This window comes from Salvelinus alpinus, chromosome 3, assembly GCF_045679555.1.
Source record: "Salvelinus alpinus chromosome 3, SLU_Salpinus.1, whole genome shotgun sequence".
NCBI lineage: Eukaryota > Metazoa > Chordata > Actinopteri > Salmoniformes > Salmonidae > Salvelinus > Salvelinus alpinus.
The window spans coordinates 25,018,556-25,161,627 of record NC_092088.1 but is presented as its reverse complement, the minus strand read 5'-3'; the positions used below and the strand labels follow the sequence as shown (position 1 = coordinate 25,161,627).

Below are 143,072 nucleotides of genomic sequence, written 5' to 3'. Positions count from 1 at the left end.
CGGTTCAGTAGATCTGTTTTTGCGTGCAACGATCATTCTCAAGAGGTGAAGTACAGTTGTGACCTTTAAAGAAAGCGAGTAAACAGTCATGAATTTCTTTCTCCTCTTTCTCTCTCTTTTCCATCTTTCTAATCTCTTGTTTTTAAGAATCGGTCACATTCCACGGGGCTTACGAAGCTCTTCTCACCTGGTTGTTATTACGCACACACACACGCACGCACACATCTCCCCTCTCTTCACCTCTCCCCTGAAACAATAAACATAACTTATTCACGGCACCATGGCACACATTCCTAATGCCTGAGCCAGGCCAGGAGGGCTGGGGGTGATTGGGAGATTGACCTCCTAAGGTAACCATCATTTGTAGAGGTATTTTGGCAAAATGGCGGCTGGATAGTTGTTGAATGGCTAAGTTAAGTGTTTCGTCATGTTGGTATAGTATACCGGTGAAGGTTGGAGTCATTTTGATTACCTATAAGACTGCCTCATCTCTGTGACAAGTGACTTTCTTGCGTCAATGGGATATATAAACATCTGAGACGGGGTATGAGTATGTTACCATGAAGTAGGTGTCCTAACCTCAAGGCAAGTGTCCCGGAGAACCTTAAGGTACCAGCCCTTAACACTGCTGGCATTCTGAAGTAGCACATGTAAACACTCCCAAGCCATCAAATTCTCCTTCTTCTGAAGAATAATCTATGGTTCTTTCTTTCTTTCTTTCTTTCTTTCTTTCTGTCCTTCTTTCTTTCTTTCTTTCTTTCTTACTTTCTGTCCTTCTTTCCTTCTATCTTTCTTTCTTTCTCGCTCTCTATCTTTCTCTCTTTCTGTCCTTCTTTCTTTCTGTACTTCTTTCTTTCTTTTTTTCTGTCCTTCTCTCTCTCTTTCTCCCTCTTTGATGATACAAAGACTTCTCCTCACACCCTCTCTCTCAGCCACCTGGGCGAGAGAAGCCCCCCCCCATCCCTGAGTCTGGTATAGCCGGTACAGGTGTGCTGTGCTCTGCTGGGGCGGCCATTCACAGATTCACTTGATTGCTTCTTACTGACAGTCCCATGGCTCAGATAGGAATATTATTTGTGTTGTATTGTGAGGATTTTTTTTTTGTGCCTGCATTTTTATCATTTCTGCTTTTTTTCCTCCAATGTGTGAAGTCCACGGGTCATCTGGCCAGACACATCAAAGCAAATAGTTTAGGCTGAAGAATCCATTGCGGTCGTAAGTGACTCGGGGGAAACTGCCCTCTTGTTCACAGGCCCAGCAGACTCCAACAGAACCCAAGCCGAATGAAAGCACCCCAAACTAGCTAATCGCTTGGTGTAATGAGAATAATTAGCAATGGTTAGTGAAGCTAGTGTCATCGATCCCCAGTACGCCGTAACAAAACTCACAACAAAAACCCACAACCCCCATTCATTACCTAAGTCGGGCTTCGCTTCCGACGTGCAAAAGAAACCTGAGCAGATTCATTAAGTTACTATGGAAACAATGTCCTGGTGTGGAATAAAGTGGGATCAAACTTCCCGAGCACTGGGCCCAAACCTCAGCATTAAAAAGAGGAAAAGCTTTAAAAGTCTGGTTACGAGTGCTGGCCGTGCCGAGGTCTCTGGGTATTGATCGTTCAACCAGTCGCGCGTGTTTTCACAATGAGGTACCTGTTTCCCTGCCGCTTTAGGTCCTCAAAAGTAACGATTTACCGGCACAGCGCACCGGTCCAAAACTCATCAACCTTTTAGCCTGCAGGAATTTCTCATTATGGCCACTCAATGGGAGAGAGGGAAAAGGGCACGGGCCGCGCCAAGGACGTTCAGGCTGCCAGTCTGGCTCGGTCTCTGGTTTCGAGCAGCTGGCGGTCGCAGCTGGCACAGCTGGCGATGTCTTGGTGTGGCGGTTGGAGGCTTGGGGTGCCAAGCTAAACCTGAGGCCTTCCTTCCTCTGTGCTCTGGGCCTAGGGGTTGTAGAATCTAAAGCCGCACCCCTTAATGTGGCCTGGCCTGAGGGAGACACAAGCCAAACAGGGAGGAAAAGAGGAAAAGGGAAGGGGAGGAGGAGGAAACGGGCTTTCCGCTATTCCACTGCAGCGTGTCGAACAGTGTGTCCACCATGCTCCAGCTGCTGGAAATTACACACTGTACACAAGTTACAACAGTCTGCAAACCACCCTTAAACAAATGAGCTATTATGTCATGAAGTCAATGTTAGCTCAAATCAATGCTATCATTCACACTAAGTTGTGGTTAAATGACGAATGACTGAACGGTCACGTTAGCGGTGTGTGAAGAGCTTTGTTAATGGTGACACGTGAATCAGCTGAGCTACAACTAGCATTAGCCTAAATGTAGCATCTGTGTGTGGAGAGACGGAATGCTCGGACGCTACAGTGTGAAAAAAAAAAAAATAGCATTAGCGTCGCTAGTACTCGCCACCTCCCATCCTGCCAGCGCTGTATATCCTGGTTTATTGGCCTCGGGCGCGACCAGCGAGTGGCATCTGTCATCAAAGTGCGCCCCCACGCTCTGCGCCAAGGTGGGTTTATTTGGTTTGATACGTTGGTGCGCCGTCTGTATTTTCACAGGTGCCCATGTTGTTGAGCCTAGAGCCTGACTCCTGCTTTCCCTGGCACACACAAGGCCCACAGTTGTCCAGGACTTCCTCTGTTGAAAGGGGGCATGCTTCTGGTCCCCCCATGGGAAACATTCCCTTTAAAAATGTTCCTCTCTCACTCTCATCAGGCCTGCATCTGGTCCACCGTTGATTGTTTGGATTAATTATTGCGTTTATAAATCCAAGACTGAATGTGTTTGTTGTCACTGTCGGTGCGAGATGTATTTGATGTCGATTTTGACTTCCTCTTCCCTAGTACTTCTGTTTTGACTCACTTTCGGTTGACTTACAGTACTCTCACAGTGTCAGTCAGGGTTTGAACGATTAAGTCCATCACGTGCCATAAAAGAAAAAAGAAAAACGCTCTCACTACCTGGACATGCGAACTGGCTTTTTTAAACATTACATCGGCATATTTGTGTACCACAGTCCCATGTCCGATCTTGGCTCGGTGGAAGAGTAATGGGGTGGCAGCTCTCATTAGTAATGATGGGACCCTGGGTATACTGTAGTGGTATAGGGCTGGATAAACTGACAGGCCTGGAGCAACAGGCCCCAAGCCAAGCCATGTCTGCTGTTCAGCCCCAAGCGGTTTGGGTTGGTGTGGGTTAGCCGAGAAGAGTCTTACTGCTTGACGTGGAGCTCTGACTAAATGCAGTGGTCTTCCTATGGTGGTGAAGGGACGAGAGAGGAAGTTGCCCTGAGCCACTGATCTCAGGACAGTTTAGCCATTTTCTAACCCTAATGGTTTAGGTTAGGGTTTAGGGAGGGTAAGCTGATCCTAGGTCTGTGCTTAAGGGTATCTTCCGCATCTTCCTGGTTTTTCGGGGCGAGTCTGTACAGTGTTTCACAGGAAGAGAGGCTTTACTGAGTAGAGTGCAGCACACACCATAGGATTCCTCCACGAAGAAGGAACTACCCCCCCTGAGCTTCTTTATCCATGCGGGCCTCCGTCCGTATGAGCGTCCCCCATTCCCCGTCTCGCCCGCATGTCGCATGGACCAAGCTCATCATCCGGATCCTCCCCTGTGGTGCGCACTGTATGGGAGAGTCTCCTGGTCTTTGACTCGTTAACGGATAGAGGGACGGGGAATCTGGGGATTTGGGTATCTCAGAGGCTTGAAGTCAGAGATAGTGTATTGTTCCCATCTGTGTGGTCGTCCATGATCCCAGCCTGCTTCTAGACTCCCAGACAGACAGACAGACAGACAGACACGTGACTGAGATGGTCTCAGAGGAGCGCCAGATGAGATATCAGTCTGCTCTCATCTCTCTGTCTCAGCTATATCTGGGAGATTAAGCTCAGTCCCTTAACAAGGAACCTGAAACGGCACAGGTCATGTTCTACTCTCTTTTATGAGTCTCTGTCTCTCTCTCGGCCTCTGTCTCTTTCTCCTTTTTCTTTCATGTCATCTGTCTTTTTTCTTATTCTCTCCACCTTTCTTTCTAGCCCTCTTTCACTCTACAGATATGTAGGCATCCCTCACCTTTCACAGGACATCACATGGTAGCAATCAGAGTGGGCTTTGGCAGACAAATTAGCCTGGTTAATGTGGACCGGAGATCAGTTCGGGGGCGGGAGAGCTGCCGGTAAACGCCAACAGATGGGCCTGATGCATGGACCAGCATAGCAAAGCATAGCATAGCATAGCATAGCATAGCATAGTGTAGCAGATGGAGATCTGTGAAAGATGCTTCAGCAGCTGCGATCATGTGTGTTTGTGAGACAGAGGTCGTGGGTTTGAACCTCTGTATGAGCTGAATTAGGAGGAAGTGGTGAGATGTCCTTATCAATGGTGCCCTGACCCAGATCTGGGGGGGGGTGAATGTAGCAGATGGAAATCTGGGACACTCACTCCTCAGCGTGAAGTGTTCCTGGGTTCGAGCCTCGATATGAACTGAATCAGGAGAAAGTGGTACTCGCTCAGCAAGCAATGTGATGTTCTTTACAATAGCATAGAACAGTCAAGGAGGGATAAAAACAGAGGAAGCACTTAAGTCAATGTTTTTATTATAAGTAGGGGGGTGAATAGTTTAAGAGAGAGCAAGAGAGAGAGAGAGAGAGAGAGAGAGAGAGAGAGCGAGAGAGAGAGGGAAAGAGAGAAAGAAAGACAGACAGAAACAGAGAGAGAGAGAGGGGGAAAGAGAAAGAGAGAAAGAAAGACAGCCAGACAGAGAGAGAGAGAGATGGAAAGAGAGAGAGAGAGAGAAAGAAAGACAGACAGAGACACACAGAGAGAGAGAGAGACAGACAGAGACACAGAGAGAGAGAGAGAGAGAGAGAGAGAGAGAGAGAGAGAGAGAGAGAGAGAGAGAGAGAGAGATGGAAAGTGAGTTGCTTAGAGTGATTTTGTTTGACTTGGAACTGAAAGAGTCAAAGAGTCAAGTCAGACACGACGAATTGATTAGAAACTTTAGATGACAGAGATATAGTGCATTTGAGCACCGAAGGAGATGTTCGGCATAATTTTGGGAATTGGACAGAAATGTTTTTAGCCTAACTCAACTGCATGGTTCTGATCTAAGATGAGATGAGGCACCACTTAGAGTTGGATTCCTTTCCCGTGCAGTCATCATGCAAAAGAGGTATTGTCAACACAATTCATCTCTGGCTCTTCTTTACGGAACACCACGCTGTCCTTGAGAGCAGAGAAACACGCACGCACTTGAACATCGCTCTAGATGTTGCCAAGATGTTCGTCAGATAGACGACGTCCTGCAGATGAGAGACTAAAGTGTTCGCTCCTACTATCAGTTCTACAGTGAGTCAGATTTAGTTGGAAATGGCCTGTGAGATGACCACGTCTAGTTATTCACTGTTAAATTACACATATGTATCTAAACGTCCTGGATCCCAATGGAGGCCAACTAGCAACACTTCCAATCCATCCTGTCTTCCAAGATGGCTTAGCAGTTCAGACGTCATTTCTGTTTCGTATTGTCGTGTCCTGTATATATATATATTTACACCTTTCTTCGCATATCTTTTATATATTTTATTATCCAAGAACTCAACTACAAAAGCTTTCCTGCAAAAGCTTTCCTGCAACCCGCTTCACCAATTACAAAAAAGTATTATTTACCTCAAATCTGAAAATCCACCGTGGAAGCTAGCCAGGGGCTAATTCAGAAGCTAGCCAGAAAGCTAGCCAGAAGCTAATCTGTAGCTGCCCAGAAATTAGCCGGTCTGCTGGCTAGCGTTGGTGTTTCAGCTGCCCACGTTTTGTGGTCATCAGCTATTCCTTTAGCTCGATAATCTACCGGCACTTTTGTGCAACGCGACTCGGACCGGAGCATTCCGGGACTTTTTTTCTCTCAGTTTCCCCGGATTTCAGCCGCAGGCTCTGGACATTTGCAGCTAGCTAGCTGCAAACCGTGTGACTATTGGCTTACGTCGATCCCGGAGCAAACTCAAATCATTCCGGAGCTAGCCAGCTGAGGAGTTCCATCAGCCATTCCTGGGCTACAGTCACCTATCCGGACCCGTTTTTTTTGTTTTGTTGTTGCTGCAGATACGGAGCCCCACCGGGCCTTCACGACTGACTGCCGACGTTATCTGCCCGAGGGAGTTATCCAACTGGCACCTCCGTCCCGACGTTACCTGAACGCTCATCTGGAGCCCGCTAACCGTTAGCTGTCTTACCGGCTGCTATCTGAATAAGTATATCGGACAATTATTATTATTATTCATTTATTTTATTTTTTTCTTGGGTCACTATATCTATTTTGCCAATTTGGATTGATCCCCTCTACCACACGGAACCCCACTAACTTACCGACGGAAACGCACGAGGTATCTACAAATAGACTTCCATACTATGCTATCTTGCTACCGATAGCCATCTACCCGGCCAGCTGTCTGGATCGCCGTGACCCCAACCAACCTCTACTCACTGGACCCTTATTGATCACTCGATTAAGCATGCCTCTCCTTAATGTAAATATGCCTTGTCCATTGCTGTTCTGGTTAGTGTTTATTGGCTTATTTCACTGTAGAGCCTCTAGCCCTGCTCACTATACCATATCCAACCTCACAGTTCCACCACGCACATATGCGATGACATCACCTGGTTTCAATGATGTTTCTAGAGACAATATCTCTCTCATCATCACTCAATACCTAGGTTTACCTCCACTGTATTCACATCCTACCATACCTTTGTCTGTACATTATTCCTTTAAGCTATTTTATCGCCCCCAGAAACTTCCTTTTACTCTCTGCTCTAGAAGTTCTAGACGACCAATTCTCATAGCTTTTAGCCGTACCCTTATCCTACTCCTCCTCTGTTCCTCTGGTGATGTAGAGGTGAATCCAGGCCCTGCAGTACCTAGCTCCACTCCTATTCCCCAGGCGCTCTCTTTTGATGACTTCTGTAACCGTAATAGCCTTGGCTTCATGCATGTTAACATTAGAAGCCTCCTCCCTAAGTTTGTTTTGTTCACTGCTTTAGCACACTCTGCCAACCCGGATGTTTTAGCCGTGTCTGAATCCTGGCTTAGAAAGACCACCAAAAATTCTGACATTTTCATCCCCAACTACAAGATTTTCAGACAAGATAGAACGGCCAAAGGGGGCGGTGTTGCAATCTATTGCAAAGATTGCCTGCAGAGTTCTGTAGAGTTCTATCCAGGTCTGTTCCCAAACAATTTGAACTTCTACTTTTAAAAATCCACCTCTCTAAAAACAAGTCTCTCACCGTTGCCGCCTGCTATAGACCACCCTCTGCCCCCAGCTGTGCTCTGGACACTATATGTGAACTGATTGCCCCCCATCTATCTTCAGAGCTCGTGCTGCTAGGCGACCTAAATTTTAACATGCTTAACACCCCAGCCACCCTACAATCTAAGCTTGATGCCCTCAATCTCACACAAATTATCAATGAACCTACCAGGTACCACCCCAATTCCGTAAACACGGGTACCCTCATAGATATCATCCTAACAAACTTGCCCTCCAAATACACCTCTGCTGTTTTCAACCAAGATCTCAGCGATCACTGCCTCATTGCCTGCATCCGTAATGGGTCAGCGGTCAAACGACCTCCACTCATCACTGTCAAACGCTCCCTGAAACACTTCAGCGAGCAGGCCTTTCTAATCGACCTGGCCGAGGTATCCTGGAAGGATACTGACCTCATCCCGTCAGTAGAGGATGCCTGGACATTTAAAAAAAATGCCCTCCTCACCATCTTGAATAAGCATGCCCCATTCAAGAAATTTAGAACCAGGAACAGATATAGCCCTTGGTTCTCTCCTGACCTGACTGCCCTTAACCAACAGAAAAACATCCTATGGCGTTCTGCATTAGCATCGAACAGCCCCCGTGATATGCAACTTTTCAGGGAAGCTAGAAACCAGTATACACAGGCAGTTAGAAAAGCCAAGGCCAGCTTTTTCAAGCAGAAATTTGCTTCCTGCAACACAAATTCAAAAAAGTTCTGGGACACTGTAAAGTCCATGGAGAATAAGAACACCTCCTCCCAGCTTCCAACTGCTCTGAAGATAGGAAACACTGTCACCACCGACAAATCCACTATAATTGAGAATTTCAATAAGCATTTTTCTACGGCTGGCCATGCTTTCCACCTGGCTACCCCTACCCCGGACAACAGCACTGCCCTCCCCTCTGCTACTCGCCCAAGCCTTCCCCATTTCTCTTTCTCCCAAATACAGTCAGCTGATGTTCTAAAAGAGCTACAAAATCTGGACCCTTACAAATCAGCCGGGCTAGATAATCTGGACCCTTTCTTTCTAAAACTATCTGCTGAAATTGTTGCCACCCCTATTACTAGCCTTTTCAACCTCTCTTTCGTGTCGTCTGAGATTCCCAAAGATTGGAAAGCAGCTGCGGTTATCCCCCTCTTCAAAGGGGGGGACACTCTTGACCCTAACAGCTACAGACCTATATCTATCCTACCCTGCCTTTCTAAGGTCTTCGAAAGCCAAGTCAACAAACAGATTACCGACCATTTCGAATCCCACCATACCTTCTCCGCTATGCAATCTGGTTTCAGAGCTGGTCATGGGTGCACCTCAGCCACGCTCAAGGTCATAAACGATATCTTAACCGCCATCGATAGGAAACAATACTGTGCAGCCGTATTCATTGACCTGGCCAAGGCTTTTGACTCTGTCAATCACCACATCCTCATCGGCAGACTCGACAGCCTTGGTTTCTCTAATGATTGCCTCGCCTGGTTCACCAACTACTTCTCTGATCGAGTTCAGTGTGTCAAATCGGAGGGTCTGTTGTCCGGGCCTCTGGCAGTCTCCATGGGGGTGCCACAGGGTTCAATTCTTGGACCGACTCTCTTCTCTGTATACATCAATGATGTCGCTCTTGCTGCTGGTGATTCTCTGATCCACCTCTACGCAGACGACACTATTCTGTATACTTCTGGCCCTTCTTTTGACACTGTGTTAACAACCCTCCAGGCGAGCTTCAATGCCATACAACTCTCCTTCCGTGGCCTCCAATTGCTCTTAAATACAAGTAAAACTAAATGCATGCTCTTCAACCGATCGCTGCCTGCACCTGCCCGCCTGTCCAACATCACTACTCTGGACGGCTCTGACTTAGAATATGTGGACAACTACAAATACCTAGGTGTCTGGTTAGACTGTAAACTCTCCTTCCAGACTCACATCAAACATCTCCAATCCAAAGTTAAATCTAGAATTGGCTTCCTATTCCGCAACAAAGCATCCTTCACTCATGCTGCCAAACATACCCTTGTAAAACTGACCATCCTACCAATCCTCGACTTCGGTGATGTCATTTACAAAATAGCCTCCAAAACCCTACTCAATAAATTGGATGCAGTCTATCACAGTGCCATCCGTTTTGTCACCAAAGCCCCATATACTACCCACCACTGCGACCTGTACACTCTCGTTGGCTGGCCCTCGCTTCATACTCGTCGCCAAACCCACTGGTTCCAGGTCATCTACAAGACCCTGCTAGGTAAAGTCCCCCCTTATCTCAGCTCGCTGGTCACCATAGCAACACCTACCTGTAGCACGCGCTCCAGCAGGTTTATCTCTCTGGTCACCCCCAAAACCAATTCTTCCTTTGGCCGCCTCTCCTTCCAGTTCTCTGCTGCCAATGACTGGAACGAACTACAAAAATCTCTGAAACTGGAAACACTTATCTCCCTCACTAGCTTTAAGCACCAGCTGTCAGAGCAGCTCATAGATTACTGCACCTGTACATAGCCCATCTATAATTTAGCCCAAACAACTACCTCTTTACCTACTGTATTTATTTATTTATTTTGCTCCTTTGCACCCCATTATTTCTGTCTCTACTTTGCGCTTTCTTCCACTGCAAACCAACCATTCCAGTGTTTTTAGTTTTTATTTTACTTGCTGTGTTGTATTTACTTCGCCACCATGGCCTTTTTATATTTTTATTTATTTATACATATATTTGTTTGCCTTCACCTCCCTTATCTCACCTCACTTGCTCACATTGTATATAGACTTTTTTTTTTTTTTCACTGTATCATTGACTATATGTTTGTTTTACTCCATGTGTAACTATGTGTTGTTGTATGTGTCGAACTGCTTTGCTTTATCTTGGCCAGGTCGCAATTGTAAATGAGAACGTGTTCTCAATTTGCCTACCTGGTTAAATAAAGGTTAAATAAATAAATAAATAAATAAATAAAATCCAACACAAAATGAACCTCCTCCAAATGATATCATTTATTCTTGTAGTCCACCATTTTGTCTTTCGTGGTATTTCAAGTATTTGAATAAAACATGGATTCCGGAGTTGAAGCTAACATATTATCTAATGCTGTTACGTGGCGGTTTTTCCATCCTTTCTTTTTGGGTTTCCTCCGTATTTCATTTTTTTAACGTTCCAAGTCACTTTTAACCCTTGGCACCTGATCTGACGGTCAGCTTCACAGCGGAAAAAGTCACAGATCGATTATTTCTCTTTTTCTCTCTCTTTCTCTCTTCTGCTCCAAACCACCTTATGTTTTAGAGAGTGTGAGTGAGTGCAGTCTGTTTGGCTTTGTTTGTGTCTCTCTCTATCCAGAGGCTGGTAGAAACGAAGCCAGGTCCACTCTCTGATCCGAACCCAAATCTTTACCCAAAACAAGATGGCCGCTTTTAAGCTCTCAACCCTGGATGACCGCTCTCTGCCAAAGCAAACACCCAAAAGTGTTAGAGGGATTAATATCAGGAGAGGTAGAAGTGTGCCCTCATGTACCAAACATGGAAGACCAGTAATTGCACATTTTCTCCAAGCCAAGTTGAGAATTCTCTAACTAGAGCAATTTGTGGATCACAGTTCTGGATAGGCTGTGATAGGTCAAGTAATAGAAATATGACCAGCACAAGTCAACCAGTCTGAAAAACCACAGGCATGCAAGTACACACACACACACACACACACACACACACACACACACACACACACACACACACACACACACACACACACACACACACACACACACACACACACACACACACACACACACACACACACACACACACACACACACACACACACACACACACACACACACACACACAAACCTCTAATGTTACAGGCTTTGAAGAGGCAGACTCATCCCCATTTTCAACAGTACCCAATCAAACACAAAGCTGAGGACAGGATTAGGACAGAGCTAGCCTCTGGTATACAATGCGCTTATCGAAACCCTCATAGGACCACACCGGTTTTAAATTACTCACATTTCTCCTCACTTTCACTCACTCAATAGCTCAATAACATTTGTTTCTCTATTAAAAGAGGCCCAACAAAGGAACACAGACTCGAGTTATGTACCCAGAGTCACCTTAATGCGACAGACATTGTTCGGTTGTGTAGGGAAAGCTGTCGAAGAGCGATGCCATTATTAGCGTGGCTCGCAGGCCCGTGCGGATTGCGTTGGTTTCGCTGGGTGGAATGACAGGGTTTGTAGGGGTGCCTCTGAGAGAGAGAGAAAAAATGCATAGAACGTTTTTCAAGGTTTCTGAAATGGAAAGACGGAAAATTGAAGGAGGACAGATGTGTGAACAGAGGCGTGGTCATCGTCGCGCATCTTGTCAGCTGCAGAGAGAACAAGGGCGTCTTGAGTGGACAGCAGCTGCTTCTACTCAGGGAAGAACGGAAGAGACGTGGACCATGAGAGAGAACGAGAGAGTGATAGAGACACTGCATATTTATGACTTGGGTGTCCGTACGGACTTCTCACCGCATTTCTGCGGTTTCCAGGGGTCTATAATATTACGTGACCCACAAATACACTTGAATACATACATGCATGTATGTATGCTGCTAACGCACACGAAGACACGAGTGCAAGGACGCACACACACTTTGGACACACACACACCCCAAGGACACTGAGAGGGAGACAAAATAGAAGGAAGATAGGGAGAAGAGAAAAGGCGAGGGGGTAGAGGGAAAGGGGAAGAGAAAGTGGGAGACTGAAAAATAGAGTGAAAAAGAGGTATAAGGTATAAGTGAAACACACACAGGCACCATGCTGAAAAAGACCATTGTTTGGCTTTGAAGCCGAGTGGTAATGAGGTCCCATTTAAGCCCAATGAAGCTGGTTTGGCAGGTTATGAAAGCGTGATAGGTTAACCCCCCCCCTCTATGGCCCCCAAGCAGTTTGTGTGTGTGTGTGTGTGTGTGTGTGTGTGTGTGTGTGTGTGTGTGTGTGTGTGTGTGTGTGTGTGTGTGTGTGTGTGTGTGTGTGTGTGTGTGTGTGTGTGTGTGTGTGTGTGTGTGTGTGTGTGTGTGTGAGCAGGGCGAGATTTGGCATGAATCCGCCTAGCACCGTTCCCCCCTCTAAGAAGCAGCAACCCTCTCCTGCACCAGAGTGTCTGGCCTCACCATGCAGTCACCCACTTAACGTGGGTTTTTCCCAGGAGACCCCTCTCTCCTCCAGCCCACCTCCTAACCTGGCGAACAGTAAGGTGGTCTTCCAACATGGAACACTAAGGTGGTCTTCCAACATGGAACACTAAGGTGGTCTTCCAACATGGAACACCAAGGTGGTCCTCCAACATGGCGTAAGAGTGTGTTCACTGTTTCTCACTTAAAGGGGGACTGCCTTTAAAAAGCATGAATCCCTTTGAAGACTGTCTATGTGGCATTGATATAAGTCAGAAACAGTTATTCTAGTGTCAAAATTGACTACAAAGTGTAAATAGAATAATTTTGTCTCATCTAAAATGGAGTTTGGAGCATCTGTGCGTCACACCGGGTAAATGAAGGTTGCGGTTTTGATTTGACAACGTCCATTTGCCCACTAACATGGGGTGAACAACTGGGGTGATTGCTCTCTATCCAATAGCAGAGACAGTGGACAGCAGCTCAAATCAAATCAAAGTTTATTTGTCACGTGCGCCGACTACAACAATATTATAGACCTTATAGTGAAATGCTTACTTACAGGCTCTAACCAATAGTGCAAAAAAAAAGGTGTGTGTGTGTGTGTGTGTGTGTGTGTGTGTGTGTGTGTGTGTGTGTGTGTGTGTGTGTGTGTGTGTGTGTGTGTGTGTGTGTGTGTGTGTGTGTGTGTGTGTGTGTGTGTAAAGAAATAAAACAACAGTAAAAAGCCTTTTGTCCTAGACTTGGCACTCCGGTACCACTTGCCATGCGATAGTAGAGAGAACAGTCTATGACTGGGGTGGCTGGGGTCTTTGACAATTTTTAGGGCCTTCCTCTGACACCGCCTGATGTACTGGGCCGTACGCACTACCCTCTGTAGTGCCTTGTGGTCGGAGGCCGAGCAATTGCCGTACCAGGCAGTGATGCAACAAGTCAGGATGCTCTCGATGTTGCAGCTGTAGAACCTTTTGAGGATCTCAGGACCCATGCCAAATCTTTTTAGATTCCTGAGGGGGAATAGGCTTTGTCGTGCCCTCTTCACGACTGTCTTGGTGTGTTTGGACCATTCTAGTTTGTTGTTGATGTGGACACCAAGGAACTTGAAGCTCTCAACCTGCTCCACTACAGCCCCGTCAATGAGAATGGGGGCGTGCTCGGTGCTCCTTTTCCTGTAGTCCACAATCATCTCCTTAGTCTTGGTTACGTTGAGGGATAGGTTGTTATTCTGGCACCACCCGGCCAGGTCTCTGACCTCCTCCCTATAGGCTGTCTCGTCGTTGTCGGTGATCAGGCCTACTATCACTGTTGTGTCGTCTGCAAACTTAATGATGGAGTTGGAGTCGTGCCTGGCCATGCAGTCGTCGGTGAACAGGGAGTACAGGAGGGGACTGAGCACGCACCCCTGGGGAGCTCCAGTGTTGAGGATCAGCGTGGCAGATGTGTTGCTACCTACCCTCACCACCTGGGGGCGGCCCGTCAGGAAGTCCAAGATCCAGTTGCAGAGGGAGGTGTTTAGTCCCAGGGCCCTTAGCTTAGTGATGAGCTTCGAGGGTACTATGGTGTTGAACGCTGAGCTGTAGTCGATGAATAGCATTCTCACATAGGTGTTCCTTTTGTCCAGGTGGGAAAGAGCAGTGTGGAGTGCAATAGAGATTGCATCATCTGTGGATCTGTTTGGGCGGTATGTAAATTGGAGTGGGTCTAGGCTTTCTGGGATAATGGTGTTGATGTGAGCCATTACCAGCCTTTCAAAGCACTTCATGGCTACGGACGTGAGTGCTACAGTTCTGTAGTCATTTAGGCAGGTTGCCTTTGTGTTCTTGGGTACAGGGACTATGGTGGTCTGCTTGAAACATGTTGGTATTACAGACTCAATCAGGGACATGTTGAAAATGTCAGTGAAGACACCTGCCAGTTGGTCAGCACATGCCCGGAGCACACGTCCTGGTAATCTGTCTGGCCCCGCAGCCTTGTGTATGTTGACCTGTTTAAAGGTCTTACTCACATCGGCTACGGAGAGCGTGATCACACAGTCGTCCTGAACATCTGATGCTCTCGTTCATGCCTCAGTGTTGCTTGCCTCGAAGCGAGCATAGAAGTGATTTAGCTCGTCTGGTAGGCTCGCGGCTGTGCTTCCCTTTGCAGTCTGTAATAGTTTGCAAGCCCTGCCACATCCGACGAGTGTCGGAGCCGGTGTAGTATGATTCAATCTTAGCCCTGTATTGACGCTTTGCCTGTTTGATGGTTCGTCGCAGGGCATAGCGGGATTTCTTGTAACCTTCCGGGTTAGAGTCCCGCACCTTGAAAGCGGCAGCTTTACCCTTTAGCTCAGTGTGAATGTTGCCTGTAATCCATGGCTTCTGGTTGGGGTATGTACGTACAGTCACTGTGGGGACGACGTCCTCGATGCACTTATTGATAAAGCCAGTGACTGATGTGGTGTATTCCTCAATGTCATCGGAAGAATCCCGGAACATGTTCCTGTCTGTGATAGCAAAACAGTCCTGTAGTTTAGCATCTGCTTCATCTGAGCACTTTTTTATAGACCGAGTCACTGGTGCTTCCTGCTTTAATTTTTGCTTGTAAGCAGGAATCAGGAGGATAGAGTTGTGGTCGGATTTACCAAATGGAGGGCGAGGGAGAGCTTTGTACGCGTCTCTGTGTGTGGGGTACGGGTGATCTAGAATTTTTTTCCCTCTGGTTGCATGTTGATAGAGATTTGGTAGAACTGATTTAAGTTTCCCTGCATTAAAGTCTCTGGCCACTAGGAGCGCCGCCTCTGGGAGAGTGATTTCCTGTTTGCTCATTTCTTTATACAGCTGACTGAGTGCGGTCTTAGTGCCAGCATCTGTTTGTGGTGGTAAATTAACAGCCACGAAAAGTATAGCTGAGAACTCTCTAGGCAAGTAGTGTGGCCTGCAATTTATCACAATATACTCTACTTCAGGCGAGCAAAATCTAGAGACTTCCTTAGATTTCATGCACCAGCTGTTGCTTACAAATATGCACAGACCGCCCCCCCTGGTCTTACCGGAGTATGCTGTTCTATCCTGCTGGTGCAGCGTATGTCACGGTTCATGAATCCACTGCCTCTCTCTCTCTTTCTCTTTCTCTTTTTCTCTCTCTCTCTCTCTCTCTCTCTATCTCTCTCTCTCTCTCTCTCTCTCTCTCTCTCTCTCTCTCTCTCTCTCTCTCTCTCCCGTGTTTGTGTGGGCGTGGTTCCCAATCTCGGCCTGATTGTCTGCGCCAGCTGGAATCACTTATCTTCCCTTTATATGTTCTGTAACCAGTGTTTCTTGTTGTCAGATCGTTGTTACTTCCCTGAGGTTGTGTCGTGTGTCCGTGCTCATTCTCTCGCCGCCCTTGTGTGGATTATCTTCTGTGCTCCTTCCTACCCATCCGGACACACTCCCCTGGATTTCTCAGCACGCTATCATCGGAAGATGCGCCCTAGTCCCTGGGTCGGATTCCGTCTGAGTACAGTCTGTCTGTCCTGTTGCTGCTGTAAACTGTATTCATTAAACCATCGTTGCTTGCATCTTGCATCCGCCTCTGTATTGTCACAGAACGATCTGACCAGACCATGGATGCAGCGAGTTCAACGAGTCTGACCGAATTCATTTCCCGCAGTATCACGAGAATGGATCAACAAGAGGAGAACATCTCCAGCACAGGTCGGGCAGTACAAGCCCTTGCGACGCAGGTATCCCAGCTGACCCAACAATTACAACATCTGAGGGGTCTCGCTGCGCCACCTACACCGGCAGTTCAACCCGCCCCGCCAGAGCCGGATTCCCAGCTAGAGCCACGGCTACCGACACCAGAGGGTTATTCAGGTGATCCTGACTATTGCAGAGCTTTTCTTACGAGATGTTCCATGCATTTCTCGTTGCAGCCACGGACCTTCAACCGTGAACAGTCTAAGGTAGCATTCGTACTCACACTGCTATCAGGCAAAGCGGCTCTTTGGGGAACGGCGGTGTGGGCGAACCAGGACCCATGCTGCACCTCTTTCCAGACACTCTCCGAGGAGATGAGAAGGGTCTTCGATCAGGCCGTGGCGGGTAGGGAGGCGGCCAGACTACTCGCTGACCTTCGCCAAGGAGACCGTTCAGTATCGGAATACTCCATCCAATTCCGCACTCTGGCCGCAGAGTGTCAGTGGAACGAGGAGGCGCAGTGGGACATGTTCCTGCATGGGCTGGAGGACCGGATCCAGAAGGAGATTTATGTTCTGGACCTTCCCAGGAGTTTAAATGGACTAGTGGAACTAGCCTTGAGGGTCGACGCTCGTCTGAGTCGTATTGGCCGCCGAGCATGCCCTAACAGACCGTATAACGACACGGAGGGCTGGCATGCCAGCGGCGGGAACACGGCCAGTTCAGCCTCCGCTCACGAACCCATGCAGCTGGGGAGAGCTCGCCTCTCCCGGGAAGAGAGGGAGAGGCGGAGATCCCAAGGACTCTGTCTCTACTGTGGTAGAGCGGGCCACTTTATCCACTCCTGCCCGGTAAAAGATCAGGCCCGGTAGTAAGTATGAGGCTACTATCGGGTGGTGTCACCACAGAGAAGACCTCATCATCTACTCTCCTCCCGGTAAGACTAAGATGGGCCACCCACACGCACGACACCCAAGCCTTACTGGACTCAGGAGCAGAGGGTAATTTCATGGACTTCAAGCTCGCTCACAAACTCCAGATTCCTATCACCTCACTCACGCACAAGATATCCGTCAACGCTCTCAATGGTCAAGAACTCCCCAACATTTCTCACACCACTGAACCTATCACACTCATCACTTCTGGCAATCACACTGAGACACTATCATTTCTACTCATGGACTCACCCCTTGCACCATTAGTTCTCGGCCACCCTTGGCTCACCCAACACAACCCCAGAGTTGACTGGGGTCATAACTCTATATCCATGTGGAGTAACAAGTGTCTTGAGTCCTGTTTAGTGTCTGCTTGTTCATCTGTGTCTGATTCTGTGTTTCTAGAGGAGGCAGTGGATTTGTCTAACGTGCCCGTTGAATACCTCGACCTGAAGGAGGTGTTCAGTAAGTCCCGTGCTGCTTCTCTTCCTCCGCATCGTCCCTATGACTGTGCAATAGAATTATTGCCAGGTGAGTCTCCGCCTAAAGGCAAGTTATATTCACTCTCTGTTCCTGAGAGGGAGGCTATGGAGAGATACATCTCTGATTCTCTGGCATCTGGATTCATTCGTCCTTCCTCTTCTCCAGCGGGGGCGGGGTTCTTCTTTGTGGGGAAGAAGGACGGATCTCTGCGTCCTTGCATTGATTACCGTGGGTTGAATAACATCACAGTGAAGAATACCTATCCCTTACCGTTGATGTCCTCAGCCTTTGAAAGGTTACAGGGAGCATCCGTGTTCACTAAGTTGGATTTACGTAATGCATATCATTTGGTTCGCATAAGGAGGGGGGGCGAATGGAAGACCGCGTTTAACACCCCCAGAGGGCACTTCGAATATTTGGTCATGCCTTTTGGGCTATCCAACTCCCCAGCGGTTTTCCAGGCACTCGTCAATGACGTGCTGAGAGATATGATTGATCAGTTCATATATGTTTACCTGGATGACATACTGATTTTTTCTTCTTCTCTCCAGGAACACGTTCAGCACGTCAGACGAGTGCTTCAGAGGTTGTTGGAGAATGGACTTTTTGTCAAGGCGGAGAAATGCATTTTTCATGCACAATCCGTTCCATTCCTAGGTTACATTGTCTCGACTGAAGGTATTCGCATGGATCCTGACAAGGTTAAGGCTGTGGTGGATTGGCCAAGCCCAGATTCCCGTAAGGCCCTACAGAGGTTTCTGGGATTCGCCAATTTCTACCGGCGTTTCGTTCGCAACTTTAGCAAGATAGTCGCTTCTCTTACCGCCTTAACCTCCCCCAGAGTGACGTTCAGGTGGTCCGATACAGCCGAGGCTGCATTCGCCAAACTCAAGAGCCGCTTTGTTTCGGCCCCCATCCTCATAGCTCCCGATCCCTCGCGTCAGTTCGTGGTGGAGGTGGACGCTTCAGAGGTGGGGGTATGTGCGGTACTTTCCCAACGTTCCTCTTCTGACGACAAGATGCACCCTTGCGCGTTCCTGTCCCATCGGTTATCACCTGCGGAACGCAACTACGACATTGGCAACAGAGAGTTGTTGGCAGTGAAGTTAGCACTGGAGGAGTGGCGCCATTGGTTAGAGGGTTCGGGGGTACCTTTTATAGTTTGGACCGATCACAAAAATTTGGAATATATCAGAACCGCCAAGCGACTCAACTCCAGGCAGGCGCGGTGGGCACTCTTTTTCGGACGTTTTGACTTCTCTCTCTCGTATCGCCCGGGTTCCAAGAATGTCAAACCCGATTCCCTTTCTCGCATTTTTGACCATTCCGAACGCCCATCCACTCCCGAGTGCATCCTACCCGGGACCCTAGTGGTCTCCACACTCACATGGGAGGTTGAATCGAGGGTCAAAACGGCCTTAGAAGGGGTAAAGCCTCCGCCCGGTTGCCCGCCTAATCGGTTGTTTGTGCCGGAGGGGTGTCGGTCCGATGTTATTCGGTGGGGGCATTGCTCCAACGTAGCGTGTCATCCAGGAGTCAGCCGCACTAGCTTTTTGGTTAAGCAACGCTTTTGGTGGCCACTGATGGCTCGTGACATTCACAGTTTTGTCTTGGCTTGCTCGGTTTGTGCCACTGGGAAGACTTCTAATCGACCCCCAGATGGGTTACTCCAACCGCTGTCGGTCCCTTCGAGACCCTGGTCCCACATCGCGCTAGATTTTGTTACCGCCCTCCCGCCCTCCCAGGGCAAGACGGTTGTTTTGACCGTGGTGGACCGGTTCTCGAAGGCGGCTCATTTTATTCCCTTGCCTAAATTACCATCTGCCAAGGAGACAGCGGTAACTGTCGTGGATCACGTCTTTCGCTTACATGGCCTGCCGATGGACGTAGTTTCTGACAGGGGGTCCCAATTTGTGTCCAAGTTTTGGCAAGAGTTTTGTAGGTTACTGGGAGCGAGTGTCAGTCTGTCTTCAGGGTTTCATCCCCAGAGCAACGGTCAAACGGAGAGGGCCAACCAAGATTTGGAGAGAATGTTGCGATGTTTGGTTTCTAAGAATCCCTCTTCCTGGAGTCAACAACTCTCTATGGTTGAGTACGCTCACAATTCGTTGCCAGTGGCAGCCACGGGTCTCTCTCCGTTTGAGTGTAGTTTAGGTTACCAGCCACCTATCTTTCCCAGTACGGAGTCCGAGGTCACTGTTCCCTCCGCTCACGCTTTCATCCAGAGGTGCCGTCACGCATGGAGCAGAGCCCGTGAGACTCTTCTCCGGGTGGGGGCGCGCACCAAGGCTAAGGCCGATCGCCGCCGGTCGAAGCCTCCGGTATACGTCGTTGGCCAAAGAGTGTGGCTTTCTACTAAGAACATTCCACTCCGATCCGTTTCGAACAAGCTTGCCCCCAAATTTATCGGCCCGTTCAAAGTCACCAGGATCATTTGTCCGGTGGCGGTCCGGCTCAAGCTTCCTCCGGCGTATAGGAGAATTCATCCTACCTTTCATGTGTCTAAAATAAAACCTGTGTTTCAGGCACGCATTAACCCGCCGGTCCCGGTTCCCCCGCCGCCACGACTTGTTGATGGGGAACCCATCGCCGCCCTTGTGTGGATTATCTTCTGTGCTCCTTCCTACCCATCCGGACACACTCCCCTGGATTTCTCAGCACGCTATCATCGGAAGATGCGCCCTAGTCCCTGGGTCGGATTCCGTCTGAGTACAGTCTGTCTGTCCTGTTGCTGCTGTAAACTGTATTCATTAAACCATCGTTGCTTGCATCTTGCATCCGCCTCTGTATTGTCACAGCGTATATCTCGCTAGCTGAATATCCATGTCGTCATTCAGCCACGATTCCGTGAAACATAGGATATTACAGTTTTTGACTGTTTACATAAGACAACACAGTTTTTTTTTTAAATACTTGAGAAATACTGCACCAAACACCTTAGTTAGATGTAAAATTGCACAACTAAAACTAAAACATCCTCGGCCAAAACGTCAACATTTATTACAGATTTCTCAGATTCATTCTGGGGATTTTGAGGAAGTGAAATAGGCGTCTACAGTGTCTCATGGGGGACAAACAGTAACCAAATGCGAAGCAACAGAAAAACACACGTGCCAATGTTCGGTGTCTCTTTAAATGCTTTACTGCCCAAGATCGCCAAAGATACATTTTAAGAAGAATCAAGCGAAGGGTCTACCTTTCAATGAAGTCGTCATAGCCAAAGTGTTAATGTCAGGTTGTCAGTGAAAACAAAACAAACATTTCCTGGGTCGTGTTCATAATGTCACACTGTTTCAAAATGCTTTGCAATGGAAAACTAAAACAAACTTTTATTATTGGACAGGTTCAGATAGTACATCCCAGTTTCACTCGCTTTTGGACTGCTTTCTTATTTTTCGTGCCTACTGAATATGACCCTGGGTTCAATCTCTGAACAGAATCAAACAGCCAAGGTAAACCTGGGAAATGTTCGAACGCACATACATCCTCCCAACCAACATGACATCATTAACGGAAAGGAAAATAAAAAAATCCCATGTTTTTCTAGCACCTCCATAACTCTCCATTTAACCAACCCCCACACAGGGTTGAGCTCCCCAAATCATAATGACTCCCCTATTCGTAACATTATTAAATTGAGGGGAAAAGAGTAACAGCCCTATTTTTAATCATGTTGCGGGAGCGTTTGCCAAAGTAAGCCAGGTGAACGGCCCTGATGGGGGTCTTGTCAACACATCGCTGTCGAGGGCAGCGGTTTGGACTCCAGGAGCTATTGGGGGCTATTGGGGCTTTTAGCCCTCGACCAATCATGGGCTGCGATTAAGTATCCCAAAGGTCCGGCCTCAAGAAGCCATGTCAGAGCTGAGAGATGATATAGGATTGAAATGGCTGGAGTCTGTAATGATATTAGTGATGGATATAGGATAACCTGTTATTCAACGCTTATTCACTAGTACTTAACAGTTAATAAGCCATAGACTAAGCATATATTACAATTTCTATTAATAAGGGTTGCTTCTGGTGAATGTCTAAATAGAAAACAGTTTCTGGAAGAAAAAAAAAATCAATCAATACACTGAACAAAAATATAAACGCAACATGCAGCAATTTCAAAGATTTAACTGAGTTACACTTCATAGAAGGAAGTCAATTGAAAAAAATCTATAGATTTCACATGACTGGGCAGTGGCGCATCCATAGGTGGGCCTGGGAGGGCATACAGTAGGCCCACCTACTTGGGAGCCAGGCCCATCCACTGGGGAGCCAGGCCCAGCCAAATCATGAGTTTTTCCCCACAAAAGGGCTTTTTACAGACCGAAATACTCCTCAGAGCCTCCCCTCCCACTCCTTAGACGATCCCGCAGGTGAAGAAGCCGGGTGTGGAGGTCCTGGGCTGGTGTGGTTACACTTGGTCTGCGGTTGTCAGTCTCTAAAACGACGTTCGTTGGAGGCAGCTTATGGTAGAGAAATTAACATTAAATTATCTGGCAAAAGCTCTGGTGGACATTCCTGCAGTCAGCATGCCAATTGCACCCTCCCTCAAAACTTGAGCCATCTGTGGCATTGTGTTGTGTGACAAAACTGCACATTTTAGAGTGGTCTTTTATTGTCCCCAGCACAAGGTGCACCTGTGTAATGATCATGCTGTTTAAATCAGCTTATTGATATGCCAAACCTGTCCAGGTGGATGGATTATCTTGGAAAGGAGAAATTCTCACTAACAGGGATGTAAACAAATTTGTGCAAAACATTTGAGAGAAATAAGCTTTTTGTGCGTATGAAACATTTCTGGGATCTTTTATTTCAGCTCATGAAAAATGGGACCAACACTTTACATGTTGCGTTTGTATTTTTGTTCAGTATATTTGGGGTACTGTACTTTATGGGGATGTTTTTGATGGACCCCCAGTCTCCCTGTGAGAGTGAGAGCAGTGCTCCCTGGGCCCACGCCTTCAGCCCAGCCTCTGGCTCTGTTTTCAGTCAGGGGATTGGCCGGCTGGCCCGCCGGTAGCCAGAGAGGCCAACCAGGGCCCACTGGCGCGTGTCTGAGATGTCATGTCAGGCAAGTACTTCCTGTATGGCTGAGCGAGGTTTCAGCACATCATTTGTCTTTCCCAGTCTACCAGCCCTTGGGAAAGCAGCAACAGAGGGGAGTGGGGTTCCTATACCCTTGAAGAGAAGGAGTTCCAGATAACTCCTTTTTGGAACACCACAAGTCCAACTTCTCTTGGAGTGGGAAAGCACAGGGGAGGTGAGTTGAAAAGAGAGGGGAGAGCAGGGGAGGAAAGGAGAAGATAGACAAGAAGACAGGAGAGGAGAGCAGCCCAAATATACCTCCAAGTAATACCTCCTGCATTCCCTACTCCCTTCACCTCTTGAAGCCCTATCCCAGAGGGCCGTGCCTTCTGCGAGTAACAGGAGCTGGAGACTGATGGGGCGGCCGCAGGGTAAGGTGGGATGGACATCTGTCACAAATGGAGACGTGCCGCAGTGTGGCCGGACCTAGAACCACTCTTTCCACGCTACAATACAGCTATGACTGGAAGTCACTTTTCCGTAGCAGGTTAGAACTTACGCAGCAGGTTAGGAGTATTAACGTAGCAGGTTAAAAGAATTTGGGTTAAGTTTAGGAAAATGGTTTCCTAACCTCCTGAGAAAATCACTTCCAGTCCTAGCTGTATCGAAGTGGCGTGAAAATGAGTCTGTCACGTCCGGACCGTCACAGCGTCAGTCTGTCTTCATCTCAGCTCTGGCCCTATTTCTGGTCCAGTGAGAGAGAGTAATGATAAATTACTGCTTTCCTGTAATTAACTAAAAGGATGGCTGTGGCCTGTTTGGTTAGAGGGTGGAGAGAGGAGAGGAGGCTGGGGGAAGAGGAGAGAGGAGGGGGGGAGGAGAGAGGAGTTTCCTGCCATGTCCCAGGCAATGGTGTTGGGTTTCCTCTGAGGTGTGGTGGAGGTGGGGGGACTGAGATGGAGGTGAGGGTTGGCGGGGAGCGGGTGCTGCCCCACTGTTTATTTTCAGAGCTTCAGCTCCTGCTCTGCCCTGGGTGGGGAACCACCCAGCCTCCCTCCTAGTCTCCCTCCTAGTCTCCCCACCTACTGTAGTCTAACCCGTCTTCAGTTGGAGTAAAAACCCCAGAGCAGGATCAGACTCTCACACACACGGCCAGCCCAGTGCAGCACCCAAAATCAGAAAGGTTACAATACAGGCCACTTGACTAGCCACGTAGTCATCAGTATAAGAGCACATGCACCAAACACATGGAAACGCACACACACGGACAGTTGGGTCTGGGCCCCGATGGCAGCATAGCAGCCGTTGATCTAGATCTGCTGCATGATCCCCAAAATGACAAACGATACACATATTTCATTAACTAATAATTTATTTGTCATTTACGATTAAAAAGTCAGTGGTCATTGCATCAGAGGAAAATGTACAAGGAAGACTTCATAATAACACGAGTGATGAAGGAAGGGGGGGTGCATGGGGCGGAAGGCAACACCCCATCGGCCCTCAGAAGGCAGGTGGACATCGTCTGTGTGAGTGGTGCTCTATAGTGTAACTCTGTGACCAGAATGTCATGAGGACAGGAGAGGGGGCTTCTGGCAAATGGGGAGACATTTCATAGAATTTTGCCCTTTCAATGCGTTCTTGAGCAAGATTTCACATATTTCATAACACCTGGCAGCAGTAGGTCTACAGTCATTGTTACAATCATTTTGGGCTTTGATATATATTTAAAATGTTCTACGTATAATAATTTAGCTTGTCTCTCTGGCTTGTTACTTACTGGCTTTACGAAGACAATGACAGAAAAAGTATTGGCACTTCAGTCCATATTATACCCAATGGACAGACTCTCTCCTTCAACTCCCTTAACCATAACTCACTTTTCCTCACCGTCCATTTGTGTATATCTCATTATGTTTTTACTTTATAAGGTACTTTAATGATCTCTCTCTCTCTCACCTGTGGACGTTATAAATACTGCGGGAGGGGAACAAAGAGAGCAAGTTACGACCCTGGTTCCACTGCCAAGCTGTGGGGCTTGTTAAGTAAAACAACAGGGTGGCTCGCCCTAGGAAGACTACAAAATGCTTTCGAGGGGTACGTTTCAATTTCTAAATAACATCTGCAGGGTTTAGTAAAGCTTGTTATCTGTAGTCCAATATTCAGGGTGGCACAGATAAAAGAGGAAGAAAATAGAGACTGAGGTAAAGGGAGAAAAAGTATAGTGATTTTTGTCTTGCTGGATATTATTCATAGCCTGGTCCCAGATCGGTTTGTGCTGTCTGGCCAACTCCTCTGGAAAATTACCATAGGAGTTGTAGGAGTTGCCAAGACAGCACAAACAGATCTGGGACCAGGCTATACAGTATTATGAAGTGTTGAGGTTCACACTTGAGCTACTAGGCACTGTAGACAGTGCAGTATAACCCTGTGAGGAAGCGGGTTGGTTCTGGGTTGAGTCTGAGAAAGGGGTTCTGGACACGTAACTTCGACATCCATCAAACCTGCCCATGCTTTCCCCACATACCAGGCCAAGAAATGGTGGCTACTGTAAGACCACCTGTTTGACAGCTTGTCATGGACGGAAATACATAAATAATCAGACGATTTGGTTCTGCATTTTTGTGAAATTCCATCTCTGGGAATTCCTCTAAGGAAACGCTACTTTTACTCGGAAATGTTAGTGGTTCCGTCTGACCTCTTTTGCTGTTCTAAGAAATAACATTATATATTACACCAAAATGTATGGAAAACAACCTAGTTCACTTTGGTCATGGATTGGTTTTGGATTGGTTTTCAGAGCACTGTGCTACGCGACATGTTGAATGAATACTGTATGATGCAAACATTGACGCATATGAGGGAGGACCCACAACTGTTACACATAAAACCTACAATCTAACCAGACAGACCTTCATGTGAACAACTTCTAAATCCATTCAGCGTTTTTTTTTTTTTTGAATGACAACGCTCGGTCTACATTCTCAGCTTTAACGACATAATCTCATAAGAAAGTACAATCATACCATGTGTCTTTAAGCGGTTTTTACATTTGACATTTTCTCATTTATATACATTCTTTCAGCAAATGAAAACAAGACCTACACCACTGAAGGACTGCGGTTGGCTGCCTTTGTCCCACTACTGTCACGTACACTACATATACAAAAGTATGTGGACGCCCCTTCAAATTAGTGTCCACATACTTTTGGACATACAGTGTATCTAAGACACAGAAACACACATGTTGCAGAACAGAAAGGAACTGGGGCCTGACAAGAGGGAGAGACACTCTTCTGAGGGGCTTGGAAATGTGACAAACCAAACATAGCACTGCAGCCAACCAACCGCTAGCATGACATTACTGTCAGCATGCTAACAGCTAGCTAGCATGACCCCTTCACAATGTGTTTACGTTTTCTATTTTTGAAATCAATCGTAATACGCTTTTAAAATGACCTAAGGACAAAGACAAAACAGCAACTTTGAGAGCAAACATACGTTCCCTTGTGGTTTCGTTTTTGTCCTGATTTTCTCATTTTCTTGATTCAATTTAGAAACAGGCTGATGCATTATTGGCCAACGAAGAGAGGGAAATGTCGGCAAGGCCAATGAGGGGAGATGACTAAGGAGGTTTCCTCTGGATTTGTGATGTTAACATTTGTTAATTCCATGCTCTGCTTACTGTAAATTTTTCGCTTCGCATCGGACGGACCAGCCAAACCACAAACATGCAAACATACAAAGACATGAGGATTGAAATAGACTATCGCATCATAATACAATCAGGCAGTGTGTACGTAGCCTAGAACGTTCCGGACTCTTTCAGTTTGTCAATAAGCTACAGTTGAAAAGGTAGAGCTTAATCCAACCTTTGTCTGTTCTTCGTGAAATGGCACTCTTTATTTTGAGCTCTTCTTTCGGCAAGCGATCACTAGCCCGTCATTGGACACTTCGTCGAAAGTGTCAAACATTTAAAAGACAAGAGAAATAATAGAATTGAACCAACAAACGATATCGGTCACACAATGACACCCGCAGGACCTTCTATCAACAAACAGTGGAAGACATGACACAAAATATCCCCCCAAAAGTTTCCCTAGTATCAAGGGCATTGTTCTGTTCTGAAGCTGGCTACTTTCCACTCTGCTGGAGTCCCGCTCAAGATTATTTTTCTTCACATGAGTCAGATAGTAATGCATGATTCCATTTCCTGCTCGTGGTGAGAAGGCTTGTGTGTGGGGGGGGGGGGGGGGGGGGGTCTTCACTTAGATAGTGAGACAGTGGGGTCTGTAGAAGTATAGGAATCTGAGAGCAGAAGTACATGAATATAGAATAAAAGATAAACATTATTAGGGTTTAGTGTTTGCCAGTGTCCAAACAGTGCCACTGTCTGTCTATGACTGGAGCAGTAGAACCAGTGAGTGAGCGGTGGGGTCACTGTCAACAGCTGTATAGTCTAGACTAGAGTAGCAGATGCCTCAGTCTGAAGTTGTATATATATTGTAATGGCAGTGGTGGTAGAAGTGACGTTTTGCATTGGAGAAGGCCCCTGTGGGGACAGCCTTTGTTGTGGTTAGAAGGATCCTCTGAGGACGAGGATGCAGCCGTTGTAGGTTCTGGTCCAGAGATACTACTGCAGAGAGTTCATGTCTACATATCTTACATACGGAATAGGAGTACAAGACAAAATGGCCGCTCTAGGCCAGTAATCTCAGTTGCGTAGAGAAAGGTGGGGGTTTAGAGACAGTGAAACAGTGGGTGGAGGAGGCAGACGAACTGAGGTTGTGCAGTTTGTCTTCTCCCCTGCATGGGGCACTTTGCTACAACACTAAAAAATCTGTTTCTCTCTCTGATTATCTGAGCTCCATGGATACTCCTGGTAATAGAATGGGAAATGTGAGCTTCGATAGTTTCAAAACACTAAAACATGGTGGCAGGAGGGGGGACTGAAGCAGTCTGAATGGGGAAGGGGAATGGGAGAGGGCAGGGGTGTGGGGGAGTGTGGACATTTTTGCTGTCGTTGTCGAGAAAGGGAATGGTATCCACTCGTCTACACTTCGTACCCTTTTTAATGGTCCCTTTTTAAGGCAGACCAATAGAAAAAAGACAGTCACAGTCCCATGATTAAAACAGAAAATAAAAAGGAAATAATTATACAATATACACAAAGTGGTCCTTAAACAGGCAATATACATGCAGTCTCTGTAATGTGCAGTGTACCCCGTTTTGGGGGGGGGGTCAGGGTTTTTATGGGGTTAGGGGGGTCGTGTTCTATCCTGCGAACTAGCCGAGAGCTAGGAAGGGGTCGTGGGGAGGTAGGAGTAGGAGTAGGGGTGGGGTCATGGGGGGGTTGGCTGAGGATGCGCTGCTCTCCCCCATCATGCTTTGCTGCACTTGCCCTTCTTCTCTTTGCGCTGGAACTTCCGGAGGCGCCGCGTCCATACGTCTCTCCACTGGATGACCAGGCTGTTCTTATCGGCCAGGAGCCCTACGCGCTCTGCTCCTGCAGCAGCCCCAGGTCCAGCCCCGGGCCCCCCGGCCCCAGGGCCCCCCGGCCCGGTCTCGCTGGTGCCCATCACCAGGAAGCGCTTGCTCATCTGGATTTTGGGACACTTGCAGGCCAGGTCCTTCATATGGATCCATAGCACGTTGTCGCCCCGTTTGAGCGGCTCGCCGCGGCTCTTGTAGACCGAGACCACGTTGACCGAGAACTTGGCCCAGTCGCCCACCGTCTCCATGTCCAGCACGTTGACTTGCACCGCTGATAAGGCACACAGACAAACCAACCATTACAACTGATGCAGGTACAGTCCTAACACAACTGTAAACTAACTGAAAATACTATTTAGCAAAAAAAGCCTGGAACATATAGTATAATAACATATAATACCATATAGCTACTAACAATCACGTTTCGGACTGATGGGATGGCAATTTACTGTTATAATTCACTGTTCTAGTACGGGTACTACTTATTCATGCTTGATAAATAAATTGGATGCATTCAGTTGTTCGCTCACCATAGTCTTTCTTGCAGTATTTCTTCATGTTGATCTTCAGATTCCCTTTCACTGGTTTGCAATAGGATTCACAATCTGCTGAAAAAAGAAGAACACATTTTAAACACCGGATACATTTTTAGTCTATGCACCACAATTACATGTGTGCGGGCTTTTCCCTTTTTCAAAACATCGGCTACCTGCACATAAGGCAGTCTTACATTTGGAGTCCGACTTGCTGGGAATTACACACTTGGGACAATTACACACATAACAGAACAGATCCACACTTAGGAGAATTACACACATAACCGCACACAGCAGTTACACATTTGAGATGATAAAGTGAACATGATGACATGGTTACATTCTTAGAACAATTACACACTTGAGACGTTTACACACTGTGTTACACACACACACACACACACACACACAAAGTGGTACATAAAAACGCATGTAGCAGACGCACATAGCGCACACACACACAAATAGACACAAACATGCATGCACGCACACACACACACAAATAGACACAAACATGCATGCACGCATACACACACGCATGCACGCACACACCTACATGCAAACACACAGGCATGCACACACACATTCATATATATACACACAGCACGAGTGCCAGGACTCTGAGACAGGCGGCTGGATAGAGGAAATGTTAGGTTTGGTCGGGTTTGCTGGAGTAATATACGACCTTAAACAAATCACACGTAAGCCCCTGCAATAACCGCTGGGGGAGTCGCGGGCGGGTGGAATATTACAGAGGGGGAAAAGTGTTCCATTTGACATGTCTGCCTGCCTTTTGGGGGACCCTGAGAAAAGACAGAGCGCGGTGGAAGTGGTCATGGCTGGATGGCTGTGAGTAGCCCACAGCAGCCTCATGGCTGCGAGACTACGGCCAGAGAGAGACCACACAGCTGACCCGCTGTACGTATGGAGGAGGATGAAGCTGCCCTGTGGTCGATGCGCTTTTCTCTGGGACTTGACTGGTGGGTGTTGGGTCATAGGTGTGTGAACTAGAGCGGTTGAAAAAAAACATTTGCAGTAAACGACCGACTGTACAGGTTTGATTGAATTGATCCCTTACAGATCCATATAGGACATGAGAAAACACACATGAATGGACACAAAGGAGTGAATAATGTGGGCCAGCCAAACCACAACGTAACACCCAGTGGTGCTGTGGGACAACCCAATGTAAGCTTCTGTGGTAGAACCTCTCCCTAAGCTATGACGGGCCACTCACTATTAAAATGGCCAATTGGCTTTAATGTCACTGCAGTGGGAGTTGTGAGGAAGGGACAAAGGGTCAAACATGTTCATTAAACCACCTCTCTACTGTACTTGTTTTGGGTTTATAAAACCTTTTTGGGTTGGATACTTCAATATAGCGCTGGTTTAAAAGGTCACTGAGGGACAGAGTTGCTGACCAGTCTTGCGCAAAGGTCCCGAAGACACCAGGTTTCGTTTGCCGCTAGCGTGAAATCACAAAGACGTGAGTCCAGGTATATGCGGTCTCCCTGGTCTCCCTCTCTAGTTGCCTTCAAAGTAAAATCAGTCAGAAGTTGTGCAGGGAAGCAGTCTCCTCCTCCAAAACAAACAAAATAAAAGTGATCGCTCGCAGGAATATGGCGACCAAAAAAAAAGGTTTCAGGGTCGGACGCATGCGAGGAGGGAGCCGTGTTGCTCGTTTCGCTGAGGGTTTGGAGAGAGCCGGAGCAGGCGAGGGCAGGAAGAGGAGAAAGAGAGAGAGGGGGCCGAGGAACCAGTAAAAATGTCAGGGAGGCTTGGCCCGTATATTAGAGTGATGGAGCTTTTATTAGCGACAAGCGGAGAGAGAGGCCAGAGCAGCTGCCTAGTTCCTTTACCTCTCACTCACAGCGGCTTTCAATAAACCTCAGTAAAACATACCTGGGTTAACGTGTGTGTTTGTGCATGTTTCTCTGTGGTGTGAGAGAGAGAGAGAGAGAGAGAGAGAGAGAGAGAGAGAGAGAGAGAGGGGGGGGGGGGATTTGGTGTACGTGCGTGGGTGTGTGAATGTGTGTGGTTAGGGAGAGGGCGCAATGAATGAATTGATGAAGTAGGCCACACTGAATCAGTCATGGGGAGAGCTGAATAAATCTGTTGAATGTCCATCTACAGGAGTGAAGAGAAAACAGACTGAGTGATATGCTAGAGCAGTTCAACCGGCCAGTCAAGTAGAAAAGGACAGTTAATCCTGCTCCCTAGCTTTTACCCATAGGATCTTGGGCTCCAAAGTGTTTTTTTTTTTTGTGTACATATACATGTGTTTGTGTGTGTGTGTGTGTGTGTGTGTGTGTGTGTGTGTGTGTGTGTGTGTGTGTGTGTGTGTGTGTGTGTGTGTGTGTGTGTGTGTGTGTGTGTGTGTGTGTGTGTGTGTGTGTTTATATATTTGTAAATTAGTATGTGTGTGTGTATATACAGTATTTGTGTGTATGTATATGTGTCTGTGTGTGTGTGTTGTGTGTATGTGTGCCCGCATGGTACCCTGGTACAGTGGCAAGCCGTGCAGCCCTCGGTATCAGTGGTGTGTGTTTTCCCATGAAGAGTCACTTACTGATGGGCATTCACCTGGAAAAGACCCCATGAATCGCCCATTGACCCAGAAGAGCCATGGCTGAAAACACACACAATCGACTCGGCGGCTCCGGTTACCCTTGTTCCCCCGTCCCTTTTCACAGTGCCGTGACAATGACAAATTGCGTCCACCGCCCCCCACACACACACACACACACACACACACACACACACTTTACGTTTTTGGGTACCTGAGTGCCCTAAGGAGGAGGAGAGGTTGGTTGGTATATGGGGTGTGGGTTAAAGGAGAGATGGAAGAGAAAATTATCCTGTATGTTGTACACTTGTGTGGGGATGAATTAACGATAAAGAACTGCTCTTATTTGTTTTTCACGGTGGAAAAGCCCTTTCCCAGGGATGCAGAAACACACAAAGGAGTGTACTGTGTGTGTGAGGGTTACAAGCCCAAGCAGAGACTAAGTTGGTGTAAGCAATGTGGGGAAAATTCCACCTAGCCTATCAGAGGGCACAACTTTCACATCCGAGCTAGACATATTGCAATTCCTTCAAGTTGAGACCCATTCGGTCTTTGGCTAGCTATCAAAGGTCACCAGTCTAAATCCCTTCCTCCCACAAACTCTCCTTCTGCGGTAGGTACATGTTAGTCCTTAGTACTGATACAGGATTAAAAAAAAGAATCCATCCGCCTAATGGTTAAGGTTAGGATTGGGGATAAGGTCTGATCCCAGATCTTTAGATATATAGCAAATTCTACATCAAGTATTCTCGCTCAACTCATTTGCCCCCCTTTGGCTAGTTTGCATGCATCCCCTGCAGTGTGAGAAGTCCCAGGCCTTACAGAACATCTCTTCTGGCCTGGGCCTTCTAGAGAGGGCCGTGTCTCAGCCGAATCAACTGTGAAAGCTGAGGAGGGGGTCCTGACGTTGTGGGAGGTACGTCTGTGGTCGCCACGGCGTTGAGTTAAAGCCTGTGATGAATCACCGTTTCCAAATCAACACTGGGCCACAATTCCGCCCGGAGAGGCGAAGGCGTTAAAAAAACGGGAGGGGAATAATTGACTGGAGAGAGCCTGGATGGAGTGAGGACTGCCAGGAGTCAGAGGCGGAAAGCGCTCTCCCCCAAAACGACGGTCGCCAACACTCTTTTCACGCCTCGAAAGTTCCCCGCCGAAGTTTCCCCGGGCTAGCAAACTGCAACTAATCACTTCTGTTGCAGCCTTTCCGTTGGCTTTGTGTTCGGCTGGAGTCGGGCTTCAAGCACAGCGGAGCAAAGCTAACTCGCTAAAGGCTAGCAGGCAGACGTCGTGCCAAGAATGCAGGTTTTAAGACAATGGAAAATCTCACTTGGATCCAGAGCAGTCGTTTCTTCACGGAACATCAAAAGAGAGGCCCACCCCCTCCATGAATATTTATTAACCCAGTTTAGAAATGGAGGCCAGAAATATTAAAAAAGTTGTGTTTTTTCAATGTTACACAGGTGTCAGGTGTGGGATGTAGGGTGGGGGAGTGACTAACCTGCCGGTTCCTCTGTGCTGCTGCTGACCATGGCTGTAGGGTTCACCACTGGGATCTCTGAAACACACACACACACACACACACACACACACACACACACACACACACACACACACACACACACACACACACACACACACACACACACACACACACACACACACACACACACACACACACAGAACAACAGAGTTTTAACTAGAGTTTTATGGAAACAATTTATACATTTTATGTAGACATGGTGTAACTGCTGGCCATATGCCTACTCTTTGCATGTGTGGTCAAGCCAATAAAGTATGCCTGAATTCAATCACAGTTATTTGACGTGGGAAGAATGAGAGGGAGGGTGTAGGGTGGAAATATCAACCTAAACACAGTGATAAAGATACTGATATTGGCACACACACACACACACACATACACACACACACACACACACACACACAACAGTAGAAGCATACTTTGTCTGAGCCGACCTCTCTTCCTCTGAAAACAGTAGCACCATGGTGCAAGAGATCAATGCATTCAAACAGGGACATGGGGAGAGCCACCTTCAGACAGATGCAAACTCCCTCAATACGCCTGGTTAGCTCAACCAGAACCCCTCGCCAGTCTCCACCAAAGCCAAAAGAATTCAATTCTTAAAGAATTCCCCCCACAACGAAGGCCCCCTTTTCAATACAAATGCTAATGCAAAGCGATGAAATGTGAACGCTAACAACAAATCCACTGCCTCAATGATAACAACAACAGGATGATTGGGACGCTGGCTTAGCATCGTTAGCGTGCACCCAGAGGGATTTGCCTTTCGACTGGGGAGTTAGAAGGAGGAGGACCGGGTTGGAGTCAAACAAACAGACAAGGAGCTTTCTGGAAAGAGTGTTTTTGAGAGGCAAGTGACAGTTGGCTTGCTTCGAAATTATGGACACCCCTACCAAGAACAACAAATAGGGCATTGAGCTTTGGACTGCTTGGTAAAGGCCGAGAGGAAAGGAGAGCAGCTGGTGAAAGACACGCCAAGCTGTGGGCTCCTCCTCTGAAGGTGGAGGGTTGAGTGGATATTGAGATGATAAAGGGATATTCAGATGAGGCGCAGTGTTATCATACTAATTGGCTGTTAGCACGCCTGGTCTTTGTGTCGTACTGTGTTAGAGGGCAGAAGGGCTTGACCGGGGAGGAATGATAGTACCAATCAAATGGAGGGCGTTTTGGGAAGAGATGCCCTCTGGCTCACAGGGGAAACCTCAGATGGCATGCACATGCATACACACACGCACACACGCGCTGACACACACACACACTGAGGCCAAGAAAAACTCTTTCTCTTCACTGGGTGTCTTTCAGAAAGTGTCTGATTGGTTTTGTCGGCCGCGACCGCTATTGTTTTCTCCTTTTTGCCCTCCGCCATCTGCTCTGTAACACCAATGTGAGACCAACAACATGGCACCATGTGGCACGACGTGGCATAGCGGGGTAGGGTACGGCATAGCTTGGCGTGGTACACCATAGTTTGGTGTGGTTGGTTCAGGGTTACACAAGCCTGGTGTGTGTGTGAGAGAGTTGTGCCAAACCACATGGCACAGCACGATGGCAAGCTGCCCTCTATTCCTCCTGCCCGCAGGCGGTGGACTAGTGATCTAATTCATACACACACACACACACTCACAGAGCACGAACACACACACACACACACTGTACTGGCATGTGACCGTGCTAAAGCCTGAACGGTAATCAGGTACTGGGATCTCAGGGTGGCACTGATCTACCCCAGATCAGACCACCATGACCTGCCTTCATCTGCGGGACTGGTGCCAGCTAGGAACTTCTGTCCCTACCTTTGTTTTACCAGGGCAGGTTCACTGAGAACATATTCTCTTTTACAACCTGCCCAAATAGTGAGCAAATGTTCCTGGGGTTATTGTCTAATTCCTTATTTTTTTTTACATGGCAGCTGAAGGCATTGAAAACTCAGACTTTCTAATCGAACACAGGCAATGGTGGATTTATGGATGGGCTAGCTTACCTCATGCTAACCGAGTGCAGCAGTGTGTACCTGAGCTATCTATCATAATTAGCTTTTAAACTAATGTAAACCCACTAATGGGATAGCTAGCTTGTGACATCCCAGGGAACATGACTCTCCACCATGCTGTTACCTGGCTATAGAAATGAGACCGGGAATGAAGCAGCTGTACCTGCCATGTTACATGTGTGGTTGTAAACCCCTCGTTGGAGCTGGTACATGGTTCATGGTTTCTCTCGAATGCAGTGGTTCCCAAACTGTGGGGGCTAGGGGTCGGCAGCGGGGGAACTCAGTCCGGCATTCAACTTACTCTTGAAAGTTGTAATAGTATAATGCACAAGGTGTTATTTTGAAATTGGGTAATGCATCATCAGTTTTACTCTTGTCAAACCAGTCATTGCATATGTAACGGATGTGAAATGGCTAGCTAGTTAGCGGTGGTGTGCGCTAATAGCCTTTCAATCGGTGACTTCACTTGCTCTGAGACCTTGAAGTAGTGGTTCCCCTTGCTCTGCAAGGGCCGCGGCCTTTGTGGAGCGATGGGTAACGATGCTTCGTGGGTGACTGTTGTTGATGTGTGCAGAGGGTCCCTGGTTCGCGCCCGGGTCGGGGCGAGAGGACGCCATAAAGTTAAACTGTTACACATACCTTAGAGAGCTATAATGTGTCAGAAATGTCCAGATCAACTAGCCCATGTCAGCTAGGTTTTTTAGACCATACATTCTGTTGTAATGTTTGATTCAGTCAAATATCACATGAATGCACATTAGACATGGCAAAATGTATAGAATTGCACAGAAAGGAGCTTTAAAACTGTAAAATGTTCTCTGCACCCGATGACTAAATGTGTAGAATTGCAGGAAATAAGCTCTAAAATTGCAAAATTGTATCTCCGCCAACAAGAGGGGTGTGAACAGTTTCTGTTATGAACAGTGCGTGTTATGAACAGTGCTTATGTCCATAGAACTAGAAGTTGGGCTCAGGATGTTCCGCGATGCTGGTAGACCTGAGTCTGGGAACCCCTGCAGTATGGTACGGTTTCCCCATTATGTAACATGGTAATAGTATTCCATTATGTAACATGGTGATGGTATTCCAGTATTTAACATGGTAATGGTATTCCATTATGTAACATGGTATTCCATTATGTAACATGGTAATGGTATTCCATTATATAACATGGTAATGGTATTCCATTATGTAACATGGTAATGGTATTCCATTATGTAACATGGTAATGATATTCCAGTATGTTACATGGTATTCCATTATGTAACATGGTATTCCATTATGTAACATGGTATTCCAGTATGTTACATGGTAATGGTATTCCATTATGTAACATGGTAATGGTATTCCATTATGTAACATGGTATTCCATTATGTAACATGGTAATGGTATTCCAGTATGTAACATGGTAATGGTATTCCATTATGTAACATGGTAATGGTATTCCATTATGTAACATGGTAATGGTATTCCAGTATGTAACATGGTAATGGTATTCCATTATGTAACATGGTAATGGTATTCCAGTATGTTACATGGTATTCCATTATGTAACATGGTAATGGTATTCCAGTATGTAACATGGTATTCCATTATGTAACATGTTAATGGTATTCCATTATATAACATGGTAATGGTATTCCATTATGTAACATGGTAATGGTATTCCATTATGTAACATGGTAATGATATTCCAGTATGTTACATGGTATTCCATTATGTAACATGGTATTCCATTATGTAACATGGTATTCCAGTATGTTACATGGTATTCCATTATGTAACATGGTATTCCATTATGTAACATGGTATTCCAGTATGTTACATGGTAATGGTATTCCATTATGTAACATGGTAATGGTATTCCATTATGTAACATGGTATTCCATTATGTAACATGGTAATGGTATTCCAGTATGTAACATGGTAATGGTATTCCATTATGTAACATGGTAATGGTATTCCATTATGTAACATGGTAATGGTATTCCAGTATGTAACATGGTAATGGTATTCCATTATGTAACATGGTAATGGTATTCCAGTATGTTACATGGTATTCCATTATGTAACATGGTAATGGTATTCCAGTATGTAACATGGTATTCCATTATGTAACATGGTATTCCAGTATGTTACATGGTAATGGTATTCCATTATGTAACATGGTAATGGTATTCCATTATGTAACATGGTATTCCATTATGTAACATGGTAATGGTATTCCAGTATGTAACATGGTAATGGTATTCCATTATGTAACATGGTAATGGTATTCCATTATGTAACATGGTAATGGTATTCCAGTATGTAACATGGTAATGGTATTCCATTATGTAACATGGTAATGGTATTCCAGTATGTAACATGGTATTCCATTATGTAACATGTTAATGGTATTCCATTATATAACATGGTAATGGTATTCCATTATGTAACATGGTAATGGTATTCCATTATGTAACATGGTAATGATATTCCAGTATGTTACATGGTATTCCATTATGTAACATGGTATTCCATTATGTAACATGGTATTCCAGTATGTTACATGGTAATGGTATTACATTATGTAACATGGTAATGGTATTCCATTATGTAACATGGTATTCCATTATGTAACATGGTAATGGTATTCCAGTATGTAACATGGTAATGGTATTCCATTATGTAACATGGTAATGGTATTCCATTATGTAACATGGTAATGGTATTCCAGTATGTAACATGGTAATGGAATTCCATTATGTAACATGGTAATGGTATTCCAGTATGTTACATGGTATTCCATTATGTAACATGGTAATGGTATTCCATTATGTAACATGGTAATGGTATTCCATTATGTAACATGGTAATGGTATTCCATTATGTAACATGGTAATGGTATTCCAGTATGTAACATGGTAATGGAATTCCATTATGTAACATGGTAATGGTATTCCAGTATGTAACATGGTATTCCATTATGTAACATGTTAATGGTATTCCATTATATAACATGGTAATGGTATTCCATTATGTAACATGGTAATGGTATTCCATTATGTAACATGGTAATGGTATTCCAGTATGTAACATGGTAATGGTATTCCATTATGTAACATGGTAATGGTATTCCATTATGTAACATGGTAATGGTATTCCAGTATGTAACATGGTAATGGTATTCCAGTATGTAACATGGTAATGGTATTCCAGTATGTAACATGGGTATGTTATGGTTTCCCTGTGTGGTTGGTTTAGTGTAAAGCCTTTAGTAGATGTGGTGGCAGAGACTGGCGTGGGCATTCTGGTAAAACCCTGATGGGGGGGGTGAAACCAACCCCTTGTCCTTGGAGTGGGCATGACAACAAAGATACAAACAGAGCCCGGGGTTGAGGTGGACAGGGAGGTTGAGTGTGTGTGTGTGTGTGTGTGTGTGTGTGTGTGTGTGTGTGTGTGTGTGTGTGTGTGTGTGTGTGTGTGTGTGTGTGTGTGTGTGTGTGTGTGTGTGTGTGTGTGTGTGTGTGTGTGTGTGTGTGTGTGTGTGTGCCACCACTGGGGCCTTCAGCACGAAGTAGGCCTTGCCTTGGTCACGCTCTGGTGCACACACACACGTCAGCGCTGGTGGATAGATTACTGGCCAGGACCACAGCAACACACAGTGTGTGTGCGTGTGCGAGTGTGTGTGCATATGTATGTGTGTGTGCAGGCTCGATTCCCACAGGCTCGATGTGGCTACTGATAGCAAAAACAGTACACTGCCTTCCCCTGGTGACAAGTAAATATGTGCTTCTGTTAAATGCATGTCAATGTCTCTGTGTGTGTGTGTGTGTGTGTGTGTGTGTGTGTGTGTGTGTGTGTGTGTGTGTGTGTGTGTGTGTGTGTGTGTGTGTGTGTGATATTCTCACTGATGCAAGGGTCCACGGTTGAGCGGCCCTGTGTGTGTATCTGTGATCTACTCACTGATGCAGGGGGCCACAGGTGAGCGGCTCTGTTGGTAGCCCTTTGCACAGCGGTTGCAGGTGATGCCCGTCACGCCGTCCTTACAGGGGCACTGGCCCGTCGTCTGGTTACACGTCTTACCTGCCGCACCCACCGGGTGGCAGTCACAGGCTGGAGAGAAGGACGGAGGGAGAGGGGGAGGAGGTGAGAGAGGGAGAGGGACAGAGAGAGACAGAGAGAGAGAGAGCGAGAGCGAGGGACAGACAGACAGAGAGAAACAGACAAAGACAGACAAAGACAGAGAGAGAGAGACAGAGAGAGCGATAGAGAGAGCGGGAGTGAGAGCGAGGGACAGACAGAGAGAGAGAGACAGGCAGAGAGAGAGAGAGAGTGCGAGAGAGTGAGCGGGAGACAGAGAGAAAGAGAGAGTTCCAGAGAAAGACAGAGAGAGAGCGAGAGAAAGCGAGACAGACAGAGAGAGAGCGAGCGAGAGAGAGGAGATGGTTAGATGTGGCCAGTTGAGAAACATTTAAGTCGCCTAAGGTTCGTCACACATATTCAATGTCACTTTCAAGGTTTATTTGTGACTCGGATCAAATCAGATGGCATTTTGAACCCTCGTATGAATAGGCTCTGTAGCACAACACACACCTAGTTAATCATCATCTGCCATTGAAGTATCCAACTGTATTCCAGATGCAACAAGACTGAGTGTTCCTTTAGTCTATTTCCTCTATCATTCACACTCCAGGTCTGGGATTCCTTCTGCTCAATTGGGCTACCCTGCTACTGTCGCCTCCAGGTTTACGGACCTGGCACTGCCTGGCAAAGATGTGTGTGTGTGCATACGTGTATGTGTGTGTGTGTGTGTGCGTGTGTGTGTTGACAGGGAAGAAACGCCTCCATTTGCCCGGTCTCTTAGGTGCTACGCTGGTGCCTGTTTGTGTGTGACACCCACTCTGCCGTTTCATCACTTCCCAAAAATCTGCCTGGCGCCCACTGCGTGCCGACGGCAACACGCCACCCAGAGAGAGTCCCCGTCCCCCCGGTCTTTTATGTGCTGTTATGGTATGCGCCGTCCGTCCGAACGCACCTTGAGCAATACGGGTCTTCTTCTGTTTAAAGAGCTGCTGGGATACAAGACCCGGCCTGTTGGTCAGCTCCTCTCTTACAAGAGGTCTTTACAAGGTGACAGAGAGGAGAGGAGAGAGAGAAGAAGAAGAAGAGGAAGAAGAGAGAAAGACATGCAGAGGGGAAGAACGGTGAAAGGGAGAGAGAGAGAGGGCTAACATGTTCCAAACTTTGCCTCTGGTGTGCTCATCAGCATAAACAAGACTAAATCTCCCTCACCTCACCTTGGCTCAACCCGGCTCAACAAGGAAAACAGACATGTCTTCCTTAGGAAAGCCGCACACAGACACACACACTTATCAAATGTAGAAGATAAACCTCTCCAACCGCACGCTATCAAGTATCACTATTACACTTTACACTGATCAATCTGAGACTATCTTGACACACAAAACCATACAACTTTACTATCCCCGTAACATTTTACTTTAAAGGGTGCGATTGAACCCTTTGACTTGGCTTGGAACTGCAGCTCCTCTGTCCAGAGACAATAAAAGACAATGCTTTTGGAAAAATTCAACAACAAAAAAAACTCTGCCCCCTCGATTCAATGCTAACATTTGGCATTTTATCTTGTCGATCTGTTCTGGCATAAATAATTGCTTTTGGCCAAAAACAACTGGCCCCCAAAAAACTACCGACGGGGAGGACGGCTCTTTCCCTCTACTTTGGGCTAAATTAGGTAGAAAACAAGCTCGCCAAGTTGCAAAATTGCAAAAGCAAACTGCATTACTTAAGTGTAATGTGATAGCTGGTAATTGTCCTCCTGCTTTTATAAAAACAACAAGAAAGGGCGAAACGAGCCTTTGGGGAAAACCCAGTAACCCAACAGTCTCTGATAGGGCTTGCCAAGGAATGGCAGCTGCTAACATGAGGAGTTTTCTTCAGGGCCTTGCTGTGTTGTTCCCTCAGTGTGTGTGAACATGTTTATTTGTGCTGATCATTTTGCCATCACAACTGAGGAGTAAGGACTCTACCACCTGTTGATTTGGGAGGGGTGTGGTGAGGTGGAGGGAGTCTGGACCATGAGAATTAGGAGTGAGGGGGGGCGGGTGGTGGGGTGGAGGGTTAGTGCTTTGATCTTCAGATGCACATGTGGCTGTTCCGTCCGGGTGTCCGGCTGGGGTGTCAAAGTGTGTACGCTCGTTTGAAGTTTGCGCTCGCTTCGTAAATCTGATGGCTCGCGTTGCATGTAAAATCCCCACCACCTGACCCAGCTTCAAACTCACAGAAGGCTTTGATTGGCCGTTGGTTGGCAGTGTTGGTAATATATTAGTAATATACGTTTGTATTGAGTGGGTTGGCGCACAGGGAGGTTGAAAGTCAAATGTGTGTCCGGTCTTCTGGTATGACTTAGTTCCTGTTTCGCTCCATGTCTACTATGTGACTTCTCTCCTGCCAAAATGTCCTTCTCTCCTGCTCTTGTTCCTGTGCCCAGGTGCAGCACGGACGGGGCCGCGGATCCATTTGGAATTTCTGGCATTCCTGGGATTGGCGCCCCTTTATACAGTATGTGTTAATAAAACACAGCTGATGAGTCCACTAAAAACCGAGTCCAGAGACACAGGTTGTTGAACAACACAAACGTCTCTGATTTCATAACACAGCACTACTCTATGCACAATAGCGATATAGAAATCAATGCTCTACACTCCAAACAGAGAGACTAGAATAATCTGGTAGTTTATAAAAAGAAATATAGCAAATCATGTACAAACTGGTTTGCTGTACTAAATGCGGGGGACAGAAGTGTAAACTTCCCGTCATTTGATCTGTCTGGTAAAGTCTGTGCCAGTCTGGATGATACCTGCATGCCTAGACTTGTGGGACGGCAACAGACAATCATTTCTGAACCAATCCATTGTTTCGCTGATTGTCTAATAACAAAGGCAACTGGTACCAAATGTTGTGTTACTAACACAGAAACAAATGAAGGAGATGTCAGAATATGGCCATCTTATATTGGTACAATCAAAACATATTTATCTGCATGTTTATGAGTTGAACATAATACCTCATTAAAAGTCAAATATGTTGTTATACTGCAAATACATGTTCATTCAATCCATGTAACTGCTTTAAAATGGGATTAAAGTACTCTGTAAATCTACTGTTATTTATTGTGTTCAAAGTCTGTTAAGCTCAGAAAAACAACAGATGAGTGCCAGGATGGTGTTCGGGGAGGGGCACCCCCCTCCAGCCACTCACCTCCGTCCTCACACCGTCTTTCTGAAGTTTTACGCGCAGGGGCTTGGGCCAGTTAAAAAGCTGTAAAAATGTCCTCAGATGTTGATGACTATTTAAGCCTGTGTGACTGAAGGTGTGACAGACAGACACCACCTTGGGACTTGTAGTCTTTGGACAGCAGGCGTTTGCTCACTCTTGAACTCTGAATAGATCAATGGCGCTCAGTGTGTGTGTGTGTGTGTGTGTGTGTGCGCGTGGGTGCAAACAGTATGTGTGTGTGTGTGTGTGTGTGTGTGTGTGTGTGTGTGTGTGTGTGTGTGTGTGTGTGTGTGTGTGTGTGTGTGTGTGTGTGTGTGTGTGTGTGTGTGTTTTAACAAACCATGTGAGTGCGTGTGAGTAACTGAGTAAACAGTCCTTTCAAAAGGGGTCCAAGTATTTCACCTTTTCTAATTGGGCGGTTTGCTCTGCAGACATCTGGCCGATACTGGCATGAGCGTTTCGGTTTTGGAATGATTTATCTTGGATTTCCTAATTCCCTTGTTTCTACGAAGTTATTCTATAAGAAATTATTCGCATATGGTCCACTTCAGAAGCTACTTGGAGGACAAATCTTGGTACATTCAGTATAAAGTATATTTGAGGCTTTTTGTTGGCAAGGACTGCTGACATATTCTACGGCCTAAATTTAAATTCCTTTCTTTGACATTAATTCTAGTCGATATAGATGCCAAGACTAGGACATGTTTGGAGACACATAAAGCTCTGACATTGAAGACCTCGTAGGCAAGACTGGTTACACCCGCGCTGGTTATGGCAAGCATGTTTCTTTAATTTGCCGGCTGTTTTTATGCACGTAGCAGCGTAAATCCGCGGATGGAGAGTGGCAGCGGCCGCTGCCCAGGCCTGCAGGAGCTTGGGACACCCCATAGAGAGGCACTTGGGGCTGGAGCAGAAGGCCGAGGGCACTGGGGGTGGAGGGGGGTTGGGACCTGTGTGTGTGTTACCTAAGTACAAGGGTGTAACTGGGAACAGATGGGAGTGACGCTGCCACTTGACCCATCCATCAGAGTCTGGCCTGTCCATTAAACTGGCAATCCTTGTAGACTGTGTGTTGGACACGCACTCATGCACGCGTACACACACACACCCACACACACACACACACACGTGCGCACACACACAGCAGGTCCGACATGGACACTCGTCCACAGAGGAGGTCTGATTGGAAGCAGACATTCCGCCCCCCCAACCCTCCAGACCTAACCGCCCATTCCTTAGTCCCATTCAAAAAACACCTGTATTTTATTGCCGTTACTCCATTTCAGACGTGACACCGACCATTTTTGACCCTTGACCCTTCTCCTGGCCCTGTCACAAGAGGAAAAATATATAAAACAGTGCGGCAGAAATAAAAGGTAGAACGAATTGGAGGATTAGAGAGAAGAAGAGATGAGAAGAGAGCATACTCCTCGGACAGAGAGGGAGAGAAAGTGAGAGAGGAGGAGAGAAAGGGAAAGAGACAGGTTCTAAAAGGGGCTAGGATTGCTCTGATCAATCATGGTGCCAGCCGCCCAGGTTGAGGGCCGTTTCCACGGGAACGTTCATTTCCGTCACATCTTGCTATCCGAGAGGAAGGCGATAAAGTTTTTACCACCGCGCGGGTCTGACCCCAAACTGCTCCGCTTTGATAAAAACAGATTGCACAGCCTCCTGGGCCCAAGCACTGCCGCACTCGCAGGCACGGGTTGAGTGTGTGTGTGTATGTGTGTATGACGGGTCTTGCAATAGCACCGGGGACATACATTTCGATACAGCTGCTGCTAATATCAACACATCTGTGGGAGTCTTTTACGTGTGTTACTTGTCATTTGTTAAGGGCAAAAGACTTCTGCTAAAGTCAATTACTGTGTCACATTTCAGGTTGTGCCATGGTCAATTGCTCTGTGAGTGGAATAATAGAATGGGTACTGTTGTACTGTACTACAGTACAGTGTGATGAAAAAGTATTTAACATGGACAATAGTAGCGTGCTGTCCCGTACTTGACACCTTTTGGTTTAAAAGCTGCTTGGGTTAGCCCCGGAGTGGAAAACTGACCAGGAGTCAAATACGAGAGATTCTCACCATGAAATCTCCAACAAAAGCCCTTCCCGGCTATGAGTGTTGGCAGTTCTCACCGTCCATGTTGTTTTGAGTTCTCTATAAGCGATCCCTTAACATCTCACACTAACCTACAGAACTGAGAAAGAATGCAGTCTCCCTCTGCTATTGATTTGCATATTTCCCCAAGCAACAAGCGCAGGAAAATTGGGTTGTTCTCCAATACGAAAAGCTCTCGGCGTAAGAACGAGCCAGAAAAATATTCACTGCAAATTCAAAACATTCCACAATTCAAACACCACTTTTTCCACGAGAAATAACTCAATCAGATACTAATTTCATGTGGCTTGTGGTCCAGGGGAATATTTTTTTCTGTGGATTTTTGCGAGAACAGCTTCTGTGACAAATGATTTACTTACAGAGGCATGGTATCAGTTTGGAAGTGAGGATGCCAGCCTAATTCTTAGAACAGCGTTACCATTTCAGTCAATGCTATAAGGTTATATACAGTACAGTATATATTGCACTTTTTTAAAATAAATAGCTTTTTTTTTTATTGATCTACTGAATCGACTGAATTGAAAAGGACTATTGACACTACAAACACTACTGTGAAAGGTACGCCTATAGTATAAAACCTATTCTCCATACCTTTGCAGGCACGGCGGTGTGTGATGGGCCTGGCCATATCCCGGTAGAAGCCCTCCTTGCAGTAGTGGCAGTGGCGTCCGGCCGTGTTGTGGCGACAGTTCATGCACACGCCTCCGCTCTTCCTCCCCGACAACTTGTACAGCTCCATGTTGAAGCGGCAGCGCCGGGCGTGCAGGTTGCAGTTGCACGCTACGAGAGGGAGGGATCAGGGAAGGGGAAAAGAGAGGGGGGGGGAGAAAGAAAGGTAAGACGTCTTGAGCGTTCAGTGAGAATAGGTGCACTTCTTCATAATCAAAACACGTCCGAGGCACTTTCAAACAGGAAAAGTTGGAAACACCTTTGTTAAATTGGCATCGCCACAGTTTGAAAACAAGGCACAACACTATATGTATAGTGTGGGTATACTTCATACATCAAAATAATTTCCAAAGCACATTTTGAAAACACTCATTCAGACATATGAGCAGTAGATGAAGCATTTACTGTAAGTCCTACAGTGTACTTTACCAGTACACAGTGTAGGATGTAGCTTAGTGTCAATACCTTTATGATTCAATCAGAGTAGAGGGTGTGTGCTTCGTGCCTGTTACAGAAGTCATCAATCATGAGGCATATATTTTCAGAGCTCATTTTCCCCATTCCATAATTAATGACTGGACCCGCTCTTGGCACGCTAGTTATTAACAGACCCTTTTAATATCATGAATCACTGATGAGCAGAACTAACCTCTCCCATCTAGTCTAAGACCTCTGTAGTCCGATAGAGGAGTAGGAAGGGTCCATGTACTGTAAAGTCTTGAGCCATGTGTCTTATAGCACCACAAGGTTTGATCACTGTGGAAATTGTCTGTATGACAATCAATCACAATATATATTTACATTTAGTCACATGTATTTCATGTATCGGGGCGGCAGGCAGTCTAGCGGTTAGAGTGGCAAGCCAGCAACCGGATGGTTGCCAGTTCGAAACCCGGGTACGACTAGAACATCTGGTGGGAAGTGAGCTGGCAACCAGAGGGTTGCTGGTATCAAATCATAGATACCATTGCCTGCCGTGCCCTCGAGCAAGGCACTTAACCCCCCACAAAAACAGCTCCACGGGCGCCCAGTGTGGCAGCCCCCCACACCTCTCCAGAACCTGTGTATTTATATGTAGGGCTTTCGGAGGGGTCTTTCGGTGGGTGGCGGGACACAATGCAGATAGCCCGGGTAGCCAATGTGCGGGGGCACCGGTTGGTCGGGCTAATTGAGGTAGTATGTACATGAATGTATAGTTAAAGTGACTAGGCATATATGATAAACAGAGAGTAGCAGCAGCGTAAAAGAGGGGTTGGGGGGGGGGGGTGGGGAAGACAATGCAAATAGTCCAGGTAGCCATTTGATTACCTGTTCAGGAGTCTTATGGCTTGGGGGTAAAAACTGTTGAGAAGCCTTTTTGTCCTAGACTTGGCACTCCGGTACCACTTGCCATGCGGTAGTAGAGAGAACAGTCTATGACTGGGGTGGCTGGGTTCTTTTACAGCTTTTAGGGCCTTCCTCTGACACCGCCTGGTGTAGAGGTCCAGGATGGCAGGCAGCTTAGCCCCAGTGATGTACTGGGCCGTACGCACTACCCTCTGTAGTGCCTTGTGGTCGGAGGCCGAACAGTTGCCATACCAGGCAGTGATGCAACCGGTCAGGATGCTCTCGATGTTGCAGCTGTAGAACCTTTTGGGGATCTGATGACCCATGCCAAATCTTTTTAGTTTCCTGAGGGGGAATAGGCTTTGTCGTGCCCTCTTCACGACTGTCTTGGTGTGTTTGGACCATTCTAGTTTGTTGGTGATGTGGACACAGAGGAACTTGAGGCGCTCAACCTGCTCCACTACAGCCCCGTCGATGAGAATGGGGGCGTGCTCGGTCCTCCTTTTCCTGTAGTCCACAATCATCTCCTTAGTCTTGGTTACGTTGAGGGATAGGTTGTTATTCTGGCACCACCCGGCCAGTTCTCTGACCTCCTCCCTATAGGTTGGGTTAAAAGCCGTGTGGAATTGACCAACAAAGTGATCTTAATCTTACTCACAAATGCATTTGTCAAAAAGTGCTTGCAGCAACTCAAGGCTAAACATCAAGGGCAAGCAGAGGTGGCAGTGGCATGAAAAAACACTCAATAACCCTTCAGCCCCACTATAAAAGTTGCTTTGCCATCAGCATCGTGTCAAAGTGAAGTTCTACCTGCTATACAGAGCATGTTGTTGAGAGTGGAGAGGAGAGCAGGGAAGAGCATCCTTATTCTATTTTCCCTTACTGTAGTATACCGTATTCATCGATTATGCGTAAGTACAATCGTTTTTTAGTCCAGTTTTGCTCAAGTACTCATTGAATTATTGCTGGTGGTTGTACAAGTAGATGAAGTGTGTACTAAATGATCCTCTAATTACATAAATTGCTTATTTTTTTTTTACATTGTGAACCAAGCTAGTCAATGTAGCTAGCTAGCTAGTAGTAGTAGCTTTTGGACTTCATAAATCTTAGTAAAATAGCCAGTGGTGTATAGGTGAAGCCATATGCAACCAAAATCAACTTTATTTCTCATTACTTCAATTCACAAGATAAAATGAACCCGCACGTCAGCCATCAGGAATTGAACCTCTGCGATTCTTGAACTTGGACGCTGCCATTGAACGTGACGCAACGAGAGTGCCACATGGGCAGTGAAGCAGCTTTCATTGATTTCAAAGGAAGCATTTCCTCAACGGCTGACAGCAATGACGGACGCCCGATGGCTATAGCGTAGCAGGGCCGTTAGGAAGAAACATTGAGAGGAACCAAGATGCTCTCTGACTCTTTGCACTCTTTGATCTCCAGGGCTGTGTTTGAAATTCCCTATATACAGTAGTGCACTACTTCAAGAGTGCCATTTCGTTCACAGGCCATGTAGGGTGTGGGAGATCTGCCCCTGAGATGGGAGAGACCTGGCCCAAATCCTTAACCCCAGTCAGGTTAAATTCAAACCTGAACTCAGATTCCTCCAACACTTGGCCAAGTGTTCAAAGAACATTGCCAGAGCGTTTAGTGCCAGTTCAAAGTGATCCGTGGAGAAACGGTTTGCGAGAAGCAAACAACAACAAAGAACTTGGATCCCAAAAAGTATCAGCAGAGGACACTTCTCTGGGGGGGAACAAAATAAATGTAATCAGATGTAATCAGATGTGAGTGTATTGACTGCAGTGAGTCAAAACAGGGTTCTATATCAATGACTGTTTCGTAAGGCGTAGACCACAACAGTCTGCACTGAATAAAAGCATGGAGCCATGAAGTGTTGCCAGTCACAGTGTGTGAGAGAGAGAGTCTGACTGTGTCTGACTTCTCTAAGGTCAGTGTTGTAACAACATCCAGCACAGGGATTGCCACCGTGTCAAGCATTCGTTTTTTAAGGAGGGCTTTTCATTTGAAAACAAAATGACCTTTGATGGGACCATGAGACACTTGAATGAAAAATGTAAGGCCATATCAATAATAACTGGAATTTCAAAATCAAATTGTACTGGTCACATACACATGGCTGGCAGATGTTATTGCGAGTGTAGCGAAACGCTTATGCTTCTAGATCTGACAGTGCAGCAGTATCTATCAGGTAATATCGAACAAATTCCACAACAACACCTAATATCTAACAAATTCCACAACAAAACCTAATACACACAATCTAGTAAAGGAATGGGATGAGAATATATAAGTATGAAATATATGGATGAGCAGTGACAGAGCGGCTAAGATGCAATAGATAGTAAAGAAAAGATAGTGAAGGATACAGTATACAGTATATACATATGAGATGAGTAATGCGGGATATGTAAACATTATTCAAGTGTCTAGTGTTCCATTTATTAAAGTGGCCAATGATATCAAGTCTGTAGGTAGGCAGCCGCCTCTCTGTGCTAGTGGTGGCTGTTTAACAATCTGATGGCCTTGAGATAGAAGCTGTTTTTCAATCTCTTTGTCCCAGCTTTGATGCACCTGTACTGACCTCGCCTTCTGGATGGAAGCGGGGTGAACAGGTAGTGGCTCGGGTGGTTGTTGTCCTTGATGATCTTTTTTGTCTTCCTGTGACATCGGGTGTTGTAGGTTTCCTGGAGGGCAGGCAGTTTGCCTCCGGATGATACGTTGTACACACTGCACCACCCTCTGGCGTTCCCTGCGGTTGTGGGCGGTGCAGTTACCGTACCAGGCGGTGATACAGCCCGACAAAATGCTCTCAATTGTGCACCTGTATAAGTTAGTGAGGGTTTTCGGGTAACAAGCCACATTTTTTCAGCCTCCTGAGGTTGAAGAGGCGCTGTTGCGCCTTCTTCACCACACTGTCTGTGTGCGTAGACCATTTCAGTTTGCCGGTGATATGTAACTTTCCACCTTCTCCACTGCTGTCCTGTCGATGTGGATAGGGGGGTGCTCCCTTTGCTGTTTCCTGAAGTCCACGAACACCTCTTTTGTTTTGCTGACATTGAGTGAGAGGTTATTTTCCTGACACCACACTCCGAGGGCCCTCACCTCCTCCCTGTAAGCTCGTCATTGTTGGTAATCAAGCCTACTACTGTTGTGTCGTCTGCAAACTTGATGATTGAGTTGGAGGTGTGCACCTGGGGGCGGCCCGTCAGGAAGTCCAGGACCCAGTCGCACAGGGCGGGGTCGAGACTCAGGGTCCCAAGCTTAATGATGAGTTTGGAGGGTACTATGGTGTTGAATGCTGAGCTGTAGTCAATGAATAGCATTCTTTTTTATTTTTTTTTATTTTATTTTTTTTAAATTTTATCCCCTTTTCTCCCCAATTTTTCGTGGTATCCAATCGCTAGTAATTACTATCTTGTCTCATCGCTACAACTCCCGTACGGGCTCGGGAGAGACGAAGGTCGAAAGTCATGCGTCCTCCGAAGCACAACCCAACCTAGCCGCACTGCTTCTTAACACAGCGCGCCTCCAACCCGGAAGCCAGCCGCACCAATGTGTCGGAGGAAACACCGTGCACCCGCCCCCTCGGTTAGCGCGCACTGCGCCCGGCCCGCCACAGGAGTCGCTGGAGCGCGATGAGACAAGGATATCCCTACCGGCCAAACCCTCCCTAACCCGGACGACGCTAAGCCAATTGTGCGTCGCCCCACGGACCTCCCGGTCGCGGCCGGCTGCGACAGAGCCTGGGCGCGAACCCAGACTCTGGTGGCGCAGCATAGCACTGCGATGCAGTGCTCTAGACCACTGCGCCACCCGGGAGGCCTAATGAATAGCATTCTTACATAGGTAATCCTCTTGTACAGATGGGATAGGGCAGTGTGCAGTGTGATGGCGATTGCATCGTCTATGGACCTATTGGGCGGTAAGCATATTGGAGTGGGTCTAGGGTAACAGGTAGGGTGGAGGTGATATGATCCTTGACTAGTCTCTCAAAAATCACTTCATGATGACAGAAGTGAGTGCTACGGGGCGATAGTCATTTAGTTCAGTTACCTTAGCTTTCTTGGGAAAAGGAACAATGGTGGCCATCTTGAAGCATGCCTTATTGCCTTATGGAGGGAATAACTACACTGTTTGTATTCGGTCATGTTTCCAGTCGCCTTGCCATGATTAAACACGGTGGTACGTGCTTTCAGTTTTGAGCGAATGCTGCCATCAATCCACGGTTTCTGGTTAGGGAAGGTTTTAATAGTCACAGTGGGTACAACATCTCCTATACACTTCCTTATAAACTCGTTCACCGAGTCAGTGTATACGTCAATATTATTCTCTGAGGCTACCTGGAACATATCCCAGTCCACGCGATCAAAGCAATCTTGAAGCGGGGAATCTGATTGGTCCGACCAGCGTTGGATAGACCTAAGCATGGGCACTTCCTGTTTTAGTTTCTGCCTATAGTAGGGGAGCAACAAGATGGAGTCATGGTCAGATTTTCCAAAAGGAGGGTGGGGAAGGTCCTTGTATGCATCGCGGAAGTTAGAGTAGCAGTGGTCGAGTGTGTTACTCGCTCGTGCACTGCAATTGATATGCTGATAGAATTTAGGTAGCCTTGTTCTCAGATTAGCTTTCTTGAAATCCCCAGCTACAATAAATGCAGCCTCAGGATATATGGTTTCCAGTTTGCATAAAGTCAGTGACGTTCCTTGATGGCCGTCTTGGTATCCGCTTGCGGGGGGATATACATGGCTGAAACAATCCGGCAGAATTTGAAACAAGCCGGCACTGGAATTCGGTTTCTCAACTGCTACTCAGCAAAGGGATTTCTGGCACAGAGAGATGGGAACAGAGCCCTTTCTCGCTGCAGTTTTACAGGGTCGCAGGCTCCAGGAAAAGAGCACATTCACAGACTCCTTCTCTTGGCTATTACGCAGACAATTTGTATGGAATTCTGCAGTTAATTAAATACTAGTTAGGTTTGAATCCCTCTCGGACTTGTTCTTTTTCTGTAGATATGCCGCTGCTGGCTCTTCGTGGTGTGTTTTAGGAGGCTGGTGGCACGGGGTCTTGGTTTGACCCTTGACCTCAAGCCATTTTAAGGGTTTGGGGAAGGGTTCACTGCCGCTACCACGCTTTCCAACCATGGTGAAGTGTCTGGACCATAGACATTACATTATTGGTCTGGACACTTGGATGGATGGATACAGTAAGAAGAACTGGGATGGGTGAAACCCACAGTAGACTAAATCATAAAAAATAAAAAATAAACAGTATATTAAAATACAGGTATTAAGGTGTGTGTTAGTCTGTGTGTGTGTGTGTATGTGCACACGTACATGTGTATGCGAGAGTACTATGTGCGTGTGTCAGTGTGTAAAAACAGCATGTCCAATTTCTACTTAAGAGGATGTGACAAAGAACACACCCGCTGGAACAAGGGGCAGGAGGGTGATATAGAGGTTGGAAAAAGGGGAGGAGGGGGTGGACACACACACACACACACACACACACACACACACACACACACACACACACACACACACACACACACACACACACACACACACACACACACACACACACACACACACACACACACACACACACACACACACACACACAGCTGTGAGCACTTGTGTCCATTAACACCTTGTAGTGGGACATGAAAGCAGGGGGATCACTGGCACCCTTTTCTCCAGCCTTAATCCTTTACTGCCACACGGCCCACCTTCATAGCAGATATAAGTGGAGGAATTTAAAGTTCAATTCAATATTAGGACTTTTCTACACAAAGCTGGATCAACAGATGGTCTAAACTGACATTTTGAATATGAATGAATTCAACAATAGAAAAAAAAGCTCCAAGCGTTCTAGAGTTGCTATCCAACATAAGAGGAGAGATCAGATGTCGGATTAGACCTGTTGAGAAAGAGAGAGTGTGTTTGTGTGTTGTGAATCAGTTGCTTGCACTACCGACTGGACCTGATGCTTCAAACAGGACTTGTGCTCATTATTCCGCCCTCTCTTTAAAAAGAGCTTGGGAAGTGGGGAAGAAAGAGAAATGAGAGAGAGGAGGGGAGAAAGAGAGAGGAGTGGAGGAGAGGAGAAAGATAGAGAAAGGAGTGGATGAGAGGAGAAAGAGAGAGAGGAGTGGAGGATAGGAGAAAGATAGATAGAGAGAGGAGTGGAGGAGAGAAGAACGAGAGAGGAGTGGAGGAGAGGAGAAAGATAGAGAGAGGAGTGGAGGAGAGGAGAAAGATAGAGGTGTGGAGGAGAGGAGAAAGATAGAGAGAGGTTGGGGGCTGTTAACTTCACCTCAGTGCCTGCTCCAGGATTTGCTGCGGCACTTGGAATGTTTATGGGTTTGTTTTGAAGTGCTGTGCACACAACCACTAACACACACACACACACACACACACACACACACACACACACACACACACACACACACACACACACACACACACACACACACACACACACACACACACACACACACACACACACACACACACACACACACACACACACACACACACACACACACACACAGGTACACAAAACACACACGCACGCGCACACAGCAGACAAACTCCCTCTAATTAGGCTCAGCAGGGATAACTGAAAACCGGCGAGGGCCATTTTTCAATTCATTAACACATCAAAGCTCCACTGGAGCTCTCCAAAAACACTCGCTAATTGTTATCTGTTGGAGGAAATTCCGGAGGGGGTTCGAAAGAAGGCTTATGGGGAAAACAGCAGAGGACCCTGGGAGGCAAGGGCCCGAGCGAGCGTTTTTTTATAGGTCAGAGTCGAACGCTCTGAACTAAGTCCCTGTTGGTGCTGCTGCTGTGTGAAATTCCACAGACAAACGAAGACAAAGCCTCGGCAAATAGACAGCTGCTGAGACAAAGGATACGGGAGAGGTGTAGGGAGAGAGGAATCTAACAACACAGCAGGAGAGGGAGAGAGAGTTGTCTCATTGCGCCCCTCTGCACTGAAACATTTGGGGCGAATCTCCACTTTCTCACTGTTAGTGGTGTCTAGTTCTTCTACTCAGGTCCACTCTGGGATTGGAATCTTACTGTAATATGAAATGATGAAGTCCTGGGTCATTGTCATTAGGCACCAAACAGAAGAAAACATACTGAAACAGGGAGAGACAACCTGGAGTTATCCAATAGGAAACACTTGTTTTCGGGAGGACCCTACGTTGTGTCATAATGAATACAACCCTGTTGTGTTGGAACACACCTGCCATTGAATAACCTGTAAAACATAAATATGCATGTGCCTACCCTGTGCTAGATGCTTTCTCCATGATGCTTTCAAGTCCATTACAGAACACAAAAGAACATGAGCAGACGCACGCACACACAGTGCTTGTTCTGAAATACTGCAAAGTAGCGTGCATTTGTACTCCCCAGGCCTGCTAGTAGTGTTCTGGTGTCCAGTAAATCGGATAATACGTCTGCTGGAGAATGGAGAACTGAGAGACAGAGACAGAGATAGATATGGGGCGGGAAAGAGAGTGAGAGAGAGAGAGAGAGAGAGACAGATATGGGAGAACAGCTCCCACCATCGTTTTCTCACAGCGGGTCCTAATTGGTTCCACTCATTCCAAACGTGTTATTTCAGTCCGGCATCAGTCTGATTACCATATCAAACCCTACATATCACAATATTTACTCCACCCACACTTCATTAGTAGCCTTGTTAGTTTGGTCTGTTTATGTGCAAAGTACACATAAAGTACATCAACTACAGTTCTGTGTGTCTTAGAGAACAATGTAGGTAAAACAAATAGGAAAGACGAGGAAGTTTGCCTTGTTTTCTTAATGGCAGACGTTCATTGACAAATGGTCCGCTTGCTCGCTGAAGCCGAACTAGATGGTGTCTACACACAAACCGGTTCAGCCTATGAACAAGTTTATTAATCGTCCCGTGGCAAATTGGCTCCGAAAAAAATGCTATCCTAATAAAACTCAATTGCATTGAGTGTGCAATGTCTCAACTCCAGCTCCATATGTTAGGGATCTAATCTAATGTTTTGGCCCAAGCCAAGCCAGTGCGCCCAGCCAAATTATTTTGGATGCCTGGACGAACCCAAATCCCATGGCTAAAATTGGTCCTTGAAAATCGGAGGTCTCCCCCCCCCCCCCACCTTTCCCCAGGCCCCCGTCCAAACCTGGAGCCCCCCTGGGGTGCCCTGGGCCCGCTATGTGGGCCCCTGCCATCCACAGTGAGTCTGCCTGTATGTTTACGTGTGTGTGCTTGTGTGCACGTCAGTGTGTGTGTGCCAGGCTGCAGGCAGGTCCATGATTCCCTGGCCGGGGTATGACCACAGGCACGCGCCTGCCTGTGGATGGGCTCCGTGCCGCTTGGCCTGGTCCAACCACCTGCTCCAGAGCACCGGGGGAGCACCGGTTCATTATCTCCTCATTAGAGCCAGGTCCAGAGTACACACACCCACACACACAGATACTCACTCACTCACACACACACACAAACAAACACAAAACATACGGACACACACGGGGACACACATATGCACGCACACAATGACCACACACTGAAGACAAGGGACCGGGGACCAAACACAACTTAACACCAGAAAGCAGAGGGACATGAGACTATATCAGACGATCACAGCGAACCACAATGACCAGAGACTAGAGATGAGGGAAGACTAGATACTGTGAGTGTAGACTAAGGCTACAGACCAGACACTACTAGGGTCTAAAGCCCTGGGGAAACAACAGCCCCGTGTCTATCATTTATCTAAGAGAGACCCTTCTGGCCCTGTAGCACGAGGAGGGGTTGTGGACACACACACACATGCCTGACGTTTCTCAGTTTCTCCCTCCCTTCCCCTTGACCCTCTCTACCCTCATTTTGTGGTTAGCCACACGCCGTCGGCTTAAGAGCCAGCTCTCGGGAGCCCTTTTGAACTGAGAGTCCCTTAATTCTCCCCCTCTCTCTCTCCCACTCTCTCTCTCCCTATTTCAACACACACCTCTTTTCTTTCTTCCACTTTTTCTCTCTCCCCAATTCTCTCTCTCTCCCTCTTCCTCTCTCTCTCTCACTTCTCTCTCTCTCTCTCTCGCTCCCCCCCATCTCTCTCTCTCTCTCCATCTCTCTCTCTCTCTCTCTCTCTCTCTCTCTCTCTGTATGGCATCAACAGGGGGAAGAGTTTAACAAGATTAGGCTGGAGGGATGCCAGATTGGGGCCTGTTGTCAGTTGGAGTCTGCCTAAGCTCTGGTCTTTCTAGTCCACTTCACCTCGCCACGTATAAACATTGTTATCTCTGTCCCCTCTCTCTCTCGCTTTCTTTCTTTCTTTCCACTGGAAAGACCCAGTGGTCCAGGCATGGAACCTATTACACAATCATGTTAGCTCCATGTAGGACTGATACAATGAGATGAGGAAGATACACGTTTTGGAATAGGATCTCTGCATGTAAGCCACTGTATTTGGCGAAACTGAATTCTAAGGCTTAGGGTGGACTGCAGTTGCTGTAAATGGTTTCGGAGAGATGGATCATATTGAGAGAGATGAACTGTAGGCTGTGGGTTAGGTGAAGAAGTGAAGGGTAAACTGATGGTTAAAGAGTTGAGGCAAAAGGTAATACTGACATTAGGGGTTAAGTGTTGAGGTGAACCGGAGGTGGAGTGGGTAATAACTATAAATAACTGAGATATTTCACTCTAATGAGGAGAGAGAGAGAAAGTGGAAGAAAGAAAAGAGGTGTGTGTTGAAATTGAGAGAGAGAGAGAAAGAGAGAGAGATAGAGAGAGGGGAAAGAGAGAGAGAGAGATGGGGAGAGAGAAAGAGAGAATGGTACGTTGAACTTGAAAGAGAGTGAGAGAGGAGAGAGAGAGAGAAAGTAGAAGAAAGAGAGAGAGAGCGAGAGACAAACACAGAGAGCCACATGTGTCATTGCGGATGGCCAGACCACCATGACCTCCAACAAGCAGATCGCCTGGCCAGATGGCACAAGGAAGAAATGGGGTACGGGGCTGAAAAACAGAGACAGAGGGAAATGAGAGACAGATAGAGCATCAGATATGTACTTGTCAGATATTCGGCATTAACATACAGCCCTTAAAAAGAGGTTCATCCAAAACATTTTTGTGAAATAACAACAAAAAATATATATATAACCCGTCAATTAAAAAAGACTAGAAACAGAGAAGGGATTTAAAATACACGAGAGCTGTCTCTGCAGCGTTACCCATCTGCCTCCCCATCTCTCCCCCAAAACAGAGAGACACATACTAACCCCCAATGGCAGAGGATACGATATTATGACGATACTTTGGTGGCGATACGAGATGTATCGCGATTCTCACAATTCTATATGTTTTGCGATTCAATACTGGGATTTTATTGCGGTTCGACGTTCCATACACATTGCTCACCATACGTCTGCTGCAGCAGGACAAGAGAGAGCCACGAGAAAACACGTTTTGATCAGTCATGGAAATAAAAGTGCCAAAAAGAAATTGGCTCTCTTTTTAAAAAGAAGATGGAGAAAAAGCTGTGAAGGAAAAATACTGGATTTTTTGGGGCATGTACAGCCAACTAAAATAATAATATTGTGATATTGTCAAAACGATACGGTATATCTTCCAAAATAATATCCCGACTTAAATAACTATCAATTTCCCCCCCCCCCATCACTACTGGAAAACAAAAAAAATACAATTCTCAAATGGGTTCAGGTTGAATCTCTTCCGTTTTAAAACCCTTTCTCCTGTATTCTGCCTACTGAACTTGACTCTGGTTTGATCTTTTCACAGCCAGTCTGCATCAATCCCTCCTCTCACCTCAACGGCTAAAGATAGACATACCCCCCCCCCACTCCCCCCACTCCCTTTGTAACATTCAGAGCCTTCAATAAACCAGTCTCTGCCCGCTCCCTTTTCATAGAGACATAGAAAGAGACATAGAAAGCCCTGTAGTAGAGACAAGAGTAGTCTGGCAGAGGTTTGAGCAGCAGTCAGAGAGAGAGAGAGTGAAGAAGCAGAACTGGGTTGGAGTGTCCCAGTGGAGCTGTTCCATAAGGAGGGGAAAAGAGAAGGAAAGGGATGAGTCTTCAGCCTGAAACCTCCAGTGCTCCACATTTAAAAAACCACTCCGCAAATATCTGTAACTGTCCAGTCAGACATGACACGCACACGCACACGCACACGCACACACACACGCACACACACACGCACACACACACACACACACAGGTACTGTGTACATCGTTATAAATATAAATCAAGTATTCTAGAGTTTACTATAGACACCCATACACATAGACCAGACGTGTATACTACAAAGCGTGATCAATAAGTTAGATATGTTTTTTGTTGTTGTCGAGTCGATTAGATGATTTTATGCCCATTTCAAGCTCGTCTTTCTAGAAAATGTTGGCCAGTTAGCTGCCCGACTCAGGTATAGCCCTCAAAATTCAGTTGGTGGTACAGTAACCGAAAAAGGTTGGGAATAACTGGGATAGGCTATGGAGACACAGCCATCCAAAACACGGAAGAAACGGGCTCGACAGCAAAGGCATAGATCTACGTTTTTCAGACCGATAGACAGATATGCTCTGCTCTCCACATACCCACAGATTCTCCTGCCACAATGAACAATGGCTAGGAGCCCAAACCCATATATTTTTACAGGAACACTTTAAAAGGAAGACTCCGCAGAGACCTCAAACAGAAAAAAATGGCCCAAACTGAAACTGTTATTAGAAATAATGGTACATTTTATGACATTAGGATGAAAAAAAGTTTTAAACCCCAACCTCAGCATAAAATAGTACCCCATGCTTAAAGAACATAACTCCCAGATAGTCAATTCTACGCTGGGGGAGGTCACAGACTTTGACAAGATTCAATTATGGCTCAGAACACCCCAATGGTGGGCACCTCTGGTTGTGATTGCTAACATATGTGGGATGGAGTGAATGGGGGCATGGGAGTGAGGGCGGGTGGGCACGCTACCTAACTGGAGCCCCAGCCCAGCAGTTTGCCTTGGCACAGTGATGAAACGCCACATCTCAGATCACACACCCAGATTATGCGTGGCTCTCTCACACACACACACACACACACACACACACACACACACACACACACACACACACACACACACACACACACACACACACACACACACACACACACACACACACACTTACAAACATACAAATACCATTCCAGTGTTTCCCCTAGGATTTTTTTCAGCAGCGGTGGCAAAGTTAGCGTGGAGGGGCAGGAGACTGGGCGTGGTAGTGGGCGTGGCCAATGGCGCCGTCTCCTGCCCCTCCACGCTAACTTTGCCACCGCTGCTGAAAATAATCCTGCCGTAAATGTTAGAGGCCCTTCTCTTGGCCACAGAGACAAAATGTTGCAGTTTTAAAGCTAATTTCCTGCAATTCTACACATTTTGCCATGGCTTATGCCATGTTCTTATCCTATCGGAGTGGCTCAAACATTATAACAAAATCAATGGGGACCCACGCCATGACATTTTTTGAATTTCTAATTCTCCCTGACAGTCTAGTTTTTATTCTGGTGGTGGTTAGTTCTCTTATTTAAAACTATATTACTCCATTATCTTCTCTACATACCTGGTTTTAGTTGTTTAAGTTCACACTGAAAACGTTTTACCATCCTGAGAAATGTATTTTGGGGAGTGGCGGCCCACCGCTGCTAAATGAATATAGGGGAAACGCTGCATTACGACGCAGGCATTTACAGAAGGTTCCCAGGATTCCAACATTACTCTGCTAATGTTGTGGATATTTTGGTCTTAAAACAATGTTTTTCTGTGTTTTAGTGTCTTTTCGTGCTGCCAGACAACCCAAATGGGTGGCTAAATAGAAAAAGAAACACTAAGCAAACTGAAATGAATCAGACACAGCCAATCAACAATGGAAACCAATCCTATTGGCTTAGCCAAAGCTGTAAAAACAAGACGAAAACTACTAAACAAACCAAGACACTGCGATATTGACATACGTCTCCAAAAAATGTATCACTAACGATAAGGAAAACCAAGCCCTTGCATGATGCCCCAATCATCATGCACATGCGTACACACAAGCCTTAGCCCCGATCCTGGCTCCCGCTAACCACCCTAAAGGCACCATTTCATAGGGCTGTTGATTTTAGAACAACATTCCTCGCCCGTGTAATTTATTTGAAAGCACAGGAGGTTTTGTTTTCGATCCCCCCCCCCCCCCCCTCCCCCGGCCCAACTCATTTGGGTGTCACGCTGTAAGTAATTGAAGTGTCGGGTCCCGGCGAGCCCTGGGCGACAGCAGAGGAGGGGTTTGCAGTCAATTAGTGAAAGCAGGAACATGGCAACATACATGTAACAACACAGGTCGAGGCACTCAAGGAAAGCCAACAGTGTCTGTGCTTCTGACACACACACATAAGTTATTCAATTTAATGCGTTATGTTATTCAAATTCTATATGACCTTGCAACCCGAACCGATGTGTGCGTGTGTGAGAATGAAGTCATTTTATGATCTGGTTCCTAAATGTGGTGTGATGAATATGTTGTGGAGAAGGAGAGGAGAGGTGACCTCTCACTGCCCTTGCTAGAAGCTGTGGAAGGATGGGGGGGGGGGGCATGGCTGTGAAAAGATGTTGCTTTGAAATTATAATCAGCATCGCGTAACCATCTGCCCCATGTCAGACAGAGAGAGAGAGAGAGAGAGAGAGAGAGAGAGAGAGAGAGAGAGAGAGAGAGAGAGAGAGAGAGAGAGAGAGAGAGAGAGAGAGAGTGAGTGAGAGTGAGAGTGAGAGTGAGAGTGGGAGTGAGAGAATGAGAAACAGAGATAGAGGGAGTGAGATGGGTGAGAGAGAGAATGAGAAACAGAGATAGAGGGAGTGAGATGGGTGAGAGAGAGAGAATGAGAAACAGAGATAGAGGGAGTGAGATGGGTGAGAGAGAGAGAATGAGAAACAGAGATAGAGAGAGAGAAAAAAGGAAAAGAGAGTTGGATTTTTTTTGGCATTTGGGGCTACTGTGTCCTTCAGTGTTTCCAGAGTTCCACACAGATCTGTGTGCTTAGGTCTTACAGCTCTGTCCCAGACGATGTGATGTGTGCGCGCTGGGTCTGGGTCTGCCAGAGGTAGAGCCCAACCAGATACTCACACACACACACCCTCCTGGACCGCCCTGCTTTCTCCAGCAACCCATCTGTCAACGCCCCCCTAATTCTTGCTAATAGTTTCCAAAAAAACAGAGGTCTACTAAAAATACTGAGCCCCCTCAAAGGCAGAAGGAGTCTGGCAATGGAACTTCAAAAAAGTCTCTCCTCCATCTCTCCCTTCTCTCCCTATAGAATTCCTATTTCCAAATCAAGCTTGCCTCATTAGCATGGCAGACGTGATCTAATATTGATCTAGAATAGATCATTGTATATGTATGATATAAGACGTTCAATAATTCAAAGAGGAATTGTTCTGGACAGACTACATGGATTTAGTCTGTCCAGAACAATGGATGTATCAGTGGAGGCTGCTGAGGGGAGAATGGCTCATAATAAGGGCCCGGAACGGAGCAAATGGAATGGCATCAAACACCTAGAAACCATGTGTTTGATCCGTGCTGCATTACATCAGGCCGTGATTGGGAGTCACATAGGGCGGCGCACAATTGGCCCAGCGTTGTCTTGGTTTGGCCGGGGTAGGGCGTCATTGTAAATAAGAATTTGTTCTTAACTGACTTGCCTAGTTAAATAAAGGCTCAATTTAATTTAAAAAAAATAAAAAATGTATTGGATACCATTCCATTGATTCCGCTCCAGTCATTACCACAAGCCCGTCCTCCCCAATTAAGGTGCCACCAACCTCCTGTGATGCATACTGTACGTACTGTTCAAATATGTGATGCATTCTCATTATCTCAGCTGCTTTCAGACAAATGCTAGGCACATTGTTGAAGTCATGTGCTTTATGCTCAGTTCATGTGCTTCATGCTCTAAGTATCCAGTCATGGCCTGTCGGGTCCATTAGAGCTGGTGGGGTCTGGCCTGTACTGTGATTCCCAGTGTGGACTTCTGGATTACAGAGGGCTGAGCCTAGCAGAATCCGGCATGGTCTGTAGACTCTAGTCTACACTAATGAGAAGGAATAGCATGAGAGAACAGGCTGGCGGGCCAAAAAGCAGACCTGGGCAGGGTAGGGCCGAGCAGGGCTGACACTGGCAGAGCCAGGACTGTATGGCCACACAGTAATAAAATATATAGTTATGTACTCTGACAGTCAAAAGCCACCACCGTACTTGTTAACTGTTCTGTCCGACAAAAACATTGTGATCAAAGTCAAATTAAATAGTCAACTTCGTTACAAGCCGTTGCGTCACACTATAACGTGCCAGTCAGGCTCTCATACCACCATATCATCTCAGTAATGATATAGCTCTGTAACTCTGTACTACCAGCATGCCATAACCATAACACCATCACCACCGTCACACCAACGCACCATCCTATCGCAGTAAGTAATCTAACACTTGTTATTCACCTGTTCCCGACCGCATTTTATCTTTTGGCTCTGAATGAGACCAAGCAGACTATTTTTCCATGACATCTCCTTTAGAAAACAGGCCATCTCAAACTCTCCTATTTTGGCTTCGATTGCAAACTGCTATGGCTCTGGGTTTGTAAACTCGTGTCTGTGGGCAGGATTCATGGAGGGGCGGCGGGGCGGGCGGGGAGCGTGTGTGTGCTGGTTTGTGTCTGCAGACGGTTCCTGGGCCTGCCAAAAACCCAGACAGTAATCTCGGCGAAGCGCATGTCAAACATTAGCGAGACCCGTGAACAATCAAACAGGACTAGAGAGACAGCTCGGCTTGGCTCACACCACCATACAAGCTCTCGACTCAGTTCAGAACTGGGAAGGGGATTCAAAGTATCTTTTAATAATCTCAATGAATGATAATGATTAAGTCAAGAAGGTAAAAACGCTAATGGGGCACGATGCACATGTTACAAAAACATGTGGACTAAGTCGTGTTTTCTCTTCAGCAACACAGCTGTGCTGGTTTCAAATGGAATGAATGGAAGACATTTTTTGTTGTTGAATATAATATACAATATAATATACACTGAGTACACAAAACATTAAGAACAGTCTCTTTCCATGACAGACTGACCAGGTGAATCCAGGTGAAAGCTATGATCCCTTATCGTTGTCACTTGTTGGCTGCAACTCAATATTAGGAAGGTGTTCCTAATGTTTGGTATACTCAGTGCATATTTTTGTTAGAATATAATAAAACATATATTTATTTAATGGTAGTCAACCCCCCCCCCCCCCCCCCGCAGGGGAATCTCCCCGTCAGCTTAACCTTGTCATCACCCCACAGGGGATCATGACCTCAGCCCCCCCAAAAACACTCCCGGAGCCCCATAGCCCTGCGACCCACGGCCCAGAGAAGGGCTCCGGTGACACACCTGGGGACCCCGGCTTCTCCAAAGCGTGCCAATCTCACACCCTCTCCCAGACTGAATACACACACCTCGGCCCGGCGCCACAGACGGCTGCTGCTGCTGACGCGGTGGTGTCCTACAGGGCTCGTTTGTGCGGCCCGCTGCAGAAAGAAAAAGCCAGCCGAGGCCTAACAAAGGGAGGGGACACTCTTAAGAATGAGCTTCAGTGTGCCGTGGGGACGTTTAAAAAAAAACGTAGTCCAGCACACTTTTGAGGACATTTTGGAACCAGCACTCATTCTAGAATGAGCCCTAAAGGGCCTTTTGGAACATTGTAATTAGGGACATGTTGGAAGGGACCATGGGTTTGGCGTCCCCTCTGATCTGTGATCAGGTATAGTGTGCAACATGCGTTTAGGTTTTTACTGCCCTGTATCAGCGCTGGGATTAGGTCATCAGTGTTGGCCGCGGCGCACATGGCATTTAGTCCAAGAGTAATGGACGGAGGTGACATATCAATCCCACTGAGGAGGGATCTACGGGAAGTAGGTGGAACGTTTCCCAAACAGCCACGGGACACATAACAGGAGAGGGGAAGAGCGAGGGAGTTACGGGATAGAGTCGGGTGTGGGGGCGGTGGTAAAGGTTGAGAGTAAGTCAAGCGAGTTAGAGTGTAGGAGAAGGAGCTGGACAACGGGGCGCAGAGAAAGCGAGACAGTGAGAGCGTGAGGGGTGGAGATTTGGGGGAAGTTAGAGAACATAATCAAGGGTAGGAATGGAGGGTGCTGGGGTATGAGGCGGGTGTGACTATAAGGGCACAGGGTTGAGGGTCTGGGGGAGGTTGTCAGGGGACAGAGTGAGGGGGGAAATAGAAACAGACCCGCTCCTTGGACCAGCACTGCAATGGCCCCAGCTATGTTCCTCTGGCCCTGTCACTCTCTTTTAAGCAGATCTGGCACAGCTCAACGCTAAATATGATTTCAGGCCAGCAGCGCTGGCAATTACAACATGTTAGAAAAATATACACTGTTTTTCAATGTTTTACTCCTGTTTTTTTCTTTACTCGCCTGTAATTTTATTTAGTTACAGGGAAGATTAAAAGTGGTACAGTGGCTTCTAATACGGTGTTATTTTCCAATGGCTACACATTTGTATGACAAGCAGAATTAACCTGAATTGGGTTCCACCTCCGCCCGTTTTTTAAAGTATCACTACTGACACGCAGTAACCAAATTTGACATATTAAAAAAATCTATGTTCACTTTATCATACAACGCAGTAATCCCATAAAAAGGTAATCTGTTAAAATTACTGCAATTTCACTTGCCAAGCTTTCAGAGTGTGTCTGGATGGTTCTTTTTTGAATACATGTCTTGAAGTAATGTCAATCACTGCCAAATTACATTCTTGGATGACTTAGCTGCCGTGGTGTGCCAACAACTCGAGCTGTTGTCATTCGCTGTTTAGACTTGTTCGTGAGGGGGCGTGTTTACTTCAGAGGGGAGCCCAGAAAACATCAAGTTGGGTTGAGTGTTCAGGAGTCCTGTATATAGAGCTAATAAAACAGAAATCACAAATACTGCTGCTGCGTTTCGGTGTACTGTAAATCTGTTGGGCAATGTAGGGTTGGGGATGGGTTGCATTTGGCATTGGCCACCGGAACATTCCACCCTCATCTTCAACTGTGTCAACAGCAAGTCATCCTGTGTATTCAGGCAGCACACAGATCTAGCCTTACTATCTACTAAAGTCAAAATCTTATTTTAACTTTACCTGCAATGCTGAGACCATTACAGCAACCTCAGATTGAGCATTAATCAAACTCTTTAATATAGCTTCAGGGAAAGAGCTGTTGAAATTAGAGAGAAAATGGGGGATTATAATTAATAATACCGAAAATGACTAATTCGGTTTTAAGCTGAATCCACCCAGAAACACCACCATGTGCAGTTTTCAAATATAAGTTAACGTTACCCATGTTTTGTCTATATTTAAAGGGGGGGAAATGGTATGCTACTTGTCGCATAAAGGAACTGCCACCTGTAATTCAACAATTTGCTCATTATTCACAGGCGTTTGGGAGGATAATGTGGAGAAGGAGGCGAGAGAGAGAGAGAGACACAGAATCCCAGACAGACGTGTGTTTGTGTTGAGTCCGTCTCGCCTCACAAGCCCACTGATGGGTGGGTGTGCAACAGGGCTCAATCCCCATCCCGCACATTCCCTCATTAGGAATTCTGAGACGCATTCAGGAGCTTGTCACTGGAAGAGAATACCTCCTTCACTCAAGGGCAGGGCGGGGAGAGAGGGAGAGAGAGAGAGAGAGAGAGAGAGAGAGAGAGAGAGAGAGAGAGAGAGAGAGAGAGAGAGAGAGAGAGAGAGAGAGAGAGAGAGCGAGAGAGAGCGAGTTGGAGAGATAGAGGGGGTGCCTGGATATAGAAAGATAAGTAACGGAGTAGACCCTGTTCAAAAAATGTCATGGTCCTTTCAACATGGTGGCCATTGAATTGATGAGTATTCTCACGGACCAGATATTTCTATAATGAGTGATTTGTACTGTTCAAAAAAACAAAGTTGCAGGACACAAATACAGGGTAAATGCACTACACAGATCATCAAGCACCTTCCTCTGTTCAAAAACTGCATGAGTACTGAAGAATTCCAATCCATGCTGACACAAACATTTCAAGAATCTGTGTGTGTGTGTGTGTGTGTGTGTATGCATGAATTTTCTAACATTGCCATATTAAATCATCAATTTCTAGTTATGAGGTGTGATTGAATTAATGAATCTACACATTCAACAATGCAAATGCAAAGAGAGTAAAAAAAAAAATGAAATTCGCAAAATTGAAAAGAACAGAATCAAAACTGATAGAAAATGCTGATTAGAGCTGTGACTCACGTAGACACTCGTTGGCCTCGCGGGCGCTGGCCCTTTGCCATGGCCGGTCGTAGTGGAAGGGCTTGCAGCGGTCGCACTCGGGCCCCTCCGTGTTGTGCTTGCAGTCGCACACCAGCTTGCCCTCCTTGTCTTTGAGGCAGCGTGAGGCGTGCCCGTTGCACTTACACCTCCCGCCCACCTGGAAGTCCCCCACCGCGTAGAAGTATGCCGGCAGAGACGTGGACGGTACCATTGGGTCTTCGTCAATCCGGCCTCCCCCGCCTATCCCCACTCCTCCTGCCCCTAGCTCACGTGGCAGCTGGGGCCGGCTGAAAACTACGCGGATGTCAGTGACTGTCACCCAGTCCTGGAGCACAGGGCTGTTGTCAAAGTCCTTCCCGGAGGGCCGCCCGTCCAGAGTGCTGAAGGCAATGAGCCCCCCGGATAGGGGGTAGAGGTCAGTGTGGCCATCGGTGCACAGGCCCTCCTGCTCATTCTGCTTGGTGATGGCCGCCTTGTTGGGCCGGTTGTACATGCGCCGACACTGGGACGAGTAGTACTGGTAAGGCGTCCAGCTCTTGCCATAGTCCATGCTCTTGTAGATGGCCAGTGACTCAGGGCGGGGCGAGCAGAACTGCAGGCTGACGTAGGTAATCTCAAACTTCTTGCCCAGCGACAGGGTGAGGGTGACGTTGTGCGGCGAGGTGTGCAGGTTCTCCGATTGCCAGCAGGTGAGGTTGTGGGCCGAGTTGAGGTCAGTGAGGTAGGAGGGCGGATGGGCACGCCGCGGGTCCGCCGCGTCGCAGATCTGGCAGGTGCGCACTGAGGGCCGCTCATCACCGCGCTCCACCACACTACAAGAGCGGGACGGCGTCGGCCGGCCGCACACGCTGGACACGGCCACCTCCTTGCCAAAGGCGGCGTTGATGAACTCGGGGATACAGCGGCGGGCAGCGCCCGCGTCGTCATAGCATGGGTCTGGGGGTGTCTGCTGCCCAGCGAAGGGATTGGCAGCACCGTTAGGGGAGGCGGGAGAGGCGGAGCATGCCAGGAGGCAAAGCCCCAGCAGGCACCTCCAGGCTTCCCTCATCCTGCGTGTGTGTGTGTGCCTGAGGGAGTGTGTGTGTAGGTGTGAGAGGGGGAGTGGAAGGAGACCCTTCCTTTAGGGTGACCGTGACCACCGCAGCCTGTCCTGTGAAACAGAGAAACAAGAGAAAGAAAAGAGAGAGGGAGAGATAAGTGCCAGAGCTTGTCATAAAAGGATTCAAAGCAACAAACAACTTTTTTTACCTCTGCTTATTGATGAAAATATTCACAGTTCAGTCATGTAGATATTCTCATGCTATTGTGGACACGTCCAATCGTCCAAAACACTTCCAGTCATCTTACTGTCGTCAATTCAACCCTACTATATCCGTAAGCTTGCTCATATGAGCTAAATATCATGTTTGTGACATTTCAAAACACCTCAGGGCCTTATAATGAGTAATGGAGTGTTTTCATTAACTAAAAGCCTGTAAAAGAGGTAGTGGGAGAGATGGGAGGGGGGCGTGGGGGGGAGAACGAGTGAGTAAGAGAGAGAAAGAGAGTGACCATATAAAGAGAGATCTTAGATGTTTGGGGCCGGGGCCGCAGCGGCCGAGTCCTGAATTTCAATGGCGCCACTCTTCAGCACCTCCATTCAGGTCGTGGCGAGGCATTCTGGTCGTGCTCCGGCAGCGCGCGCGGCAGAAGTCACCCCATAAGCCCCCGTTCAAAATATACGGGCAGAGCCGTCAGCCGCACGTGACCTTAGCCAACTCCCCAATTCAACGGTAAAAGAACACTGACCTAAAGAGGAACTAAAGACAAATAACTAGCTGTACACAGTGTTGAATACAATATAGTATTTATTTCCCCACTAGGCAAGTGCAACGCTATATGCCATTTGAACATAAAACATTGCACATGTACCGAGGTACTGTAGCTATATGTGGGCTACGATGGCAACAATGTGTTCTTTACAGATTCCTGGAAGGCTCCATTGGCAGAGCTGGCTGTAACAAAGCCATTGGTTTGGGCTGAAAGGTCTCTATAAATCTCAGACTGTCAGTGTACCTGGATGAGATCATTCAAATGGGCTCCACACCAGACAGGGGCCTCTCGTTTCCAAAGAGGAAAAGAGGGAGAGAAGGAGCGAGAGAGAGAGAGGGAATGAGAGAAAGATGTAGGGTAGAGCGAGAAAGGGAGGGAGAAAAGAGATGTATACAGCCCGGGGCTTTTCCTCCCTAATCCCCCCCTTATTTGCCGGGGTGTCAAGCCTGGAAGGACCCCATTTGAGACAGACAGCCGAGAGGTTGAGAAGGCGCCCCGATCGTCTTTGCAAGGAATTTATTAAGCTACAATGAAACCGTTGCCCCTCCTTTCTCCCCCCCCCCTTCTCCTCCTCTCGGCATCCCTCCCCTCCTTGGCTAAACAAAAGCCTGCATCTGCCTTGCACTTCAGTCGAGGAGGAAGGCAGACGGAGCGAGTTAAAATGAGTCAAAAAACAAAAGTTCTGTTCTTTTCTTTTTTAGGGGTTCCAAAGCTAGCAACTCTCAGAACACTGGAGAAAGAGCCCAGTCGTCCGGTAAATAGGGGCGCTCTTTTCTACTCAACTGCTTAAGCCTCTACCATTTGGCCTCTCCTCTGGCTGGAGGTGTGTGTGTGCGTGTGTGTGGTAAGAACGGAAAGAGGATCATCAAAATGTAAAGAGATAGAGATAGCGAGATAGAAAACCATTGACATTTCTGTTCCAACTTCTTTATCTATTTATTTTAACTTGGCCGCAAAACATGCATTCTTGTGCATTTCTGGGAGAGTGGTTACATATATCTCCCTAACAATGTTCTATGGGAACAAAGTAAACTATGATTTGACTTTCTCGCGAACAGTCTTCGGACCTAGAAAGGCGACACACAAATAAACAAACCAACTATTTCGCTTCCCAAACATTAAACAGTACTTAAGGCCAAATTGAAGTACGGAATGGAATGCTCTCACAGCCATCCGAGCTCCTAAAAAAAACCTGTCCACCTCACATCAAATAAAATTCCATGTAATGAAAAATGGAGAGTAGGAATGGTACGAGGCTGGTTCATAAATGATTTGGCAAGGAGTGCCGGGCGGAAGACTATGATCAATGGGACATGTCTGAGGGGAAAGGCTAAAGTGGGTGAGCAGGCGGGAGTACATCATTGGAGGCACTCCATCATCAAAGCCTGGCAGCCAGACCAGGCAGCCAGGTCAGGCCCACAGGAGGAGACCGCTGATGGAATTAGCAACTCATTAGCATCGCCGTCCAGCTTCCGTCAGCGCCGCGCCCGTCGGAGAGAGGGAGAGGTGAGAGATGGAGGGACAGAGAGAGAGAGAGGGAGGGGGGCTGCAGTGACTATTACAGAGACGGACAGTGAGAGAGAGGGAGCATGGTTGGAAAGGCAGAGAGGTACAAAGTGGGGTGAAAAGTGTCTGAGAGTGATAGAGCAAAACAAATAACCAAAAGAGGCAGAGAGAAGGAGGAAGGGAGAGAGGGGGGAGAGAGAGAGATGGAAAGAGAACGAGTGACAGTGATAAGGCAGAGATGTCTAAAAGGGAGAGCGAGTGAGGACAGAGATGGAGAGAAGGAAAGCGAGGGAGAGGGGGAAGTGACAGAGATGGAAAGAGGGAGTAGAGGGAGGGAGATTAAAAAAAAGGAGGGAGAGACAGGGGGAGACAGATTAAGGTGGAGGACGACATCGTTGGTCTGTGGCGGCCTGTGGATGACTAAATATGGTGTGGTCCACACACAGCTCTGCTCGGCCTGCTGGGAGATTCTTCCAGCGGTCTGGTGCTGTCAAGCACGTCTGGCAGATGAGACGCATAGGTTAAACAGAGGAGGAACAGTGCCATTGCCGCTCTAATTCCACCTCAACAGTTCCCCCTGAAAAGAACACTCACTAACTAGCTAGGCTCTATCACAACCGGCCGTGATTGGGAGTCCCATAGGGCGGCGCACAATTGGCCCAGCTTCATCCGGGTTTGGCTGTGGTAGGCCGTCATTGTAAATAAGAATTTGTTCTTAACTGACTTGCCTAGTTAAATAAAGGTTAAATAAAAATAAATAAATAAACAAACCTAGCAACTCTGTGTTAGCTTTTCAAAACATAAGCTAACAGTAAAAGCATACACTACAGCTAACAACTCAAGCTAACCGCTACATAGCCACTCTAGTCTAGCTTTGAACAAGACTGTGTCCTTGGTATGGAAACATCACTGACCGACATTGTTCAACTTGCTTGTTCTGTGTAGAATTTTGACAAGTGTGTGTGCCAATTCCGCAAACTTCTCAGCCGAGACGTCAGCGGAGAGACATAGGCTGACTTCCCCGAAACACTCGGGTAAGTTTGAGCTTCAGCAAGAAATGATCTGCTGCTCTCAGCATTGACAGAGTTTTTCACAAGCCACAAGTTCTTCTCGACAGGGGCAGACACTGTATCTAATTAAATGTGGTTGAAGTAGCAACAGCAGTGTGAATGTCTGTGAGGAGTAGGGAATACCATTTACATTTACATTTACATTTAAGTCATTTAGCAGACGCTCTTATCCAGAGCGACTTACAAATTGGTGCATTCACCTTATGATATCCAGTGGAACAACCACTTTACAATAGTGCATCTAACTCTTTTAAGGGGGGGGGGGTTAGAAGGATTACTTTATCCTATCCTAGGTATTCCTTAAAGAGGTGGGGTTTCAGGTGTCTCCGGAAGGTGGTGATTGACTCCGCTGACCTGGCGTCGTGAGGGAGTTTGTTCCACCATTGGGGTGCCAGAGCAGCGAACAGTTTTGACTGGGCTGAGCGGGAACTGTACTTCCTCAGAGGTAGGGAGGCGAGCAGGCCAGAGGTGGATGAACGCAGTGCCCTTGTTTGGGTGTAGGGCCTGATCAGAGCCTGAAGGTACGGAGGTGCCGTTCCCCTCACAGCTCCGTAAGCAAGCACCATGGTCTTGTAGCGGATGCGAGCTTCAACTGGAAGCCAGTGGAGAGAGCGGAGGAGCGGGGTGACGTGAGAGAACTTGGGAAAGTTGAACACCAGACGGGCTGCGGCGTTCTGGATGAGTTGTAGGGGTTTAATGGCACAGGCAGGGAGCCCAGCCAACAGCGAGTTGCAGTAATCCAGACGGGAGATGACAAGTGCCTGGATTAGGACCTGCGCCGCTTCCTGCGTGAGGCAGGGTCGTACTCTGCGAATGTTGTAGAGCATGAACCTACAGGAACGGGTCACCGCCTTGATGTTAGTTGAGAACGACAGGGTGTTGTCCAGGATCACGCCAAGGTTCTTAGCACTCTGGGAGGAGGACACAATGGAGTTGTCAACCGTGATGGCGAGATCATGGAACGGGCAGTCCTTCCCCGGGAGGAAGAGCAGCTCCGTCTTGCCGAGGTTCAGCTTGAGGTGGTGATCCGTCATCCACACTGATATGTCTGCCAGACATGCAGAGATACCACACAGAAACACTTTGCTATTTGGCTCTAACTACGACTAACTACCAAAAAGAGGCTACTTCTTACAAGTGGAGCGCGCCGCATGTCATGTGCTAGGCCTACAGATTCAATTGAAATCTAATCGCCTAAACACACAAACCGGCTTTTTAAAAAATGACTGTATTTCCACCCACTTGGCTAAAGTGCCTAGTCATTCAGGAAGGACTGAAATGGCCAGTGCTTGCAATCTAACACTGCACGTGACAAGATGCTTTACTGCTTCTGAGTCCCGAGAGGTTAACCAATTTATTTCCCCAGGTTGATATATGGCTTTATGTGCATGGAACACATGACAAGTTATCAGCCGCTTGCTGATTCTGGTTATGCAAGGTCCTGCAATGTCACAAGGAATATCAGGGTGTTTATGTGATTGGAACTGATCCAATAGGTTTTGCCTAAGAGGTTCAATCAACAATGGGGGGGGCGATAGGAGAGAGAGGAATAGGGTGGTCCTGGCTGCGAAATTCCGGGGAGCGTTTTTTCAGCTTTCCCGTCACCAGGAGATCATCCCATGTTGAGTTGTGTCTCTTTCAAGCGCGGCTCCTCTGTCAGAGTTCACGGATTAGGAAAACAGGAGGTGCTGAGAGGCTTTATTTGGCTTGGGCGTGGGGGACCGGGGGGGAGGGAGAACTAGAGGGGTGCAGTGGGAGAGGGACAGCTGATCCACCTCGTAGCCCAGTCAGGGACTCCCATGCTGGGGCAGTGTGCTGGGGAGGTGGCCCTCTCACCACGATGCTGAATGGATCTCCTTGGGGCTCCTCCACTCAGATGACCCTGGGAGGAGTCTAGGCCCGGTGCCCCAATGGCTGTGTCCCTGGGCCCAGTGTACAGTAATCCCTGATTGGCCTGTTAGCAGCTGTGGCAACTGTGGAGGACTTTTTAAATGTGAACAAGAGGGCACTACTGTACACTGTCTATCAGAGTCCAGTCATAATTATGGGAGATGCAGCGTATGCATTTAAATGGGTGGGGTTGATTGACTGAGCAAATCCCCTACACACACACACACACACCACACACACACGCACAGGGTAAATACACGTGATTGACAGTCCACAGGCAATAGGGTATTAGTGGCACAAACCAAATCCGATGAGGGAACAAGTGAACAAGAGAGCAGGAGAGGAACAGGGGCAAGAGGGGGTCAACTTTCACAGCTGAGGGTGTCATTAGCAGGGGGGGTCACTGACAAATTTTGAAAAGTCTCACGCCTGCTCTGAAGCAGAAGAGAAAGAGAGAGAGAGAGAAAACGAACAAATTTGAAAATGTATGCACTAACTACTGTAAGTCGCTCTGGATAAGAGCATCTGCTAAATGACAAAACTGTAAAGGGAGGGAACCTCCCCCATAGAGTCCAGCGCTGGGGGACTATCTCAGACACAAAGAGACACACAGTGTGCCACAGAAGGTGGCTTTCAGGGGCAGAGAGCAGTTTCTCTCTTTCGCTCTCCATTCTAAGAGAGCGAGAACGCCCAGGAGAGGAATGCAGCCGCTGCGGCCCAGCCTACTCTCCAGTAGTTATTAAAACAGAACCTGATCCAGAACTACGAAGAGTAGAGGAGACAGGTCAGGCTACTTCGCATAGATCCAGACAGGAAGCTGTACTAAGCTTGGGGTTCTCTGTGTTACACTCCACTACAAAGGGAGGCAAAAAATGCTGATATCACAAGTTAGGGGTATTTTCTGTTCATTCTGTGAATCTGGTGTTTTTCGTCTGTGAGTAAGAGTCTGTGGTGTGGAAAGGGAGGGATGTGAGACTGCGAACATGGCGCAAGGTCGATTCATGGGTGAAACAGTGTCAGAAAAAGGTTAATTTGTTCACATCAAGACGGACAGACAGGCAAAGTACTGTACTAACACTTGCTTAGGGACAACGAACTCCAACAAACACACTAGCAAACATCAGGTAAATAGAAACAACATACACAAACACCCAGCCAAACGAGTGGAAGCCATAAGATGCCCAGATGCAAAGATCTAGGATCCGCATTCCCTTTCCAATCCTAACCTTCACCATTAGGGGGAACAAGGCATCACTGACCTTAAATCAACCTGACGTGGGGATGCGGTTGACCCTGGATGCTGATCTACCTAATTTACTCTGAAGTCATGTGCGGGAGCCTATAGAGTGGCCTAACTGACTCCGTGATGTCGTGGTTCAGTACCATGGAGAGATCCCAAGAGGAAGTTTTAGGCCTCGAGTCTCTGACCTCATACATGACTCACTGCTCCGGGTATAAGTACATTATCACTGATCTAGGATCAGTTTACAGCCACCCAATCATAACCCATACCATAAAGGGGGGGGGGGGGGTTAGACTTAGAGGACACAAACCTGACCTTTCATCCTGCTCCTAACAGACTCACACACACTAGGTTTAAAGTGGCTTCCTCCTTTGAGCTTATTGAGATTGGAGAAGAGATAGTGTGTGTGTGGGAGGGGGGGGGGGGGTCGGAGAACAAGAAAATGATAGAACAACTGTAACCAGAGAGAGAGAGAGAGAGAAACCGAGAGACCGAGAAAGAGAGAGCGATACAATTTAATACTGCCTTTCCAAACTATAAATTGTTGCCATCCTAAAATAGGCCTACAAATCCCCCCACCCCCACCCCATCTTGGTTTGAGGACATGGAGATTTTAACTGTGGAGTCTGGGAAAGAATAAGGGCTTGAGCTCATCCCTGAGTTTCATAGAACACATACCTTTCATATGAAACATGTTTTATACGGGAATCAGGGAGAAATATACCTTGGCTAATGAGGAGATAGAGGCTTGTTCATTTCATAATGTGCTGGCGGTTTGGCCTTCGCCAAAAGCATTTATAGCCTGTGTCAAGCTGTGATCCGCTTTTAAAAAAAGAAATATATTTCCCCCTACATGTGTTCTCAAGATGGGACGGATGACACCCACTGCTGTGTGAGACGTCAGAGAGAAGACAGGAGACTTCCCGCCGGATCTTCTAAATGAAGATCTCACAATATGGAGACATCAGTGACAACTCCATGTGTAAGGCCTATTCCAACATACTGGGTCCGGATGAAAGGCTTTAAGTGAGGATTGAGGAACCACCTTAGATGTCTTTCATACATGGCTTTTCATTGACGCTACGAGGAGTTTTCGATTTCCCATGTGGGGGGGGGCGTAACCATGGTTCTGTCAGACGTGGTGGTCAGAAGTGCCAGGTGAGCTGTTCCTGGATCAGAGGGAGTGGGAAGTGGTTTGTAGAGGGGGGGTTGAGGTGTGTGCTTCAAAGCCCTTTGATGGTTGGCTCTGCGGTAGGCAGGCTTGCGGTTTCTCCCCGAGCGCTCCAACAGGAAAAAAGCTTTTTCCATTGTACAAGAGACTTCCCCACAGCCAGAGCTAGCTGGGCCACTTTGTACTGACGGGGGATGCCACAAATAATTTTATTAAGTGTTCAAAATGCTCTTAGCGCTCACATACATACGCACACACACACCACACACATACACACTCACACACAAACACTCTCATTCACACATAGGCACGGACATGCACACCACACACACTCAGACAAACACATGCGGTCTCATTCACACACACGGAGACCCATACATTATCAGGGGTGCCAGGGTTTTTGAAGGCAGGGGCTGAATCATCAGACAACCCACCCTTCCCCTTATCCCTCGCTCTCCACCTCTCTCCTTCTACTCCTCCCATTCTCTCCCTCCCTTTCCACACAGAGCTCGATGGTGATGTCCATTTTCCAGGCTGGAGCAGGGTAATGGTACACTGCACAGCGGTGAGTTATGGCCGGGAGGGGAGGGAAAAGAGAGAGAGAGAGGGAGAGAGGCCCTCCCGGTCCACCGAGCTGGTCTGCTCCTTCATGTTGCCATGGCAGCCCCCCGGGGGCCAGAGGAAAAGAGAAGATAGCCAGGCTCTGTTTATGACAGTCACCTGCTATTTTACTGGCCCTGTTTCCCTGTGTCCCCCTAACCCCCTGTGCCCACATGCTGACTGGCTGTCATTGAGATGAGTTGGAGCTGGGGCTATGGGGCGAACACATGTGGTTGTCATACCTTTGGGAAGGCCAGACATGCGGTGCCTGTCGACAGCGAGTGAGTCGACAACAACTCACCCCAGACCAAAGGAAGTATTGGATTCCTTCAGATAGAACTAAAACACCTGCATGCGTACACTAATGGCATTTTCTTTATTGATAATTGAGATAAAACAAGAGTTCAACCTTAAAATGGTTTAGATAGCAGGGTGGTCAAAACAACCTGAGCACAAACGCACACGCACAGACCTCACACACCCTTCTGCATCTGGAGGAAATGTGTGCTGCTGACACATGCGGACTTGGCAGGGAGTTGGGAGTGGTGGGATGGAGCTTCGGAATCTCGGCCCGGGATCATCCCACGGGAAGGGGCGCGCGAGGCGTCACACTGACGAATGACGAGCAGCAGTTAAACAGGGGAGTCCGGCTTGCACCGACACCAACACACACTTATAAAAGACAGAAGAGACAGTGTTTTGTCTTCCCTCCCACCTCCAATGTAAAAAGGTGAAAGGGAGATGTGGTGTGGTTGGGTGCTAAGGATGGTCACTCATCACACTGCCACCATCTATCTATCTATCTATCTATCTATCTATCTATCTATCTATCTATCTATCTATCTATCTATCTATCTATCTATCTATCTATCTATCTATCTATCTATCCCCACACTCCATCTCCCTAGTAAAGAGTTACATTTCTGTGTGCAGAGTGCCAACAGTTAGAACTGAGGAAGAGCAGAGGTAGGCCCATTCTGATTCCTTGTGAGAAGCCACTTTTGAAGGCCTATGCAAAACCATTAGACACAGCATAAAAATAATGCAGTAGATTTGGGGGAAAGAGAACTACATGGGCATTCCCCTTTTGGTGCTAAAGCCAAAGATGATGAATAGGTTCAGATATGAATCAGATGAATCTGCGATAGTCGGGCTCACTGGCTGTTCTTCCATAAAGGGTCAAAGTTGAGTCAAATGTGTGGACTTAGCTTAACACTCCAATCAGCTTGTTTCGTTTGTTAAGGATGACAAATGTTGATCTCTGCAAACCAACAGCTGTCTCAGGCCCACCGAAAGAAGAAAAAACAAGCGGGGGGAAAAGAACCAGCAGCATTCTTTCCCCCCTTCAAGCTGTTCAAACCAGAGAAGAAAAATATATTGGATGTGTTGACTTTACTCGTTCAGGTGGACGGAGCCAAGAGTCCCAAGGAATCCTGCCTTGAAAAGCACAGAGAAAATGATCTGCTTACGTTACAACAACACACACACACACACACACACACACACACACACACACACACACACACACACACACACACACACACACACACACACACACACACACACACACACACACACACACACTCACACTCACACTCACACTCACACACCACCAGAAGGAGTTTAGAAACCTGCTGGAGTGAGTTCCTGTGGATTAGCTTACACACCCGTGTGCCTGAGCCCTGGTGACTCCTGGCTCAACCTTTGACTGTGTGTTATTGATGGATCATAACATGATGCAATTAAATGACTATGATTAATTCGCAAAAACAAGCACAGACATTCCTATATGAACAACCGTGCAGTTGTTGCATTTGACCAGACAATCCTGCTCATAAGGTTTGCCACATTCCACAGTTAAAACCATATCAACGTTTTCTTTATCTGAGTGAACAACTTAAGGGTGTATCAACAACACCATCTTTCTGGATGGCTTCCAGCAATTTGCCAGGAGAATGAGGATAAGTGGGTCAAGTGGCTGACACCCTTTAATCTCTAATAGGGGCATACCTTAGCTCAATCGACGCATTTAAGATAAGGAATCTATTGCAGTTGTGGTGTAACTCTTTCTCCCTGCAGCTTGTCTGCTTTTTACTGCTAGTCTGTAATATGTAGCCTATAGGCTATAGGATGTGAGTGTTGAGAAAAAGACGGGCCTCCTAATTATAATTGCGAGGTGAATAGTTTCATAGGACTCATGCTCAGTGCCATATCAGCCAAATCAGGCTTGCCAAGACAAGAAAACTTGCCAATCATTTTCGTCAAGAATTTTTTTTCCAACTGGGATTCATATAATATAATCACATAGAAAATATTTAGTTCTGACTTGTATCTCTCAACAATGTTATCCTTCAATTCATTTCATTGCTGGTGGGGTTTAAACTTGTTGGTATCAGCAATGGTTAAGCGGAATCCTTGGGATGTCCCTACCCTAAACCCTAACCCTAACCTTAATTTACCCTTACCCTAACTTTAACCATAATCCGTACCTAACCGTAACAATTTCAAATGTCATCTACAATGGGGTATGGACGTCCCAAGGATCCCAAGTAGCATGTTCCTATAAGCATCAAGACAGAAAAATATAACTTCCTAATCTTCCATTCTCGTGTTTTTCTATACGAATGCGGTGGCGTCAAAGTAAAGGGAAAATATTAGAATTGACAAAAGCATTGGGAGACTTGGCATACGGTGTAGGCTACATTCGAATGCGGGATACGAGGAGTGCTGCTTGGTTTGGCATCTCTATTTAGCCTAGATTGGACTGATATTAAAACACATGGACTCTACCTACTTCTTGCAACCTAAATTAAATTCTCCGTTTAGGCTGTTTTTCTCGTTCTTTCCCTCGACCCACGGGGCAGCTGTAAACTAAGGAGAGTTCACACCGCGCGCTAGATCTCGCTCACCGCGCTCTTTGATCGCCCACCTGTCCGCCTTGCCTCTCCATTTCAGTGCGCCCAGAGGTTTCCTACAAAAACGACTAACCGTAATATCACTACACTATACTTGTATTACCATAAACAATACTAATAAGTATTCATCTGAACAAATTATAGGGTGGATATTGACCCATCATTTCAAGCGTGACATAACGTCTACCTTAACTTTTTTCCTACAAAACAATAACTACAAACCGTATTGCAATAATTAAATAATGTGAATTGAATTCATAAGGAGCAAACCGTTATTAAAGATATTAATTAGACAACTGCGTAATTAACAGTGCTTTACGCATAGTGGATCAGCCTTATAATATATAAGAAGAAATAAAAAAAATCCCACAGTGAAATACATTTAATAAAACTTCATGAATGTGAGCTAAATAATGGAGCATATGAAGACAGACAAACATAGGCTACTGGAAATGACTGAAATTGACTTCGTAAACTCACGTGTTAAATGCGTAAAATGGACATCAAACTTACCCAAGAGCGGTGTATTGGCGATTCTTAAAACGACAACACAGTCCAACGTTTCAGGTCCAAAACAATCAAAAATAAATGTGCATCTGTCAGAAGAAAATCTTCTTCCCAAATGCAATGGACAAGTCCCGTCTGCTCAGTCTCGAGCGTTTTGAGGACGGTACATTATACAAAGCTGTTCAGAAACAGAGGCACGTTCAGTATTCTCCAAAAGCGACAGATATCATGAGCAAGGCAAGGGGGCCACAGTACAGAGGTGAGACACTGCACTCGCCCGCTCCGTTGAGACCAAGTGAAAAGAGACCAATACATCCATAGGTTGAAAAGCAAGCGAGGGATAGGCTACTCCCCATTAAAATCAATTCCAGATTTTCTTAACCTTGCGCGCAAGAGCGTCTTGGATCACAGTCGCGACCGCAGAGAGAGAGAGAGAGAGAGAGAGTCATATTTGAATTAATAAGGCAATGTGCATCTTTGACTCACAATAATGTGGAGTAAATAACTTAAGTATAAAAAATACACTAACCATATCAACCTTTGTAAGTGTTGTCAAACGAAGAGCTAGCTATAACTAAACAAACCAACGCGTATCATTTTACAACCATTATAGGTCTATACCTCAGTTGCTATAATGCTTGTGTTACTGTGAGCGTGCTAAAATGAATGCCCGATGCTTGGTGTTTTCGCTGGCAACCATATGGCGGTCGTAATGAGAACACAAAACATTGAACTTGTTGAAACTCAGTTGAGGGGGCTCGAGGGCTCGCAGAAACTAGAGGCAGATGCGATTGTTATAACGTATTAATTATAATAATAGCCAGAACCAGCTTGGTCATATTAGTGGACGCCAACGCTCCAAAACAGCCACATATAGGACATGCGTATTATGACAGACAAGGGGGCACCTAATTAAATAAACGGGTATTATATTTTGCTTGCAGCGCCGGTCTTTGGTTGAGGATCCAAGAACAGGCCTATTGTGAGGACGTTTAGAGATTGGAGGCATTTTCTGCAGGTCTATGCGTTCTCATTTTCAGAGAGGTCCCTTCAGGCCCACAGTGTCCCTCATGCGCCACTATGGCGAGGGGTAAGTATAACAGCATTGCATCAATAAAGACCCCCCTCATTCATAATTCCTCGTGGTTCATTTGTTAATAGGCCATAGATTATGTGGCATATGCTTTGTCAGCGTGAGTAGGCTAAACGTTCATAATGTCACTGTGCGTTTGTGCATAAAAACAGAGTTGGTAAACGGAGAATATTTGCGCCATTAATTTAACAACTCTCGACGGGACTATCATGTTTGGTTTATATTCTAAACCTTTCATTTACAGTGCACGCATATTCGGTCCGGTGTGTTATTGCAGGTGTAGCAATGAATAATTACACACACCGTTATTTCGTGCCCCTGCACCCCATGCGGTTCTTTCAAATCCTTAGTGCCTCCTGACTCCATTGTAAGCTGATCAACATTCTTAGTGTATTTACTGCACCATCCACTGGGGGTAACAGTACCAGGCTATACAACAACTGATTCATTTGTTCTTTTAGAATTTTTTGAACCAAAACAATGGATCTTTTAATATTCTCTAATATGGTTCTTAGCCCTGAAAAATCTTACATTATAAAGTTTGAGCATGATTTAAAGCGCAGTGTGTGTGTGTGTGTGTGTGTGTGTGTGTGTGTGTGTGTGTGTGTGTGTGTGTGTGTGTGTGTGTGTGTATGTGTGTGCTCACATCTGTCTGTTTGTCTTAGGTCTACTCTTGGACAGCTTCTCACACGATAAAGGAGATAGGCAACAGAAAATACTGACATTTAAAGTAGAGTACAGAGAGAATTATTTTCACACTGTTGACCTGAATGACAGAAAGAAATAGTCAACAGATAATAATGGAATAGTGTGCAGTGGACAGGTTTAGGGGGGTGGAGGAGAAGTAAATAACAAATACAGAGGGCAGCAAAAGTGTCTCTTCGTTCCTATTTTTCCAGGCTCTGTGCCTGAGTTTATCCCAGTCTCATCTTCCTCTCCTCCCCTACTTTCCTGAGTCCTATCTCCTCTTCTCGGTGTGAGAGGCTAATACACTCTATATACAAAACTATGTGGACTCCCCTTCAAATTTGTGGATTTGGCTATTTCAGCCACCCCCATTGCTGACATGTGTATAAAATCGAGCACACAGCCATGCAATCTCCATAGACAAACATTGGCAGAAGAATGGCCTTACTGAAGACCTCTGTGACTTTCAACGTGGCACCGTCATAGAATGCCACCTTTCCAACAAGTCAGTTGGTCAAATTTCTGCCCTGCTAGAGCTGCCCCGGTCAACTGTAAGTGCTGTTATTGTGAAGTAGAAACATCTAGGAGCAACAACGGCTCAGCCGCGAAGTGGTAGGCCACACAAGCTCACAGAAAGGGACCGCCAAGTGCTGAAGCGCATAAAAAATGGTCTGCCCTAGGTTGCAACACTCACTACCGAGTTCCAAACTGCCTCTGGAAGCAACGTCAGCACAAGAATTGTTCGTCAGGAGCTTCATGAAATGGGTTTCCATGGCCGAGCAGCCGCACACAAGCCTAAGATCACCATGCGCAATGCCAAGCGTCGGCTGGAGTGGAGTAAAGCTCGCTGCCATTGGACTCTGGAGCAGTGGAAACGCGTTCTCTGGAGCGATGAATCACGCTTCACCATCTGGCAGTCCGACGGACGAATCTGGGTTTGGCGGATGCCAGGAGAATGCTATCTCCCCGAATGCAAAGTGCCAACTGTAAAGTTTGATGGATGAGGAATAATGGTATGGGCCTGTTTTTCATGGTTTGGGCTAGGCCCCTTAGTTCCAGTCAAGGGAAATCTTAACGCTACAGCATACAATGACATTCTACACAATTTTGTGCTTCCAACTTTGAGGCCTTGAGGCCTTTTCCTGTTTCAGCATTACAGTGCTCCCGTGCACAAAGCGAGGTCCATACAGAAATGGTTTGTCGACATGGTGTGGAAGAACTTGACTGGCCTGGGTTGAAATCGAACGCTAACTTCGAGACAGGCCTAATCGCCCAACATAAGTGCCTGACCTCACTAATGCTCTTGTGACTGAATGGAAGCATGTCCCTCAACATCTAGTGGAAAGCCTTGCCAGAGGAGGCTGTTATAGGAGCAAAGGAGAGACCAACTCCATATTATTGCCTATGATTTTTGGAATGAGATGTTCGACGAGCAGGTGTCCACATACTTTTGGTCATGTAGTGTTGTTAACAATAGGTGAACACATTAATAAACTCCCCTCTATTGTCTTATAACCAATTGCCATATAACCTGAAAGTATTTAAAATTGTATTTTTCTTTCCTCCCTTGTCTTCAACCTTTTCTCATTCCTCTTCCTCTCCAGTATTGCTATTCATCTCCTCTGTTCAGTCCTCCCTCTCCCTTCTTCTCCTTTTACTTTCCTTGCTTCCCTCTACCCTTCCTTCACATTATCCTCTCTTCTATGGCGTCTCTCCCCTCAACCTTTTTGGCAGTTATATAATCGGAATATTTTCCCTATCATCAACATGGAACACGGTTAATACAGTTATGAATACATTTTCAACTTAAAGCTGTATATTTGTTATATAGGACCCTTCATCTCTACGTGTTATAAATCCTTTGTTTTAAATACACACATCTGCAAAACCTTGATCAATAAATAGGCCCTTCTACTTTTTCCACTCACTAAGTTGACTTCATCTCTGTCATAATAATATTATACATTGCTGCGTATGTGTGAAGGAATAGGTTGCTTAGAAAGATTTACAATCTTATTGGATGGTGTTATTGTCAAAATGATGTCGTTTTAAATCTGCTTAGTTTGTTAATGATATCAGTAGAGGGCAGTAATCATTTGAAAGCATTTAACCCTGACCCATCAATCTGTAAACCTCAATCATTACCTTATGATGGAACAGCAATTGGATTACATGGGTGATCATGCCAATGTTTTTTTTAAACCAAGCAGTCATACATTGAATATGAAATTGGCTACTAAACAGTGCTCCATGGTGTAGTTTAGCCTACATGCATATAGTTTAGCCTGGTCTCCATGCAGTAACCATTTAACAAGCAGTAACATTTGAATACTGTAAAATAGGCCTATGAACCAATGCATGCACACAGCATGAAACAAGCACCACTCAAACATCTCCATCCCACTGTAACTGTCCCATTTGTCCTGGACAAAGGAACTAAACTAGGCAGGCACTAATCTAGGTAGATTATCACTCTAATTACAAGTGGTGACAGATTAGGCTACATCAAAGGAAGAATGAAAGCAAGAGTAAGAACAGGCAACACACTCACTTGCTGTCACAGTGAATCCAAGCGGGGAGCGCTCTGCAGTCCTTTGTGTTGCTGCACTTGGATTACTGATTTTGTCTCAAAAACAAGCTCCAGGGATTTTTCCAAAGCTCCGTTCTACAGCGTTGGGTTCCCTGCGGCGGACACCTTTAAGAAAATGTCAGGCTCCGGCTTTTGCCTAGCTTCATTTTTGGCATCTCCGCGGCTGAGCGCAAGAGCCGATGGTACCTTCCTCTGAGGGAATTTCCACACCTACATGTACGTGGGTAGAGTGCGCCCTCTTCTGCCCGCCGTCGCACATGCAACTGTAGGCCATTCAAAACGCAACCGCTAATAGTCCCCTAAATGCAACTAAACTCGAAAGCAAACTCAAAAGTAAACAAAATAAGCTACCAACAACGCAAAATACACAGACAAATTGGAGACCTTATACCCACCTAACTCACTCTTGACAATAAATACTGAAAGAATAGCCAAATTTGTCCTGCATCTTGTCTAATTAGTGAATCGATGTCAGGTGTGGACACAACTGACGATATGGGGCGTGCTCATAAAAGAGCGAGAAGATAATTTTCCCGCTCGTCAATCTGTATTGACAATAACACAAAACAGGATTGGAAACATATTATGGAGAGTTGATAACGTTAGGCCTATTATAGATTTAAGCCTATATTTGGAGGTGAGAGAGAAATGCCAAACTCCCTCTAAAATATTTAGGTAGCACTAGGGAAAAGGACTGTCTTAAATTAGTATTACATATAATTTAACTTTCCCGTCAAACATGCCAAGACCCCTTAAAATGAATTAAGTCGTCCTTAAACAATTGGCCTCTTAAATTTCCCTCAGTGCCCTTTATTTTTCAATTCATGGTTATATCAAGGATATCAGGAAATGTATCCTTAATAATGCCTTACTACACAATGTTTGATCGCTCCCTTGCTTTTGGGGTTTAAGGATAGTTTAAGAGATATATGGAGCATGCCCTTAACTATACATTAATTTAGATTGTTTTTGTTTATCCTTTTCAGATTAAGTGCCGATTAAAGAACACATTGCGCTTCTTAAAAATACAATCCTTTCGACTAATTATGGCATCGCACATTCAGTGGCGATTTTAGCATGTTAATCTTGGTAGGCAAAAAAAATATACAAATATTTTAGATGCATGCCAGCAAAGCTACTACACAACACTAAACAATACATTAATTGCACTATAACGGTGACCAACGGTGCCCATAAAGCTGCCCCAACAGCAGAGTCCCAACATCTTACCACTGCTACACCTGTCTATCAGCGGAGCCTTGTCTGGCAGCGAAACAGTTCATACAGCCTAATTTACAGCCTTTAAAAAAACATAGCTGATATGGCGGACTTGCTCTAGTGACAATTGAGATCTACAAACGAGCGAATAAGAGAAAATTTCTATTATGACATTATTGAGCGAGCTAGGACAGACGTAGTCAATATAACTATTTGTTCAGCACTTTTGAAATGTCATCAAAATCTGTCATTCTCTGGATTTGTGGCGCTTTCAAGACAACTTGAAACTCTGGAAAAAAACAAGTTAAAATCATGATGACATCAGTGATCTTCAGGTCAGAGCTCTAGAAAGTGGCCTAAATCTAATTTTATTGGTCACATACACATGTTTATCAGATGTTATTGTGGGTGTAGCGAAATGCTTGTGTTTCTAGCTCCAACAATGCATTAATATCTAACAATTTCACAACAATACACACAATACACACAAATCTAAGTAAAGGAATGGAATTAAGAATATATAAATATATGGACGAGCAATGTCAGAGCGGCATAGACTAAGATACAGTAGAATAGAATACAGTATATACACAAATGAAATGAGTTTTGCAAAATATGTGAACATTATTAAAGTGACTAGTGTTCCATTTATTAAAGTGGCCAGTGATTTCAAGTCTATGTATATAGGCAGCAGTCTCTAATGTGCTAGTGATGACTATTTAACAGTCTGATGGCCTTGAGATAGAAGCTGTTTTTCAGTCTCTCAGTCCCAGCTTTGATGCACCTGTACTGACCTCGCCTTCTGGATGATAATGGGGTGAACAGGCAGTGGCTCGGGTGGTTGTTGTCCTTGATGATCTTTATGGCCTTCCTATGACATCGGGTGCTGTAGGTGTCCTGGAGGACAGGTAGTTTGCCCCCGGTGATGTGTTGGGCACCACTCTCTGGAAAGCTCTGCGGTTGTGGGCGGTGCAGTTGCCGTACCAGACAGTGATACAGCCCGATAGGATGCTCTCAATTGTGCATCTGTAAAAGTTTGTGGGCATTTTAGGTGCCAAGCCAAACTTCTTCAGCCTCCTGAGGTTGAAGAGGCGCTTTTGCGCCTTCTTCACCACACTGTCTGTGTGGGTGGACCATTTCAGTTTTTCAGTGATGTGTACGCGGAGGAACTTGAAGCTCGTCCCATCGCGCACTAGCGACTCCTGTGGCGGGCCAGGCGCAGTGCATGCTGACACTGTCGCCAGGGGCACGGTGTTTCCCCTAACATATTGGTGCGGCTGGGTTAAGTGGGCATTGTGTCAAGACGCAGTGCGGCTTGGTTGGTTGTGTTTCGGAGGATGCACGGCTCTCGACCTTCGCCTCTCCCGAGTTCGTACGGGAGTTGCAGCGATGAGACAAGACTAACTACCAAATGGATACCACATAATTGGGGAGAAAACGGGGTAATTTTTTCTAAAATAAAAAAATAGTAATTGGTTATTCATGATATAGCATACCCTCTTTATGGTAATAAAGAGTTATTGCTTTGTTAAACAATGTGTTAGTGTTTTAATCAATTTCCACTTAAATTGTTCTGAAATGTATGTTAATCTTAACAGAACTGCCAAAATCTTGAAAACATATGGGAGAATTATGGGATGGGGCATCATCACTAAAAGTGGTCTTTTTCACATTTAGTTTCTTCTGCTTAGATGAACAAACATCTACTGCAGAGGTCTACTCAGTGTTTCCTCCAGGATTTCTTTGTTGCAGTTTTCATAAACAAATGTGAGAGAAAGGAAAACAATGCATTCAAGAGTAGAGAAAAGCAGGCGTTCTCTCATTGAACCGCATATCTGCCAATGAACATGAGAAACGCTTTTCTCTGCGCACAGTGCACAGACCTTGGTGACTTTAACAGGTCGTATTTCATTCATTGTTGGAAGTTGAAAGAAAACTGAGACGCTTTTGGAAAGGTTACAATCTCTTCGCTTTAATAATACATATGAGCCTTTCTCTTGGAAATGAACGATAGGAAAATAATGGAGCAAATCTCATTTCAAGATGTAGCCTATAAAATATTTTTTATGCTGTGGCGGCGCATATATAGCATTGGCGGACCGCCGCTACCAAATAAGTTTGGAATAAACACTGGGTCTACTTTAAGCAACCTGTTAAAATCATTTCCAGTACATTTTCCTTTTGTTTCATACACAGCTAAAGACAACACCACAAAGCTGAGGCTAATTAATGTCACCCCAGGTTTCAGGAGTAAATATGAAGGAAGTTTGGTACCCAGACCTTTACCTACCCGTATCTTATACAATATACAGTATCGACTGCCATTTGTCAAGACCAAGTCAGCACTTTTTGGGGTTATTAAAATAATTACATTTCATTATACATCTAACAGTTGTAAAGCAATGTGAACAAGACTACATATTTTAATGCAACCGCTTCATCTGTGTTATGTGTCAGTTTTAAAGGAGGGCCAGTATCTGTGATGGAAAAGCACTTGTGTGCGCCCTGAAAGAAGAGGAAAGGGAGTGGAAGAGAGAAGGAGGAGAGGGAAAGAGAGGAGGGGGAGGGAGGGAGGGAAAGACGAGAGTAGAGAGAGAGAATGGAAGATGAGAGTGAGGGGATAGAGAGAGGGGGGGTGAGGTCAGAGAGATAATTTAAGCCCATTTCAGGGAAGCCGCAAAAGAAAAAATAATTAATAAGGTCTTCACCTGCTAAATAAATTCTGACGAATTCAATTTGAGACTGTCTTTCATTTTCTTAGAATCTAAATGATTGTCACGATCGTCTTTCTGTGGAAGAGAGGACCAAGGCACAGCGTGATACGAATACATCTTCTTTTAATATAACGAAGACGAAACAAACACTTTTACAAATATACAAAAAAAACAACAAACGACCGTGAAGCTACAAACCTACGTGCACACATGCAAAATAGACATAGACAATTACCCACGAAAAACTCAATGAATATGGCTGCCTAAATATAGCTCTCAATCAGAGACAAATGAACAACAGCTGCCTCTAATTGAGAACCAATCTAGGCAGCCATAGACATACAAACCCCTATACAAGACACTGCCCCATTAAACATACAAAACCCCTAGACAATACAAAAACACATACATACCCCATGTCACACCCTGACCTAACTAAAATAATAAAGAAAACAAAGATAACTAAGGCCAGGGCGTGACAATGATAGAGTATGACTGTTTTTTAACTTCTTTAAAGTGAATTGAGTTTGGTGTTTCTCCAGGGTCATTCCATGTATTTTAATTCAGAGCACCTTACTGTACTTGGAAAACTTACGCATGTGTACATACCCATATTGCATTTTAAAATAGCCTTGATTTTTTCCTCTTTAATGGTTTCAATTAAGGAAATTAAGGTGAAATATGCATGATTTGTAAGGGGTTAAACCCCTGAAAACCCTGTACAACAGCGCTTAATCAAATTGATTTCAAATCAAATGTATTTATATAGCCCTTCGTACATCAGCTGATATCTCAAAGTGCTGTACAGAAACCCAGTCTAAAACCCCAAACAGCAAGCAATGCAGGTGTAGAAGCACGGTGGCTAGGAAAAACTCCATAGAAAGGCCAAAACCTAGGAAGAAACCTAGAGAGGAACCAGGCTATGAGGGGTGGCCAGTCCTCTTCTGGCTGTGCCGGGTGGAGATTATAACAGAACATGGCCAAGAAGTTCAAATGTTCATAAATGACCAGCATGGTCAAATAATAATAATCACAGTAGTTGTCGAGGGTGCAGCACCTCAGGAGTAAATGTCAGTTGGCTTTTCATAGCCGATCATTAAGAGTATCTCTACTGCTCCTGCGGTCTCTAGAGAGTTGAGAACAGCAGGTCTGGGACAGGTAGCACATCCGGTGAACAGGTCAGGGTTCCATAGCCGCAGGCAGAACAGTTGAAACTGGAGCAGCAGCACGGCAAGGTGGACTGGGGACAGCAAGGAGTCATCATGTCAGGTCGTCCTGAGGCATGGTCTTAGGGCTCAGGTCCTCCGAGAGAGAGAAAGAAAGAGAGAAAGAGAGAATTAGAGAGAACATATTTAAATTCACAAAGGACACCGGATAAGACTGAAGTACTCCAGATATAACAAACTGACCCTAGCCACCCGACACAAACTAATGCAGCATAAATACTGGAGGCTGAGACAGGAGGGGTCAGGAGACACTGTGGCCCCATTTGATGATACCCCCGGACAGGGCCAAACAGGAAGGATATAACCCCACCCACTTTGCCAAGGCACAGCCCCCACACCACTAGAGGGATATCTTCAACCACCAACTTACCATCCTGAGACAAGGCCGAGTATAGCCCACAAAGATCTCCGCCACGGCACAACCCAAGGGGGAGCGCAGACAGGAAGATCACGTCAGTGACTCAACCCACTCAAGTGACGCACCCCTCCTAGGGACGGCATGAAAGAGCACCAGTAAGCCAGTGACTCAGCCCCTGTAATAGGGTTAGAGGCAGAGAATCCCAGTGGAGAGAGGGGAACCGGCCAGGCAGAGACAGCAAGGGCGGTTCGTTGCTCCAGAGCCTTTCCGTTCACCTTCACACTCCTGGGCCAGACTACACTCAATCATAGGACCTACTGAAGAGATGAGTCTTCAATAAAGACTTAAAGGTTGAGACCGAGTCTGCGTCTCTCACATGGGTAGGCAGACCATTCCATAAAAATGGAGATCAGGGCACATTTGATCAATTAAGGACAAGTTAAGGCACAAATTCAGGGGTACTGAAATGGTATTAAGGGTTTTACCCCTTAAAAACAGCTTCTAGCATGCACATTCCACCTTCATTTCCCTTAATTCCAAAATGCAACCATTAAGGGGAAAATCAAGGATATTTTAAAGTGCAAAATTAAGGGATTATGTTTCCTAGTGTCGTGTGAATAATCTGTGTGACTAAGAGACTAATCCATGTCCAAAGGAACTATCCTCTGGAAATCATTATGCAGCATTAGAAATGTCATCCATCAGCCCTGTGCAGGAAGAGTCAGCCCCAGAGAGTGATCCCACTTTAATTGTGTTGCTCATGTTTGTTTGGCCCAAAGTGCAAGAGCATCATCAGATCTGGAGTTTATCAGCTCAGACAATTCCCAACCCGCTAGATTGGTAAATTAGTCTAGCCTGTTATCTAAACTTGTAGTAATCAGGGCTGAATACCGCCCTTGCCCGGGGGCCCTGACCTCGAGGGGGGCCCCCATTGATTTTGTTAGTCACTGTAACTCAGATATCAGGTAACTACACTGAACAAAAATATAAACGCAACATGTAAAGTGTTGGTCCCATCCACCTGACGGGTGTGGCATATCAAGAAGCTGATTTAAACAGCATGATTATTTCACAGGGCCACCTTGTGCTGGGGACAGTAAAAGGCCACTTTAAAATATGCTGTTTTGTCACACAACACAATGTCACATATGTCTCAAGTTTTGAGGGAGTGTGGAACTGGCATGCTGACTGCAGTAATGTCCACCAGAGCTGTTGCCAGAGAATTGAATGTTCATTTCTCTACCATAAGCTGCCTCCAATGTCGTTTTAGATCATTTGGCAGTATGTCCAACCGGCTTCACAACCGCAGACCACGTGTAACCACGCCAGCCCAGGACCTCCGCATCAGGCATATTTTTTGTTGAGAGTGTATATATAACAGTCTTATGGCTTGGAGGTAGAAGCTGTTCAAGGTCCTGTTGGTTCCAGACATGGTGCATCAGTACCACTTGCCGTGCGGTAGCAGAGAGAACAGCCTATGAATTGGGTGGCTGGGTGAGTACCCTTGGTGAGTACCCATTACTCACTGGGTGTGTATGAACAGCAGGTTAATGGCATTTCAATACCGTCAACCTACTTACACTTACTTACTTACTTCTCTTTGCTCGCTGTGGATCATAAGATTGTAACAAGCTCACGTCATGCCAGCTGGCCCTTTGCAAAGTAGGCCTACTTCGTTGCGTTAATAAAAAACAGTGACACCAGTAACTGGTTAGGATTCACAAAGCCATGTGAATATTTCTGGACTAGTGCTATTTCATTTCAAATGTTAAAAGTTATGCAGTCTTGAATGTAAGCTTATGGGTTTTGGCTAAGCATGCAATTTCCATACGCTCTCCACATATGCATTCTAAGGAGAAAGGAGGGTGGAATTAAAGGTAGGCTCAGTGGTATGATGTAGATGCATAAAGTAAACCGCATAGTGGGTCAATTTACACAACAACTAAGAATATATATATATTTCCCCCCCACATTTATTTATCCAGGTAGGCCAGTTGAGAACAAGTTCTCATTTACAACTGCGACCTGGCCAAGATAAAGCAAAGCAGTGCGACACAAACAACAACACAGAGTTACACATGGAATAAACAAATGTACAGTCAATAACACAATAGAAAATAAATAAATAAGTCTATATAGAGTGTGTGCAAATGGCGTGAGGAGGTAAGGCAATAAATAGGCCATAGTAGCGAAGTAATTACAATTTTAGAAAATGAACGCTGGAGTGATAGATGTGCAGATGATGATGTGCAAGTAGAAATACTGGTGTACAAAAGAGCAAAAAAGTAAATAAAAACAATATGGGGGTGAGGTAGGTAGATTGGATGGGCTATTTACAGATGGGCTATGTACAGCTGCAGCGATCGTTTAGCTGCTCAGATAGCTGATGCTTAAAGTTAGTGAGGGAGATATAAGTCTCCAACTTCAGCGATTTTTGCAATTCGTTCCAGTTATTGGCAGCAGAGAACTGGAAGGAAAGGCAGCCAAAGCAGGTGTTGGCTTTGGGGATGACCAGTGAGATATACCTGCTGGAGCGCGTGCTACGGGTGAGTGTTGTTATCGTGACCAGTGAGCGGAGGCGGAGCTTCACCTAGCAAAGACTTATAGATGACCTGGAGCCAGTGGGTCTGGCGACGAATATGTAGCGATGGCCAGCCGACGAGAGCATACAGGTCGCAGTGGTGGGTGGTATATGGGGCTTTGGTGACAAAATGGATGCCACTGTGATAAACTGCATCCAGTTTGCTGAGTAGAGTGTTGGAGGCTATTTTGTAAATGACATCGCCAAAGTCGAATATCGGTAGGATAGTCAGTTTTACGAGGGTATGTTTAGTGGCGTGAGTGAAGGAGGCTTTGTTGCGAAATAGGAAGCCGATTCTAGATTTAATTTTGGATTGGAGATGTTTAATATGAGTCTGGAAGGAGAGTTTACAGTCTAGCCAGACACCTAGGTATTTGTAGTTGTCCACATATTCTAAGTCAGAACTGTCCAGAGTAGTGATGCTAGTCGGGCGGGCGGGTGCGGGCAGCGATCGGTTGAAAAGCATGCATTTAGTTTTACTAGCGTTTAACAGCAGTTGGAGGCCACGGAAGGAGTGTTGTATGGCATTGAAGCTCATTTGGAGGTTTGTTAACACAGTGTCCAAAGAAGGGCCAGATGTATACAGAATGGTGTCGTCTGCCTAGAGGTGGATCAGCAAGAGCGACATCGTTGATATATACAGAGAAAAGAGAATTGAACCCTGAGAATTGAAACCTGTGGTACCCCATAGAGACTGCCAGAGGTCCGGACAACAGGTCTTCCGATTTGACACTGAACTCTATCTGAGAAGTAGTTGGTGAACCAGGCAAGGCAGTCATTTGAGAAACCAAGGCTGTTGAGTCTGCCGATGAGAATACGGTGATTGACCGAGTCGAAAGCCTTGGCCAGGTCGATGAAGACGGCTGCACAGTACTGTCTTTTATCGATGGCGGTTATGATATCGTTTAGTACCTTGAGCATGGCTGAGGTGCACCCGCCTTACCTCGGAAACCAGATTGCACAGCGGAGAAGGTACGGTGGGATTTGAAATGGTTAGTGATCTGTTTATTAACTTAGTTTTCGAAGACTTTAGAAAGGCAGGGCAGGATGGATATAGGTCTGTAACAGTTTGGGTCTAGAGTGTCACCCCCTTTGAAGAGGGGGATGACCGCGGCAGCATTCCAATCTTTAGGGATCTCAGACGATACGAAAGAGAGGTTGAACAGACTGGTAATAGGGGTTGCAACAATGGCGGCGGATAATTTTAGAAAGAGAGGGTCCAGATTGTCTAGCCCAGCTGATTTGTACGGGTCCAGGTTTTGCAGCTCTTTCAGAACATCTGCTATCTGGATTTTGGTGAAGGAGAAGCTGGGGAGGTTTGGGCAAGTAGCTGCGGGGAGTGTGGAGCTGTTGGCCGGGGTTGGGGTAGCCAGGAGGAAAGCATGGCCAGCCGTATGCTTATTGAAATTCTCGATTATCATGGATTTATCGGTGGTGACAGTGTTTCCTAGCCTCAGTGCAGTGGGCAGCTGGGTGGTGGTGGTCTCATTCTCCATGGACTTTACAGTGTCCCAAAACTTTTTGGAGTTAGTTTTGGAGTTTTGAAAAAGCTAGCCTTTGCTATCCTAACTGACTGCATGTATTGGTTCCTGACTTCCCTGAAAAGTTGCATATCGCGGGGACTATTCGATGCTAGTGCAGTCCGCCACAGGATGTTTTTGTGCTGGTCGAGGGCGGTCAGGTCTGGAGTGAACCTAGGGCTATATCTGTTCTTAGTTCTACATTTTTTGAAAGGGGTATGCTTATTTAAGATGGTGAGGAAAGCACTTTTAAAGAACAACCAGGCATCCTCTACTGGGGATGAGGTCAATATCCTTCCAGGATACCTGGGCCAGGTCGATTAGAAAGGCCTGTTCGCAGAAATGTTTTAGGGAGCGTTTGACAGTGATGAGGGGTGGTCGTTTGACCACGGACCCATAGCGGATGCAGGTAATGAGGCAGTGATCGCTGAGATCCTGATTGAAAACAGAAGATGTGTATTTGGAGGGCAAGGTGGTCAGGATAATATCTATGAGGGTGCCCATGTTTCTGGATTTAGGGTTGTACCTGGTGGGTTCCTTGATCATTTGTCTGAGATTGAGTGCATCTAGCTTAGATTATAGGACTGCCGGGGTGTTAAGCATATCGCAGTTTAGGTCACCTAACAGAACGAACTCTGAAGATAGATGGGGGGCAATCAATTCACATATGGTATCCAGGGCACAGCTGGGAGCTGAGGGGGGTCTATAACAGGAGGCAACAGTGAGAGACTTATTTCTGGAGAGATTAATTATTAAAATTGGAAGCTCGAACTGTTTGGGCATAGACCTGGAAAGTATGACAGAACTTTGCAGGCTATCTCTGCAGTAGATTGCAACTCCTCCCCCTTTGGCAGTTCTATCTAGATGGAAAATGTTGTAGTTGGGGATGGAAATCTCAGAATTTTTGGTGGCCTTCCTAAACCAGGATTCAGACACGGCAATGACATCAGGGTTGGCAGAGTGTGCTAAAGCAGTGAGTAAAACAAACTTAGGGAGGAGGCTTCTGATGTTAACATGCATGAAACCAAGGCTTTTACGGTTACAGAAGTCAACAAATGAGCGCCTGGGGACACGCAGGGCCTGGGTTAACCTCCACATCACCCGAGGAACAGAGGAGGAGTAGGATGAAGGTACGGCTAAAGGCTATCAAAACTGGTCAGCTAGTGCGTTGGTGACAGAGAATAAAAGGAGCAGATTTCTGGGCATGGTAGGATAGATTCAGGGCATAATGTACAAACAGGTTGTTAAAGTGTGAGGCTCAACTTCTCCGCTGTTTTAGTCCTGTGGCTACTGTACCATGCTGTAACAGTGTGAAGCGAACCAGTGCACGTGGGCAGATACTGTGTGAGAGCGAAGTCTTGCGTCTCGTTCATCTCAATACCTGCGGTGCTGCTTGTTACAGCGTCATTTTGCTGAGTCTGCCTTTTATAAAGCGAGGAGATAAAATAAATTCCAACACGGTGATAATTGGGGGCTGTTGGCAACAACGATCAACCAATCGTGCGCACATAAAGGCACTTCAAACAGGATAGAGATCCATTATAAAATAAACTCTCTTCTAACCACACCTACTGTTTATACCCGAGCCTCTCTGGGAGCCGACCCTGTTTACTTTCTCCGCTTGACTCCTTTTTATGTCAAGGCATCACACTGGCATTTTTGTATACATCCTCTCACACACACTCACTCACTCACGGGCAAAAGAGGGCCAGTTCAAAGGCTTGCTGACGTGTTAAGAGCGGGAAAGCGATGAGTCATGATAGTGGTGATAAGGTGCACGTACACCCACGCACGCACACACACCGTACACCACTTTAACACGCACCTTGGTGACGACACGCGTGCCTTTTAGCCACCGTGGACAGAGAGAGGGATTGTGGCACTGGTTGTGTTTTCCACACAATCAGTGCCACAATAATTCGCTATCGAGCATGCTCTTACACGTGTTATTGTCTCTCTAGTGATGTTTCCAGACACTCAAGCGGAACTGTTCATCCGGATGCTTTCACAAGCCTGAGTGAGAGAGGTTTAGAGTCAGGCTACCTGCTACCCACTGGGCACATACTGGTTGAATCAACGTCGTTTTCCACGTCATTTCGAGGAAATTATGTTGAACCAACATGGAGTAGATGTTGAATTGACGTCTGTGCCCAGTGGCTAGTGCTGGTGTAGACCAAAGGGAGGTTAAGACTAAAGCTAAAGGCTCTTGTAGGTTAGAGGTTAAATCCCGAGGGCCATTTGCAGAGAGGAGTCTTCTTTCTTTCTTTCTGGAGATCACTGATCTAAAATATAATTGTCTCGTCGGCGAGGGCCAGGCTTTCAACCTGTTGCCTTCACCCATCAAACCTGGGCATATTAGTGATTACTAAGGAAGGAGAGAAGAGAGGATGCACTGTAAAAAGATTGGAGCGGTGTCTATTTGCAAGGCTAAAGCTAAAGCAAATGGTCTTGCAGGGGAGGCTACAGTGAGGCCAAAACTAGGGCCTTTTTTCAGGAGCTCATAGACCAATATTTAGCTGTGTGTGTAAAGGGGAGGAAACAGGTTAAAGATGGATTTTGAAGCCTTGAGACAATTGAGACATGGATTGTGTGTGTGTGCCATTGAGGGTGAACGGGCAAGACAACATATTTAAGTGCCTTTGAACAGAGTATGATAGTAGGTGCCAATAACAGCAATGTTACTGGGTTTTGTGTGTGTGTGTGTGTGGCACACACAGTGGAGGGAGCAGCCTGCAAGCTCACTCAGGTACCACTCTGGTGGTATTTAGCCCCTTCATTTATGTGGAATCCAGCATCATTATCCCAAAGTGTTTCCATCTGGAAGTGCTTGGGAGTTCCCATTTGAACTCAATGTGTGTTCTGAAGGCACCGAGAGAGTGCTAGAAAAACGAATGATCACGTTCTGTTAATTCCACTTTGATATTCATTGGCTCAGGATTTGGCACAATCGTGTGGTTAGTTGGCTGATGTATGGCAAGACAAATGCCACCCAAGGCTTACAATCGGAACGGATTCCTTTGGAATACAGTGAGTTAGAAATGCCGCTCACTGATGTTGGAATGCCTTGTATGTTTGTGTCTGCTTCGGTTGGATGTAATCGGTCTGTGGCAGTGTATATACTATGAACAAGATCTGGTTTGAAGTGGATGATGAGTGGTCCTTTGTAATGCTGCTACCACAGCATTCATCATGACGGAAAATACCATGCACATTGTCACCTGAAATGCACACTGTGTTACCAGGAGTTTGTTGAGGATGGGGCAACGTTACAGAATGTTTGGATAACCTGTATAGAACATATATGATTCTACATCCTATAGAATAGGAAATGATGTCATCTCTAAACTGTAGCGAATTGAGGGGGTACAATACATGGCACCTTACTGAACAAGCCCCTGGATTTATGCTAATGCTGCAATGGGTGTCAATTCAAAGTAGAGTGAAGTGGAGTTCAACCATTTCTGGACATAGATGCATAATGCCAGTAGATAATTTAGGGATGTTGAGCTGTCCGTTTGAATGATCAAAGGGGAACATTCCCCTTTCATGTATACGGAGCAGGACAAACTTAAATCTAGATACTGATCTAAGGTTAGTTTTGCAATATCCTCCCTATTGGTGAAGGTTAGACTATGGGGAGGGTAAGCTGATCCTGGATTTGCACTTGCAGAAAACTTCTACCCGGCGCACAGGGAACGATGGAAGGGGAAGTGTGTCGATGTTTACGCCAGGGGGCACTGTTGCTCCAGGCAATTCAGCCCCTCATTGGTCTTTCTGTACAACAACAAACTGACTTGTTGGGAAAATTAGTCTCAAAGCACTGGTCTAAGATCAGTTGCCTCTCCAAATTCTAACCAAGGTTATGGGGTTGAAAGATTGAAGCACTGTACCTATGCCTGTGCTTATGGTACATTTTCTATCTCTGTCACCTGTTGCATTGCTCATTCTGTTGCTACAACTTCTACTGTCAATAAAAACATATAGTATCTCTTGTAAAATAGATGTTATCTCAATAAGAATAACCTGAAAAATACATGAAATAGACATGATTACTTATCCTGTTTTAGTAAAATGTTCAGTTTACTTTATTTGGTGGGAATTTGGAGTCTACAACCAAGTGGTCATAATGAAAGTCTCGAACACATCACTGAACCAGTTGTAAGCCTGTGTATTTTGACCCCTATTGATGTTTCCTAGTAACTACTATTGCTTTCTATTGACAGAAGGGGAGTTCAACCTTGCTACACAATGGGTGGTGGGTTAGACCCGGCGCCAGGACAAAGTAACTAAGGGGGGCAGTTGAAATCGTTGAGGGGGAAGCATTTTGGGGGGTTCTTGCATTGGAATTACATTGAATTCTGCTTATATCACGGTATACCACAATAAACATCAAGTTCAAATGCAGAGACTCCCAAGACCATTGATTGTGCTTTTGAAGTGACAGGTTGGCGCGAAATTTCCGCGGCGCTCTTATCAGCACAATGGACAGCGACCTACACACTAAAGCAAGGCCGTTTTGGTAATGAATATAGGCTACAAGATAGATAGGGTTATTCACCTACGTGAATGCAGTGGTACACACAGCTGTTTTACCAAAATAGTATCCTAGTTATTCATGCATGCAACAAAAAATACTGAATATCAGTTTGGCTTAGAATACCGACATAATTGCGAGTGAATGTGAACAGAATAAAACAGCAATATCAGGTAGTAGGCTTAGTAAACAAAATGTCAGATAAATAAACGCATGACACAATCTATATTAGGCTGAATAAATGAACAGTAAACAAACACAGTAAACTAAAGGCAAATGAAGATCCAATTAACCAAAACATAGCCTACTACAGTAAGATGCAGCCATGCACAGCTGTCTTGACAAACAAATAGGCCCATAGGCCCTGCTTCAAACATGGAAAACCCTGCCTCCCATGAGTACAGCAATACGTTGTGATATCGCACAGTACACTTATATGTGGATCAAATTCAACCTACTGTAATGAAACAGGCAGGGAGCAGGTCTCGAACCCTCGACCTTCTAGCGCTATCGACCGTACCGCAAAAGCTTGCTCGTGCGGCAGAGTTGATTTCCGCGCTTATAAACCCAGGGTCGTTACACTACGTAATCAACTAAGCAATGCCTGCCTGCCATAAACACGTTTACAATACATACAGTTCCATTTACAACCACGAAAACCAATTGGCTACCAAGAAAAACAAAATAAAATGTATTGATTTTTATGATGATATGTAGCTAATGTAAAGAATTAGCTACATATAACTGACATGTAGCTAATTTAAAGAACAAGTTGCTATTAAATGAACGTTTCTGGACAGAAAGCCCAAGGCTAAGGTAGGATTCTAGGCTAACCTGTGCTGGCCCCTCTGTTCCAAGATCATCAGGAACAGTCAGAGGTGGAGGGGGCTGCTGTGTAGACATTATCCTGGCGGTGCTTGTGGAAGGGTGGGTAGGCTCTGCACGTGGAGCTAGCTGGAACTTGGCAGCATCTTCGCTGCCCGGCTTGACCGCGGCCTCTGTGGTTTGATGCTGCTGCTCATCGCTCTCCTTTTGGCTTTGTTCGGGTACATTGGCAAAGCCAATTTCTGATATCCATCGTGGCAGTGGCAGATTAGCTGGTTCGATCTAGCTAAATAGGCTGAGGCTAATAACACTAACGCTTTTTACAGCTAGCTAAGAAGCAAACTAAACTCTGTAGCGGTGGGGCGTGAGGTAGAGTTGCGTGAAGCAGCTTCAACCGTAAACTTCACCCTGCCCTTACAAATCAAAATAAAATATTACAGGCGGAGCCGTATCACACTATTCACTTAGCCTATGAAAGATGGCTTTTTATGGAAAAACAAAGGAGTCAAACCTAACCACCCCAGTGGCTTCACATAGCCCCCTTACACACACCGCGGCACGCTTTGTCCATTGTGCTGACACAGAGCAGTGGAGATACAGATTTTGCACCAACAGGTCTCTCAATAATTGGAATTTTTTGGCTATTTTTATATATATATACCTAAAACTGAGGGGCCACAAGTTTCAACTGAGGGGCCTAAGCCCCCCTTTGTCCCTTCGTGGAGCCCGTGGTGGGTGTTAAGGGTGAGTGGAATTACAGTGGAATTCAATACCCTCTCTCCAAATAACAAATGGATGTTACTTCTGTTAAATTCAAGGATTAAACTTCGAGGTGATAGTGGGTGTTACAAGGCTTATAAAGCTGAGAAGTTTTCTTAGTCAACCTTGTGGCTTTTATCTGGCTTACCCTTCCAGTCACACAAACACTGACCTTACGCGTTGAACTCTGCGAACGTGTATGGTCACTTATATCGTCATATAATTCATATCGTTTTCCTCTTTTGCTTGCCTACATTTGAGGACTTACAGTGCCTTCAGAAAGTATTCACACCCCTTGACTTTTTCCACATTTTGTTGTGTCAGAAGGTGGGATTACAATTGATTTATTTTTCATTTTTTTGTCAACAATCTACTCAGGAACATTCAACGTCGTCTTGGTAAGCAACTCCAGTGTATTTTGGCCTTGTGTTTTAGGTTATTGTCCTGCTGAAAGGTGAATTTGTCAGATTGAGCCAGGTTTTCCTCTAGGAATTTGCCTGTGCTTAGCTCTATGCCGTTTATTTTAATTTAAAAAAACGACTCCCTAGTCCTCGCCAATGACAAGCATACCCATAACATGATGCAGCCACCACCATGCATCAAAATATGAAGAGTGGTAATCTGTGATGTGTTGGATTTGCTCCAAACATTGTATTCAGGACTTAAAGTTAACTTCTTTGCCACATTTTTTGCAGTTTTACAGGATGCATGTTCTGGAATATTTTATTCTGTACAAGCTTCCTTCTCTGTCATTTAGGTTATACAGTTGAAGTCGGAAGTTTACATACACTTAGGTTGGAGTCATTAAAACTCATTTTTCAACGACTCCGTAAATTTCTTGTTAACAAACCATCGTTTTGGAAAGTCGGCTACTTTGTGAATGACACAAGTAATTTTTCCAAAAATTGTTTACAGACAGATTATTTCACTTATAATTCACTGTATCACAATTCCAGTGGGTCAGAAGTTTACATACACTAAGTTAACTGTGCCTTTAAACAGCTTGGAAAACTCCAGAAAATGATGTCATGGCTTTAGAAGCTTCTGATAGGCTAAATGACATAATTTGAGTCAATTGGAGGTGTACCTGTGGTTGTATTGTATTTCAAGGCCTACCTTCAAACTCAGTGCCTCTTTGCTTGACATCATGGGACAATCAAAAGAAATCAGCCAAGAACTCAGAAAAATAATTTTAGAACTCCACAAGTCTGGTTCATCCTTGGGAGCAATTTCCAAATGCCTGAAGGTACCACGTTCATCTGTACAAACAATAGTACGCAAGTATAAACACCATGGGACCACGCAGCCGTCATACCGCTTAGGAAGGAGATAAGTTCTGTCTCCTAGAGATGAACGTCCTTTGGTGCGAAAAGTGCAAATCAATCCCAGAACAACAGCAAAGGACTTTGTGAAGATGCTGAAGGAAACAGGTACAAAAGTATCTATATCCACAGTAAAACAAGTTCTATATCGACATAACCTGAAAAGCAGCTCAGCAAGGAAGAAGCCACTGCTCTAAAACCGCCATAAAAAAGCCAGACTACGGTTTGCAACTGCACATGGGGACAAATATCATACTTTTTGGAGAAATGTCCTCTGGTCTGATGAAACAAAAATAGAACTGTTTGGCCATAATGACCATCGTTATGTTTGGAGGAAAAAGGGGGAGGCTTGCAAGCCAAAGAACACCATCCCAACCGTGAAGCACGGGGGTGGCAGCATCATGTTGTGAGGGTGCTTTGCTGCAGGAGGGACTGGTGCACTTCACAAAATAGATGGCATCTTGAGGAATGAAAATTATGTGGACATATTGAAGCAACATCACAAGACATCAGTCAGGAAGTTAAAGCATGGTCGCAAATGGGTCTTCCAAATGGACAATGACACCAAGCATACTTCAAAAGTTGTGGCAAAATGGCCTAAGGACAACAAAGTCAAGGTATTGGAGTGGCCATCACAAAGCCCTGACCTCAATCCCATAGAAAATTTGTGGGCAGAACTGAAAAAGCGTGTGCGAGCAAGGAGGCCTACAAACCTGACTCAGTTACACCAGCTCTGTCAGGAAGAATGGGCCAAAATTCACCCAACTTATTGTGGGAAGCTTGTGGAAGGCTACCCGAAACGTTTGACCCAAGTTAAACAATTTAAAAGCAATGCTACCAAATACTAATTGAGTGTATGTAAACTTCTCACCCACTGGGAATGTGATGAAAGAAATAAAAGCTGAAATAAATCATTCTCTCAACTATTATTCTGACATTTCACATTCTTAAAATAAAGTGGTGATCTTAACTGACCTAAGACAGGGAATTTTTACTCTGATTAAATGTCAGTAATTGTGAAAAACTGAGTTTACATGTATTTGGCTAAGGTGTATGTAAACCTCCGACTTCAACTGTATTGTGGAGCAACTAGAATGTTTTTGATCCATCCTCAGTTTTCTCCTATCACAACCATTAAAGGGATACTTCGGGATTTTGGCAATGAGGTCCTTTATCTACTTCCCCAGAGTCAGATAAACTCCTGGATACCATTTTCATGTCTCTGAGTCCAGTATGAAGGAAGTTAGAGGTAGTTTTGAAAGCCAATGGTAACTAGTGCTAGCGCAATGACTGGAAGTCTATGGTTATCTGCTAACACGCATTGGTTCTGCACTGGACACAGTATGGAAACAATGGAAAGATGAGACTCTCACGAACATGATGTTCTCCGTTTTGCTCTACGACCCCCACTCGTCTGAAGTTTCTACAGCCGATCTGCCAACTTCAGTCTGAACAGTTTGGTCTAAAGATTAATATGACCCCTCTGTGGAAATCTGAGATTCTCACGAACACGTACATGTCGGTTGTTTTGTTCCCACAGGCCTCACAAGACTCGTCTGAAGGCCCCCCGATATCAGTTGGAAAATGGAGGTACGGAATGGAGTTACTGTACATATGGAGACCATTTTGTGGCAAAAATAAGGGGTTAAATACATGTTTTAATATATATATATATATATATATATATATATATATATTTCCTGATCTTTCTTACATCTCTCAGATATAAGACAGACACTTCAGAACAAGCTTCCTTTTGTTTTTTGAGGGGGGACTATCTGTTGTTCCATGTAGTGAATCTGTTATTCAATGCATTTGTATGGGCTAATAGCAGTAAGGCCAAAAAACATTTTTCATTAAATCATAAAAAATATATATATACAGTACTAGTCAAAAGTTTGGACACACCTACTCATTGGGTTTTTCTTTATGTTTTACTATTTTATACATTGTAGAATAATAGTGAAGACATCAAAACTATGAAATAACACATATGGAATCCTGTAGTAACCAAAAAAGTGTAAAACAAATCAAAATATATTTGAGATTTGAGATTCTTCAAAGTAGCCACCCTTTGCCTTGATGACAGCTTTGCACACTCTTGGAATTCTCTCAACCAGCTTCACCTGGAATGCATTTCCAACCGTCTTGAAGGAGTTTCCACATATGTTGAGCACTTGTTGGCTGCTTTTCCTTCACTCTGTGGTCCAACTCATCCCAAACCATCTCAATTTGGTTGAGGTCAGGTGATTGTGGAGGCCAGGTCATCTGATGCAGCACACCATCCCTCTCCTTCTTGGTCAAATAGCCCGTACACACCCTGGATGTGTGTTGTGTCATTGCCCTGTTAAAAAATAAATGATAGTCCCACTAATCTGTGTTTGAAATTCACTGCTCGACTGAGGGACCTTACAGATACTTGTATGTGTGGGGTACAGAGATGAGGTAGTCATATCAAAATCATGTTAAACACTATTATTGCACACAGATTGAGTCCATGCAACTTATGTGACTTCTTAAGCAAATTTCCACTCCTGAACTTATTTAGGCTTGCCGTAACAAAGGGGTTGAATACTTATTGACTCAACACATTTCAGCTTTTCATTTTTTATTAATTTGTAAAAATGTATAGAAACATAATTCCACTTTGACATTATGGGGTATTGTGTGTAGGCCAGTGACACAAAATGTTGGGCTACAAAAGTCAAGGGGTGTGAATACTTTCTGAAAGCACTGTAAATACCAGATTAATTGGACCACAATTAACAAGATGCATCTATAGCACAGTGTTTCGAAACTGATTAACTAGCTTGCTAAATTGATGTGCTCGCTAAGTCTAGGGGTCCTAGGCCTAGATAACTGGTCTGCTGAAAAGGAACTGATGTGAAAAGATCTGATGTGATTGGTCAAAAGACCAATTAGTGGAAAAAATATCAGAATTGTGCTGCCTGTGTAAATGCAGCCGATGAGTTGTAATGCTCACAGACACACAGGTTCATAGCAATGTTCCCATGGGGTCAAACTTGTGCACATTGAATTGAAAAGCCTCCCCTTCGGGTCTCCCTTGACACATTCATTCTATTCACACAAACACACACACACACGTCCTCCCCCTTCCTTCCACTCCAAACCCCTGTGGCCCTATATGCCCATCTCCTAATTGGTGCTTTCTTCCCAGGGAGAGAGGGACGTGTGTGTGTGTGTGTGTGTGTGTGTGTGTGTGTGTGTGTGTGTGTGTGTGTGTGTGTGTGTGTGTGTGTGTGTGTGTGTGTGTGGATGTCTCGATTCAGCTCTGTCAGGTGGGGTAAGGGGGGGACAAAAGGGGGCGCGGGGGCCCTTTCTCAGCGGGGCCGTTGACACCAATAAATCCCTGCCACTTCCTCTCCGGTGTGCCGGGGTTATGTCAGGAATGTCCTGGCCCTATTGTGTGCCGTCCCGCTCTGTTTTTGGTGACCCGTCACCAGGCATTCTCCAGCCCCTAGCCCCTGTGTTCAGCTCAGTGCCCCCCCCCCCCCTTCTCCTCCCTTACACACACACACTCACACACACCCCCCTGCAGTGTGTCCCCGCGTCCCCATGCTCTGAATAGACCACCTCTGTTGAATACGACAGACAGGCAGGCGTCAGAACGTCAGGTTCAGTGGCCCAAGTCATGCCTGGGCATAATAGAGCTAGTTATTTTCACCTGTTTGGTCCCCCCTCTCTTTTTGTCCAAGGAAGAAAATAAAACAATGGACTGAGTGTTTCTCCCCCGTCACACTCGTTCGCTTTCAGAGCTTTTCAGAGAGGAGGAGGACGAGGGGGGATGAGGATGGTTCTATAGAGACATATAAGTGGGTATACACACATGCACGTGCACACACACACACACACACACACACACACACACACACACACACACACACACACACACACACACACACACACACACACACACACACACACACACACACACACACACACACACACACACTTTCTCATACACACACCCACACACTGGAATAAACACACACACTTCCTCATACACTTGCACATATTGTAATAAACACATCCATCTATGTACAGACCCTGCATACTTACATAGGCATGTACCCATTCTTACACACATGCCTTCTTCTAGAATGTTATTTACGATTTCATACAATCATAATTGAGTCATGATTCATCCTATCGTGAAATATGTGCTCTTTGCTGTAGCGTACACCCACGTGTGATTGCAAAACTCCACCATCGAGAGGTTTGATTTGTAGTTTGGGGGGTGTACACGTTTCAGAGCGAGGCGCCATCATGGCCTCCAAACCTATTAGGTTCTGTAAATACACACTGTGGCGAAGTTAAACTTTCTAGGCACGCCAACAATGCGCACATAGGGGCACTGGGAGACGGCCGTGGGATGGAGGGTGGCGTAGGGAGGGGTGTATGGAGGGGAGGACGAGACATCTTCACTTCACTGCAATCGGGAGCCGAGAGATGGATATGGAAAATATAGAATCTAATGGGGGGGAGACTGAAGTGTGTATATCTATCTGCCCCCGGGGCTGGCGCAATCATGATGGACTTGAGTAGTCTGGGGAACAACTTTGACGTGCTTACCAAAGTACCTGGGTCATTCCACCAATTCGGTGTCTTTTAAGAAGTAAAACTATGGATTTCATCTCATTTTCACATTCTGTCATAAAGAGCACACGTTCAACTTAGTAAAAAACCTGTTTTCACATCTCAAGAGGTGAAATAAAAGCAATACTATAGTAAGTGCATATTAAGTGCCAGATAAAGTGACAGGGTTGGCCGTTTCATCTTAAATCTGCCGTTTTTGAATATTCAATAGATCCCCCGTGTGTTTAAACTAGGGATTTACAGTTTCTTGCAGTGGTTGCAGCTCAATCCCCTCTTTCTACCAATATGAAGCTTGTGCCTAGTCCATATTACGGGGCTTGTGAAAGATGGGTTTTCTACACGAGTGGATCCGTCTATCTATGGGTAAAAGGCTTGACGTGTTATACTCGGCCCGGGCACACTCAGTTTTCCACCACAAAACACCAAACAATTGTCAAAAAGACTAGAACCTTCTTTTACACTATGATTGGACTATTAGATGTTCAGTGTATCAATATATGCTTATGTATGTTTATATATCATGTTTATATATATATATATCTATATATATATATATATTAACTAGGAAAGGTTACGCCATATTAAAATCGAGAGTTCAGTTCACATAACAGGGTTGACCTTAAAATGGGGGACAGATGAAAATGAATCACTAATCACATGAAATAAATAATCTTCTTCAGAAATGACTTTGTCAAAGCAACAAAATGAATACTTTCTGAAGTCACTACGTGGGTTTTTCCACGACAAGTGTGCACTTTTGATATTTTAAGTAGAAATTGTGCACCAATATTGAATTTTAAAAGCCTGTTATATTCACCCCGTACGGTCGATGTCCGCGCCCGCGTGGGAATCGAATTAGCATCACAAAAAAAAAATCCCCATAAAAATCTGTCAATTTAAGCTACAGATATTTTTTGCATGGGATGCGTCTCAATCCACCGCATCGGCCTATTTCGCTCTTCTGTAACTACAGTGAAATGCGACAGAGCTAGATCTGTGTTTGTCAGACGTTGAGACATCCCGAAAATTGGTCTTCTCACAAAATAGTCGGTAGAGTAAACGGTCTACATTTTTGGGGGTTTAAGTGGGTTGAAATCTTCCTAGAAGTGACACAGGGATGGCGGAGGGACATGTCAAAATGCTGAATTTCGTCAGTTTAGCAGATTTACTTAATTCTCCATGTGGTCTATTAAATGACACTTAATTTAATAAAACAGGCTTCTAAAACTCAATATTGGTGCACAATTTCTACTTAAAATATCAAAGGGACGCAAAAGGAACTCTTTTCGTGGAACGACCCATCTACAGTGCCTTCAGAAAGTATTTACACCCCAGGACTTTTTCCAAATGTTGTTGTGTTACAGCCTGATTTTAAAATGGATTACATTTACATTTTGTGTCACTGGCCTACACACAATACCCCATAATGTCAAAGTGGAATTATGTTTTTAGAAATGTTGACAAATTAATTAAAAATGAAAATCTGAAATGTCTTGAGTCAATAAGTATTCAACCCCTTTGTTATGTTATGCCTAAATAAGTTCAGGAGTAAAAATTTGCTTATGAAATCGCATAATACATATATTATTATTATTTTATTTTTTTGTGCAAATATTAGAATTTTTCTTACACTTTGACATTACAGACAATGTCAATTCAATCCATTTTAATCCCACCTTGTAACACAACAAAATATGGAGAAAGTCAAGGGGTGTAAATACTTTGAAGTATGTTTGTTGTTAGAATTAAGTTTGTTGTGATTAAATCGAATCCTGAGATAAACAGAAGAACACTTTGTGTGTTTGTGTGCTGGTGGTTAGTGTTGGTGTTGAGATGATGAGGTTATCTAACATCAGACATTGTGTGTGTGTGTGTGCATGTGTGTGACTGCGTGCTTGCCTGTTTGATAGGTCCTGCATCGTCTGTTGCTTCACAGTTCAAAAACGTGAGACTCCATTTTTAGACAGTGTCAATTTGTTTATGATTTGATGGGGAACCAAATGTCTATTTTTGGGTGTGTGTATGTTAGGCCTATAACACTGACACAAATACCACTAAAATACCAGACAGCCACTGGATTCACTAGACACCCAATGCGCCATTAACTTTTATACACATTTTAAGCCATTATTGGACAAAACCACGATAAAGGCTACATTTTGACATTTTGTCATGGCATGGATAGCAAAAAGAACAGTAATTGAAGCCAATCCTGGATATGGAAAAGAAAGGAGTAACCATGGTAACAGAGCGCGGTGTATGCCCTATTCCCAGGCGGAACGCCGTTTCGCACGGCTCAAGACTCGACGGCTATTTTTAGCCCTTTCCTTTTGGCTTACACTATCTGTTAGCCTACATCTAAACAAGAGTTTAAATAGAGAAGTCACAGAGCGTGACTGGGGAAATCTGACTCTGGCTCTAAGTATCTAATTAAAATGTATATAAGATCACAACGTAAAAAGCAGCTCACGTGTGAGTTTTTTTTATTTTTATGGGACTTCCTCTGCTAGGCCTCAATGGCTTGGTAATGTAAGAGAAGTTTGCAGTTTGAGGACATGAGAGTACAGGGTCTGTCCCAAATGACACCCTCTTCCCTTTATAGTGTACAACTTTCGACCAGGACCCATACAACTCTGTTCAAAAGTAGTGCACAATATAGGGAATAGGGTGCCATTTGGGACATTCTGTAGATGGAAACATTATTGAGTCTTAATCAAGAGATGGCTATTTGCAAATTGTTAGTATTTGTTTTTGTATTTATCATGTATCCCCATTAGCTGCTGCCAAGGCAACATTAAGGCAGTTCTCAATTTTTTTAAACATTACAATACATTCACAACAGATTTAAAAACATATTAAGCATGTGCCCTCAGGCCCCTACTCTACTACCACATATCTACAACACAAAATCCATGTGTACGTGTGTGTATAGTGCGTATGTAATCGTGTGTTTGTATGCATGTGACTGCCTATGTTTGTGTTGCTTCACAGTCTCCACTGTTCCATAAGGTGTATTTTTATCTGTTTTTTAAATCAAATTTTACTGCTTGCTGGAGTTACTTGATGTGGAATATAGTTCCATGTAGTCATGGCTCTATATAGTGTTGTGCGCCTCCCATAGTCTGTTCTGGATTTGGGGACTGTGAAGAAACCTCTGGTGGAATGTTTTGTGGTGTATGCATGGATGTCCGAGCTGTGTGCCAGTAGTTCAAACAGACCGCTCGGTGCGTTCAACATGTCAGTACCTCTCACAAATACAAGTAGTGATGAAGTCAATCTCTCCTCCACTTTGAGCCAGGAGAGATTGACATGCATATTATTAATGTTAGCCCTCTGTGTACATCCAAGGGCCAGCCGTGCTGCCCTGTTCTGAGCCTACCAGACGAGCCAAATGCCTTTTATGCTTGCTTTGAGGCAAGCAACACTGAAGCATGCATGAGAGCACCAGCTGTTCCTGGACGACTGTGTGATCCCGCTCTCCATAGCCAATGTAAACAGGTCAACATTCACAAAGTCGCGGGGCCAGACGGATTACCAGGACGTGTACTCAAAGCATGCGCTGACCAACTGGCAAGTGTCTTCACTGACATTTTCAACCTTTCCCTTGCAGAGTCTGTAATACCTACATGTTTCAAACAGACCACCATAGTCCCTGTGCCCAAGATAGCGAAGGTAACCTGCCCAAAGGATTACAGCCCCGTAGCACTCACGTCCGTAGCCATGAAGTGCTTTGAAAGGCTGATCACGGCTCACATCAACACCATCATGCCAGAAACCCTAGACCCACTCCAATTCGCATACCACCCCAACAGATCCACAGATGACAAAATCTCAATCGCACTACACACTGCCCTTTCCCACCTGGACAAAAGGAACACCTATGTGAGAATGCTGTTCATTGACTACAGCTCAGCGTTCAACGCCATAGTGCCCACAAAGCTCATCACTAAGCTAAGGACCCTGGGACTAAACACCTCGCTCTGCAACTGGATCCTGGACTTTCTGACGGGCCGCCCCCAGGTGGTAAGGGTAGGCAACAACACATCTGCCACGCTGATCCTCAACACTGGGGCCCCTCAGGGTTGCTTGGTTAGTCCCCTCCTGTACTCCCTGTTCACCCACAACTGCGTGGCCAAGCACAACTCCTACACCATCATTACGTTTTCTGACGACACAACAGTTGTAGGCCTGATCACCAACAACATTGAGACAGCTTATAGGGAGGAGGTCAGAGGCCTGGCAGGGTGGTGCCAGGACAACAACCTCTCCCTCAACGTGAGCAAGACAAAGGAGCAGATCGTGGACTACAGGAAAAGGAGGGCCGAACACGCCCCCATTGACATCGACGGGGCTGTAGTGGAGCGTGTCGATGGTTTCAAGTTCCTTGGTGTCCACATCACCAACAAACTATCATGGTCTAAACACACCAAGACAGTTGTGAAGAGAGCACGACAACACCTTTTCCCCATCAGGAGATTGAAAAGATTTGGCATGGGTCCCCAGATCCTCAAAAAGTTCTACAGCTGCATCCTGACCGGTTGCATCATCACCTGGTATGGCAACTGCTCGGCATCTGACCGTAAGGCGCTATAGAGGGTAGTGTGTACGGCCCGGTACATCACTAGGGTCAAGCTTCCTGCCATCCAGAACCTATATACTAGGCGGTGTCAGAGGAAGGCCCAAAAAATTGTAAAAGACTCCAGTCACCCAAGTCATATACTGCTCTCTCATGCTACTACACGGCAAGCGGTACCGGATTGTTTGGTCTAAAAGGCTCCTTAACAGCTTCTACCCCCAAGCATATCAAATTTGATTTGTATCATATCCATATAAATAGATGAAAGAGCGTCCTACTGACTGAGCTATGTTGTTGATATAAATTGAGAAGAGTGGGGTGCCTAGGATTAAGCCTTGGGGTACTCCCTTGGTGACAGGCAGTGGCTGAGACAGCGGATGTTCTGACTTTACACACTGCACTCTTTGAGAGAGGTAGTTAGCAAACCAGGCTATCAGAGAGGTAGTTTGCAAACCAGGTCTTATGTAGGCTCGTCTACATGACGAGGTTATGAAACCAATAATTTTTTATTTATCAAACGGAAGTCAAGCATCGATCATCATGTCACCAGAATCAGACCCTCGATATTTATTGGTATTTACTTTCACCACCCTGTGAAGCTTCATCATAAGTTATTTCATCTGTAGCCTAATAAACTGCAAGGTTTCCAGAGTCATAGTGGGAGGACCACACACCATATCTTCGCATGACTCCAAGTTTCCTTTGATATGATGGTTATTATATCAATATTTGTGCATAAAGTCGTTTCCACCACCATTTCTCGCATAATACATTTTACCAACACAAAAAGATCCCACCATGAACGAATGACCAAATTATCTGTCTGCATTTATAAAATTGTACCAAAACCTCTTGTTTACATCACAGCTGTTGTGACTTTTTTTTTTATATGGTATGACTTTAACTGTGGATGGAAACGTGGTTAGTGACCCCATTTTGAGAATCATCCATAGACTACCCGGAAGTCAGTAAAATATCTGTAAAACCTGTACAACCAGGAATACACACAAACACAGACACACACACACACACACCCACACACACTGTGATACCACACACACTTCCCAACACACACAATAAAAGCACACACATACACTGTACCTATACCCGGATCTCACCCCATGCACACACACATTCCACACGCACACATCGTAAACTTAAACACACACATACATTACACTAACTAAAACACACATATTACACACATACCCCTGCCAGACAAAACACCACAGCCTGTGAGTCGCAGTCAGGGAGGAATTCCACTCGAACCCGCGGACGGCGGCGGCGGTGTGTTTGGTATCAGCTCTTGTGACAGCATCTCCTCCCCCCTTCCCATTATTTCCCCTCCATATTTCCTTCCCTCTTCTCTCCATCTAATACCCTGTCATCATCAACAACCTCAGGACTGCTGACTCACAAGCATCTACACCCATGGGTTTGGGGGTTACAGACCCTGTCTCTGTCTCGCTCCCTGTCTCCAGCCACAGGCACACTAGAGACCAGGGAGAGTGTGTGTCCCCATCACTGCGGACTGCAGCTATAACTCATCATGTTAATTGAGCTCATCCGATGATGAGCCTCATCATTTAGCTGTTCTTATCGTTATCATAGTTGTCCACTTAACGATCCCTGGACCAAAATGATTAAATTGCCTGTATATGAATTCTAAGAGAGAGTGAGAGACTGGGAAATGTTTTTCAGTCACATTATTTTCAGTCATAAGATTCTGGGCCCGTTTCACAAAGTGTCTCAGAGTAGCGCTGATGCACGATCAGTTTTGCCATTTCGATCATAATAAATATAGTTGTATGGATAGGAGTGACCTGATCCTAGATCGGCACTCTTACTCTGAGACGCTTTATGAGTACGGGCACTGAATGTTTCCTGGACTAAAAACCTAGCCGGTTTCCTACTGTTGGACTAAAAAGCATGCTCAATGGCGATACTTCATTGATAGTGTTTTATAGTCCATGGGAACTAGACACCAATATCTCAGGCAGAATCCAATATAATGGACAACTGTACCATTGCCCCTACTGATCAATAGTGGTAAAAGGTTAATACTTACCAAGGAACATGTTTCATTCATGAACTTCCGTGGTGACTCAATCAGCCAGACGAGCACTATAGCTAACCTCTAATTATCTACAGTGTAGTCACACCCTTTGACTTATTCCACATTTGTGATAAAAAGTGGGATTATGATGTATTTTATTGTAATTTTTTGTCAACGATTTAGACGAAATACTCTTTAATGTCAAAATGGAAGAAAAATTCTAACATTTTGAGATTTTGGAGGGGGAAGAATTAAACACTCTTATACACAGAGTGTGCATAACATTTTAAACACCTGCTCTTTCCATGTCATAGACTGACCAGGTGAATCCAGGTGAAGGCTATGATCCATAATTGATGTCACTTGTTAAATCCACTTCAATTAGTGTAGATGAAGGGGAGGAGACATGTTAAAGAATGATTTTTAAGCCTTGAGACAATTGAGACATGGATTGTGCATGTATGCCATTCAGAGGGTGAATGGGCAAGACAAAAGATTTAAGTGCCTTTGAACATGGTATGGTAGTAGGTGCCAGGCACACCGGTTTGTGTCAAGAGCAGCAATGCTGCTGGGTTTTTCACGTTCAACAGTTTCCTGTGTGAATCAAGAATGGCCCACTACCCAAAGGACATCCAGCCAACTTGACACAACTGTGGAAAGCATTGGAGTCAACATGGGCCAGCACACCTTGTGTGTGTGTGTGTGTGTGGGGGGGGGGGGGGGGGGGGGGGGGTGCAAATCAATGTTAGGAATGTGTTCTTAATGTTTTGTACACTCCGTTTATCTTGATTAGATAAGTATTCAAACCCCCTCAATACAATGTTAGAATCACCTTTGGCAGCGATTACAACGGTGAATCTTTCTGGTTAAGTCTAAGAGCTTTCCACACATGGATTGTGCAACATTTGCCCATGATTTTTTTCAAAATTCTTCAAGCTCTGTCAGTTTGGTTGTTGATCATTACTAGACAACCATTTTCAGGTCTTTACATAGATTTTCAAGGAGATTTAAGTCAAAACTGCAACTCTGCCACTCATTCACTGTCTTCTTGGTAGGCAACTCCAGTGTAGATTTGGCCTTGTGTTTTAGGTTATTGTCCTGCTGAAAGGTGAATTAATATCCCAGTGTCTAGTGGAAAGCAGACTGAACCAGGTTTTCCTCTACGAGTTTGCCTGTGCTTAACTCTATTACATTTATTTTTATCCTGAAAGCTCCCCAGTCCTTAACGATTACAAGCATACCCAGAACATGATGCAGCCTCCACTATGCTTGAAAATATGAAAAGTGGTAGTCTGTAATGTGTTGTATTGGATTTGCCCCAAACATAACACTTTGTATTCAGGACAATTATTTTTTTCAGTATTACTTTAGTGCCTTGTTGTAAACAGGATGCAGGTTTTGGAATATTATTATTCTGTACAAGCTTTCTTCTTTTCACTCTGTCAATTAGGTTAATACTGTGGAGTAACTACAATGTTGTTGATCCATCCTCAGTTTTCTCCCATCACAGCCATTAAACTCCGTAACTGTTTTATAGTCACCAATGGCCTCATGGTGAAATCTTTGAGCAGTTTCCTTCCTCTCCAGCAACTAAGTTAGGAAGGACGCTTGCATCTTTGTAGTGACTGGGTGTATTGATACACCATCCAAAGTGTAATTAATAACTTCACCACGCTTAAAGGGATATTTAATATCTGCTTCTTTTTTTACCCATCTACCAATAGGTGCCCTTCTTTGCAAGGCATTGGAAAACCTCCCTGGTCTTTGTGGTTGAATCTGTGTTTGAAATTCACATGAGGTAGTCATTCAAAAATCATATGTTAAGCACATTTTTACTCCTGAACTTATTTAGGCTGGCCATATCAAAGTGGTTGAATACTTATTGACTCAAGACATTTCAGCTTTTTATTTTGTATTAATTTGTATCAATTTCGAAAAACATATTTCCACTTTGACATTAAGGGGTAATCCATTTTGAGTTCGGGTTGTAAGACAACAATGTGGAAAAAGTAAAGGGGTGTGAATACTTTCTGAAGCCACTGTATGCCTAAATGGTATCAAAACACTGGCCTAGCTACAGTATGCTTCTAAGACAGGTGTAACATGTTCATTAATAAGCAGTTTGCAGATGCAAAAATAGGGAATGACTCAAACGACCCCTTCAGCCCATCAATAGCCCACGGCCCTACTCCATTGACATGTCACAGTGCACATGATAAGGCATACTTGTAATGTTGTTCGGGACCCCTTTCACTTTCATGCATCATCACTCTAATGTGTCAATCACGTCTTGGACGTCTGGTTCCTCCTGTCAGCCATTAGGATTTCAACGGAACTTTAGCTAAGATATTTAGGTCTATTTATAGAGTGTTATGTTCAATAACATACTTCATGGGTAGCCGCCTTCAGTTCATTTAGATACCGTATGTGGTTGTTGAACCTAGACTAGGCCGATACAACCGCTCTATATACAGCAAGATGCATTGTGAACTCATATGCTAAGTGCATTACCTGTTTTGGTGATGTAGTTTAGGCTAGACCCAATGTAAGGTGCCCATATATAACCCCTTTGTTGTTCGTGGTTGTTTACCACGTTTGTTCCACAAACACGAAACGTGCCTTCTAGGGAAACATGGAGAGACAATGTGCTGTATCCCTTGGTTAAAGCTTTAATATGACACTCAGATCCAACTGTTCATGACTGTTGGAATTATAATGACTGAATAGCAAGATTTCAGACATCAAATGGTTAACACAAAATCCGTGCGTAATATGTGTTTTTAAAATGAACTATAACATACGTGCGTAATTTGTGTTTTTCATATCACCTCCAAGTTTATTATATATAATTTGTCTTCGGGGGCTTACTTTTCTATAAGATTCACACCTTACAATTGTGGAGGAATATACATTCTAGAGATCAATTATATGAAATAGCAAGGAAACTATATGGCACAGAGAAATCCAAACCAACAACGCCAGATTGCCTGACAGGGCTGTTCTAAAAGGTGTGCACCTAGCTCGTGGGAGCCATGGTGGCGTATAGCCTTTCACACGCTTCTAAAATACACTCTGGGCAGAGCCTGAAAGGGTTACTGTTTCCCAAAGTGCTTCATTCTGCGCAGTCGAGAGGGGGCGGCTGAGTGGCGCCGCCGAGTCAGAGACGCAGTTTCTAAAACCCTGAGACATCAAGAAAGAAGCTGACAGTAAGGAAAGCAGCCCCCCTCCTCCGCTGGCATATTGCCGCTCTCCTCTCCTTACACAATCCCTTCAGTATATCTGTCACAATAACCGTGCGGCAAGTGTCAAATCCAACTCAGCCCGCAGACACAAATCACTTTAACGCGCACAAGATGGTGTGTTGTGGGAAATAATAGAGCTCCAGTTTAAGAACATTTTATAATGTTCTAAACATTGGTTAATGGCGACTATTTAAGTTGTTGATTGTATTTAAATAATAATATAAACACCATAAAACCCCTACTTGGAGTAGGCTAAATGAGTCGTTGCTTTGATTTCATGGAGTAATTGACCATATCTCTTTAATTTGCAGGCAGCTCAGACGTTCTCCAATTAATAGTCTGGTAACGTCAAAAACAGTTGACCATTGTTTTATGGACTTTGTTTTTTTCGTATGCTGTCATAGGGCTTGAAAAGGCGCCTGCCTGCTCTACCTCAGTAGGTATTTGTGCAGCAGTGCTTCCAGTGAATAGCACAGACCCAGACGACACTGGCTTGCGTATAACCCGCCATGTCATCATCGGACACTGTTTAAAATGTCTTAATCATATGTTACTGTTGTGTTAAGACCTTGGATGCGAGAAATGAGCGTTTGCGTAAGAGATGGGATGGATACGCATGGCCTCTCTTCTCCGCTGGCTCAAACAATGAATGCCAATTCCGTCGAGAAGTTTTAAGTATGTGTTGCGCATTACACAACATAGTAAATCACCCGTTTCTAAAATCACAGTGACAGCGTGGAGCGTCAGTAACGTCCCCCATCCCGATTCATTTCAGCTCGGACTTACTGTGCATTTAGCAACTCCATTCCACTCCACGACCATACACGCCCCCCTTGGACAGGGGCACACTTTATAAGCAACTTGCTTGACACTAATACATGTTGAAAAGATAGACTTTATTGCTAAAACGTGTAACCATAACATTTACACTGATATGTTTACTTTTTATTTTATTTTTAGAAATATTCAAGTAGACATCTCCCATAATTTCTGGTATACTCTGCTATTTTCTTTCCTTATGTTCTATACTCACAATCGTTAAAATAATAAATAAAACATACAGATTTGTTTATTTCTACAATACTATGTATTCCAAAAGCTGAGTTCACGCCTTATATATATCTTTATCCTCAACTTTCAATTGAATTATTATTGATATTAATATCATACAAAAACTCTAGGCAGCATTGCAGTGAATTAACAGTCAGCATCAATGTTCAGTTGAAAAAAGTGAACTTCTTGGAGAAGTTGTATATGCATTCCATCTGAAATTTTTCATAAAAAATAAAAGCTCTTCTTTCTGAAGTGCTTGTGTTCCCCCAAAAACACGTTTCAGGGATGAAATAAAATATGGTCCTGTTCATTAAAAAAAAATAGCTGCATTTTTCTTAAATATGTACAATGTTGGCATTTCAATTAAAATGCTATATAAAAAAATAGATTCGCTATGGTGCCCACCTCTGTCCAGAGTTTACAGTGCAATAGAAACCGTATATTTCCAGTCCACTTCCCCGACCCTACTACTTCCATTGAAACTCAGCAAGAGCACTTGCACTCCGAAATTATTGGGTATTGCACCGGTATCCACGTACAATATTTCTGTCTTAAAAACCCTTGACAATACCACCGGAGGAAAGTCTTGGTGATTGACTTTACAGGTTTGCAAAACATCCCCTCGGGGAAGGAACAAGAGCGCTCATTGAAGCAGTTTCCCTCCTTGATGTAGCGTGGCCAGAACCTCAAGCCCAAATCCTTCCAGGTATACACCACCGGACAGTACGTATACGTCCACAGCCACTGCAGAAATTTCCTGCGGGCTTTCTTGCCCACTTTTACCCGCTTCCCGTAGGGGGTCTCTGAGAGATCCAGCTTTTTAACCTCGTTGGGCATGGGTCCTTGAAGTTTCATCTGGGTTTCTTGCACGGAGAGGTTCACCAGCATGGGCGAGCTGATTGACATGAAATTGGGATCAAAGTTGCTGCCGAGCTTTTTCCGCAGAGTCCTCTCGGCCAAGTCCTGTTCCCGGGGGTCGTATTCCGGGTCTGGGTCCTCCTTGAGGTCTGGCACCGGAAGGTGCTCGCTGGGCGAGGGGCGCAGGCGTAGATAATGTTGAGAAACTCCAAGGTGAATGGACACAAGTACATAAACGAGTAGCGTCTGTGAGAAGCCCATATTTAACTTTGCGTGATGGCTCCCAGGGTGTATTAAATATTGAGTTATTTTCACCGCTACTGTGCACTTTGAAATGAGTAGCCCGGGGGCTTCATAAATAGTCGAAGTAGAGGCACGAGCAAGACGATCCTTTTTAATAGACCACGTCGGGTTTGAATGACATGGAGTGGAGTTTCTTTTTAGGGAACCTTAGCAATCTGCCTCTTATGTTTGCCTGCTGATGCAATCTTGTAGAACGCGGAGTGCCTCTTCTCAACAACAAAAAAAGAACAAAGTTTAGGCTTAACCAAAAGGGCACAAAACAAAATGGAAAAACTCTATTCACCCACTCTCCCGTTTCACTCTTTTTCTCAAATTCACTTTGGGGTTCTTGTTGTTGTCATGGTTACGCCAGGGACACTCAAAGCCACGACAAATTGTCTAGACTGGATGACAGTGGCTGAGGCGAGAGTTGCGTGGAATAAAGTGTTTCTAAAGATCCGCGTTCTCCTCAGAGACAAAATAGATCCAGAACGCCCAGAGAGAGAAGGGCGCACAAAAGAGTACTTCACCAAGTTTTAAATGTCATGGGCCCGGCAACTAGGGCTGTCTTGGTCAATGTTATTTTTACAGACGACTTTTATAAACGTGGCTTCTTTCAACTTGTCCTAGCACCCCCTTTTTTAAGAAAGTCCAAACGCGAGTTTAGAATCCATGGGATGAGAGGTGTCGTGTGACTTTATACAGTCCCAGTACGATATTCCAACGTTCTGTTGGGACCTCACTGAAATTGTCCACGTGTAGTCAGATGTCCTCTCTTTGGCAAAACGCACCACTGTAGTCTCTCTCCCACACCTATGCAAGCAGAACCATTTCCCGGTCCTGATGAAAAGGTCTATCCAAACCAAAATGTAGCTTTACCCCTACAAATACCCCTCCAGGACGCACAGTGGTTTTGCGCACCAAAATTTAAAACGAAAACAACTTCACAACTTAATATAAACTGACACGAATAAAATGCATATCAAACGCAAAAGCTAACATGCCAGTTTAAGTTCAGTTCAGTTTGATTTCCCTTTTCACCTCAATGACATTGATGATTTCGCTATTGATATCAAAAAGAGCTACAAGTCCCAGCGCGGTTGCATGGTCGAATCAGCCCAAGTTCTGCAGTCTTTTGCCCGGTCAGTGTTTGCAGTAATTCCTGGGGGAGAATCTTTACTCCTTTGATAGCTGCTACAGTAGCGCCTACTTACTTGCTCCTTCTTTAGGAGGTCTGAGACTTGGCGCTGAGCGTCTCTTTGCTTAGACACACTGTGTATGAGTGTGTCTGTTGCGAGCGGTGCTCAAACCCAAGTTAAATATCCCCCTCCGACGGTACAAAGTGTCAGCGGGTCCTGCCCACCACTGCCACTTTCACTATGATTGACAGCACCCCTCGGCCCCCTCCCCTCACAGAATGTGGAAAATATCGGCCACAATCACACTATCCACAGGGTCCTAAAGAAACCGATTTATCACTGACAGAGACATTATATCCTAAACTGTGATGTAGCCACACCTTTTGCATTCTCCCCAAAATAAAATAGTCATAATATAGCACTATAGCTACAGTAGCAATGCTCTCATTACATTGCAATCTGCCTGTCTCTCCTCATATTTCGTAACTTGTGCGCAATTACTATCTTACTGCAACGCACTCGAGGTAACAATACGCGGTCAATATTTCATTGAGGTAGCTAGTTTCCCAGTTTATAACATTCCCATGAGAATGGTGGGAAACGTTTAGTAGCGTGTCCGAGGGGTTGTAACGGAAAACGAGCATCACATTCCACCTTTGTTCACGAGGACCTCTGTCCGCACACAGGAATTCGCTGTTTGAACTTTGGGGTCACAAAATAAGCGCGCAATTAAAGCTATAAATGGTCATGGATAGCCTTACTAAACGTTACCTTTCCCATGCTGACTAACCGCACTGATGAGAGGATCATGTTTGAGCCCCAAAGGTTGTTTTCAGTTGAATATATGGAGCTGTCAATAACGCAACTGATATGGAGAAAATGATTTAATGGGTAGGCCTAATTATGCATAATCAGGCTTCTATAAACGAATGTTGATGCAACTAACTTACTATCAACACAGTCTCTTGTCATTAAGAGCTAATTAGACGTTTCTAGACACATTTTATGCTTGGTCAATCAAATGTTCCATATTTTGGAGTAGTGTTCAGCACTTGACCTCTTTGACGCATATAGTCATAACACATACTTTTGGTTGAGGCTATTTGATCAATTTATCAGTTGTAGAAGCTATTATAATTTCCATAATTTGACTGTTGTAACTGTGCTCTGTACACAGTACAGTGTAAGAGACGGACTGATGTGTGTGGTTGTGATAGGGTACTTGCTCTTATAGTGGTCACTAGGGGGCGTTGATCCAGCGTGCAGGAATCCCAGGACAGTTTGCCTCACCATTCTTATCAATGGGGAGAGAGTGTGCGTCCATGTTCATTCCATTACAACGTGATAACAAGTCTTTGTTTACTAACTTACTGTCTCCGTATCACCTTCTCCATTTAAAGACAATTGGTTAGAGAATTTGATTGATAGGATACTTTGATTCATGTTTTTTTGCCAATTAACCCTAATTATCTTCTCAATGCTACCGTGTGTGTGACAGAGAGAGAGAGAGAGAGAGTGTGCGTGGATGTGTGTATGTCTGTGTGGGTGTGTGCGGGAGTGAGCGTATGTTTGCTAAATCGGTGGCACTCTTCATATGCACCACGGAACCACCAAGAAATGAAGAGTGACACCACGGCTGTCTCTCGGAGCTTTTATGTATATCTCCAATTATATTATGGAAAGACAGAAGCACACCCGTTTTCAACGCACCATCTTTCATGGACACTATCACATTTGTTCATACAGCCATTATGTATAGAATGACAGAATAAACCATCTTCAATACAAAAGACTGTTTAATAGTCATTCTTAAGACAATAGAGAGGAAAGGGAATACCTAGTCAGTTGCTCAACTGAATGTATTCAACTGAAATGTGTCTTCGGCATTAAACCCAACCCCTCTGAATCAGTGAGGTGCGGGGGGGCTGCCTTAATCGACTTCATCCGCGTCCCGAGAGCAGTTGTTGTTTAACTGCCTTGCTCGAGGGCAGAAAGGCAGGCTTTTCCACCTTGCCAGCGCAGGGATTCGAACAAGCGCCCTTTCAGTTACTGGCCCAGCGCTTTTAACCGCTCGGCTACCTGCCGCACTATACCTGCAATGATATTATGAAAAGACGGGACAGGAACACATCAGTCTTCAATTCACCATCTGACAAGTTGTTCTATAGAAGATTATGAAGAAAAGTTAAACATATCCTGTCTCACATCTCGAATGCATTGCTAGGTGCTTTCAGTGTTGACAGTACTCAAGTACAACAACTCATGTACAAAAACACTGTATTATTACAAACAAGCTACAATGTGGAATCACATTTATCCCATTCAGACCTTCGAGAATGTAAAGGTTTTCTTCCAGGGGTGAAGGAGAGGACCAAAATGCAGCGCAGTTAGTGTTAAACATGTTTAATTAAAGAACAGTGAACACTACAAACAACTACCAAAATAACAAACGTGACAAAAACCGATACAGACCTATCTGGTGCAGAACACAAACACAGAGACAGGTAACAACCACCCACAACGAACACAGTGAAACAACCTACCTAAATATGACTCTTAATTAGAGGAACGCAAAACACCTGCCTCTAATTAAGAGCCATACCAGGCAACCCTAAACCAACATAGAAACACACAACATAGAATGCCCACCCAAAACTCACGCCCTGACCATCACACACATACAAAACAGAAAACAGGTCAGGAACGTGACAGAACCCCCCCCTCAAGGTGCGAACGCCGGGCGCACCAGCACAAAGTCCAGGGGAGGGTCTGGGTGGGCATCTGACCACGGTGGTGGCTCAGGCTCCGGACGCTGTCCCCACACCACCATAGTCACTCCCCGCTTCTGTATCCCCCTCCCAATGACCACCCTCCAACTAAAACCACCTAAATGAAGGGGCAGCACCGGGATAAGGGGCAGCACCGGGATAAGGGGCAGCAGGTCCTGGCTGAGGAACTCTGGCAGGTCCTGGCTGAGGGACTCTGGCAGGTCCTGGCTGAGGGACTCTGGCAGGTCCGGGCTGAGGGACTCTGGCAGGTCCGGGCTGAGGGACTCTGGCAGGTCCGGGCTGAGGGACTCTGGCAGGTCCGGGCTGAGGGACTCTGGCAGGTCCGGTCTGGCGGAAGACTCTGGCAGGTCCGGTCTGGCGGAAGGCTCTGGCTGATCCGGTCTGGCGGAAGGCTCTGGCTGATCCGGTCTGGTGGAAGGCTCTGGCTGATCCGGTCTGGCGGAAGGCTCTGGCTGATCCGGTCTGGCGGAAGGCTCTGGCTGATCCGGTCTGGCGGAAGGCTCTGGCTGATCCGGTCTGGCGGAAGGCTCTGGCTGATCCGGTCTGGCGGAAGGCTCTGGCTGATCCGGTCTGGCGGAAGGCTCTGGCTGATCCGGTCTGGCGGAAGGCTCTGGCTGATCCTGTCTGGCGGAAGGCTCTGGCTGTCTGGCGGATCTAGCGGCTCCTGTCTGGCGGACGGCTCTAGCGGCTCCTGTCTGGCGGACGGCTCTGTAGGCTCATGGCAGACGGGCGGCTTTGCAGGCTCATGGCAGACGGGCGGCTTTGCAGGCTCATGGCAGACGGACAGTTCAGACGGCGTAGGGCAGACGGGCAGTTCAGACGCCGCTGGGCAGACGGGCAGTTCAGGCGCCGCTGGGCAGACGGGCAGTTCAGGCGCCGCTGGGCAGACGGGCAGTTCAGGCGCCGCTGGGCAGACGGGCAGTTCAGGCGCCGCTGGGCAGACGGCAGACTCTGGCCAGCTGAGACGCACTGTAGGCCTGGTGCGTGGTACCGGAACTGGCGGTACCGGGCTAAGGACACGCACCTTCAGGCTAGTGCGGGGAACAACAACAGGGCACACTGGACTCTCGTGGCGCACTCTAGGCCTGGTGCGTGGTACCGGAACTGGAGGTACCGGGCTGAGGGCACGCACCTCAGGGCGAGTGCGGGGAGAAGGAACAGTGCGTACAGGGCTCTGGAGACGCACAGGAGGCTTGGTGCGTGGTGCCGGAACTGGAGGCACTGGGCTGGAGACACGCACCATAGGGAGAGTGCGTGGAGGAGGAACAGGGCTCTGGAGATGCACTGGAAGCCTGGTGCGTGGTGTAGGCACTGGTGGTACTGAGCTGGGGTGAGAAGGTGGCGCCGGATATACCGGACCGTGAAGGAGGACACGTGCTCTTGAGCACCGAGCCTCCCCAACCTTACCAGGTTGAATGGTCCCCGTAGCCCTGCCAGTGCGGCGAGGTGGAATAGCCCGCACTGGGCTATGCAGGCGAACCGGGGACACCACCTGTAAGGCTGGTGCCATGTACGCCGGCCCGAGGAGACGTACTGGAGACCAGATACGTTGGGCCGGCTTCATGGCACTCGGCTCGATGCCCAACCTAGCCCTCCCAGTGCGGCAAGGTGGAATAGCCCGCACTGGGCTAAGCACGCGTACTGGGGACACCGTGCGCTTTACCGCATAACACGGTGTCTGACCAGTACGACGCCCTCTTACTCCACGGCAAGCCCGGGGAGTTGGCTCAGGTATCCAACCCGGCTTCGCCACACTCCCCTTTAGCCCCCCCCCAAGAAATTTTTGGGTGTTACTTACGGGCTTTTCAGGCTTCCGTGCAAGACGCGTCCCCTCATAACTCCGGTTCTTCACTCCGGTAGCCTCTGCTCTCCTCAGTGCCTCCAGCTGTTCCCATGGGAGGCGATCCCTTCCAGCCAGGATCTCCTCCCATGTGTAGCAACCTTTACCGTCCAAAACATCCTCCCATGTCCATGAGTCCTGTTTACTTTGCCGCTGTTGTTGGTTCCGCTCACGCTGCTTGATCCTGTTGTGGTGGGTGGTTCTGTAAAGGTTTTCTTCCAGGGGTGAAGGAGAGGACCAAAATGCAGCGCAGTTAGTGTTAAACATGTTTAATTAAAGAACAGTGAACACTACAAACAACTACCAAAATAACAAACGTGACAAAAAACCGATACAGACCTATCTGGTGCAGAACACAAACACAGAGACAGGTAACAACCACCCACAACGAACACAGTGAAACAACCTACCTAAATATGACTCTTAATTAGAGGAACGCAAAACACCTGCCTCTAATTAAGAGCCATACCAGGCAACCCTAAACCAACATAGAAACACACAACATAGAATGCCCACCCAAAACTCACGCCCTGACCATCACACACATACAAAACAACAGAAAACAGGTCAGGAACGTGACAGAGAACTTAAACTACATCTCCCATAACGTCCCATAATGCTAGCCATCGGCAGCACAGAAAGACATGCCAGCTAGCAACAGTAATATTTTTTAGTACTCTGTAAAACTCTATCAATAACAATGATAAAACCCTGAAAGTTCCATATTTCAATTGTCTCACACTCTCTTATAGCAATGCCGATATCATTAACCTTGGGAAGCTTATTTATTAAGGTTATGGACTTCAACACAGGAGTGATTTTCAACACATACCTTTCTCTGTGTTTTCACGGACAATGGGATGGATCTAAAGGTACAGAATGGGGGAGGGTCATGCTTTTTCAATTTCAGTCAATGGGAGCGTTTGGTGTTTTTAACATCTAGTCCATGTCATTGATACAATTTCAATATTTCTCAGTGTTTTAGAATTAGATTCTTATTAGGCTATATATAGATGTGTGCCCGGAAGCCACCCCTGATCTCTAATTCTCTGCTGGGCACACAATATCAAGTGCGCCTATAGGCTATTTGTGACCGAACACCTCTTTCGCAGTGGTGGAAAAAGTACCTAATTGTCACACATGAGTAAAAGTAAAGATACCTTAATAGAAAATGACTCAAGTAAAAGTGAAAGTCATCCAGTAAAATACTACTTGAGTAAAAGTCGAAAAGTATTTGGTTTTAAATATACTTAAGTATCAAAAGTAAATGGAATTGCTAAAATATACTTAAGTATCAAAAGTAAAAGTATAAATCATTTCAAATTCCTTATATAAAGCAAACCAGACGGCCCCATTGTCTTGTTTTTTATTTTTTTGCGGGTCGCCAGGGGTACACTCCAACACTCAGACATCATTTACAAACAAAGCATTTGTGTTTAGTGAGTCCGTCAGATCAGAGGCAGTAGAGATGCCAGTGTCCTGCTAAGCAGTCAAAATGTAACTAGTACTTTTATGTGTCAGGGAAAATATATGGAGTATAAAGTACATACTTTTCTTTGGGAATGTAGTGAAGTAAAAGTAAAAGTTGATACAAATATAAATAGTAAAGTACAGATACCCCCCAAAACTACTTAAGTAGTAGTTTACATCACTGCTCTTTCGATCTTATGTTCTAAAATTTGAAACAGTGTTTTCTACATTGGATAAATGTACTGACTCAGAGCTTCAAAATAGTATACATTGCACTGCAGTTGAGGAACAATGGGAAAGTAATTCTACTTTTTATCTCACTTTTGAGAAAATGGTATTTACATTTTTTGGTACACCTACTTGAGTGCCCTTATTTGTTCACACCCATTCAGCAGCGTTCACACCCTCTCAAGCCTTAGCCCTGCCCATCTCTTTAAGGATTCAAATGTGAGGCCATGTGATTGTGGCTGAGCTTTCGGTCAGTTGACCTTCATCAGAGCATCTTAAAGTGTTGGAAGTAGTATTGTCTAGACCTGTTCACATTTTCATGAAATACAATAGATGGCCGTAATCTGCTCCAGACACACCTGGCTAACTTGATGGGTCATGTAATCATCTGGCGAAGCGGAGTCGTTTGTTTAGACATGTTGCTAGCTAGCTAGCTAACTCAACAATGAACCGTAATCCCATACAGTAGCAATACAAACGGATTGTCATAGCTAGCCGCCATGCATGCAATGATGTAGTATAAATCTGCAGGTAGCTGAAGCTAACCAACTAGGTTCAATGTTAGCTAGCTAGTAGAAACCTATAACTAGCAATGCAAATGGCTTTCTGAGATATTAATAATATTACTACACAGATCATACACGTAGCTAGCGAGCCAGCTAGTGAGACTCTTACCTGTATACATGGATGAATGCTTCACGGCAGACTGGAACCCCTTTCACTAAGGAAGAAGCCCTTTGTTGTTTGCGTTTTGTTTGTACAGCTTGCTTAGACTGTTGTGTCAAGTCACTCCGGTTCACACTGACCTTGTTCAATGCCAAAAGAATCGTCAGATCTTTCTCCCTCTCTGTCACGGATGCCATGGTTGCCCCTAGTTTGAAGATGTAATCCGGAGACAGGTGTTTAATGACAGGTGTTCTGTGTTTTCCATTCGACTCCCTCCGCAAACGTCCGAATTTTCTTAATCTCTTCATTTCGTTCTCATACTCCCCTTCCACAAGGCATTCCACTGATTTCAAAACTCGGTCAATTTCTTCCGTGACAACAACACTGTTGATCTCAGTTTCTTCCCAATCACTGTCTTCAGAAGACTATAATGTCTGCTTCAGTGAAAATGTTTTTACCTAAATCAGGGATTTCTTCATCATATGATCCATTTTCAGAGTCAGAGAGCGTCAGTATGGCACGATCATCCTCCAGAAAGTAGTCCATCACAACTTTTCCCCACTATTCTTTGTCAATAGCACTTGCTAAATTCAGAGCAGCAATGTTGTTGAGAGCAGTATGTCTTTTGCAGTTCTCCATGGCTATATCCTTCAAAAAAGCTGCGATAGTAAGGATTATCTACACACACTGAGCAGCTCGTGTAATAGACAGCTCTCACCTCTCGGCATGTCCAGCCCATCCATTATCTCAGCCAATCATGGCTAGCGGGAAGGTTCCTCGCTTTTTCCGTGGCTAAACCAACTAGGCTTGTAAATTAAGAATTTTATTCATAATTACAGATGACATACACGTTTGTTATTAATGTATATGAAAGTTCACATGTTCAAGATGGCATTTCTGCCAAAAAAAGGCAGAAATGCCTCTCCTGTGAAGTAGTGACATGCGACATGCATCATACGCCAAATTTTATGAAACTGGTCACATTTAGTGTGGTCTCAATCAAATTATCTATAGGCTACAAAGTGCATGCTAGGAGAAGCATAGAGCAAAGCTATATTTCTAAGATAGCTGGTGGGATGGTGTGAACAAAACAAGGCTGCATTACACACTGCAAAGGATATTACAACCCTCAGCCTGCTCTGCTCTTGCTGATCAAAACCTTTTTTTGCACTGCCTAACCAATGCTGTGCTGTGTAGGCCGACAGCGGCAGTTCAAGAGGAGAGTCAAAGAATTCTTCAGAAAATGTTTTTTGATTAGGCCTAGTCCAAAAAAAAGCACTATCTTGCATGCGGACTAGCCTATAGCCTATGTTCTGTTCAGTTTGAGAAGGAGAGCGCAAAGATGAGAAGGAGGACCGGATGTCAACTTTGACAGCTTGCTACTACTTAATGTTAAAAAGCACAGGCCTACTCATTGTTAGCTTATGACTTTGAAGAAAATAATCTATTTTCTATAAAGTGATCTATAACAAAGCTTTGGTCCGCAATGCTTTATGCTAGAAACAAGCTGTTAAATACCCGGGGACGACTTGACTCTGGTGCATATGGGGATATCATTGTTTCATTTCTTTGACATTCAGAGGCTGTGTTACAACCTTCTATAGCCGAGGAGACAAAACATGTACTTTGCTTGGGAAGTAATCTAATTCTGTCACTATCAATTAATTGAGCTATTCAATTTGCGTACAATAGAAGATGTTTAAACCCAGACAGCCTTTAGGGAAATATTTGTGAGTTTCTCTTGTTGGGTTAAACCATGGAAGAAAAGTAGCCAGCAGTTAAAGCTTACATTTTTCTGCGTCGGTAGGTATACTGTCTGTGGTTGAAAGGTACGCCTAACTTTTGAAAGTACCATGCTCAGATTCCTAATGATGTCTCAGATTTAATTATTTGCAAACAGGGACAGTTTCATTGCAAACAAGACACATTGATTTGGTGTTGGAGAAATATGATGAAATGAACGCATAGGCCTAAATCTCTCTGTCCATTCTTATACCCTGACTACACCGCTCGCGTTGCGTACGTGAGCTTTGCAAAATAAATGTAGACATCTATATTATTCAAACATTGAATTCACACTGCTCGCGCTCGCCAACGAGCGTCTGCGTTGCCAAGGGCTAAAATAGAAGTCAGTTCCATTTGTGACGCAGATCGCGCCGCAAGTCCTGCCTCTCCCATCTCCTCATTGGTTTATAGAAGCAGGTACTCGTGGGTGACTGAAAGACGAATGAGGTCAGTGGAGGTAATGCACCTAATTTATGAAAGTTTCCAATCGCAATATAAAGTCAAGAGAAGATAAAGCCTAGAAGGAGGAGAGAACTAGAAACGATTCGGGTTTCAAGAGCAAGCTAGCTAGCTAAATTGCCATAAATGTATAATGCTTTTCGACCTGTCCCCAAATTAATGTAATTAGTTCAGAGTTTGTTTTGATATTTTAACCTGCGTGTCGTGATCGCGTTTGGTGTGGGGGGACAAAATAAATGTATGCATGATGGCACACGATGGCGCACGCGTGCAGCCGGTTTGGGTTCCGTGTTAGCCTGTAATTTCGTTAATTTGTTTGTTATTAAAAAATATTATCCTAATATGTAAAATGACATACAATTGCATGACATGTTTATAAAAGGCAATTGTTTTCTGACATGCAAACACGATTATATATTCATGCAATGTTTTTACTGTAAAGGAGATCTCTTGTCCAAGGTGGTCTGTAAACCCACAACCTTCTGGCCCGCAGCCCTGTCTTCTATAAAAATTAATGCGTTGCCATTTAATGCTTACAGGATGAAGAGTAGTTTCTAAAACTGCATATCTAAGGCTCTGGGCCCTCATTTATCAATGTCGCGTAGAAAAGCTTCTAAATTAACTCGTACGAAGAACATTTTGAAAGTTGGTATTTATCAGTTGCTCGTACGCTTGATTCACACACACCTGTTAGTATTTTCCCTAGATAAATCAGACACGTTATAAAACACTGCTAGTGCACGTGAACTCTCATTTACATAAAGAACAGCCCGAAATGACCATTTATGGTCACAAACCTTCCCTTTAAAGCTGCAAGAAACGTCTCTAATTTCTGTCTGCCAACATGGAGAAATCCAAGAAGACAAAGAAAAAACTTTCCGGAGGCAGAAATATAACTTTTGATCACCAAAGTGGAAGCAAAACAAGCCATACTTTTTGGAGCCCTCAGCAAAACAATCTGCACGCTCATTGAAAACACGCTCCCTGCGTAATGCAGCTTGTGACAGATCCTCCAGCAATGCAAGATTTGCCATTTTGGACAAGTCACAATGCCTCAGTATTACCTTTTATATTATTTAACTGGTTTAACTAAATTGCCTCCAACCTTACATTCCACTGTCTTTCTAATTGACTTTATTATTCAATTACACTTAAATGGTTTCATGTTTATGAATTCGATAGCACCCTGAGAAAACTATTAGTAGCCTAAGTGTCTATAAAATAAATACATGAACAAACTATTCATGTATTATATTTTTTCTGCATAGTTTATGATTTGGTCAATTCTTTCTCCATTTGGTGGATGGTATTTCATTAGCAGTTTTTTTTTTCTACCACAAGGTGCTGTGCGTACGCATGGTCAGAGGTGTACTTTAGTTTACGCACATTCTCAAGTATAAGTACAAATTGATAAATCCCACACTTTGCTTAGAAATGATCGCACGTATGGTTTACGAACATTTCTGTTTGTACGCAACATTGATAAATGAGGGCCCTGGTCTGTCCAAGAAGTGAGGGTAATTGGTAAGGATGTTCTCTGCTATCCACTTTATGTTTTAATTATTATTTTGGGTATAGGGGAGGGTCACTTGTATTTTTTCAAGCATTCAGGGAGAGTTTAGGTAAAATATAGTTTGCTGAAGGGAGGGCCATCCATTTTCTCCATGTAACCTTTATTATAAATAACCTTCACTACCTAAGGAGAACGGGAGCTACGGGTAGTACCCAACAATTTATATATACACTAGGTGACTGTCAGCGGGCACTGTTTTGAAGCAACCCCGCCTCCATCTTGGCACTCCCCCCACAATTGTAAAAAATATTTTGGAAGCTATAGAAATGCATTTACTAATGTCTACATTTGTTTTTGCCACGTTTATTCTATTATAGACACCTTATTGCATACGTTTACATTATATTATGTGCGCTAAAAATAACAATTCAAAATATATAATTTTTAGAAAGTACTAATGTTACTGTCCCCCACTACAACAAAATAAATACTTAAATAAAAATAATTTTGTCCTTGAAACAGTTAAATGAAATACTGTAGAATTCTGCTTTTCTGAGGAGTGCCAAAACATAGCATCAGCGATCATTGGTAGTACCAGGATGCTAGCAGGCGACGTAAGCACCCAGATGAAATAAAATGTATTCAATGAAATAAATAAAAACCAAAGATGATAATACCGTCCAGCTACTGTAGTTGCCGCCGAAACATCAACAGGCAGTACTAGGCAGTACAAATGAAAATATAAACCAAAAGTAACGTTCCTGACGATCATAGCGATCTGATTCCAGGTTCTGTCTAAACTTGGAATATTTCTGTTCGCGGGCTTGGTCCAGTGACCCTTAACCTGAATGTCATGTTCTGCTATGTGTACTATTCTAGTCATTTGATGTTTGCTGGAATAACCATTTCAACTCTCCTACACTACGGTGCGGAGAGTCAGTGCAGGTGGTCAGTCCAGTTCAATTGTTCAGCAGTCTGATGGCTTGTAGATAGAAACTGTCTCTGAGCCTGTTGGTATCAGACCTATACCGTCTGCCCAACGATAAGGGAGTGAACAGCTCGTGGCTGGCGTGTGTGGGGTCCTTTATGATGCTGCGGGGCCTTCCTCAGGCACCGTTTCAAGTAGATGTCCTGGATGGGTGGGAACACAGCCCCAGTGATGAACTGGGCCATCGACTTCACCACTCGCTGGAGGGCCTTGCTGTCGTGGACTGAGCAATTCCAATACCAGGCCGTGATGCAACTGGTCAGGACGCTTTCGATGGTGCAGCGGTAGGACCTGGGTGGCATGCCGAATTTATTCAGCTGCCTTAGGAAGTAGAGAAGCTGTTGTGCCCTCTTGACAAGAGTGGTGGTGTTGTTGTCCATGTTAAGTCATAGGTGATGTGGAAGCCCGAAAAACGTAAAACTGCTGACTCGCTCCACTGCAGTCCCATTGACGTGGATCGAGGCGTGTCCCCTCCTCTGCTTCCTGAAGTCAACAATCAACTCGTCTGTTTTGCTGACGTTGAGAGAGAGGTTGTTGTCCTGGCACCACAATGCCATTTCACTTGTCTCCTCCCTATAGGCTGACTTGTCGTTGCTGGTTATCAGGCCTACAATCGCTGTGTCGTCAGCAAACTTGATGATGGAGTTGCTGTCATGCAAAGCCACGGAGTCGTGGGTGAACAGGGAGGATACACCCCTGGGGGGCCCCTGCATTAAATTATGCTAATAAGAGTGTAATAGGGAGTTTGGGGGGGGTTACACAGCTGCTATTGTCCAGCAGCGGCCCCGCAGGGAGTCCAGGGGAGTCCGGGGGAGTAGAGGGGAGGGAGGACAGCACAGGGGAGGACAGGGGAGCCCAGCGAACGCCGCTTCCCATCGTCCCATCCCCTTTATGCCGGCCAGCCCAGCCCAGCACCAAGCCCCCCCCCCCCCCCCGGCTAATTACTTAGAGAGAGGACTGGAGGGGACTGGGTGGGGGGCGCGGGGGGGGGGGGTCAGTCAGGAGAGGGAGGGAGGGAGGGAGGGAGGGAGGGAAAGGAGGAGTGGTGGGGTTGGGTTGGGGGAGGCAGGATGAGGGAGGAAGAGGGGGGGGGGGCGGGGGAGGACAGTCAGGAGAGGGAAAGGAGGAGGGGTGGGGTTGGGGGGGAGGCAGGATGAGGGAGGAAGAGGGCGGGTGGGGGAGGACAGTCAGGAGAGGGAAAGGAGGAGGGGTGGGGTTGGGGGGAGGGAGGATGAGGGAGGAAGAGGGCGGGTGGGGGAGGACAGTCAGGAGAGGGAAAGGAGGAGGGGTGGGGTTGGGGGGAGGAGGGGTGGGGTTGGGGGGAGGCAGGATGAGGGAGGAAGAGGGCGGGTGGGGGAGGACAGTCAGGAGAGGGAAAGGAGGAGGGGTGGAGTTGGGGGGAGGCAGGATGAGGGAGGAAGGGGGGGGGGGCAGCGAGCAACAGGGGGACACGGCAGTAGCAGTTTGCTGTGGAATGGCCAATTAAATAATGCGATAAAGGGCCCTGGCTCACTTTAACGAAGTCCGCCGAGCCTGACGAAGTGTGTGAGAGAGGGGTGGGGGGGGGGGGCACACAGAGTGAGGGCTGGAAGGGTGGGGTCGGTGCCGAAAATTGGCCTTGTATAACAAGGAGACTTAGCACTTTGGTTTTTGAAGCGATTTTTCACGCTTCCTTAGGCCTCAATAGGGCGCACGGCAAGGGTGCATTAGGGGGTCGGCCCGAGCACAGATAGCGAGCCCCCTTCCCTGTGGCTACGAGCGCAGGGCCCCCCGCTTTTTACAAACAGACTGCTTCCCAAGGAAGGCCCACTGGGAGCTTAACCAGCACAGGCACCACCAGGGGCAGCCCCAGCCAGACTGGCTGACTAGGGTCCTAGGGTCCTTAGGGGACTGTTAGAATGGTGCAGAAGACAGAGGGGGTAGGAGACAGAGGGGGAAATAAAGGAGAAGAGAGAAAAGGACACGGAAAAGGGGGGCATCAATACTTCACTAAGACAAAGAGCATCACCAGGGGTAACTGTGTTGACCCCCCAAAAAGATTTCAGACTTCCCAATCTGTTCTGATTCCCCACGGGACTAAAGAGAGGGGCTATTTTAGATTATACAGAGATTTGAGTAATGTGGCTTGCCTGTTGCTGTTTGGAAATACTCTTCAACACCTAACATAGTAGGCCCCAACCCCACACACACACACCCCTCCTCATCCTCCTTCTCATTCCAAAACATTCCTCCACTGTCCTCTCTAAATATTACATCCCTCTACAGCCCCCAACACCAGCCCTCACATCCCACCCCTCACTCCTCCAGCTTCATAGCCCTAAGTTGAAGCAGATGGGTCGGGAAGCATGACAAAAATCTGTGTCCCGTTAACAGGATACTTTTGAAGCTTTCTCTTTTTATTCTTCAGGATTTTTTTTGGTGCAGAACTAGCCAGTAAACAGCATCAAAGTGACTTTTCTTCCCCTGACGACAACAAAAAAGAAATCATAAATTGTTGCCTGAGCTCTTTATGAAATTGGTCCACCTCGTTATTGGGAAGGCCCACTCTACGTCAAAGAAAAAGAAAATAATTTAAAATACTTGATCTGCTTAATTGAGCCTGCCTGACTTAATGGATCAATAGAATTGTCCCAAAACTCCAAACCCCCACCCACCAGGCACTCCAGACAGGCTAGATCAAATGCTCAAAGTATTTGAATGCAGGTCTGCTCGAGGCAATCTGAAGTCAATCTGAACGTCAGACAAGTTCCCAGGTTCTATATGACATTCCATTTGGGACAAAGAAACACAGTGCTTTATCACAGGCTACGATTCATTGTGATCGTATTGTGAACAGCTCGATGCGTTTGTGATGTGACTGCCGGATTTGACTTTGAACTAGGCCTCTTAGGGATTCTTGGGGACTCTGCACTAATGCGACTGAAAGTGGAAACATCCTTGCTAACACCCACATGCTTGTGTTTGTATATTGTATTCATACACACTCATATTTAGGCACGTATTGTCTGAGTCACACACATGGAGAATGGAGAAAGGGGGGGGTGAGAGGTCATCCTCTGTGGTCATGATGACTCTGGGCATCCTTAGACAATGGCTGCCTGGAAAAGCAAGGTCTTAGCGGTGGGTCTACACACTCTCTATGGACTGTCTGTCTGTCTGTCTATCTGCCCGGTGGGCACACTGAGTCCTCGCCCTGACTGACACATGGACAATGTTCTTGGAAAGGAGGGGCGGAGCAATGACGGGAGGCGATCCAAAGGACTCCTTGTACTCTATGCTGTGAATCAGCAGACTGGGGGGTGGTTGCTGAAATTGCCACCATTCTTCCGTAAACATCCCTGGCAACTTTTAATTGGGGAGGTAGAGTGACCTCATTACATTCCAGCATAATTACCCTTATTCATGTCTCTGAAAATTTAAATAAAAGAGAAAGAATCCCCAACAGTCTCAACAGCCTCGGCCCTTTCCCTTTTCAGTGTTTTTTTATTTGGTGCGTGACCCGGCCCGTTTCGGGAACGAGCGAGAGAAGTGCCCCATCGTCTTTCTATTCTCTCCCTCTCTTTTTTTCACCCCTTAGAGAAGGAGTGATGAGGGTGGAATTAAATTGATCACTGCCTTCCGGAAAACAACAGGAAAAAACATTCTCTCTGTTCTTCCCTACGGCGCAGTGATGTCATTTGGGGCCTGCCCAATTCCCACTGCTCACAATATGGTCGCTGTTACTTTCTCCACGGTGGCACTGCAGCCGAGAAAGAGAAAAAAAACTGTCCTGCAGTAGTGAGACCTGCAGCCCTGCGCGCACATCCTTACAATCTAACAATGCTCAGTGTTGCTGCCGCTCACTCTACTCGGTGTGTGAGGTGTCATAAGACCTTCAAAAGGCCGCCATAGGGCTGCCATAGACATGACATTACGGGTGTCATAAGAAACCATGGCAAGGGACGGTATGTCTTATCCCAGAGTGGCTCGAGTCCAGTACCGGAATAGAACCACAGCCCGCCACCAAACCACTCACCAACAACCACCCACTGATGGATGACGTGCCCTCTGTTCTCGCTCCCCCGTAGCGTATGTGTCCCTTTGAGTTTCCATGTCTAACTGGAGAGTTCAATGGACACTCAGTGTGGCTGAAGTGCACTGGGGTGTCTTTGAGTCCGAAAGGCAAAACTCAAACTACCTGAACAACCCGGCGCCCGCGCCGTGCATGTTGTCAAACAGACAACGTGCCCTTTGCCCCCTGGTATGTTTGGAGAACACGCTGGAGGGTAATAGGGTGACGGCCCCCGGAGAAGGCTTTGGGAAATGTATCGCTAGGGTGCGAGTGCACACAACCCCCCCCCCCCCCCCCCCCCGCCCACCATCGGCTGCCTGTCTGGTAGAGAACGGGACTGGGGGGCGGCAGACCGGCAGCGGTGTGTATGTATGTGTGTATGTATCGGAGAGGGGTGAGGGGTATGATAGTTTGTCCTGGGGATGTACCAACTGTTGACTCGCACTGGTTTGCTAATCGAGAGCCACAAGCCCCTGGAGCCATGAGTAAATACGAGCGTCTGCCTCGCTCTGTCAGACTGGGGAATGAGAGAGAGTGATGGAGAGAGAAAGAAAAATGGAGAGAGGGAGGTGTACAGAGCAAGAAGACAACGGAATATGAAGAAGGATATGGTATATGTGTAATTAGAAAAAAATAGCATGAGAGAGACAGAGAGAGAGAGAGAGAGAGAGGGAGAGAGAGAGAGAGAGAGGGAGAGAGAGAGAGAGAGAGAGAGAGAGAGGGAGAGAGACAACCCGCTTACCCCTTAAAAGTAGGAGCTCTCTGGGCATGTATGAACATGTATTAGCTTTTTTGTAGTTAATAAATCCAACGTGAAACAGTTCCAGATTTAAAAACAAGTCTTACCTTTTTGTAGTTAATAAATCCAACGTGAAACGTGATAACTAGGCCTAAAGTATCCTTAATTAGCACTGAAAAAGTTAATCCCATTCTTCTCTAGCTATCAAGAAATCTCTCTATCTTCTGAATCAAGCTTGTAATGTCAGTACAGTAGCCTATACTTTAGAGTGGCAGGTAGCCTGAACACGCACAGGTAAAGATTTTCAGCTAGCGGGCTGACACGGGAATACGTTTCTGAGTGACAGAGTGAGGTCTTTACATAGTCGCTTTGTTGCGTTTTGTTGTTGGACAAACAAAATGACTGGAACGTAAAATAACGTTATTGACTGCTTCCCATGCTTTTAAAAGGACTGTTCTGTTCAGCAACAGTGTGGATCACTTTCGTTCCAGGTTCCGTTTCTGTTCCTTGGAAAATGTAGTTATTTTCCAGCTTTTGGTTCTGTTCCCTGAACCGGTTCCAACCCCTGATCAAAACACCCAGTCACTACAAAGATATGGTGACTTTAAAACAGTTACAGAGTTTAATGGCTGTGATAGGAGAAAATTGAGGATGGATCAACCACATTGTAGTTACTCCACAATATTAACCTAATTGACAGAGTGGAACAGAAGGCAGCCTGTACAGAATACAAATATTCCAAAACATGCATCCTGTTTGCAACAAGGCACTGAAGTAATATTGCAGAAAATCTATGGCACGACCTGAAAAAGGTTGTTTAGCAATGATCAACAACCAATTTGACAGAGCTTGAAGAATTTGGAAAATAAATATGGGCAAATGTTGCACAAACCAGGTGTGGAAAGCTCTTAGAGACTTACCCACAAACATTCCCTGCTGTAATCGCTGCCAAAGGTGATTCTAACATGTTCGAGTCATTACACTTCAACATGTATTGACTCTGATATGAATTGACACTTTCCACTGTGCTCAGAGGGCATTTTCGGTACTGCAGTTGAACTGAAGTACGGCCTAGAAAGACAATACCCATTGACGACCCCATAGAGAAATCACGTTTTAAAAATGTAAATAAGACACTTCAGTCATCAACATTGTAAACCAAACATCCAATGCATTTTTCAAGTAATTGTCTTAGAGGCCGATTTTTTTCTCCATCACTCATAGCCAAAGTTATTGACATTTTAAATTAATGCTGTGACTTGAGCGAGCTTACAGTATGTCACATGCACATTCTGAAGGGAAAACTCACACACGCGTGACCGGGACCTGCTTGTGCGTAATGTAGGTCAAGGAGCCGAGGGAATTCTTTGCACTATAATGTAAATGTAAATGTAATTCTTTGCACTAGAATAACAGAATCAAGAAGAAAAAGACGCAGCAAGAACCTGAAGATGCCATCGTGTTCAGCTTTCAACTTCACCAAACATCTAAACTCTACACGTAAGTTGGTGATTGATTTTTTGTTATTATGATTTTGTTATTATTTCTTTTTTCATAATGCATTTAAATTGATGGACGATTTGCGTTGTATTGGAAGCTAACGTGCAGCTAGCTAGCATCAGCTAGCTTGAGCATCTTGACAAGGCATCTTGACAGGGCTCATGGTTGTTTGCTTGTCATTCATGTTTGCTAATTGTTATTATTGCTATAAACACACCATTTTTGATAACATAGTTGTGAGGATAATATTTATTAAGTGGCATTCATTCAAATACTGTCAGTAAGGCAACCTAGCAGATGGCATGACTCTGGCGGGACTAAGTTAGCTATCTAGCTATCTAACGTTATAAAGCCCACGTCAATCCACGTTCTAGCTAGCAACAGGAAATGTGAATTATTACCCGGATTACAATTCATGGACATTTTTGTACATGTTGTAAGCGCCGGTCGTGTCAGTGGTGGTTTTGTCGCAAAACTAGGTCTGACACCGAAACAAAGACGGTTCTGCCGAGTTGACCTCATTCTTTCCCAATCTCCTCCAACTCACAAGGCAAGCAAAATGTTTGACCTCGTCTTTACTAGAGGCTGCTCGCCCACTAATCTCACTGAAACCTCCCTCCAGGTCTCTGATCACTACTTTGTTTCCTTTTCTGTCTCTCTTTCCTCCAACCATAACCACCCAGCCCCGACCCAGATGGTCATGCACTGTCACAATCTTCACTCTCTCTCTCTCCTCTTCTATCCTATCATCTCTCCCTTCTGCTAAATTCTTCTCCCTCCTGTCTCCTGATTCTGCCTCTTCGACCCTACTCTCCTCCCTTTCCACATCTAATGACTCGCACTGTCCCTTTTCCTCCCCACCGGCTCGGCCCTCCCCTCCTGCTCAGTGGCTGAGTGACTCATTGCGAGCTTACAGAACAAGGCTGCGGGCAGCTGAGCGAAAATGAAGGAAAACTAAACTTCCGGAGGACCTATCATCCTTTCACTCCCTCCTCTCTACCTTCTCCTCCTCTGTATCCGCTGCTAAGGCCACTTTCTACCAGTCTACATTTCAAGCTTCTGCCTCTAATCCTAGGAAACTATTTTCCACATTCTCCTCCCTCCTTAATCCACCACTCCGTCCCCATCCCTCCTCCCTCTCTGCGGACGACTTTGTCAACCACTTTGAAAAAAAGGTTGACGACATCCGCTACTCATTCACTCAGCCTATTCTCTGGAGACCTTCTCCCATTCTTCACTTCCCTCATCAACTCCTCCCTGACCACTGGCTGCATCCCCTCTGACTTCAAAATGGCTCGAGTTGCTCCCCTCCTCAAGAAACCAACATTCGACTCATCTGACGTCAAAAACTATAAATCTAAACTTCTTTATTTTATTTTCAAAACACTGGAGCGTGCGGTGATCAACTTTCTCGTTATCTCTATCAGAGCGATCTTGTGTCACGGAGGCTCTCCACTCTGCCAAAGCTGACTCTCTCTCCTCTGTTCTCATCCTCCTAGATCTATCTGTTGCCTTCAACAATGTGAACCATTAGATCCTCCTCTCCTCCCTCTCAGGTCTGGGCATCACAGGCTATACAGACTCTTGGATTTCATCCTACCTGGTAGGCCGCTCCTACCAGGTGATTTGGAGAGGATCTGTATCTGCACCACATACTCTCACTACTGGTGTCCCCCAGGGCTCAATTCTAGGCCCTCTCCTCTTCTCTCTATACACCAAGTCACTCGGCTCCGTCACATCCTCACATGGTCTCTCCTATTATTGCTGCTACTTTTCTCCTTCCCCCCTTCTGACACCCAGGTGGCGACACACATCTCTGCATGCCTGGCAGATATCTCAACTTGGATGTTGGCCCACCACCTCAAGCTCAACCTCGACAAGACGGAACTGCTATTCCTCCCGGGGAAGGCCTGCCCACTCAAAGACCCCTCCATCACGGTTGACAACTCCAGTGTCGCCCTCCCAGAGTGCAAAGAACCTTGCCTCAACCCTGGACAACACCCTGTTGTTCTCTGCAAACATCAAAGCACTGACACGCTCCTGCAGGCTCATGCTCTACGACATCCGTAGAGTACGACCCTACCTCAAATAGGAAGCGGCGCAGGTCCTAATCCAGGCACTTGTCCTCTCCCATCTGGACTACTGCAACTCACTGTTGGCTGGCTCCCCACCTTCCCCACCCCTTCAGGCTATGCTCAAACCCTACACCCCAACCCGAGCACTCCATTCTGCCACCTCAGGTCTCATGGCTTCTGCTCAGCCCAGTCCAAGCCCTTCCCTGTCTTGGAACCCCAATGGTGGAACCAGCTTCCCCTCGAAGCTAGGACAGCAGAGTCCCTTCCCATCTTCTGAAAACATCTGAAACCCTACCTCTTCAAACAGTATCTTAAATAATCTTCCTTGCTTTCTATGCCTGTGATATCTTAAGATGAATGCACTAACTGTTAGTTGGTCTGGATATGAACGTCTGCTAAATGACTAAAATGTCAAATGTAACTCTGATTTGGACTACCGGTTTCTGTCAAAACACCCACACTGTGATGAAAGTGACCTTGTGGAAATCCTAGATATGGAACAGCTTGGATGTCATCAGTCTTTGGGCAAGTCATGATGAGGTTAAATCACTCCTCTCCTCTGTCTCTCCTGCCCTCTCCTCGGTCACTTCTCTCCTCTACAGCACGTGGACATTGCGGCCCTCTTGATCGAATTCAAATGAAGTCTTCAGTATTCTCTGATGATTCTCGACATAAGCAAGAGTGCTCTCATATGTTTTTGCTCATAATGCTAGACATATCTAAGTGTCTGACTTAAACAACTAAGTGTCTGACTTACAATGACGTAGTCTGCTCACTATAATTGCCATCCAATATATTTTTTTACACGCATGCCTGGTGAAACCCCTCATCACCCAGTAACTCTCCCTCTGAACACCACCTTCTTCCTCAGGCTGATGATATCCATGCCCTGTTGATGGACACTATGCCCCCAGATGCAGAGAAGAGGGATCACCAGCTCAGCTCGTCAAACTCTCCAATCTCTGGAGGGGACAACAGACGTTGCTCTATCGGTGCTTGATTTGGCCCATTTGCTACCCAGCTTAAACGATTAACGCTTTAATGCGCAAAGCGTTTAGCTATTGTATTTGAACATTTTGTGTGTATTTATTAGAAGCTGGCACAGTTTAGTGGGGGGATATTCTGAGGTTCAAACAGTTTCATTGTTTAATAATACCTGCTCATAATATAGTTATCAGTTATTACATATGAAAAGATTAGCTGTGGAATGTTCGTCTCTATTATGGTAGATTGCGTTGTAACTCTCCGACCAATCGCTAATCAGTATCCTGCAGTTGTGTATGGTGGAGTACCTCTTCCAATGTTAAAAATCAAACTCCATTCTCTTACAAGCTGAGGTGAACTGATAGACAGTGGACCAGCCGCAGTCGGTATGCTACCTGACACCACTGGAGGTCTTGATGGTATTTGTGTAGAACAAGAATGAAAACAAGTAGGCAGCCAGTACAAGTAGAAAGCTTTATTGAACTACTTACATTAGCGTACTTATATTAGAATATCATTTACTCAGGATGCACAACCTTCCCCTTCTGTAAGGGGTTCTTTATCTTGTCATTGTTGCTCTGACGCAGCACCTGCTGATTGTTTTTTAATAGCAGGACAGAACTAAGACAGGTAAAGATATGTTGGCAGGGGTTAGAAAGGATGGACCCCATAATGTCACAGCAAACAGTATATCACTCCTAATATTGGTTCGACATAACTCACAATGTCAGTGGCTCTGTAAATACATAATGTCGTGAGCGTCTTACAGGATCCACGAGTTGGAATGTTACACTATGAAGCTTTCATCAAACGCTTTCTATCATCTCGTAATACAAGGCAAATTTACTGATTCATGGACTGATTCAATTGGGACGCCGTTAGAATTTCTAACGAGGAAAATCATAACTGCATAACTTATGCAGAAACTTTTTTCACCAACTTTTCATTGCGTAACAAGTGGTATGTCTGTGATTGCGTTGTGTTGAATAGCAAATATACAACTGCTAGGTCCTGAGGTGCACATGTACAGCTAGCTAGAGCAGGTAGGATTTAGTCCTCAATGAGTTACTTGCATACAACTGCATACACATAATCACCTTTCATGTTTAGAGTGGTTGTGGTCACCGTGATGCCTGCAGATTTCCCCCCTCCCACTGGTGGTGGTGCAAATGCAGATTTCCCCTCCCCCAACTTGTCACAGCCACGCAGATCCCTGTCCCCAGCGACACTGGCAGAACGCCCAAAAGCTTCCTGCGCTCATGCTCGGCTGCTGCAGCACTAGTGCGCAGGCGGAGTAGTCCCAGTAAAACCGGAACTAGCAAGATGGCAGCCCTTTTAGGCATTTGTAACCTGTGTGACATGGCTAGCTAGTTAGCGGTGCACGCTGGTAGCGTTTCAATCGGTGACATCACTCGCTCTGAGACCTTGAAGTAGTTGTTTCCCTTGCTGTGCAAGGGCCACTGCTATTGTGGAGTGACAGGTAACGATACTCTGAGGGCGACTGTTGTCGATATGTGAAGAGGGTCCCTGGTTCAAGCCCAGGTCGGAGAGGGACGTAAGCAATACTGTTTGTTACATGTGTAGGAATTTGCTTTTCCTCTCTTATTAAATGGGGTGCAACTGAATGAAAGTAGCCAAGCTCCTTTCATATCCTAATATTTTCAGTAGCATATGATTTTTCCCGTAGTATAAACGATTTGTTTCTCATTATTAGCCTACTGTGTCCTGTCGAATAACATATGAATGACCACAGCAGCATTGGTGACGTTATGCACATTTTTCGTAAAAGAGGGGATATCGCATCGGGCTTGGTGTAAATTGTTGAGTGTGTCAAAATTTGAATCTGTATTTCTTTGAAAAGACCACAAAAAAAAGGTCAGAATAATCCGATTGTGATACTATGCTCTGGGACAAAAACTCCATCACATCTGAACAGGATGAAATTCTAGGCATTTCAAAAAGCTCTTACACTAAAAGGGCATTATCATCATTTCACAATTTCAGAGTATTATTTCAACCTCATAGTGAGAAATATATATCTTTAAGGAAAATCCCCTATTTTGGGGGGGGGAGGGGGTCAGTCCAGATACCATAAGCATTTATTAGTTTATGACAGAACAGTGGGAATATCAGAGAGAGGGAGATACATTGCTGTCATATCCTGTCTTTCACTGTCTGTGTTTGTGTGTGTAACGCAGCAACACCAGAAGTGACCAGTGAAATAACCACACAGCATACATTCCAAAATGCTTGGAGCCGTGCACAGTGCCAAACCATGACAAGTGACAGAGAGAGAACAGAGAACCCTTCAAAAGAGAGGACAGAGAGACAGGGACAGAGAGCAGGAGCTGGACACCCTTTCCCAGGCTGTCTGGTTCCAGTGTGTGTGTGCTGTAATTACACCCAGGTCACAGGCGAGGAGCCCAGTTTAAGTATCGTCACTCTGTCTCTGGCATGCGGTGACCTTCCCTCTCCTCTCGCTCCTCTGTCTCCCCGTCTCTCTCCCCGAGACACCATGCCTGGCCAGGCCCGCTCACACACAGGTGCTAACAGGACAGCTGGCTCTGCTCTTTCTCTCTCTCTCGCTGTGTGCGTATGTCCAATAGTGAACAACAGAACCAAATATGTTTTGCTGTGTTTCTGCATCAGTGAGTGATATGCAAGCCAGTATATCCATGTATCAGTCAAAGTCTTTGCATAGCCATTATAAGCCTATGTATAAAACCAGAGGTGTGGACTCGAGTCACATGACTTGGTCTCGAGTCTGACTGGAATCACAAATTTGATGAACCATATTTGGTTCATAACTTAGAGCCTCAAGCTAGTGAAACACACACTCGGCCTCTGATTGGACCAGCAAACTGTCAATCAAGTACAGGCCGTGAGCTACAGTAGCCAGTCGCTAGTGTGAAACTGAATGGGAAAAATATTTTAGTAGCCTACCATTTGTATTTTATATTTATACCTTTGCTTATTCGATCTGGTCGCTAACATAGGCCTACGGCATTGCACCAAATGCTTGTAATCTGTGCTTCAGAACCAAAACATTTCCCGCCTTGACTGTTGACCAATGACCAGTCATCAACGTTGGCGCGCAAAGGCTGGCGCACATACAGTATCCAGATTAGTGACCAGGGCTGCTGTCCAAACACGTTATTTTTACCCCCTCAGCCCTGAAGCTAGCCACTTTCCCTCGGGGGAATCCCGTCGAAAACGGATGCAGTTTGATTGCCATCTTAAGCGGAGGTCCAATTCACTTACATTGCCCCCTCGAACCTCGATTTAGCTCGAGGGAGCGAGTGAACAACTTTGGTAACTTGCGGGGTTGATATGACCCACAATTCAGTACAAACTGTAGTCACATGTCAAACTCTGGTGGCCGCGAAGAGTCAAATTTAATCAACAAGGCTGCATTTTCGGGCATGCCAGAAAAAAGTAGGAAGCTAGCTTGCTAAAACGAATATAGCTAGCCACCTGACTGAATGCGATAGCTAGATACGCTAGCTTACTACGTACATGAATAGCTTTAGGTTGGTTGTTTTTAAGCTCAACTTCCAGATTTCCACCAAGGACGCTGCCTCTCCGATCATCACTCTCCCTCGCTTGGGCAAGGGACATTTAAGGTACACTTGGATGTGGCGATGTAAAACGTCATTCAAGGGCTGAGGGTTTAGGACCGAGGGCCGTCTACTTTGAGTTTGAAACGCAGCCCAGAAAGCACTTGTTGAAGTTTCTCCTCTTTTGCCTGGCATAAACAGAGTATCCTACCTACGTTAATGTTATCAATATAAAATTTAGTTTAGCAATTTGCTATGGACTTATCTTTGCCAGAACAATAGGCTACCTGGTGATTTCATTGATCATTTTCATATTTCAGATAGGCCTATAGTTTGGGTGAGTTATAATTATATACCTCAGTGGTACTGTCTATATGCCTAAAGGCTATCCGACCCTGCAACCCCCGCTGCATACAGGTAGGCCTTATGATCCTGCTTGCTCTGGACTCCAGAGAAGTGAACGTGTGACATGATATCCCTAGTTGATATTGACTGCTAACATGAACTTTCAGTTCAAAATGCAGGTGTAAAACGCAGTTTACTTCTCTATCTTGCGTTTAGAAAATGCATCACCTGTGCGCACGTGCACAACTGAGCTAGCGAACAGATTGCTGATTTGCTGTACATCTATAGAATCGGGTGCACGTCGATATTGTAGGGAGAGAGGATTGACATAAGTAAATATGCAGCTCCCCAAAAAAATGTGAAATTGATGATTGAGTTATGAAGCTTGCATTTTGAATTTGTTTCTTAAAATGTATTATTACATAATCAAAATGTGTTGTAGACAAAATGATGAACAGGGCTGTCTGGTAGCCTCGATATATAGACAAAGATTTTCATGACTTTGGGACTATAAGGTTCTATCTGCCGGAAGCATACTTCTGAGATATTGAGCGTCAGTTTTCACCTCCCAGGTCTCAGAACTGTTTTGTAGTGAATTCATTTTTCATAACCTATTAAGGTCCTCATCTTAAAAGGTAC

At 45.6% G+C, this 143,072-nt stretch overlaps 2 protein-coding genes across 5 annotated transcripts; both read right to left on the bottom strand.

The window, feature by feature from the left end:
* Positions 1-23,910: 23,910 nt before the first annotated feature.
* ntn2 (netrin 2) lies at positions 23,911-82,780 on the bottom strand. 4 transcript variants are annotated; one of them, XM_071392267.1, is made up of 7 exons: positions 82,526-82,780; positions 65,460-66,630; positions 44,678-44,866; positions 38,631-38,780; positions 32,650-32,706; positions 28,580-28,657; positions 23,911-28,320 (listed from the first exon to the last, which is right to left on the bottom strand). In XM_071392267.1, exons 2-7 carry the CDS (start codon positions 66,526-66,528, stop codon positions 27,938-27,940), a joined length of 1,926 nt encoding a protein of 641 aa, XP_071248368.1. In that variant the 5' UTR covers positions 66,529-66,630; positions 82,526-82,780; the 3' UTR covers positions 23,911-27,937. The 4 variants fall into 4 exon arrangements, with proteins under 4 accessions (XP_071248368.1, XP_071248371.1, XP_071248367.1 ...); XM_071392270.1 differs by lacking the exon at positions 82,526-82,780 and adding an exon at positions 78,201-78,817 and having other exon boundaries at positions 28,580-28,654; XM_071392266.1 differs by lacking the exon at positions 82,526-82,780 and adding an exon at positions 78,201-78,816.
* A 32,209-nt stretch (positions 82,781-114,989) lies between these two features.
* Positions 114,990-117,640, bottom strand: nog2 (noggin 2). The gene has a single exon (XM_071392241.1). It carries the CDS (start codon positions 116,282-116,284, stop codon positions 115,649-115,651), a length of 636 nt encoding a protein of 211 aa, XP_071248342.1. The 5' UTR covers positions 116,285-117,640; the 3' UTR covers positions 114,990-115,648.
* Positions 117,641-143,072: the final 25,432 nt, after the last annotated feature.

Bases quoted from the DNA above. Each gene is read 5' to 3' on its own strand.
- ntn2 (XM_071392267.1), bottom strand. From the start codon at position 66,528: ATGAGGGAAGCCTGGAGGTGCCTGCTGGGGCTTTGCCTCCTGGCATGC. The intron at 44,867-65,459 runs GTGAGTCACAGC...TCCCTCTCGTAG, and splicing joins CGAGGCCAACGAGTGTCTAC to CGTGCAACTGCAACCTGCAC. The intron at 28,321-28,579 runs GTGAGCGAACAA...GTGCCTTATCAG, and splicing joins ATACTGCAAGAAAGACTATG to CGGTGCAAGTCAACGTGCTG.
- nog2 (XM_071392241.1), bottom strand. From the start codon at position 116,284: ATGGGCTTCTCACAGACGCTACTCGTTTATGTACTTGTGTCCATTCAC.